This window comes from Nyctibius grandis, chromosome 2 (assembly GCF_013368605.1).
Source record: "Nyctibius grandis isolate bNycGra1 chromosome 2, bNycGra1.pri, whole genome shotgun sequence".
Taxonomy (NCBI): Eukaryota; Metazoa; Chordata; class Aves; order Nyctibiiformes; family Nyctibiidae; genus Nyctibius; species Nyctibius grandis.
In genome coordinates, this window is record NC_090659.1 from 28594881 (window position 1) to 28739059 (window position 144179).

General features: G+C 40.0%; 3 protein-coding genes across 3 annotated transcripts; 2 read left to right on the forward strand and 1 right to left on the reverse strand.

Moving 5' to 3' along the window:
- Positions 1-6809: 6809 nt before the first annotated feature.
- On the reverse strand, positions 6810-38917 carry OTC (ornithine transcarbamylase). Its single transcript, XM_068395462.1, has 10 exons — positions 38841-38917; positions 33494-33632; positions 32842-32923; positions 23943-24030; positions 17588-17741; positions 11067-11189; positions 10326-10379; positions 10065-10214; positions 8871-9008; positions 6810-6869 (listed from the first exon to the last, which is right to left on the reverse strand). The coding sequence occupies exons 1-10, from the start codon at positions 38915-38917 to the stop codon at positions 6810-6812; spliced, it is 1065 nt and encodes a 354-aa protein (XP_068251563.1).
- A 4666-nt stretch (positions 38918-43583) lies between these two features.
- Positions 43584-86860, forward strand: RPGR (retinitis pigmentosa GTPase regulator). The gene is made up of 14 exons (XM_068423373.1): positions 43584-43680; positions 46402-46527; positions 53047-53139; positions 55764-55826; positions 57407-57565; positions 59070-59219; positions 67612-67770; positions 76593-76748; positions 77289-77413; positions 78559-78741; positions 79650-79815; positions 81153-81259; positions 83082-83147; positions 84178-86860. The coding sequence occupies exons 1-14, from the start codon at positions 43605-43607 to the stop codon at positions 86584-86586; spliced, it is 4038 nt and encodes a 1345-aa protein (XP_068279474.1). The 5' UTR covers positions 43584-43604; the 3' UTR covers positions 86587-86860.
- Positions 86861-95777: 8917 nt separating this feature from the next.
- On the forward strand, positions 95778-105056 carry LOC137675799 (myelin transcription factor 1-like). The gene is made up of 6 exons (XM_068422021.1): positions 95778-95792; positions 99220-99543; positions 99762-99801; positions 101114-101202; positions 102250-102457; positions 103383-105056. The coding sequence occupies exons 1-6, from the start codon at positions 95778-95780 to the stop codon at positions 103424-103426; spliced, it is 720 nt and encodes a 239-aa protein (XP_068278122.1). The 3' UTR covers positions 103427-105056.
- Positions 105057-144179: the final 39123 nt, after the last annotated feature.

The following is a 144179-nucleotide window of genomic DNA, read 5'->3' on the forward strand; positions in this document are numbered from 1 at the left end:
TGCCCCGCCGCTGGGGAAACCCCCCAGAGAGGTGTATGTGTCATTCACCCTCTGGTGTCTGGTCCTCAGGAATCCCCCAATACTGCTCTGGGATCTAAGTCAGAAATCTGAGCTGTGCAGTGGGTCTTGAAAGCCTGCTGGTGACTCATGCAGCGATTCTGTGGAGCTGGGAGACATTTCTTTCCAATTAGATAAATTCCCAAAGTAAGCAAATACCCTTTAAATGATATCAATCACAAAATCTTCTAGTCTGCCCAGGGAAAGTGCAATGCACCATCTGTGGGGCTCCATCCTTGGGGTGCCCTGCACTGGCAGGTTTGCAGGATGGGTGCAAACCTCCACCTCTGCTGAGGCTGCGGTGGGGTGGGGGCTCCTTCCCACAGCGCTGGGCAGGGGTTCCTGGCGCAACCCGGCCCTCTGGCAGTGCAGCAGGGTGCAGAGCATGGGTCAGCCCATCAGTGGGACAGCACAAGCTGCTTTTGAGCAGAGCAGTTTGCGGAAAGCAGCAAGGGCTTTTCTGCAGCTGAAGCCCGCCCATGGGGAGAGCGTGCCCAGGCATGCAGGAGAGCCTCCCAGGCGATCAGAGGGGTGCAGATCCCATTCTTATGCCACCAGAGAGCACAGCAGGCTGCTCTGGCAGGGGTTGGCATGTGAGGCAATTTGTCAAATGTAACCCTTTAGCATGGTAGACACCCAGGCCACATTCAGCTGGAGCACAGCATAGGAAGCCAGATGGGAAAGGCTATGGCCTCTGTTTCATGCCGCAAACAGAATCTGGTTTCTGCCAGATGTCTTTCTGTGCTGTGTGGGCCACCCCAAACCAGGTGTTTTACCATCACTGAGTTGGCATTACTATGATCAGCCTGGTCTTTACCTTCAGAAATGAGTGCCCCATGCAGAGGGCATACCTGGGAGCATGGGGGTGTTCCCACCTCCCAGGGCTGGGACAGTAAACTGACTGCACACCCTACCCCATACGCCCTGCTTCCCACCGACAGGGAATTAGGGCCTGTGAGCAGCAAGGGAGCCATGGCGTGCTCCTCCATGTCCACTAGTCCAAACTGCCCAGGAGTGGGACCATGGCATGTCCCATGAAGAACATCCACCTCACTTTCAGGCAGCGGGTGAGCATTTCAGATGAGGATGCTGGAGAGGACAGAGGTCAGCCAGGTGCGACACGATTGAACTTGCTGACTGTGAGCTGGAGAGGAACCTGTGAAGTCTCATAACCTGTGTAAGTAGTTTAGGTTTCTCCCTCCAAAGAATATTATTTTGTGCTTAAATCACTAAGCATGACCTGCATCTGCCCTTCCAACTCTTCAGTACTCTTCTCTAGCTATCGCTGCTGTTGCTCACAGTTGGAATTAAGTCTTGGCTAAGCTAAGTAACTTTGATCAGCAAAGATTTCAATTTTGATGCTCGTCCCTCTTTCTAGATATATTATGCTTGTGTTGGAACCTACTCTGCACGGGTGCCAATCCCCTTAAAACAGACCCATTAGAGAGTAGCAGATTTCAATAGTTCTCTAACATATAACGCAGACCGCAAGGAGCTTTCCAAAGGATTTGGCAGGGTCAGGCGATGCTTTGACTGTGGTTGTGAAAGATCTGCTCTCTGAATGGAGTCATGTCAGATTGCTTGTCCCTAGAGAAAAATCTTCTACACGCATATGCATGGAAGGGATCATCAGCATTTACAGAAGCCACAAAGGTTTGGGATTTCTTCAAAGAGCTGGTAACAAGATTGTGTAAGAATCAAATATCCTTGCAAATAGCTGTATCCCATTAGTCAGGAGAGCAAATGCTGGGCTGAATAAAATGTTTATTGTGGCTTATGAAGTGTCTCTGTACACATAACCTTGGGGAAGACCCAGAAATTCTGGGCTTTCCATTTGAAAGGCAGCTGGTTAAATAGCCATGGCAAAATAATCAAAGCAGCACTGTTTGTTTGCTCAATACATTAAATAAGTGATTAACTGAGTAATGGGAGACGCAGAAGAAAGAAGAAACCTTTTCCTTTGTGTGAAGTCTGTTTTTCAGACTCTCCACCAGTATTACACATTCTTGGAAAACAAAACTAAGCTCAATATACTTCAATTCAGTCATGAAAGCTCTGCCCAGACTGAATGATCAGCTCAGTGCATCGCTCAGACCTACATGCAGCTCCTCCTCCCTCTCTTGCAAAATTTGAAAGGCAGTGAAATAATTATGGCTAACTTACTGGCCTGTCTTACAAGGGGTGAATGTTAATTCAAGATTTCTGGAGGACTTCATGCAACCAAACCTGGGTGCCTCCTTGCTATTTAATTAATCTAATTATTCCTGTATTTCCTTTTAGCAACTCAGCTTCTCACTGGAGGCTGCTTCTGCTACCAGACAATGAATAAATCTGCTGTAGATTTTTTTCCAGTAAGTTGATGCAAATAAAATACTTAATTCTGTTTGAGAATTTTTACTTTTCTTTGTTCCTTCCTGATTGTCCAGGCTCCCCACCCAGTGCTTCCTAAGTTACTGTTCCTCATATTCTTAGAGATATTAATTATTTGTAAATTCTTTCTGCCGGCCTCTCACCTGCTGCAGTTACTGTGCTGTCTCTTAGCTTTGTAGTACATGGGGAAAAAATGTTGTTCTTACTCCTTGAGAAAATGATAGAGAAGCATTTTGCCCCTCTTTCTCTACTCAATCTCTGATTAATGTTAGATCACTTTCAGAAGATCACGTAAGGGTAACGAAAGAATCCCACCACTGCTGGTAACAAGCTGCAGAACAAGTGCTTACAGAGTGCGTAAATTGCTAATAAGCAATACTGCATTTGTTACTCTAGGTGTAGAAGAGGAGTAATCCTCTAAAAGGCCATGAAGGTACTGAGGGAGTGGATAGGGTGCCAAAGCACAAGACCAAGTGCCATTTGACATGCTGTAGGATGTCCTTGCTGGCCACTAGTTTCTGCTCTAAGTGCCCCATTGGTTCTGTCAGGTCTGTGCAGATGTCTCTGAGACCCTCAGCTGTCTAAAATTACATTAGAGTGCCTCTGGGCCCCTGATCCTTCCCCAGGGCCTCAGCTGGGATCAGACTTATCCTAGTGGTGTGGTTTAACCCAGCAGGCAGCTAAGCACCATGCGACCACTTGCTCACCACACCCCGCCCGCTCCCGCTCCACCCCCCCACCGGTGAGATGAGGGAGAGAATCAGAAGAGCAAAAGTGAGAAAACTTGTGGGTTGAGACAAGGACAGTTTAATAGGTAAAGCAAAAGCCGTGTGCGCAAGCAAAGCAAAACAAGGAATTCATTCACTTCACACCATCGGCAGGCAGGTGTTCAGCCATCCCCAGGAAAGCAGGGCTCCATCACGCCTAACGGTGACTTGGGAAGACAAATGCTGTCACTATGAATGTCCCCCCTCTTCCTCCTTCTTCCCCCAGCTTTACATGCTGAGCATGACGTCATATGGTGTGGGATGTCCCTTTGGTCAGTTGGGGTCAGCTGTCCTGGCTGTGTCCCCTCCCAGCTTGTTGTGCACTCCCAGCTTACTCGCTGATGGGGTGGTGTAAGAAGCAGAAAAGGCCTTGGCTCTGGGTAAGCGCTGCTCAGCAGTAATGAAAATGTCCCTGTGTTACCAACGCTGTTTCCAGCACAAATCCAAGACACAGCCACATGCTAGCTACTGTGAAGAAAGTTAACTCTACCCCAACCAAAACTAGCACACCTGGTCATAACAAAGCCAGGTTTAGTAGTAGCTTTGGAGCTGCGGCTGGGCTTTGGGCACCAAAGTTAGCATGCATATACCCCCTTGGGATGCAGCACAGCTGCAGTGCCTGTTTGTGTGTGAGGTCTGGATGTGGCTCCACATGCAGTAGCACACAACCAGCCCCACAGTGAGGAAGAACAGGGCAGGAGCATCAGTCCTTCCTTTGTGCCTCTGAGCAGGTGATGGATTAGGCTGCCCTTCCGGCGCATGGTCCTGGAGAGGGACCAGAACACAGAACTGTAAATGCATCAAGGTGAGATATCGGAGCAGGGGGTTATTAAATGAGTCAGATGTGGATAAGACTTGATAGACATGAACTGTCCCAGAACTGCTCTCTAGGTTAAACAGAAGAGCGGGGCTTTTGTGGAGGGAAGGTCTAGGCTTATCAGGAGCCAGGCAGCAGCCTCTCCGCAAAAAGACGGAGAAAACAACACCCTATCCTTCAAGTGCACTCAGCAGTGAAAACAGCACTTCTACTGATTAAAGCATAAGAAATGTAATGAAAAACACTGTAAGCTATTAGTGACTGCTACCTGTTATGCATTCGTTTTAAGCCCTTTGAATGTTGATACCTATTCTTTTCCCCTAGAAAATCTTTCTATGTTATTGCTCTTTCCTTTACTCACCACATTTGCAATCATCACTCGTAAATTCAAGTAATGAATTCACGAGGCGTCTGGATGGCATAATAATACTATCTTGCACACTACCACAGCTACCACCCAGCAATCCCAGGATGCTTAACCTGCGCAAGCAGATTAAGCCTAGCAGTGCTGTTCTGCTGCGTGTTGAGGCAGTGAAAGGCCCTTCCGGCAGACCAGAAACCCTTCAGGGCACCATATTTCTGGGTGCCTGGGGCAGAAGTGTCTTTTTGGTACCAACCCAACGCCTCTAGGAAGTGCCAGATCTGCTCTGTGTGCACTGTGCAGACAGCCTGCACATGTTCAGTAAATCTGCCCTGCCGGGATGTGTCTGGCTCCCAGCACACAAACTGGATATTGCACGTGCAGAAATGTGTAATACGTTCAGTGCTTCCACACAATGGTCAGTCACTCAGCACATGTGCATTAAGTCCACCCAATGCTTCTAAAAAACATCAGAATAGCTGATGGTGTGAGCAGTTTGTGCAAGACAGAGCAAGGGCTATCATCCTTTGCAGTATACGTTCACAGAGGAATAGAACCATATGAAATTACCCCCCGGAAATGTTAGACTCCATTGCTCACGTGCTATGCAGCAGATCTATGCATGTGTTTTAAAAATGTCAAGGGGATTCAGATGTCTGGCATCAGGCTCAGATTCCTAAGTATAAGAGTCTGCAATAACCTAGATGCACGTTAGCTCTATCAGAGCACAGAGAAACGAAAGAGTATCAGATAATGGTTAATCTGTTCACCATGAAACATTTAACAATACTGCTTTGTTATTATAAATCTGCCTGACTTCACTGATAGATAATACATTAATCAACACAATAAAATTGATATTAATGCATTGTTTATGAAAGGACTAGCAAAATGAGCTGTCTTACTCTCAGACAGCACTAAAATCAGGTTAGTAAGATTATCTACAATTATAAGCACTTGAACAGCTCACTAGCTCCAAGAAGACCAACTAAACTTTTAAGTATCTATCTTGCTGAACTGGAACCTAATTCACAAAGCAGGACCTCATACAACCAGGAATACACTGTATTGTATGCATTTTTCTCTGCATACTGAACTGGGAAGTAAAACATTCATTTCTAGCACCTACCCTATTCCTCCATCATTGACACCATCAGTTCTCTGCTGAAGTGTAAATGATCACTGAATTATTGAAACCCTTGTAATGGAAAATGTTAATTTTAACAAGAGACACAAATACCTGCAAAAACAATGAATCAATCATAAGTGGGTAGATAAACAAATATATTTTTATTTTCATTTCAGTGATTTGTGTGCCCCGGCAGTGAACTCCAATTTTGAAAGGTATTAAATAATGTTTTGCAGAAACATTCTGGTCAGAAAATGGAAACCCATTTGCAGAATTTTTAAAAAATCACAGACAATGTTCCAGTATTACAGCAGGAAAAAAATAAGCAGATTATTGAAACTAATTAGAAACAACAAAGAAAGAGTGTTTTAATAGTACACAAAGCTTTATCTGAAATACTAAACACACACATCCAGCCATCATAAAAACTACAAATGTCATGAATCTCTTTACTACTGAGAAGGATTAGCCGAAACACAAACCATGTTACACTGCCAGACAAAATGCAGCACATTCTTTTCGCAAAGGGGCTGTATACAGCTCCATCATATGGCGCCCCTCATGTTTGCTTAGAAAAAAGAAACAGAAAACTTGCTGCTTTAGCCAGAATTCTGTTTAGGGAATGAAGGTCTAGGGGAGATGGACAAAGCACAAACTGGTTCCTTCCTCTGCTGCATCCACCTCTGCAGAAGCTGCTCTATTCCACTTAGGCAGCAATATTGTCCTGTGCCAGACCACCAGAATGTCATGGAGGAAGATAATGCTCACAAGGTCTCTATATGTTCGGTGTCAAAAAGGAGCGGGATCTGGAGATTGGCTGGAGGACAGAAAGAGGAGCCAGGGTGCCCAGGAAGTGCAGGCAACCAAGGCAAACTAAAGCACTGCTTCTCTGCACACGCTTCGTGAGATCAGCAATTAAATGGATGGGTTTAGGGAGAAGTTTATGTCTGTCGTATTACACTACATGAGTTCCAACATGGCCACGTATAGACTATGCTACGCCTATGATGCTGGTAGAGCCAATCATTAAAGTACAACCTTGGAACCTTTTTTTGCCGTGATGCTGATCACTAGGAAGGATAGCCAACTTGGAGCATCGAGATGAAAAGCAGCTTTTGCAATGGTGTTTATTGTCTTGAACATTATCACGAATGTAATGCAATATATTATAAACCATATACAGATAACTATATGGTTTTATTAAAGAATCACTCATTGCCTTGGTCCTTTCTGAAGAAGATCTATGTTTTTGTGGACCAGAATATTCTGCAGATGAGGAATATTTTTCTCTTGGCAGGAATCCAAGCATCAAAATGTAGGCTTTTGTAGCTGCGGTGAGTAATCTGTCAGCAGGGAAACCATGACAGCCTAGAGGAGAAAGAAAAGAAAAAATCCAATCACATTGGAAACAGATACTCCATAAAAATAAATAAGGGGGAAATATTTTCCAGCTTTAAAGTCTTGTGTTGAAAATTATTGTCCTGACAAAAACTGCACACTTAGATTTATTTGCTAGAATTTCTGATGATGAATCAGGAAAGAGCTGAAAATCAGTTAGGATGTTCTGTATTGTAGCTGATTGATAGGTTTTCTCAGTGCGGAAAAAATATATTAACAGACAGCCTAGAAGAAATTCAGATAAAGCATTTAGATCAAATGCTGAGGCCTTTTTGGCATATTATATTGCATCCTCAGCTACTGCTAGGAGACGCTGTAGGTACCCAAACAGCACATCATGGGCTTGCTTGTGGATTTCAGCATTAACATCAGTGAGAGCCATACTAGCATAAGGACTTTGAAATTTATCCCAGTTTAGCTATACTTTCTGTGGTAAAACATGGAAAATCCTCACTGAGGCTAATGTCATCTACCCCTCTTGCCCTCCCCTAGTACTCCAACAAACCATAGGTATGGCTGTGAAATGAGAGTAATGGGAATGTCAGCTAAACAAAACATGGTGTTGCAGCAGCTTTGCCATCCTCCCTGTGTGCATAACAAGCCCCGTGCTTGCTTGATTTTGACAAGGTATTACTTGTTTCACACTGTAGTGATTTCACAGCAATGTCTGACTGCAAATTGTTATTTTGGCCTAGAACTGGATTTACAAGGGTTCTCCGGGGGTTGTGGTCTTGTTGCCTGTCATTCCTTTCCCCTCAGCAGTGCTCAGTGTGACAGGTAGTCCCAGGCACACAGTGGGGACTGAACATACAGCTGTGCAGCCCCTCTCTGCTGCCCATGTCGTAGCTGCACTCAGCCCTGTTTGGAACTACAGCTGAGCAAATAATTTATTTTTCAGTTTGCTGTCTGAGCTGAAAGTGGTAGAGAATAATATATAAACAAGACCCAGAAATTCATTTTTTTAACAGCTTGATAAAATACAAATATGATATTTTTCTTACCGCCAAAAAATGTGCAGCTGGAACTCAAAGTAAAGGGTTTCTTTTCTTTATTAAAAACAATATTTAGGGTAATTAGAAACTTTGCAAAATTAAAATAAAAAATGAACACTTTTCAGAATTGTGAGGCCAAAACTATGAATTTAACAAAAATTTGTTAATATTTTGACCATGTCCAAAATCTGAGCTTTTGGTAAATACAATATTCAACCACTTATTCACTTGGAGCACATCTAGAGTTCATCTGGGAGCTGTGACAATGCCATTTTTGGTTTTTTTTTCACCTCTGAAAGTTTTCACTAGCTTTTGTCAACATGATGGTCTAAAGCCAACAACAAATAACAGGCTACTGGGATCTGGCAGTGATTTTCTGAAATTCTAGGAATGCTGAGAGGGGAGTTATGGTTTATGTTAAATGCCAAGTGTCCTCTCATGGTTCCCATGGGTCACACAGTATTACCCACACCGTAACTTTTCAGGGTCCTTCAAAGCTTTGCTCTTGCAGCACATTCTCAGGGAAAGTTCCCATTGGTGTCAGTGGCAGTTTTTCCCGAGAGAAAACTGCAGGATCTCTAGCTTGAAGTGTTTGGGAAATTGTAGTTTCTAAGACCGGTTCCTGGGACCTCAGCCTTTAACATGTTTTAAAGTTGAGCAGCTCAGTTAATCATTAGAGTAAACCCAGTGATGTAAATACCACAAAATTACAGTTACTACCATAGATTTCACTTAGTGATAAAAACTGGGTCAAGCACCAGCAGGTTATCATCAAAATAGGTCACATTTGTGTTCAGAAGTATTTGTGCTACATATATAAGTTACTATAGTCAAAACTGTGATATGCTGTGGGATGCCTTTGAAACATATGTATTAACATTTACTATTTATTGAGGAACCAAGCTGAATCCAAGCCTATAGTGTAAGGCAGAACAGAAGCTGACCCTAACCTCTAGCTACTGTTATCTTCTTTTTTTACCATAATTGTCCATTTCCTGTTTTCAGCCTCCTGGAACACCAATGACTGTGCAGAATAAAATACTTCATCATCAACTTCTTCAGGTTTTCTGGGTAAACAATGTAAAAAAGTCCAGTTGGAAGCAGCAGATTTTGCAGTCTGTAGATCAAAAAGCATATAAAAATAAAGAAACATGTGAGGACATCAATAAAATATTTAACTAGTAAATAGGTTAACAAATTTTATATTAGATCCCACTCTAGTTACTTGGATGATGAACTCAGAATTCCACCGACTTCAAAGAATTCCTCATCTGTGAATAAGATGGGAATATCCCCATTTAAGTCAGTAAGAGTTCAGTGCTGACTTCACAAAAGTCAAATATTTACTCCTGTTTCTCTGGCTTTAGTAGGGGAGCACAAACTCCAGTGACTAGTGGATCAATAAAGTGCAATCTTTATTTGAATGCCATACAGTAATATAATACTATTGATAATTGCAATAAGAACATACCAAACCATGATTTAAAAGGCTATAATTTTTTCTTTTGATATTGTCACTCATAATATATTGATCCAATACCAGTGAACAATGAATTAAAGCATTTTAGGCCAATTCAGAGACATACCCATCCATAGAATTTTGTGAACTGATGCTAAAATACAGTCAATTAAACCAGCAATTCTATTAGCAAGGAAAACATCCTTTTACTCTTGGACAATTAATAGTTTATGACTTTATGTTTTCTCTAACTGTTTTTGTGCTGATAAGATTTCAACTAGACAATTTTAAAGACATACATTTAATGCTTTGTTCATTGATAGATATACACAAAATTGCCCAAAATTGCCCCATTTAAGAGTTAATCTGTGAGCTGCTCATTCTAAATAAAATACAAGGGATCATTTCTGGTAGCAAAGAGGAAATGCAAAGTTAGAAATAGTTTTTAGGTCATAAAGAAGTAAAGGGTTAGCTTTCCTGCACATGTTCTGGAGTTATATCTCACTGGGAAGCTCTGAAAGAGGCCAAGCCACGTGAAGTGTATAAGATAACTCAAACTGTTATCTTGGTGAGTTTTTCAGGCTGGAGGGAGGTTTGCATAGGGTTGTTCCACGGGTTCACTCAAAAAAATACCAAACCCATGCTTTGCTGATGTTGATTCTTTTAAATGTAAACTGTGAAAGCATCAACAAAAAACTAAATCTCAGTTTTTACCTGCATTGTAATCTGATAACCTTGAAATGCCTTTAGTCTTTCTTTCTTTTCCTCTTCTTGTCCCATACTTATCCATGTATCTGTAACTAAGACATTGGCACCGTCTGCAGCTTCCAAAGGATCTGTTGTGAGAAGTAACTTGGTACCATACTAATGTGAATAAAATAAGGAAGATCAGGCAGACAAGGAACTTCAACTTCGTTTATAATGAAAATAAACTCTATTCAAACTACTCTACTAGGCTACTTCTTAGGCTCCTACCTCTTCGGAGTACTGTTCAGTTATTTTAGTTATTCCGAGGTCTGGTTCAAAGCCCTGACAAAAGAGATGATAGGTAACATGTCATGGAACATATATAAGATCTTTACTGATTATTAACACTAGTGAGACAAATACTGATTGAGCCATTTGCCATGGGAAGAATGTCTTTCAGAACTGTAAAACTCGAGGAAATTATGTTGGTTTTATTGAAAGTTTATTTTGGAGATAAAATGGTGGAAAGTGTTCTGATAAAGTAAGAAAAATGTATTTCAACAGTTACAGAATGAAATGCCTATACATCATTTAATTTTTTGTTCTAAACTGATTCTTTTTTTTATATTTTATATCGTACTACAATGCAGCATTCTAAAAATCTGCATCACTGATCTGAACCAACCAAGATGCAATGCTTCCACCAATCTGAAACAACTTTCAAATTATTTTTTTGGGGGGAAGAGGGCATTGGATGACTTTGTAACACTTTCTCAAATGGAATTATCATCCTCTGTGGTTTATACTGTAGTCATGAATTCCCCTCAGCCCTTCTGAAGTTGGACTTGGTAGAACTACTCCTGCTTTGTATCAAAATAACTGAATCAGTATTCTGAACCTTGGTTCTAAAAGCTGGCACTCAAGATACATGCAAGCACCACTAGCTGAGGCCCTTGAGAAGTATCCAAGTGACGGAGACAAGAATGGGCAAAGTTTGCCTTCCTTACTCCATGCTCATGGCTTTCTCACCTTGGGAGTTGCAATACGCAGGTGCATTCCCAGCTTTGCAGCACTCATCATGATGGAGTGAAGGACGTTGTTTCCATCCCCAATCCAGGCAACAGTGAGTCCATTCAGCCTGCCATAGTGCTCCTGCCAAATGAATCAGACAGCCCTGAGGTTATGTTCCAGGCAAACTGATCAAGATGATGCCCTATGTTGAAGGGATTGATCAGGCGGGTCAGGTGCAAAGAAGGCTGGCTACCTTCAAATGCTAGCTGTATGGAACCATATCTTTAATTGAACTTAATGCATCTACAAGATGGTCAGGGAGGGAAAGCCCCTTGTGTCTTACATGAAGACCCAAGTGCTGCAGCTTTCTCCAGGGAAGGACACATTGACACGTATGCTGTATGGTGAGGCCCAGCCTGAGGGACAGCACCAGACACACAGTAACTTTAGCACCAAAGCCATACAGCCATGGGTTGGTGCTCATAAATATCAGTGAATGGTAGAAATTCTTAATTTAGAGGCAGTCCTAATGCCTCGGATAGCACTCTTTCCAGCTTTCCCCCACATTGTGAAATTATCCCTGTTCAGGTTTGCTCTGGTTTGGCTGCCTCTACACAATGTTCCCAGTGGCTGTGACAGTGGCCATGCCCTTAGAGTCCATTTTAACTGTCACAGCTGTACAAGACAGCAAAGAGCAGTACTTTGAAAGCAGCTGTGCCACTCATGGCCTGCAGGGTTTGCTCTCCGTTGTACAGTCAGAGTGCAGAGATTTTTCTAAAATGTGGATTACCCGAACTTGAAACAGCGTTACAGTTAACTGTAGCTTTGCCTGATGGCACTTACAGCCTGTACATGTGCAGCTACTCTGGCCCTCAGCCACAAACAGATATGGCCTTAGGAGGAACAAGAGTAACAGGAGTTTCATATTTCCAGAGCAGGACAATTTGAGGCCTTTTAGCAAGCCTTGTTTTGCATACGCATGTTTATAAGTACTTAGAATCATAGAATGGTTTGGGTTGGAAGGGACCTTAAAGATCATCTAGTTCCAACCCCCCTGCCATGGGCAGGGACACCTTTCCTTTACTTGAGTTGATACCAGAAAGTTTGTAAAGACATAACCAAATACTTCTATATGCCTGCTCTGTACAACTCCACCTCATGACTCAAAAGACTAAAGACATGATGGCGAGCCTTTTATTCTTAGTTCAAAACTGGGCCATGCTACAATTGCATTGTAGTAGCTGGAAGCCAGACAGTGTTTCAACACTTTGTGTGACATGATTCAATGCTTGTCAGAGAGGATAAGCATCCACATTGCAGAGCTGTACTAACTGGCAACCTTGCAGGCAGTCACAACTGCCAAAAGACTGAACAGGAAAAGAGCTGGGACTACCCCCTCCTCTCCTGGCAGCAGCTTCTCCTAAACAAATAGTTGTGAAGTTGTTCTAGAACAAAGTTATTGGCATTTCTGCCAGTGACCACAATTCTGAGTCAAAAATAGTAGCACTTGAAATATTGAAAGACATTAAAATGCCATTGACATCTAAACCTAATAGAGTCCTAGGCTGCCTACAGTTTAAGGGCTAAAACTATGGTATTGTAAAACTACCACTTTTTCAGTTGAAGTTTACTAGCAGCAGGCTCATTGGCAGAGGTTTGACACAAGGGCATTTACAGGAGAGCAAATCAGGACTTTGTGGATGTGGAAGTTATTTCAGCATAACAGCTCTGCAGGTCTCTAAGGATCTTTCAAAAAGTCCTTCCACATCTCCTAGCAATGGTGCTCCTAGGAGAAGGCCAAACTAAAGCATTTATTTAAGGGGTTGTTTCCAGCTAGGGCTTAGTGATAGCTGAGACATGAACCCACATCCAGGAGCAAATGAGACAGCCCCAAGTTCTTTTGATCTTACTGTTTAAAAATAGACATCACAGCCTGTAATGCTCAAAGCACTGACTAGTGAGTCACAAATATACTGCTATGTTAAATAACTTCCACCTTATTACCAGCTGCTACTCTGCATTAAAAGAAGCACAGTGCATACTAAATACTTTTCTCTGTTTTCCCAAGCTACTAGCTGTTAGAGATGTACCGGAGATGTCTGTATAACGACCCTCAATATGCACTGCAAATTGCAAAGCCACATCTGCAGTGACTACTGTATAGAGTGGACATAGCTGAGCTAATTTTAATGAAGATGTTTAGCTAATGGAAGAAGTCGTAGACAAGGCAGAATCAAGCTGTGTGTGTGCTAGTGAAACCTATTTTATAACCTGTGCTAAGCTTTATGCTGCCACCAGTACACTGCTGCTGTAACTCAAACCTCTTCGTCTAAAGCCAGCTCACTATGACTGTGACTGTACTGCTTATACGCATACATCCTCAGCTTCCAGGAAAGATGAGAGGATTGTGTTGGTCAGAACCAGAAAGCTTTGAGGCAATACGAAAGCAACTGTATATGAGACATACATTTTTTTTCCCCTGTTTTATAGTATGTACTTATACAACTGCACAGAGAAAATCCTGCTAAAAGTGTTTTGCCACGATGGTAACACTCTAGGTTAAACCAGAACCTTTACAATACATGCTGATCTCCTGAGCCTCTGTAGATATTTCACCCCTTACATCCCTCCCCAATTTTTCCAAACTCTGTTATATTGATGTAGGCTTTTTATCTGCTTGAGTGTTCTGCAATTTCTCTTTACATTCAGAACCTGACTTCAAAATATTTGTACTCCTAGTAAAGCCATACAAAAAATAGCATATTTAGCTAGAGCCCTTCCCCCTTATGAATGCCTCTTTGGCAAACTAGAGATTGCTGCTGTAGTGCCACAAAACCTGGCTTTGCTATTCTCATGAAAAATCCCTGCTAAATAATTAGTGTCAATTTTACAGTCAACTTTCTCATCCTCATGCTGCTTTTACAATGTTTCATTCTGTTCTTATCCACAGTTGCAGTGTATCAGTGTATCAAACCCTGGGAAAAAATAAGCATGCTCAGTGATTCAGCACTGCTGTATGTTCAGAGACTGGTTTAACTAATCAGGGACATTTGTGTCTGCCTCTGCCTGGACTTGCTTCCAGCTAGGCTGAAACTCTGACACCATTATAGATTAATTCTGGAATGTTTGACCACAACAGTCATAACAACCCTCAATTAAAACAAGCTTTGGAATAATGAATCAATAATCTGTCAAAATTTAAAATGGAAATCAGGGGACTAGTCAAAGCTTTAGCCCTTTGGGAGACAGTGCAATCCAGTAAATGAGAAACTGGGCAAACTTGGACCTATGGGGTCTCAAACTGAACTGAAGGCAGATGCTGGGCCAGTTATCTTTCTTACTCCCACATTGGTTTTTGTCATGGTTATTGAAGCAGTATATTCTAGAGGATCAGTCCAGATCTTAGCGGGGATTTCTAATTGTTAGAATAATGATGAAGATGGTGATGAATTTGAAGACTACAATAATCTGAGCTCTTCCGGTTACACATTGAGGAGAAGTTGATAATATAAGGCAGCCCTCTTTAAGCTGGGCAACACTGTAATTTGTTACGCTATTTAAAAAGGAATCACTGATGTATTTCTTATGCCAACTATTTCTTGCTGAAAAAGAAATTTCCCTTCAGACCAGTGACATAGAAAGCTAGTGGCATATGGATCCACTCTAATTACCAGTCTGGCCATCCTGCAGTCAGCTACAAGTTAGCTGATTTGGCCAGTGACATTAATATCAATTGAATCAACGTCAATACCCAGTTCATCCCTGGAATACAAATTGTGTGATGCTGCCCTCCAGCCAAGCTCTGCAGAACAGAAGTTGTGAGCCACAGCTTCCGCCCAGGAGAATGAGAGGCACTGGGTGGACTCAGCACGTGGCTGTTACATGCCTTCAGCACAGACAGAGAAGTAAAGTGGCTCTCTGTGTGCACAGTACCAGCACACAAACTCATAGTCTTTAAAGGCCAAATCCCCAAACCCTCAAAATCAGGTTGCATAATGTTTACAACCATTTCTAGTGGGTTATAACTCAAGAGCAAAGTCAGCTCAATCCAAATTTTAAGAAAGAGTTTAAAGGGCAGAGCCAGCTAGATGTCAAACATGTGAGAAGCTCCAGGTTGCTCAGGAAGAGGGCACTGGGCAAGAGGATATTGAACCTGAAGAATCTCACCCCAGTATTCATGACAGGAGCACACTTTGTGATCTGACAAGAACACCCTGAATACAGAACAAGAACTGACAGCCCTGAAAATAAACCACCCATGTTGTCTGGGGAATGCAACAGACTATACTAAAATAACTGCACTAAAAGGCACCTGTGAAAAGGTAATCAGAACCCATAAGCAAGAAGACATTCTGATGAAAAAAACAGGAAATTAGGCAGTTTCAGACTGAAGAGAAAGTGCTCGAAGAGGATTCAAGAAGGCACATGAGAAAATTAATAGGATTTAGAAAATGGAAGAATAAAAATGTGCTAAGCATGAAGAGGGCCAGAGTGCATGTAGTGCTCCACTGGCAAATACAGGAGGAGAAAAAAAAAGTAAATTTGGGGCATTTACTGGCAGCAGGGAGGAGCAGATCCAGGCAGGAAAATATTTACAGAGATAAGAAAGAGACATTTCTGAAGAGAAATAGGCTGCACAAAATCTGTAGTTACATTTAAATATAAGGCTAGCAGTCTGTGCTGCTATTGTAGTTTGCATGTATGCATAAATCAAATAAATTGCCTTTGCATTGCAGGAAAGCAGTCCAAATGTTATAGATGAACTTTCAACTCATTTAAAGAATCAGTGGTACTATTCAACATCCTTATATCAATCTTCTTGCAGGCAGTACTCAAATAACATCTTTTTACCCTGCCGAAAATCCCACAAGAAGTTTGATTGTGGTAAGTAACAACTAGACCCTGTGGCTCACACTTCTTCAAGTGTTAATCCTACTTTTGTGACCTGGTAAAGTTCATTATATGATTAAAATGCCGTTTTATTACATGCTACTGGCTCAGTGTACAGTGCAGAGAGGAAGAACAACAGGGCATGTACTCATTCTGCTGATCTCCATAGGTTTCCCCCTAAGATCAGTGGAGAAAGATATGCATCTCTAGAGGGTGATTGAGATGTTCAGTGGCCTCTCTTCATTGACTGGAGATGGAGTACAGGGCAACACCACTCTGAATATTTGCCATAGTCATTGGCCTGGATAAAACCAGGTTTAGTGGCAGAGATATCAACAGTTGTGTAGACGATGAGTCACAGATTGTTCCTGAAGCATGTTATTCACACGTGATAAAATGCTAATAACTAAGGCATTTGCAAGACAGAACCTCCCACAAAACACAACCATAAGATTCACCTGGTTTATAGTTGCACACAGTGTTTAAATGAAATTATGACATTTAATGATTGATGATGTTCTCATTACAGCTTACTGTCTTACATAATTTGAACAGTTCACTGAAGCTGGGTCAATGTGATCTCCCAAATGTACCTTACCCTGAAGTATATGAAGCATTTTAGTCTCAAGTTCACCAATTTTTGCTGGTCTCTTCACTTTAAGTATTGAAAATTTTATGAAAAATACTAATCAAAGTAAGGAAAAAATAATTTTCACTCAACATATGAGTCTTTCAGTATTTAAAGTTTAAGGCATGAATAATCTAATTTTACTCTCGCTAGATCTTTTCCACATACTGAATGTCCCATAGCAAAATCTGCGACAACTGAGAAACACAGCTGAATGAATCAGGAAATTATTCTGCTCTCCCTTTTTCAAGCAGTGTGATTTTTATTCATTCAGAAAGTAAACAAGGTCAAAGGAGTTCATCATAGTTGTCAAACAGCACTGCAGTATAATAATCTTTTTTATAAGCCAGTTCCTCAGTTGGTTGTAAAACAGCATAGTCCTTCTGTTCACAGATAAACATCTGGTATTCTATGTGTAAAACATTATCCTGCTGTCAAATCAACTATTTCATTAGATTAAACTACAAAATATGATCTTTTTTTAACTATTCTTTGATGTGAGCAAAGTTTAAACAGGTTTAAGTGCCTGAAAACTAGGCGTTTGCACTGGTAGCATTAACTGGCTTTTCAAAACAAATTTGTTCAACCGGTTTCCTAACATATGGATAGTTGTTTCTTTTAAACTGTTCATAGGTTAGGGAGGAATCAAGAGTGGACTACTGAGTTTTTTGAAGTCAGTGGAAAAACTTCCACTGGCTTTGGCTGAGCCAACATCTCACCTTTATCTTAATATGTAAAGCCCCCTGCACATTTTTTGAATTGCAGCCTAATTCCAATGAAGTACTTAATTTTATGCTTACCTTCAATCCCATTACAGCTGATAGGACTAGGTTATTGTTTTAAATTAAACAGGTCCTTAATTATATTGCTGGATGAAGATGTCTTTAAATAACAAGTGACATATAATTACCACTTAGAAAAACCTAGGAATAAATGATTTTGAACCTGACTTCCCCAAATACTTATCAAGACCAAGATTTAGCAAAAAAAAAATGTTATTAAACAGGGATTATATTGTTACCTGAAGAGTTAGGTAATCAGCTAAAATCTGGAGAGGATGGTATAAATCGGACAATCCATTGATTATTGGGATCGTGGCTTCTTTCGTCATTAGGTCCAGATCATTATGCTTATAAACTCGAGCCACGATTGCATTTGTCATGCTGGACAGCACCCTAGAGGATGGCAGAAAATACCCAAGTCAAACATAATAAATGTATCCCTGTTGCACTCTTCAGCGTGCCACGCATAAATATTAATGAGAAGTGGCAATGAACCAAATTTTTTCAGCTATCTAAATAATTTATCATGCCTGCATAACACCCGTAAATGCAGACATTTAACAAGCTGCTAATAAGCAAGCAGTTTTACTTATTAACAAACTATAGTAAGTAAATGCAAACTTCTGCTGTATTTTATGTTTTTTTTCTCTTTAGTGTTTGACTGTAGCTACAGATGTAACAGCAATAAATGTTAAGGTATTTGAACTGAGATAAGAGATTGTGTGAGACTGTAACATTTGAAGAACTCGATAACTTCAGAAGAGATAAGGCATAAGATTTCCTGAGTCTTTTAGCAAAGAACAAATGTAGCATTGACCAAATATTACAGTGTCTCTGTATGGTAGCCTGCCCTTTGTGAGGATTAGGAATATAGATCTGTCTTAGATTACCAAAATTATTCACTGATCTTAATGAATAGAGAAACAGGAGGCCAACAACACCAGTCTGTTCTTTCTCCTACCTACACACCTGTGTATTGACACACATGGTATCAACGTTAAAGTAATGCCCAGATTTGAAACTCTGTATACAGACAAGGGCATGCAGGAGTCACTGTACCACTCTGCCCTTAAGCTCATTTGCCAAAGTGTGAAAGACTCAGAGATTAGCTTAGTGGAGTAGCATAGTATACTTGGTATGCTCTGAATTCTTTCAATAAATTAAATATGGATTGCAGCTCCACATTTCTCTGCATTTCTGTGTTTTAATCAGGCCCTGAAGCCACACTTCGAAGCAGCATTTTGTGTGTTTCCGTGTTATCTTTAATAGGACCTTAAAACAAAACAAAGAAGAGACTGAACAGAAGAGTATGAAAAAACTTTGCACTATCTATCTTCCTGATTAGCCATGAAGAATTCTGGTATCTCCTCTTGTGGAAATAGGTCTGTTAATGCCATGGCCTTCATACAGACAGATCTCCTGATGAAGGCAGTAACAAATATTTTCTACTGACACCAGACATTCCTCACACAAGCAAAACTCTTACTAAATGTTACAAGATTCCCTGTAGAGCACTCTCTGAAGAAAAGACTGCCGATAGCAGCTACAAGTGAAAAGGAGGAACTGAACAAGGTATTTACTGATTGCAAGGTATTGGAACAGTTGCTGTTTGTGCCTTTATTTCTTCTTAGCTCAAGAGTTTCTTTTTCTGTGTGTCTGTGTTTATTCTAGCTTGAAGCATGTGACTACGGAAAACCTGTTCTGTTCTGAACGAGTCATCAAGGATGGGATGCATGGTCCCTTTTGTTAGCCATCTAACTGGTGTCCAGCCTAAACAAGACATAGCCAGTCCCACCAGTCAAGAAAAAGAGGCAATCACACTGGGAAATTGCCCATTTTTCTTAGACTTTTTTTTAGGATGTCAGGACAGCTGATTCCTACCCGACATGACTGATAATTTAAAGAAGATGCTTTGTTTACAGGCTATGCCATTAGAGGAAATTCAGTCATAATCAATAACCAACTAGTGAAAACTACTGTTTTTTCTTCCTTAATCTGTTGAAAGTAGATACTAGACTTATTAGACACTTACCAACAAGACATCAGACAGTCCTTCTGCCAGCATTTCTAGATGTCATATCTTATAGTAGGAAACCCAGGTGGAAGCTGGGTTTATTCTTTGTGTAATCAAAACCAAACTGAACTCAGCAAAAAAAAAAAAATAGGCCTCATCTGAGGAGATGAAGTCTCCTGTAATCAAATCAATTTCAAAGAAACCATGTAAGACTCGGATTGCATAGGAAAAAAGACCTGGCTATATAAGAGTATTTAGTAAAGGCAAAGTTTTGAAAGGTGAGGGGGAGTGAGCACAGGCTCATCAGGTGACTTTTCATTTAAGGTTCCTATGTTATCATCAACTACAAGGTCTTTTTCTCTTTTCATTCTTTTTGCAAGACTGTGAGCCTATAAACTTCAAAATCCCAGGGCTTGGAAATATATGAGTGTATTGGAATGCTGCATAGCTCTCTCTTCAAAATAACTTTTATTTCTACAGAGAAAAGCTGGAAATTTTTACTCAAGTGTATCCTCTGAGGAATCCAAAATTAAACACAAATGAAAGTATGCCTTTTTGGTGTGGCTGATCTCTGAATTTGAAAATGGAGCATTTGCATATAATTTGGGTAGCATATTGCTATCCAAGGTAGTTTTGGTTTTGTTTTGAAAGTATGTATCCATTCAAAAGGTTTTAAATTTCTGACAAGACTACTTCATTGTCATTCACAGTCTTACAGGGGCATATGGTGGAAGTGTTCTCAGTAAGTGGTGAGAAGTAAACTCATTCCCCGTAGATGCAGAGATTCATTCCCTAATAACGCGAGTGGACTGGTAAAATCATCCTATGAGTTCTTCAGTGCTGCCACTCAACCTTATGGCCACTGAGCTATAGTGGTGCACAATGGAACAGCTCTACAGTGGGAAATACAGATACAGTACTTATATTTCATTTCACATAATATCTCAGACATGCTAAACAGCACTGAAAGGCTTAGAGCTCCTTAATGGGTGGTAACTATTTGCTACTGTGTCAGCGTAAATGTAAATGTCTTGTGAAGCGTGGAAAACCTGTATTATGAGAAGATAATAAGTCACTAAAAATATGTTCACAGTCAAAATGCTTTCAACCCTTACCTGCAGCAATTCTAATAAAAACTTGGACATTTATAGATCTGTGCCCCTTTTGCTTTAAGTCTCAATCTCAAGTACTTCTAAGGCCTTCAGAGCCCTAGACACACGGCTGTAATATTTGAAACACCCTCTGGGTCTACTACAGGCATTCTTTTTTTATTCTTACATTAACTAAATGAGGTTGGTTTGTTATCCTTCATTCACAAGAAATGCCAAAGAATTAACACTCAGGTTGTTCTTTTGGGTAAACTTGATTATGCAAAGTCAATAATAATTCTGCTAATGAGAGCAGGAGTGAAGCAGAGCATGTGGGGGTCTGTAAGGACTCAGGAAATCCCTTACTCCACTGTAGCAGGTGAGTGCTGTGACTCAGCAGAGGATCACCAGGTTAGGACCACAAATAAGAACTTGACATGGAAGAGCAACAGTGACAGAGAAAAGGGGGGGCTGAAGGCTTGCATGGGAAGTGGGTATTGTGGGACCTTTCTCTACAGAATGGGGACTCCTCCAGAATGGCTGGAAAATTTGCTTGCTTCTACTTTTTGCCTTATTTCTTGTAGCTTACTGTCTGTCTTTTTCCCTTTTGCTTGTGCAAACAAAGGTCATTCAAGAGACTGTGAACCAAAGATTTAATGGCCCTTTATTATCCCATTTGGGAAGAAGAAGAAATGAAAACTGGCCTGTACAAAGCATGTCCATTTGCATAACAGAACACACCTGGATTTGCTGCAGGGTTAGCATCTGAATGGCAGAGAGACTCCGGATGACAGTCCTGCATGTCTGGTGGAATGGTGCTTGGAGAGGTTATTGCAGGGGAGCACTGTGTAAGGGCCCTGACTGCATCTTTCCCCTTCCTCAAGGTTTGGCTGCTGGGGCTCAGAGCCAACTTTACAATAGTGTAGCGGAGGGCTACCCCTCATCACTCTGATGTCAGAGACAGGACTGTGAGGAGCCTCCATCAGGGCCAACCCCCTTCTTTTGGGACTCACATCTCTTGCTGCTTTGTAACCATGCCCATGCTGATCCTGACCTGGACCCCCACCTGCGGGCTGATGTCCCAAACTGGCCTTGGCCCACCTCCATCCCCACAGAGGTGCCCAATGCTCTGGGCTGTTGCTGCCTTTGCTGTCCCCTGGCTGCTCTGAACCCTGTCTGGGGCAGGGGTCAAGTGCTGGCTGACGAGGCCCTGCCCTACCTGACCCAGGGGGAGTTCCTGGCACCCGAGCCTCCCTAGTCCCCAAAGAGCCACCAGCCCACATGGCACCCTGACATACTGCGCTGAAGACTCTCACCATTTGTCCTTCCCTTCCCATTCACAAGTGCCACAGTGCAATTTCACATTGGCCGTGGTAAATCAACCCTTCCTTGGCACTGCAATCCTTCCACATCATTTTGACCTAGAGCCTGAAGTCACTCCTTCCCAAATGTGACACCTCTGCACTTTTTCATTCTTTCCCCATTGCTCTGGTGTGTCCCATCCCTTCTCAATTTCAGTTCCTTTAAGCTGAAGTAAATAGCTGATGTTCGTCTTTCCAGCCTGGCGTGCAAGTACCCCTGCGTGTCAGGTTCTGTCTCTTCAGCCCCAGTCTCTCAGCACCAGCCTCCCATCTCCCTCCCACTGCGCCCTCCGTCAGCATCCTCTCCTCCTCCCCCTTCTCAGCTGAGAGGCTCTCCGCTTACAATGGTCCAGTGAGAATGGAAGAAAGGGCAAAACGTTTGGAGAATAATACTTATTTACATCAGTGGGGGGGTTTACCCTTGATATGTTTCCCATTCACCTTTAATACGACAGAGTAAGCTATGCATGTTTTACTTGAAAAATCCTCGATCTCTCATGCCAGCAGAGTTGTAGCAGGGATGCATGTGCTCTGAAGCATCTAAATGGTACACTTTGATGAAGCTATAGCTGTCCTGCTTAAACTGGGGCTATATCCCATGATGTATGAAGAATTTCTTTTAAGGGGATATATTTGAATCCCATGACAGAGTATGAGCTCTGCTGAACTGGACACAGTGACCACTGGACACGGTGGCCTATGGTACCTCAGACTTGACTGTTAAGTCTCAGATTAATCTGTTCCCTTTGTAGGCCCACAAGTTTACACAATTTTTGAATCTTCTTAACTTGTAGTTACGAAAGCAAGGCAGTGGGACACACTATCATTGCAGCTTAGTTTGATACTGGCAGAGTTACGTATCTAGCAGGGAGTGAGAGCTAAGTACTTTCAAGCCTCAAGAGACTGAAATTTTGACTTTCTACTATCAACACCCATATGTCTTCCACTTCAGTAGTTAAAAGCAAGAAAGGAAAATTTAAAGTGTTCAAATGTTTGGTTTTTTTTGTTACATTTTCCTTGGATTTCATCACAGAGAGAACAGCAACATAGTTCTCAATCTCTCCCACTGACTGTGAAAACTGTAGCATACAGCAGAGGCAATGGAACCTCAGCTGGCAGATTGTATATTTTGAATTGACCCTGACGAGGTTGACACTGCATATCTTTCACCCCCAAAAAAAGGACCTTTTAGAAACTACTAACCTTCCAACAGCAGAGCTTGACTGAATCGACCTCAGGCTGCAAAAGGGCTGCCTAGAAAGCAGCACAATACTGAGGTTGAATGAGTCTTTAATACATGGAGAGCTATGGAAAACAGCAAGAGCACCTGCAAAAGATAACCTCATGTTCTGCCTGCTTTCTGCAACATCGGAGGGAATCCACTGGAGAAAAACCTTGAGCTCAGTTCTTCCCTGCTATGGCAATGAGGATAGGCTGCTAGCTACCCGTCCCTGCATGCATGTGGGACTGGGCATGATCAGGATCTTCCAAGGGTGCCAGTAAGAGAACAATGCCATAGCCCAGTCTCCACAGCAGTCCTGACAGTGGGTACAGCTGTGGAGGAGGGCACATGAAATCAGAAACTGGATGCAAAGTGTTGGTCAAGTTCGGTGCTGCTGAAATAAGAGGATCAGCGTGGCCTTCAGTGCCATCCTGTCACTGCAGGTAAGATAAGGCCCACCAGCAGCTGGCCTAACAAGGATAAATAAAGTCTTCGCTTTTTGATTTTGGTTTTCGATTTACAGTCAGCTGTACTTCTAGCTCCATGAGGAGCAATAGAACCAGGAGGTTCTAGTCTTGTTTGGATATATGTGCTGCCATCAGTGGAGCTATACTACTGAGGTTCATAAAATGTTTCTGTTTGGGTGACTGTTACTCTCATTAACACACTATATGCCAAATTTGATAAAAATATTTCTTGTTGTGAAATATTTTGGAGAGCTAGAGGGAACGGAATGATGGGGTACTGAACTACAGATTCTGTGTGCTGATCTGTAAATATTTAAGAAATTTGGAGTGCCTTCTGACATTTTCCAGAAAGAAGATATTAGCTTCCAGAATTCTGTAAGACAGGTTTCAGCCTGATCAACTACCAAATACATAGTGATCAATCAAGTGACATTTTACCAACCTTGCTGTATCTGTGAGACTCTCATTAGTGCCCAGATGTATGTCTTGTGTTGTAAGGAAGGAAGGATGTCCTCCAAGGAGAGCAAATCCTACAGTGAGGACAAATAAAAAAAGAAACTAAACACCAGCACCTCATATTTACCGCCAAGATTCAAAAACTTCATGTAAAAGGTATTTACAGCAATAAAAGTAAAATTCAGCAGGGCACCCAAATGTTTCAAACACTTAAAATCTGACATGCAAGCCACAAATAAATGTATTTTGGAACAAAACCACTCAAATATGATGCTTTGCTGAAGTCCTTAGGCATGAGTTCTGATCTGTGTTCACAGGAACAGTCATTCAAGATGCAAGGCTATGTATTGCCAAAAGCATCACTGTGGCTCCCTGTTAAGAGCTAGGTAATCCATTCACCATGCTGAATTTCTGCTTCAAGGGACTTAGCATCCTAGAAGGGCTACTTAGGCATAATTCCACATCCTTGCAAGAAGCTTCAAGTATAGTCACTCAGATAGATAGAAAACCCTAAGTCTCCTCATACACTATAACAAACTTGAGCTTGGTCACAAATGACTAAAAGTGCCTTAAGAATTACAATGTGACAGAGAGAAAAGGAAAGATCTTGGGCACTGCCAGCATCCCTCCACCCTGCAGTAGTTAGGAATTTACAAGGTGAGACAAGGAACTAAATAGATTAAGTCTGAAGAATGAAATCAATTCCTGAACAGGAAACCATGGCACGACCTGAGCATCATTTAAGAATATAAAACACTTCGGGGAACTTAAAAGGTGTCTGGACAGTATGTTGGATAAAGACAAATTACACGCTAAGGAAAACTCTCAGGTTCTGTCCTGCCTTATTTCTGTTGCACCACCACTAGAAAGCTACCACAAGCAACCAGCTGACACAGACAGGGAGGAAAACAGCTTTTTTTCCACCAACACTTGAGTCTCCCTGCCTTTGCCTGGTTTAAGCCTAAAGCCTTCCTCCACTGAATCTCAGTGTAAAGTCCACTGTGGCCACATATGGGGAGGATGGGGCCTGAGCGGGGCTGTTTTATGGACTGACACAAATGGTTTAACATAAGCCTAGCACACGACACAGGGTCCTACAACTAGAGGCATACAAAGTGTAGGATTTGAACTGGGCTGTAGACAGCCCTGTAAGGCATTTTCTGTGCACTGGGGAAGATTTTCTGCATAAGAACAACTCCCTTCTAGTAGAAAAATTGTCAGGGAGAGCTTGTCCTGTCACTAATATCCATGATGGAGGAAATTTCCAGAGAATCTCAGTGTGGAAAAAACAATCGTGTCGAGACAACACTGTGAAGAAGTGAGCCTTTTATTGTGACAAAAATCTAGAAGGAAGCCCATCTTATTTTCATTGCCAGGAAGAGAAAGGCTGCATACAGCACAGAACAGCAGAGGCCTCCCTTCTCAACCAAACTGTGATTTCTTGGAGGTACTAACAGATGTCGTGTTGTTAAAAAAAAAAAAAAAAAAAAAAAGGGGGAAAAAAGGGGGAAAAAAGGGGAAAAAAGGGAAAAAAGGGAAAAAAGGGGAAAAAAGGGGAAAAAAGGGGAAAAAAGGGGAAAAAAGGGGAAAAAAGGGGAAAAAAGGGGAAAAAAGGGGAAAAAAAGGGGAAAAAAGGGGAAAAAAGGGGAAAAAGAGAAGGAAAAAGGGGAAAAAGGGGGAAAAAAGGGGAAAAAGGGGAAAAAGGGGAAAAAGGGGAAAAAGGGGAAAAAGGGGAAAAAGGGGAAAAAGGGGAAAAAGGGGAAAAAGGGGGGAAAAGGGGGAAAAGGGGGAAAAGGGGGAAAAGGGGGAAAAGGGGGAAAAGGGGGAAAAGGGGGAAAAGGGGAAAAAGGGGGAAAAAGGGGGAAGAAGGGGAAAAAAGGGGGAAAAAGGGGGAAAAAGGGGGAAAAAGGGGGAAAAAGGGGGAAAAAGGGGGAAAAAGGGGGAAAAAAGGGGAAAAAGGGGGAAAAAGGAAAAAATGAAAAAATAAAAAAAGGAAAAAAAGGAAAAAAGGGCAAAAGGGAAAAAGGGAAAAAGGGAAAAAGGGAAAAAGGGAAAAAGGGAAAAAAAGGAAAAAAAGGAAAAAAAGGAAAAAAAGGAAAAAAGGAAAAAAAGGAAAAAAGGAAAAAAGGAAAAAAGGAAAAAAGGAAAAAAAGGAAAAAAAGGAAAAAAGGAAAAAAGGAAAAAAGGGAAAAAGGGAAAAAGGGAAAAAGGGAAAAAGGGAAAAAGGGAAAAAGGGAAAAAGGGAAAAAGGGAAAAAGGGAAAAAGGGGAAAAAGGGGAAAAAAGGGAAAAAGGGGAAAAAGGGGAAAAAGGGGAAAAAGGGAAAAAAGGGGAAAAAAGGGGAAAAAAGGGAAAAAAGGGAAAAAAGGGAAAAAAGGAAAAAAGGAAAAAAAGGAAAAAAAGGAAAAAAAGGAAAAAAAGGAAAAAAAGGAAAAAAAGGAAAAAAAGGAAAAAAGGAAAAAAGGAAAAAAGGAAAAAAAGGGAAAAAAAGGAAAAAAAAGGAAAAAAAAGGAAAAAAAAGGAAAAAAAAGGAAAAAAAGGAAAAAAAAGGGGTGGAGAAAAAAGAGGTTAGTGCCATTAGATGGCATTGCAGACATCGCCAGGACTGCAGGTTCAACATTATGTTTATACAGGCCTGTCAAAGATTAAAAAGTTGATCCCACAGCTACTCTTCAAAAAAGGATTAAACCAGGAGTGAACACTGAAACCTTTCACAGGTAAAACCAAGCAACTAGGTCCAGGCAGCAGGCCTGGGCCCCACAGCTGGGCCCCTGACACAGAGCAGCCCTTATTAACTTCCATCCCACATGGGCAGCGGGGTTGAAGTGAGGTCTTCTACTTTGCATCAGTTCAGTCAGTCTCTAGACTTTAAAATGCAAAAGATAAAAGTAATACCAGCAAATCGTTGCCTTTTGACTCCCTCAGTTTCCTTAAAAGTCAGATTAAAAATAATGATGCTCCAGACCCCACCTGAAGAGCAAATCTCTGCTCCGTCCAGCCAGTATACCCTCATTTTATTGAATGGGTCTGATTTTACTTCCCTTTTGTCATCATTAAGGATTGCTCTGAATCGCAACAAGATTAGAGTCAGGCACAGCAGACTTTTAAGGATGAAGCATCACCTATTATACTATTACTTTTTGCTGTTAGAAAAGCACCATACATTTGCTGTTTGCTTTGCCCTCCTTTCTTGGTTATTCAGAAGCATTTTTGTATTAAGGCAGGAAAAATGTTTAGGTTTCCTCATATACTTTCACCTCCCCTCTGCATCTCAGACACAAACACTGTATTTATGGGAATGTGCATGCAAACTGTTGCCTAGACATTGCAGCCTATCTATTCAACGCAAGTTTTTAAGTCAAGACCTCAAGGATGAAATGTCATTTGTGGTAACTTTTCCTGTCCAGCTTCTTGTGGATTTTTTTGAAGTCATATACAACTAAGTCAGTGATTTATCCCCACAAATCCCACACAATAGAGCAGCTCTGCATTTTAGGCTTCTAAATGCACACACTTTGGTAAATGTTTCACAATCCAGGCAGGCTCTCATGGACATGTTCTGTTTTCTATAAATGATGCCCAGGTAGAAGAAGAGGAATCTGGCCATGTTTTCACAATTGCCAGGTGTCAGGCAGCCCAGTCGGAGCTGCCACCTGGAGTCTGTGTACATAGCAGAGTCCTAATGTGTTGGGCTTTCTGATTGTGAACTGGCCATCTGTGCAGGGTCTGGGAACATATTTCTATACAACACTTTCCATCTGGAAATACAGGAGCTCTGTGCTCTAGCTTTGTATATAGTTGCAGAGACAGAATCTTTGCTTCAGATTCTTTCATGCAGACTACTAGTAGAAAGAAACAAATGATGACTTTTGAAGATATGCAGGCACCAGTTCAGCAAATAAGCACACACTGTAGTGCTGTGTTAAACTGGAAGATCTAATCCTCTTTGTTGTCACAAGTTGCTCATATCCAAAGCCACATGTTAAGTGTTTATATGAATCTCGGTATCTGCAACAAACTGTATCAAATGTTCACACTGCAGAGCCAGAATTGATTATTATCTCATGTCCACACTTCTCACTAGTGTTAGTTTTCAAAAATGGACAGTTTTATGCCTCAGGCTGTGGCACATTACTGAGCCCACTTATGCAAACTCTTTCACATAGGACACAAGTGCTGGTGGTTGTACAGACGTAGGTTAAATCTCCATTCCAGCTTGTCCCTGCTACATGGGGTAAATAAGTGGGCCAAAGTGACTCCTCTAGTTCACATGCTGGATACACAGTTGTGGGGCTGCCTTGCTGTCACCAGGAGACATACACAGCCGTCTTCTCAAACTCAAAGGAAGGATCCTTTTTCATCTTTCAAGACATCTGGATTTGGATTTGTTAGTTTCCTCACTGTGTGCCAGGACTTACAATCTAGAAAGTATTTTCCGGTTTAGACTTATAACAAAGAAATCTTCTACGCAGCAATTACAGGAATATTCCTAAAGTAGAAGCCTAAAAACTGATAGGCAGTTTTTCAAAGCTACCCCTCTAAGTGGAGAGTAAGCTAAGAGTACTGTTGCCCCCTCTGTAATGTGGCCAGGCTAAATAATACTATCCATTCCAAAAAAACCCAGACACTGTATTCCTGCCATATAATACCATTCCCACTACATTAGAACATATAAAGTGATGGAATTAATTCTGTGACTGTATGTAGTAGTCTTCAGGCATGGACATCATGTTCCTCTCACCCCGCTGTGTAAGAGAAGTGAGTTGGGAGTAATTCAACTAAAGCTAGTGGCAGTGAACCTCTGTAAAGCTGTTAAGACCTTGTATATTCCAGTACACAACAAAAGAAGGTATACAGATCTTTTCTGCCTATATTGTTTCCTCTCCATTTCTACCCTGTGACATATTGTCTGCATCCAGCTTCTGTGAAATTGTTGGATTTATTTATGACTTGTTCACTGAAACATAACTGCAGCTGCGTATTTTAAGAGCAACAGTGACAATCAGAATCTTTGACACCAAAGCTATAACAAAAACAGGGCATTCACCTTTATGCCATGCCTAAGGATGTTTATTTTACAAGTAATATATAACCATGTGGAATACCTTTGTTTTCAAAAAGTATGCAAGATTTTATGCAGAATGGGTATGGGATTCTGACTGCAAACAGATGACATTTTCCAGTATAATAGCAGAGATGTCACATTTTCCAGTATAATAGCTAGCAATAACAATAAATCTAGTAGGCTCCACAAAACTGGATTTACTTTGCCAATACCCTATGGAAGTTACTTGTAGTTCTTCATTAAACTTAAAACACCACTACTCCTCTTAGAAATGGTAAAATAATACGGGTTTTAGCAATATGCATTAGGACAAGATTCTATTTGTTCAAGAGAGTAAAGGGGCAATGAATTATACCACAAGGAGCTGTACATTTTTCAGTACAGTTGCAATGTCATCAGAATAAAACAGTTTAGAGGCATAGTGTGTTGGAAAAGCCACAAATGTCATCTATTCTCTTACAATGCATTATAAGTTAATGTTTGGTAGTCTTTGATCGATCTTGGTGACTGGGAGAAGTGCTCAAAGACCAGAGGAAAGCAAATGTCACCCCTGTCTTCAAGAAGGGCAAGAACTAGGACTCAGAGAATTACAGGCCAGTCAGCCTCACCTCAATTCCTGGAAAGGCAATGGAGCAGCTAATCCTGAATACCATTTCCAGGCAGATTAAAGACAAGAAAATAATCAGGAGTAGTAAGCATGGCTTTTCTGAGGGGAAATCATGCTTGACCAACTTTATAAACTTCTATGATTAAATGACTGGACTGGTAGATGAGAGAAGAGCAGTGGGTATTGTCTGCCTCAACTTCATTATGGCCTTTGACACTGTCTCTCATAAGATCCTCATAGACAAGCTGTTGATGTACGGGCTGGATAAGGAGACAGTAAGGTGGGTTGAGAACTGGCTGAATGGCCAGGCCCAGAGAGTGGTGATCAGTGGTGCAAAGTCTAGTTGGAGGCCAGCGACTAGTGCTGTACCCCAGTGGTCAATACTAGGTCCAGTCCTGTTTAACATCTTCATTAAGGATCTGGATGATGGGACAGGATGTGCTTTCAGCAGGTTTGCTGATGACACAAAACTGGGAGGAGTGGCTGATACACCAGAGGGTTGTGTTGCCCTCCAGAGAGACCTTGACAGGCTGGAGAAATGGGCTGACAGGAATGCTGTGAAGTTCAGCAAGGAGAAGTGCAAAGTCCTGCACCTGAAGAACAACCCCATGCACCAGTACATGATGGAGCCACCGAGCTGGGAAGTAGCTTGGTAGAAAAGGACCTGGGGGTCCTGTACACCGTTAAACATAAACTAGCAATGTGCCCTTGTGGCAAAGGTGGTGAATGGCATCCTGGGCTGCACTAGACAAAGTATTGCCAGCAGGTGAAAGAAGGTGATCTTTCCCCTTTATTCAGCACTGGTGAAGGCGGTACCTGGAGTGTCCAGTTCTGGGCTCCTCAGTATGAAAGAGACATGGACGTATTGGAAAGAGTCGGTATGTCCATGTTAACAAAGGGCCACGAAGATGACTAAGGGGCTAGAGCATCTTTCATACAAGGAAAGGCTGAGAGAGCTGGGACTACAAAGCCTAGAGAAGAGAAGGCTCAGAGGGAATCTTACTAATGTATATAAATACCTGAAGGGAAGGTGCAAAGTGGATGGAGCCAGGTGCTTTTCAGTGCTGCAATGGGCACAAACTGAAACACACGAGGCTCCCTTTAAACATCAGGAAACACTTTTTTACTGAAAGTATGATTGAGCACTGGCATAGGTTGCCCCAGAAGGTTGTGGAGTCTCCATCCTTGGAGCTACTCAAAAGCCTTCTGGACATGGTCCTGAGCAAATGGCTATAGATGACCCTGCTTGAGGAGGGGGGTTGGACCAGATGACCTCCAGAGGTCCCTTCCAACGTCAACCATTCTGTGACTCTATTTGTTTATTTTTCAATAATGGTGTTCCTTTAGGCATAGGGACAGCAGGACTTCTGAAAAGACTTCCACGGTGTTAATATATGGCAACAAACTCCCAGACACTGCACAGAGCAGATTTTGTCATCAGTGCTTTCCAAGCCTCTACTCCTTTACAATGAAACCCATTGATTTTCATCTAGTTGTTCCTGAGAGTTGCACAGTTTGCTTAGATTAATCTCATCACCAGAACCTTGTCCCACAAGTGATCTCTTTCAAGATATTGAAGTGCAACTCGTGGGAAATGCTTATTTGAAATGACTCAGGTATTTTATAAATAAACACTCCAATCCACTTCAGTGTCCACTTTCACTGGACATTAGGAAATCAGTATTAAATTAGCTTATTTAGCTAAAAAGAATACATGTGACCCCACATTTGTTTTGAGTTAGAAATTCCAAAGAGAAGTCATGAATGTTAAAAAGCAGATGAAATGTATAGAGTTTCCATGGACAGAAAAAACTTGAGTCTGCTTTTGAAACAAAGTCTTAGGCTTAGGGGATTTAAGACCAATTAACTGAAGGTGTGAAGTTAATGCACAGAAGTTAAAATGTGTTAAACTCCCTTGTGGAAGCTCTCACTCAGAAATAAATTTGTTTTATTTCACTGGAGCTTAAACCCTCTTGGATTAATTTATGTGCATTAACTCCCATCCTTAAGTTAATTCATTTGAACTTTCCTGAGCTTTCACCTTCCATAAGCCTTCAAAAGCTAAGGACTAAATAGTGCTTCCCACTGAATACAGAAGCACGAAGGATAAACAGATTTAGAGAATTTGTCATTACCTGCCCATGTACCAGTATGGGAGGCAAGTAGAAACTGGACTAAAAACTCTGGAATTAAAAAGTGGGTGGTCTCCACAGAGAGGGAATGCACAAGAGAACCCATTCATGAGTTCTGCTTATCTGGAGAAAATAGAAAGCAACAACAAGTCTACATAAAGAGCAGGGTCAGCAGGTAAATGGCTGTGCCAGAGAATACAAAGGGAAATTCCGAAATGCTTGGAGTTAACATATCTGCTTCTTCCTTCCATTATTTTTACCTTCTCCCTCACACCTTGTAAAGAAATGTGAATACTCAACAAGTTTCCTGTCCCTTCACTAGGGAGAAGTCAGCCTAAGGGATGCTGGGTCAACTTAAATGTGAGAAGGGCAAGATCTCCTTCCTTGATGCGTCATCAGTTCATAGTTATTCGTTCCTAACACAGAAGCACATGAATGATTCATTTCAGCCGTCCCCTTGACTTCAGAACAACTACCATGTAAATAAAGATATGTATGTGTTTCAGTGTTTGCAGGACAGTATCCTAAAAGAATAATGTTCCAGGGCCTGATCTTATTAGGCTAATACCCTGGAGTCTCCATCCAGTTATCTTCCCCTGTAGGTAATCATGTTAAATATTTTTTCCCCTAATTTATATCAAGGCAGTACTATGACTCCCAGCCTAAATACATACTCTGAAATGTGACAATGGTAATGAATAATACATTAGAAAAATATTTATTAGAACTTGCACAGAATTAAATTTGCGATGCTTACTAAAAGAGATGTTAGGAAATGTGCATCTTGCCAATACAACTAGGAGCTTACACCAGAAATGCTTACTTCTGCCTGTTATTTTATTTCTGATCTATCATGTTTTGGAATGATCTGGTGAAATTTCAGTGACCAAAGCAATGTGCTTGTGACATTACTATGCAAGGTGAAACAGAATTAGCTACCATTCTTTTCCTATTTTTGCTTTCAAACTTTAGGTTTCTCCTGAGTAGAAATTGCTAAATACAAAATTATGCAGTGTTTTTGACTACACATTCACAGTATACAATTTCATACAAAATCTGACTGGGCCATTGCTTAGACCTACCTGTTTCTGCAGATAATCTTGTTCTTGTACTTCTCTTCTCAAAAATCATGGCCAAAGATTTTCCTTGCATCAAAGGCAAATACTGGAACATGAAAATTGAAGGCATTTCAATTTTATAGTCATTATACACTTTACAGTGTGAAATACTTCTTTCACATTTTAATTCAGCATTAGAAAAGTTACACAGGTGGGTTTTTAACTGTGGCTTTGTTCTCCTGCCCATCAAGGAATTTAATAGCAGTGGAAAGGTTAAAGGGAAAAAAGTAATTCTAAGGGCAAAAAGCAACTGCATTTTGGCACTCAATTTGAGCTAGCATTAAGGAGAACTCTGACACTAATTTAATCCCATGCAGGGAAGTGCCTTCCATTTCCTACATTTTGTGCTGCATGTACATTATGTGTCAATGGATGAGATTAGCCGACTACAAAGCTGTTTAACCTTTTCACTTGTGAAGTCCTCTGAAGCGTTTAAAGAATACTTCTGAATACTTTACAGGAAGGCTCTTTGATTTGTAGCACATGATTTACACTATTTAAGAGCTCAGGTGATGTTGTTTAGGGCAAGACAGCTGAATGGCTCATTCCCAATACTCTTCAGAACAATATTTATTTCAACATCTGAGTGACCTAAATGACAGTTAAAGCATTTTACCTCTCCTTTGTGCTTTATCCTTTGTTTCAAATCTGAGGCCATCCACAGCAAATACTTCAGCTCATCTGCTGTGTAGTTCTGTAGAGTAAGGAGGTCACGACCTTTCAGATGAACATGCATTTGAGCTGGTGGCCCACACCTATGTCAAAAGAGCAAAAAATACATGCTTTTTATAATTCAACACTAAATTGTACTCATACTAAAGCCTATAAGCAAGCAGCTGAAATCTCTTCCACTCCCCTCATTTGACTCAGCTGGATCAGCATGATGGACTGAGGTAATTAGTTTAAGTAACTTTTACTGTCAGGCAGACACAACATGCCACTATGCACTATATTGATCACCACAGTAACAGTGTATCAAGTTGTATTATAAACTGTACATTAGATGTAGTTTCTTTTGCCTTCTGATATGCATATGACTTGACTGCATACTGCCTAATCAAATAAACCCAAATGCATAAAGCCATTCAGGGCTTGGTGAAACGGCTTATGCATAGACCACAAAGCTGCCCTTTGGGGGCACAGAATATGAGGAACAGATCTTGGTGCTTTTTCTCCCTCCTTCATGCTTTGTGGATGAGTAGACACTTGCCATGTTCCACTCCCATGGATACAAAAGGTGGCATTTCTTTAAATGTGTGTGAAATCTCTTGATTACACTGGGGAAGAGGGTAAAAAAAACCCCAACAAAATAGCCATGAGCTCTGTTCCTTCTCCTACCACGCAAGAGATGTTCTGGGCATGTGCAGTGTATGTATTCAGTGTATTCTCCTACCACGCAAGAGATGTTCTGGGCATGTGCAGTGTATGTATTCAGTGTATTCTGGCCTCCAGCCAGCCAGATCTACGACTTCAGAATCACATGAAATTGGATGTTGATAATCACCCACAGAAGTTACATGATCAAATTTCCGCTAGCTTAGATGAGGTGTCTTAATGAAAGTCACACCCAAGCCCGTGCTTCCACAGGTGTAAGATTAATAAGGGAGAGTGGCAGCTTAGCCCCTTCTCTGGCATTGTATCTGCAGCCCTCTTTAGCATAACACAGCACGCACTATACTCTTGCTAAGGTTTGGATGGGTACAAGGTAAACATGTCTTTTTAATTAAAGGCAGCATTTTTAGACTGATCTGATGGAATGCAGACCAAAATAATGCAAACTTTTGTATTTCCAAGTAGGCTTCCCTTTAGCTCACATCTGAGGCCAGGCTCAGTTACAGCACCTGCCAGTTGCCAAGCCTGGGAGCCCATAGCTAGAAAAATTCCGGGGAAAAAAAATAGAATTTCTGTTCATTCTTCTGTTAATTCCAATAAGTAAAAGCCTTAGTAGTGGATAGGCCTATTATGGCTTCTAAAGATTTTGGTGTCATACTAGTTAAATTGGGAGGCAAAGACTTTTTCTGTGGAATTTTGAGGCATAGGCTCCAACTGAAACTGGAGGAAGAGAGCAGCTCTTAAGGGAATGGTACCACACATTATTACTGTCCATTTGACATCTCAGCACAGACTGACTTTTCAAATCATGGAGCAGAATTTTTTCTTTAACTGAAGGCATCTAAATGCTGTGTGTTTTCCTTCTGGACATCTTAAAAGTGCTTCAGATACACATGATACACCACCATTACTAAGACTTTTTTCACAGTGAAAAGGATTATGTGTAATAGCAGAAACATGGGGAATATAAGAAGTAGTAGCCCATGCAGATGCCCTGCTGTCATATATTAGGGCAATGTGCTCCAGAGATTATGTAGACTGCCAGAGGAGCAACCACTAAGCTAAGCACAAAGCACCACAAAGATTCCCATCAATGTGCACCATCAGAATTCGGTCTCTGCACAGGCCCCCAAACTGCAAGAGGCCTGCGCTTTTCTGTAGCACCGTGCAGATAAGGGAGTGGATTTCTTGTTTTTTAAGTTTAGAGTAATGTGGCTTGTGCATTTTCTTCAAGTGTCTCTGAAAATTGATTCTTAAGTGAAATACAATCTAAACTGTATGTGTGACTTAAGTAACAAATATTTGTGGCAGTACCATTTAAAATAATAATGCACATTTCCAAGCCATAAAGACTAGTCTTCATAGCATTACAATCATTAGTAAAATAAATTTACATACTTTGCTATAAGTGTTATCCTTCTGTCCCCATGCTTGCTCCACCTGAGGTAAACAACCTAGAAACAGTTAGGAAGAATCCAAATGCCCCATTTTTTAATGTGTTACAGAGCTAGCAAAATGATTTCCTGTACTTCTACATTCAATAGCTGTAGAATAGAATATACTTGACATTGTAAGAAAGGCTGGGCATTCATGGGTCAGGTAGCTTCCACCATACCATGAAAAACAGCCTACCAAAGTAAGCTACTGAAATCCAGCCTTGAATATGAAGGCTCTTAGTTGATATTCCAGGGATTGTCTCTAACTGCAATGTGTATATTCTGAAGGAAATTAGTTTCATAACTGTAACTTTTTTATTATTATTTTTCAGAACACAAATTTGCTACTCTATCCAGTTTGGGTGAACAAAAAAATACCTGTCCTGTTTTAAAATCTATGCAATTGCTTGCTGTTTGGTCACCCTCCTTTGCTGCTCTCCTTCACTGCGTTGTTTCCAGAGCAGGTTTGGTGCTGCTCCTTGAGTTTCTAATCGCAGCCTCGCAGGGAGTTAGGGATTCTCTAATCTCAACCTGCCAAGCAGGGACTTCTGTTCATTGGTCTTGTTTAACCACTTGGTATGATTGAGAAGTGGACTGAGAAATATCCACCACTAATTCCTGCACTGGTAGATAGTGAAGCTCTAAACTGGTTACCCGGAAAGGATGTGGAATTACCATCCTTGGAGATGATGGACAGAGTCCAGTTGGAGGCCTGTGTCTAGCGGAGTCCCTCAAGAGTCGGTACTGGGACCAGTTCTATTCAATATATTCATTAATGACTTGGATGAGGGAATAGAGTGCACTGTCAGCAAGTTCGCTGATGACACAAAACTGGGAGGAGTGGCTGACACACCGGAAGGCTGCGCAGCCATTCAGAGGGACCTAGACAGGCTGGAGAGTTGGGCGGGGAGAAATGTAATGAAATATAACAAGGGCAAGTGTAGAGTCCTGCATCTGGGCAAGAACAACCCCATGTACCAGTACAAGTTGGGGACAGACCTGTTGGAGACCAGCGTAGGGGAAAGGGACCTGGGGGTCCTAGTGGACAGCAGGATGACCATGAGCCAGCAGTGTGCCCTTGTGGCCAAGAAGGCCAATGGCATCCTGGGGTGTATTAGAAGGGGTGTGGTTAACAGGTCGAGAGAGGTTCTCCTCCCCCTCTACTCTGCCCTGGTGAGGCCGCATTTGGAGTATTGTGTCCAGTTCTGGGCCCCTCAGTTCAAGAAGGACAGGGAACTGCTAGAGAGAGTCCAGCGCAGAGCCACGAAGATGATTAAGGGAGTGGAACATCTCCCTTATGAGGAGAGGCTGAGGGAGCTGGGTCTCTTTAGCTTAGAGAAGAGGAGACTGAGGGGTGACCTCATTAATCTTTATAAACATGTAAAGGGCAAGTGTCATGAGGATGGAGCCAGGCTCTTCTCAGTGACATCCCTTGACAGGACAAGGGGCAATGGGTGCAAGCTGGATCACAGGAGGTTCCGCATAAATATGAGGAAAAACTTCTTTACGGTGAGGGTGACCGAACGCTGGAACAGGCTGCCCAGAGAGGTTGTGGAGTCTCCTTCTCTGGAGACATTCAAAACCCGCCTGGACGCGTTCCTGTGTGATATGGTCTAGGTAATCCTGCTCCGGCAGGGGGATTGGACTAGATGATCTTTCGAGGTCCCTTCCAATCCCTAACATTCTGTGATTCTGTGATTCTGTGATTTTCAAGACATGGCTCAGCAAAGACATAGCTGACCTCATACGCTGTTGTCCGGCTAGAAGCAGAAAGTTGGACTAGAGGTCTGCTCCTGGCCTCTATGTTCCCATGATGATTCTGTTTTATTGCTATGACCTTCAAGAAATGTGTTCCCTTCCCTGTTGTCCACATCCTCTGAAAGAGAGGCAGAAGCGGACAAATAAATTCCAGAGAAGGAGCATGAGACAACATACGAAAGTTAAAATGTAACAGGCAGAATTGCAAGGTCAAGCAGTTGGCTTATTCCTCTCTTAGCAGGGACAGCAATTACTTTGGAGTATTAGTACAGACTGATAGATACTAGGTTATCCTACAGTATCAACCACAGTGTGCTTAACTTTTAATGTTCATAGACAGTGGTGATAGCATAGGCCAACATTATGATATAATGTTAAAAACCCCCTAAAAATAACAAACAACATTATGTGGGGAGCTTAACAAATTGGATGACTTTATTGGAAATCCAGCTTTACTGCAGTTATTTTACAAACTTGCTTTTCTATCATCTCTGCTAACCAGAGAAAGTTCCCACCGATTGCCAGCAGTGAAAATCCAAAATCCATAAAAAAATTATCACACAGACTCAAGACCACTTTACAACTGTAGCAAATAAATAACAGAACTTGGAAAACATTTGGTTTTCATCTGATGTAATGTAGAAACGATAAATAAAAATGACTTATTGCATATTAGGATTCCTGTGAATCTGAAATTCCCATATATTCTTTTCTAGCATTAATCATTTGTTACATAATGCTGTTAATGCTATTCTTATTGACACCGACATGAAAACATAGGAAGATGTAGAATTAAGTTTCAAGTCTTTAATTTTAACCTGATTCTGGAGATGTGACAAGCATGAGAAGCAGCTTACTGAAACACTGTCATGCAGGTACTCTTCTGAAGGCGCAGGGGACAGGCATGTATGTGCGTCTGAAGAAAGAACCCAAAGCCAGGTCACAAAGCCAGGTCTGCCTGGTTAACTTTGAACCTCGTATCACATCATGCTTCTTCTGCATGCCTCCAGTGTATATAGAGACAAAAAAAAATACTGAAGCGGAGATTCACCTTGCAGCTTCAAGGAGAGAATTTGCCCCCCAGTGCCCATGATAATTGTCTAAACGCCTAAGAATTTCCTGTACTGTATTCAGATACTTATTGATTACAGTGCCTGCAGCGTACACTGACTTCAAGAAGAAACATTCCTTCTTGACTTTGCTGCTAAGTCCCACAGAAAGAATTAACAGCATCTCACAAATATTAAAAGGGGAAATCCTCCAGTCTGTCGAAGATGCAGAGCTTGCTGCCTTGGGAGGCAAAAGGGCACTAAAAATACGGAAAAAGAAGCGTCTTTCACTGAAACACTCACTTCTTCACAGGGTTCAGCTGCTTTTGTCTCCAGGTTTCTGAATGAATGTCACTGAACGTCAGACAAAACAAAAGGATAAGCTTACCAGAACTGTCGCAGCAGCTGCTTGCTGGTCCCTGTTAGTTTTGCAGTACTGAAGAAGTTCCTCACGTTAAACAGCATCTTCCGTTCGCGTTAGGCTTCTCTCGGTCCCACAGATAAAGTTAAGTGAAACAAAGGTGTACGAAGCAGAGAGCGAGCTGTGCTGCTGTGCAAACAAGGGAAAGCCAAGAGTCAAAGTCTTTGCTGCGGTTGCCCCAGCAAGGGCTGGGCCTGGCAGGGGCTGACACTGAAGCTTTTCTTCGGCCAGACTCTACCGACAGAGATTTCTCACGGGGCCCATTGCACCACTCGTGGTTTGCGCTCTGCTCTGTGGGCCCATCGTGTCCTACCTGTGTCAACACCATTTCATAGCAATTTCGGGTTTGTTAAATATTTGTACAGGAGCATGTGCTAGTAGAAACAGGCAAAAGAAGATTTATCAGGGCGCAGCACGAGCGGGGCAGCTCCCTTGGGGACAGGACCATGACCCTGGGGGCTCCTCGGTCCCAGCACAGCTGGGGCAGGGACAGATGGCCCCATGCTGAGCCGAAATGATGGTCCTGGGCCCACGGAGTGGGGCTGGGCAGGGCCATTAAGGCTCATTCGTGCCCTCAGGGCCCTGACAAGAATGTAGCCCTTCTCCCTGGCAAGGAGAAGGGCTACATTAAAAAAATGTATATTTTCCTGGGGTTTTTTTGGACCAAGTTTTCAGTTGTGCTATGGTAGCGTTAAACAGCCCTCAGTGAGGTGCAAGAACTTAAATATTGCAGCCTTCATACCTGCTTCATTAAATTGCTTCTTGTATAATCTGATGTTGGTCAACTGCAAAATGCTGAAGTGATTTCATTTAAACTTCTACTTTCAAATATAATTGTCAGATAAGATTTTACACCACCTGCACTGTAGGTGGTTTCAAAATATGACCATTACTTTCTCATTTCCTCCTCCTTGTAAGGAGAAGCATACTTGTGTAAATCGAGGCGATGGCATATCTGTCAGAGAAGGTGCTATGCTGAAATTGCAATGTGAGGATCATATAATTAAAACATGTTTGACTTCGCCAGAAAGAAAAACTGCTAAAAAAAGTCAGGCAGGGTGATAGTCGGGCATTGGTGGGATCTGTTCAGGACCCCTCACACCAAACCAAACCTGAGATGTTTGGAAAACTCAGCAGTTGCCAGGGGAAATGTCAGGCAGAAAAAAAAAAAACAACAGAAATGGATGGGAAGGGAATGAAAGAGCCAGAAGAGCTGCACGTAGAGAAGAAAGCTGGGCTGTGGTTTCCCTCTTGGTTGCCCTTCTCTGGCAAATTACTCCCATAGCCTTCAAGCCCAGCCTCTGGGGACTGAGCATGTGTCACTAGTGGTACCCAGGAGAAAAGACAGTGGGGAAAAGAAAGGTGGTCGAGGTGCCAAGGCCCCCAGTCTCATCCTGCAGCCCCACAGGGAGGGGACAGTGACAGTGCCCCTTTGTAAAGTCACCCTTGTACAGGGACTGTCCAATCCCAGCTCCCACATGGACCAATTCCCTTGCAAGCTCCTGTGAGCGAGCAGCAGTGCCAGGCACAGGAGGAGCGTCGGACCGGTGTTGGCATTGCTGTTACTGTGATGCGATTCTCTTACATTTGGGGTGACAGCAGCATCTCTCAGTGAGGAGCCTCAGAGCCACCCCCCATTCCTGCTAGCTGCCCCTGGGCTGCCAGAGCTCAATGTGCTACCATGCGAAAAACTGACTCACTTGTTTCAACACCATAAAATTCTTCAATGTTGAAATCAGGATTGAATTAGTTTGTCATATATCTACATTCCAGGGCTTGGTATTGAAAATGGAGTAATAGTGGTACATGAGTAGAGACACACAGGTGAAGAGAGAATAATGTAGTGTAAGAGAAAAGTAGATTAGGATAAAGGAATGATGTTGATACAGTCATCTAATATGAACATAAGGCCTCTCTCATCTGTGAGCTGGCAGAATACCGACCCTTGACACCTCCTTTCTTAAAGGGAAGCAGCAGTCAGGGTATGGAAAGGCACGAAAAGTAATTATACAGCAGTGACTGTGGGGTGGTGCACCAAGAGTGCCCATGGTGCTTCCTTTCAACACGAAAGAAACCCCTTTGGAGGTCAATGTCCTCTCACAGCTCATCCGCTCCCCAGCCTCCCCCTCTGAGGAAGGGCCTGACCTCGGTGCTTCTTTTTTGCAGGGTGGGGCTTCAGCAGTTGCAGCACCTCTGAGGGGGAGCAGCTCCCAACCTGCTGCACCCTGCCATGCCCACAGATGCATTTTCCGGCAATACATGTCTGCTTGGACAACTGGGACAACGTGGCGTAACTGGACCCCTGCTAGCACGACTTCTGCTTTGTCTGCATGCAGTGGATGTCCAAAACCAAATGACCACTCTATAAACAGCCTTTCCCATCCATCCTGCACTCAGTGGTGGCCAGTGAAGACTTCCAGGAGCTCAGTGTCCAGCCACTTGCAGATGCTGCTGGTAACTCTGTCCTTTCCTTGCCATTCCTTGTTCAAAGACCTCCTTACCAAGTCAGCCAGCAGAGATACATTTGTCCCACTTTGTGAGGTGGCTCCCATCTCTCCCAACTAGATGTTGGTCCTGAAATAGGATCCCACAGTCACAGAAACCAAAACCCTTCTGCAGACACCTTCTTCCCATGAATCTTCCTAATTGTTTCATAACCCATGTATATTCTTGGCAACCACAGTAGCTGGTAAGTACAACCTCAGGCATCACTTCATGGAATAATGTTTGTTCAGTTTTATCTTGAAGAGCATTTGCTGGATATCCCTTTGCTCTAGAGTTAGGAGAAGCAGTTAGGGTAGAAAGCATCAGAGGGATATTGGGGTTCAAAGAGATGAAATCCCCACCTCATGTAGCGGCAAATACCACAAACACTTTCTGTTTGCTCTTAAAAACATGGCCACCCTTCTTTGTGTGTACTTGTGGATACCTCATCTTATGCACCAACAACTGTATTGATTAGACTCTGCATAAATCAAGGCTTAAATTGGTTGTCCAGGCTGCCAGCTGCATCCTCTATTGCAGTACATCATCCTGAAAGCAAGACCTTTTCTTTTGGCAAGGGATGACCTGGCATACCTGAAACACACAGGAATACCAAGAAAATGGAAATCCATAAATGACCATGGAATTTTTGGGGGTGGGAAAAGCTCCACTAGGAGTTTGGGAATGCACATTTAATATGTCTAAAAGGCTACAAGCCCCTGGACTTAGTCCCATGGGGTCTGCATAACTGCCATCACGTAAGTGTCCCTGGCTGGGTGGATGACAGAACGTCATCTTGTGCACCCGAACAGAAGACTTCACATGGACACCCTGGTGAAAGAGAGACCATCAAACAGAGGGAACTTGTCTTTTAGGACAGTAGAATCCCAGTGGTGACAAAATAGTTTCTGAGTTATGTTCTGGTCACCCAGCTGAGTCAGGGCAGCCCCTCCGGTCACTCAGCAAAGCAAGCAGACGTACCAGGAGCCTGGCTTGGCTAAGCAGGGAGCTCAAGGCAGAGCCCTGGTGCGAGATGGCTGCTTTGGGGGCTGGAGGCAGGGACAGGCTACAGAGGAGGGAGACAGAAACGATGCCCAGGCATATAGGGATGATGCCAGGAAAGCAAAGGTCTGCTGGGGATGAGACATGCCAGGGGCCTTCAAGGGAGGTGATTCTTCCCTCCTTTCAGCACCCGCGAGCCCCCGCCTGGCGTGCTGTGGATGGTTTGTGCTCCCCGTACCTGGGCAGGCATGGAGAAACCACTGCCAGCTTGACACCAGACAGTTTAGTAAAAGTAGGTCCCCTTTAGGGCCTGCTTTGTGTAACCTAACCAATTTTCCTTTCAGCTAAAATAACTGCACTTTCTGAAGCTAACTGCGTGTTTTGCAGACAGTGTCTGCTTCTAGGACTGATAACGCTCAAAGTTATAGCTATCACTGAGGTACTGGTGGGAATGATATGTGAAAGACTCTTGCTTGTGCTTATTCCTAGAGAATCCAATGTCTCTGTTAAATTCCTCACTAATAACAAAGAAGGGCTGAAGACAAACAAGACTGTGAACAACATCTTTGTAGTGTCTTAAATTACTTGATTCACAACTCTGGCGCCAGGAGTAGAGATAAATCCTGTAAGAACCACAACCGTATCTTCTCCTCGGAGCCACCTGCATGTGTCAACAGAAAGGCATCATCCACGCTTGCGCAGAAGTGGGCTCATACAGGGGACAGCATAACTATGGGGGGATTACAACCCCCAGAGACCACCAGAGACCCCTTCCCCAATTTAGTAAGCATGCGCAAAGACAGTTACATAATGTATCAGCATATGCATAAGGTTTCTTGGAATGGGCGGGCTTTTTTCGGGAATTGTATGAATATTAATTTTTCTATAATGTATATAACCAGTGTGCTTTTGTCCCTAGGTGGACATGTTAGGTGGAACGATTCCCTCATGTCCCTTGGCCGACTAAAAGTAACGCCTGCTCGTTAATGCTAAACCCAGCGTTAACGAGTTTTATTCCCGATCTCGGTGACAAGCTCAGGGGAACTTTAAGATGGCGGGACGGGAACAGGAGGGCCCCACCGCCGGCCGCCAGGGGGCGCTCCCCCCATACCCGGACCACCGCCCCCCGTCCCGGCCGGGCCTCCTGCCGGCGGCGCGCCTCCTCGGCGCGCGCTGCGCCGCTCTCTATGGCCGTTGCCCGTGGCAGGGCCTGTGTTTACTTCCGGCAGCCCGGCGCCGCGGTGCATGGGGCGCGGGGGCGGCCGCCCGCCGCCAGCTGCCATGGCCGACCCGGCCGAGGAGGACGAGCTGCCGGTGCCCGGTGAGTGGTGCCGGTCCCTCACAAGGGACGGAGCTGCGGGCCGAGTGGGGAGACCCCGTCCGCCTGTGGCGGTCCCTGTCTGCTTCTCCCACCGCGGCGGCGCTGGGCGCCATCACCGGCGCCCCAACGGCCGCCTCCCTGCCCGGGCGTGCGGCCGCTGGCCGCCCCGCTCTGCACTTTGCGGCTGCTCCCGTCTCCCTCCGGCCTGCGAGTGCCCGCGGCGCAGCGCCGGCCTGCGGGCCGCCGGCTCGGGCCAGTGCCTTCCGGCGTCTGGGGAGGAAGACGTGCGCTGACGTCAGATGCTAGACGGGGGCAACCTTGCTGTCGTCACCGTCGTGGTACGGTGGGGCCGTGTTAAGCAGACAAGTTTTTTTTCAGTTAATAAATGAGTTTTGGTCCGTGGTTTGACCTGCCATAATTTTTAAACATTTGCTCGGTGCCGAGACAGCAAAAACCTCGTTTATGTTCTGTGGGATTGAATTCTATGAATTGGTAGGATTTAATTTCCAAACTGATGGCTGAGGTTTCAGTTGTGACGTGAAAGAGATATGAAGGACGTTTGTGAATTAAATTGTCTGCTTTTTGCATACATTGCATTAAGAATATATATGTATGTATTTTCATGTTAACGCTTCTAAAAGAAAACTAAATGAACCAGAGAGCTCTGCTGTGGCAGGAGTGCCAAGGAGATCACTGTAAGCGTGTTCAGATACGCAGCATGGCTGTCTGGCTGGAGATTAAAACTTAGAACAAAATAGAGTTTTAGCATGTCTATGGTTGTAGGTGTGTCTACATAAAATAAGGAAAAACCCAACCCTTTCTTTAAAAAGCTTGAATTCATCTCCACAAAGCTTGTTTTTAATAAAACGGTGGAAGTGTTTCCGCATCTGGAGTATTGTGTCCAGTTCTGGGCCCCTCAGTTCAAGAAGGACAGGGAACTGCTAGAGAGAGTCCAGCGCAGAGCCACGAAGATGATTAAGGGAGTGGAACATCTCCCTTATGAGGAGAGGCTGAGGGAGCTGGGTCTCTTTAGCTTAGAGAAGAGGAGACTGAGGGGTGACCTCATTAATCTTTATAAACATGTAAAGGGCAAGTGTCATGAGGATGGAGCCAGGCTCTTCTCAGTGACATCCCTTGACAGGACAAGGGGCAATGGGTGCAAGCTGGATCACAGGAGGTTCCGCATAAATATGAGGAAAAACTTTACGGTGAGGGTGACCGAACGTTGGAACAGGCTGCCCAGAGAGGTTGTGGAGTCTCCTTCTCTGGAGACATTCAAAACCCGCCTGGACTCGTTCCTGTGTGATATGGTCTAGGTAATCCTGCTCCGGCAGGGGGATTGGACTAGATGATCTTTCGAGGTCCCTTCCAATCCCTAACATTCTGTGATTCTGTGAAGTGAAACATCTCTAGAGAGGTAGTAAATACAATTTTATACGTGTCTGCTGAACCTGATGCAAAAAAGGTTCAGCAAATAACATGTCATTTGCAAATATGGGAAGCTTTTGCATTAAGGAATCATATAAAAATGAATATCAAATTTACAGTTTAAGAGAGAACTTTGCGTTTTGGAGCTGGGGTGCTGATCATTGATGAGATTGTTTTCAGTGGAAGTAAATACACAAAGATGTTTCAATGTTACAGAAGCAGTCTAGTGTTACTGTATGTATTTGTGTTACCATAGCTTACATGTTGTACGCAAACCAGGACACATGTTAACAAGAATCTACAGGAAAAGGATTGGTTTTTTTCTTCGTTTTCTTTTCCAAAAAATGATTCTATGTGTAAAGCACAAAGTTTGACATTTTAAAATAGAGGTCTAATTGTGCTTTGCCACATTATCTGCACGGCTTTTGGCAAATTATTTAACTTGTAAGTTAATTTATTTTCCTGTAGAATTAATATTTCCTATGTCAAGCAACATGCTTAACGAAAAGGTGAATGAATAGTTAACATTCTACGTTTTAAAACAACATTGCTGACACTTGAAAATGAGAAGAATTGAGAAAACTAGACAGATTACAAGGACAGAAGAGCTGCCAGGACTTTATTTTGGGGTGGTTTTGTTTGTGTTTTTTAGATCATGGTCTTACGATCAAAGGTAGTTGTGCCAACCCATGGTTTGAAGGCTGAGAGTTTTGATTTTTAGGGGGCCATTTTTAGAGCACATGTATCTTTTCGGATGGGTGAGGAAGAGTGGTCAGTTTGGAGCCTGTCACCTCTTTACAGTGTGTCTCTCTCTCTCTCTAATCCAATTTGGAAAACCTGTTTGAGTTCAAGTATGAACATAAGTGAGAACTCTTTGTCTCGACCTGCTTTCAGGATGAGCTTTTTGTTTAACTTTCTGGGGACAGTTATTCAGAGTTCTGTATTCTTTCTTTTACACATCTAGTAGTTTTTCTTAAAGGGTAGTGATAAAGTACATTAGTGTACTTTAACATAAATTATTGTATCCTCAGAACAGAACATACTAGCCACCATACCTATTCTATTAGGAAATTCATGGAGGCTAAGAAGAATCAGAAGGACTAAAATGTGAGCCTAAAAATAAAGTAGGCTTGGTGAAACAGAATAGAAGAAAATGTTTCAGCCATTTTTTTTAAAAAAAGAAAAAGATAAGAAACTAAAATGTGCAATTGAATTAATAGGAAATGACTGTTTCAAAATGTATGAGGCAAAATTTGTTTTCACTAAAATTGACGTTATCTTTTTGTGTTTTAGAATCAGGTGCTGTTTTCACATTTGGAAAAAGCAAATTTGCAGAAGATATTCCTAGCAAGTTCTGGTTCAAAAATGACAAGCCTGTACTTATATCATGTGGAGATGAACATAGCGCTGTTGTTACAGGTCAGTATTGGAAATGGAGTATATGATAAAAGGTTATATACTTGGACAGCTTGTAAAGTTATGATTCTTATTTGAATCCTGAGGTAATATCTCCAATGAGGTTGTGGAGAGGAGAGAGGACTGTTCTGTGGGAACTATGGGATGCCTTTGAAGTTAGTGTGAGGTCACTGCAGGTTTTCACAAGACATGCCCAAGAACTGTCATGAGGGAATCTGTAATAACTGAATGTATCACACAGGATTTAAAGTAAGCATGACTTTGTTCAGCTTGAATGTTTCTTTTGAATCTGACAGTGTTTAGTAGGCAATCTTAAATATAGAGGTTTGTATCATGGAAGTAAACAGTATCTGTTGAACACAGTCAACAAGTTCACTAGGAATCTGCCTGAAAAGAAAATTGTATCTCTGAAATGAAGATTTGAATTACTGTTAACTGACAACTGAAAATAACCCTTGAAAGAGCAACTCAAAAAACTTCAGAAAATCCTACTAAAATCAGAAATAAATTGCAAAAGCATTCAGAGAAGATCAGATGCAATACAGCGAGCAGTATTAATGTTTATTTTCATTTCTTTGAAATGATAGAAACAATACTCATTGAAGAATTTGTTCAGTTTATTTTATGTGGAAGGGACTAAGCTTTTGTTGATGAGCACATGTGTTGATTGTATTGACAATCAATGGCTGATAGATAATAAGACTTTGTTGTTACGAAATTTATATGCATATTTTCAGGACTTTTTTTACTGGAATGTATTTATTCCTCATCAATGTGCAGTTGGTCATTGCTCATTAAATAATTTCTTAAGGGTTTCTTGCTATGTCCCCAAGCAAAGTTGAAGATGCTCAATTTTCAGAGTGAACTATTTCAGGCATAATAAAAAAAAGAGTATAGATTTCATGGACCACAGAACATCTTGAGGTGAAATTATACAATTAATTTTTCAAGCCTAACTTCATAGAAGATGAATTATCCAGGAATAGTTTATTTTGAACACTTTACACTTTTTAGTTTATTTTGAACGCTTGACACTTTCTTGGATTGAACCAATTCTATTAAATTGCCTGTTGCATAAAACTAATCGGAACGTAACCTGGGGCACTGTGAAATTTTCCTTTTGAAATTTTTTTGGATATATCCTTTTGTATGGCCACACCCAGTTTGAAATAACCCTAGTATAATTCTCAGTTTAGACTAGTCAATGTAAATTGCCTCCTTGAGTTCCCCCAGCATGTGCCTCTGCCAGCACTGTTACCCTAATCAGCAACAAGCCCCTAATTCCTGTGTCACTGTAATAGTGGCCACTTAGGTAAAGCTTTTGAAGAAGTCAGCTTGCATAGTTTTGCATGCAGCACCGTTTCTCTACTATCTCCCCTTCTCCCTGTTATTTTGATATATGCAGCATGTTTCAAAAATGTCTCTGTAGCTGGCCTTTGCTCTTGTAGTGTGCAGATACGTCACTGGGGAAACTTCTAGATAATCAGATCTTTATTTTCTCAAAGCTTTTGAGGAAAAGGAACTGTAGAAGCATGAGTACAAAATTTCTTCGCTACCAAAAGGTTTTTTGGGACATTGTAGAGGCAAAAGTGAAGGTAAAATACTGATCAACAATGGGCAAAGGTAGAGAAACTGCAAGAGTTGTACAAGAAAGTGAAGAAGGGAAACAGAAAACCTTTGTCCCTCATTTGTTCTTCACACCTGTGCATGCCCATGTGCACCTCGCATTTCTGCTGTTAGACGGAGTTGCATGATACAGTGGAATTACAGCCCTTGGTGAATGACATTGAACTGCAGTAACAGCTGGAATAAAAGCTGCAGAAGTGCATGCCAATAATGAGTTTACTGAGAACGGTACAGACCTTGTGGGAAACCAGGAGCTTCTTGAAATCCAGCTGAACCTGACCTGGAAGAGATGAAAGACAAATATCACTGAGGACGGAAAAGCATCTCAAGCAGGTGTGTGTTAATGCATGCTCCGTGTTATTTTCAGTCTTTATTTACAGGGCACAAAATTCCCCCCTCCTTTTTTTTCCACTAGCTGGAAGAGGTAGTGGAACCTATGCATGTAGGGGACAGTGGGAATATGAGATAGATTGAAATCTAATAGGAATTCATCAGTTTTACACTAGCATACCTCAACAATCATAAGTAAAACAATCACCCAAACCGATAAAACATTCCTTAAAGCTGGCTTTGGGCAGGAGACACTCAATCTTGACTGAATGCAAATGAAGAAAATGTACAGAAACTAATATTTAGCATTCAAACAAAATATTCAGAAATTTTCAAATACTACTTTCATCTAATTCAACATCAATATTCCCATATGACTTTTAGGAAGAAAAGTGTGAAGTAAATACAAAACTCCCTATTCTTTGGCTTTTTAGGTCAGGAATTAGAGTCCAATTTTTTTTTTACCTACTGTGGCTGTATGTTGGAATAGAAAGGACCAGTGATAGTTATTTGCTGACTTTGAGTTGGCTTGCTGACCTAGTCGGAGAAATGTTTCCTTCTTCAGTTTTGGAGTTTGGTATTGAAATTTGTGTTTCTTTCTTCATTTGCTCTCTACTTTTAGCACAATCTTAATTAAAATGTTCAAGCATTCAATTTTTTTTAAGCGGTTTTCTTCTTTAGTTCTTTAATGCAGTCATGAACAGTATATCTTCCAGCATCACTTGTAATATGTTTAATAATGTTTCTTGCCCCATTTCTATATTTTTTGGCCTAAGAATACTGACAGTCCACTCCCTCATCTTCTATAACTTCAGGCTTTGGAAAACAGTTTGTTCATCTTGTTGGGAGCTGGTGTGAAGTAAGTGATGTTACGCATATTTTTAAGAATATCCTCCCGATACCTTTCTATTAATTTTATTTTCTACGAAACTCTTAAAGTTAACAGCTGTCTTACTGTTTATTTGCCTCAGTTAGAGTATCCTAGGCAGCTTGCGTACATTTGATCAAAGAGACTGATCCTGTTCACAAGCAGGAAATGGTGATGGTGGAAGACACATTTTCTGCACTCAGAGCTTTGGAGAGAATGGAAGCCTCCAATGCAAGAGGGTAGATGGAAAGAAAGAAGTGTTAAGTGTAAAAGTAGGAGTGAAAAGAGGTGCATATGGAACCACAATAAGATAGTATGCTCATAATTTCAGGTTTTGTAAGGCATTAAACATTCAACAATTTACACCAGAGAGACCTTGAAATCTCTCCAGGTCTTTGGACACCAGATTCCTTCTATTCTTTCTGCCTACCAGCAGGCCATCCAAACATGGCACGGTATATTTTGCATCAACTGCAAGGGGAAAATGAGAAAGATTAGTACACGTTTGTGTTGATCTTTGATATGTGTAGGAGCAAGCAACATACTGCGTGGTTTTTGTTTGTGTGATGCTAAATGTCCTAAGCGTGACTGTTCTTATTGTTCAGTAAAGCTTTTGTTTTAAGAATATCGTGACTTGCCTAACAAAACTGATGTCATTCCCATTTTCATGAGATGTGTTGGAATTGTATATGAACTTCAAACGAACTGTTAACATAGTTTATTCAAAAAATAGCACAAATAAATAAAAAAAATCATGATGCCTGGCATATGATAGTCTGTCCAAAATGCTGCCTTTTACATTTTCTTCAGCTATAGCTTCTCAATTGAATCTTGTAATAAATGCTCAAAGTCTGTACATTGTCTCCCCCTTTTATTTCTCTCCCACATGAATATAATTTAGAAAGCAAGGGGGGGAATATGTAAAACATACCTTTAAACGTAGGTGATAGGAATACTTGATTGCCTGCTATTATCATGAAGCGTGTTGAGGATTTCAACTGGTATTTCCCAGCTGCTGAATGAATGCCTTTAGTAGCACTTCATGAGCCAGGGGAATGTATGACAGATGAGAAATGTCCTGGTTAGGAGACACTCTCTTCCTGAAGTCTCTCACAAAACCTCTGTTCCTAAAGCTGTAAGCATCTTGTGGCTTTCCTAATAGCCCTGAATTAATGTTGGTGAAACATCTGCTGGTAATAAGCCAATGCATACGTACTTTGGAGAAATACTCCAGTCTTGCATCAGGATGAAGGTGGAGACTGGTGTTGGAAGTATGTTTTCATCACCAAAAGAGTCTGTGTAGTCCCTTTCTCTATATCCTGTTGTTTCTCTTCTGCTGCCCAGAGTCATAATCTTACTGTGCTGGACATGTCTTCTGCCAGCCATTCCAGATGGCAGATGGCCACAATCTCTGTATGTCAGCACCAAAGTGGAAGCAAAAAGACAAGAGCAATCTGAGTTTGCAAAGTTGAAATATGATCCTTGCCTACTTGTCTGCCATTGAATTAGTTCTCACTTCAGTGCATCTGTGGTGATGACTGGAGGTATCTCAGTATGCAATTACAAAAATAGGGCCTTTTGCATACAAAATTTTGTCATGTTTCCTGGCCAGCTTAGATTGCATCGTCTGTTCCAAAACCTGATTTACTATACGGACCCAGAAATGTTGCTTCATTACAGGCTTTTGTTTAGGTTCCTCTGTAGTGCCCATTAGTTTTCATTCACTGTCTGAATTACCTGCTTCCCAGTTTTCTTATTTTCTGTTACACTGCTAATTGCTAGAAGCCTGAAATTATAAAAGGCTGTCACTCAGTTGTAAATGAATGTAAAGAAATTCCTCTCATCTATTAAGCTCCTTGACTTACAAAGCAATGCCTGAGAATTTAAAGACTGGTATAAGAAACAGCAGATTATAGGATGAAAAGCATGACTTGTTGGAATTTTGAATGGATAAAAGAGAATGTGCTTAAATTGAATTATGGCAGCTTGGCATCATATTCCCACAGAAGTACTGTTGTCTTAAAAGGGTAGTTAAAAGTATAAATCAAGGATACAAGGAAGCGTATACCAACACAGGATGCCATTTGCTGATAAAAATTCTTTCTGTTAAGGTGCGTTTTGCTCTCAGACAGCTCTGCATGTGTTTTGATGTGATTGCATTATCAGAATCGGGATAGTGATATAAATGCTATTAGTAAAACACTGTGAGCGTAGACTTGACCTCAGACTTTCTTCCCTTCCAACTTTCTTGGAAAGACTTAATTTTGACACATAGCCCCGTGTTCCAAAAATTGTCAAATCTAACAATTTGATTGGGACTTTAGAGACTAGTTGTGGTTAGTTGTTGGTGGCTTGGGTTTTTTTAACCATGTGGTTATATTTAAGAAAACAAATGGATTTTTTTTAACAGAGTAAATATTTTTGTTATATTTTAAACTTTTCAATATCGTATTTCAGAGTCTCTGAATCACATTCAGAACCTTCACTGGAAAGCTACACTACTGAAGTACAAACAACCATAATATTTTGGCATTATTATGTGGAATTGCTGTTATGCATTGCGGTCATGTGATAATTGTTGATGGCTAGGGTGACAAAGTTTATTTGCGTGACAGCCTTGTGATGCAGTCTAACTCACAAAGCTTGGCAGACCTTCATCAAAAGTAAACAAACTCCTTTTAACAGTTCTAAAAGTTTTGGGGTTTTTTTGACAAATCAGTTTGTATTGTTTTGCAAAGATTTCTGTTGGAACAAGGGTTTTATCTTTGGATGTGAACTTCACAGTTTTACAAAAGGTAATAGTTCAAAAAATGAAGTGAAATGAATTCATTTTAAGGTATTGTCAGTAGTCAGTTTTGGCTGTCTAATTTGCATGCCTGATGACAAAAGTTTCATCTGTTCATATACTGTCCTCTTACAAGAACACTGGTTATTCGGAATTACAAGAGTTCACTGTTTGTAATGGTCAGATCTGTAAGTTCAATGACGTGTCATACCAGTTCCTGAAATACGATTCTAGCATTACTCCTGTTGAAGATTTGTAATCTAATGTTTTCATTTTGGTTTACAAAACTTCCTGACTGCATGGTGGTCTTATGCATTCCTTCTTTATATGCAGAGTAACAAATTAATACGATTTGTGACCACATTTGAAAATTTATCAGAAACTGTGTTCTGTAGAAGTGCAAATTTGTAAATCATTTTAAGAGAAGACATTTAGCAGTAAAAGAAATACCCCCCCCAAACAATTAAATAAGCCGAATATTACAGATTTGTGTTTGTATTAATTATATAGCTGCATTATTCATTCCTGTCCTTAGGGTAAAAGATGTGGGTGCTCAGTTAAATGTGCTGTTATTTTATAAGTGGGCCTATAGATACTGTGGCTTCTGAACTGCAGGGTCTGTCCAAGAGTACATTTTATTTTCTGAAGAGCACTTTATCTGTGCTGTAATTAAAGGAGAGGATGTTTGTTCTGCTTTTTGTCCCTTCTTCTGGCTTGGGATTTCTTACTTACACAATTATTGTGAAAAATCACAAGGACATTAATTATTCTTTACATGTAAGTATTGAATTGCCTGATCTTAAACCTTACCTTAAAAAGGAAGTAATAAATAGCATAGTGTGTGACTGACCATCTTGTCTTGTATGAGGTATTCAAACACTCATATGAATTCTGACTGTGCATTTTTTTTCAGGGAATGGTAAACTATACATGTTCGGCAGTAACAACTGGGGCCAATTAGGACTAGGATCAAAGAACACTGTCAGCAAACCAACATGTGTTAAAGGTTTGTTTAATTTTTCTTTTTTTTTGTCTTTCTGAAAGGAGACCCTTGTGAAGAGGTACTTTATAAGATACAGTTCCAAAATAACTGATTCTGCCTTCTTTACTCATCACGTGTAGGATATTACTGCACAAGCTCATAAAGGTAGCTTAAAAGGTTCCCTGATTAATTTTCCATCAGTTCCAGATTCTGTGTCCTTTTGTGTCTGAAGATTACTTCAGATACATAGAATCCTGTCTTTTTTGAGGGCTCTCATTTTATGCAATATTTGCCTTTTCTGACAAACCACATCATTGTGACTGCAAAGACATTGATCAGATGCTTGGTCTCTGCAGCATTGTCTGTGCGTTAGAAATCAGAGTTCCAACAGCATTGGGTAACCTTTGTATCACTTTTGTCTTAGCACGTTTATAAATGAAAAAATCTATCAGGAGCTTTCTATAAGTACTGCTACATTTTTAGCAAGTATAAAAAGTGCCCAAGGGGGCATAAATGTTAACATATTTGTATTAAGCAGTAAAATAAATACCCATATTCTTTGATGTGTTGTAAAATGTTTTCATTGCACTGTTATCTTCTTGACCTTTCCTAGCTGGTTTTATCTTGTCAAACAAAACTAAGTCAGTACTTTTTCCCTGTCCCCTTGCTTATGTCAAGTCTGATCTATCCCGTTAACACATTTCTTTTCACCATTAAATGTTTATCCTCATCCTTTCTGCCAGCAGATCGATCTGTTAGCTTACTGTTAAAAACAAATTATTCTGCTTGTTCAATCTCTTTTCTTCCTGATTTAGTTTATTCTACTGTCCTTTATCTGCTCCTCTCTCTATTTCACTTTAGAGGGAGAATGCAGCTAGTCTCAGGTTCACATCTTCTGTCAGCCATGTGAGAGATTGATTCTTACCTTGGCTTAAATGGATTGGGTGTCAAGTTTTGTTTTTACTGTCAAATTGAAATGGAGAATAAAAGATGAAGAGAAGATGACAGAAATTAACCAGACCTGGCATCCATTGAAAAAAGTCACAAGGGGGGTATCTTTCTTCACTTAGCAGTAGGCAACAGGAGAAAGTTCTGAAGCTTTTCTCACTAGCTTTCAGTCTTCACTTGGCTTTGGGAATGGGGTTGCAAGGACACATTTCAGTTTCTGCTTGGGGCCAAATGGTTGTGGCTGCATGTTTTCTGAGAAAATACCTTCTGGAACTTGACTAGAGACTAATGAAATTGGTTATGAAAAATTGCCAGCAACATTGCAAATATAGCATGGCTCATCAAATATAATTGATTAGCCTAAGTGGAGGGAAGGTTAGGGAGCACAGGCTTCTGAAGAGCTGATTAAGATAATCTCTGAAGTTGGAGGCAGAGTTTTGGGGTACAAAGCAGCAAATTAAGATTATAGGAAGAAGCCAACATTGGAAGTGTTATGGTTCCAGCCTGGTGGTAGTGGTAGGTGTCAGATAGGATAGGATAGGATAGGATAGGATAGGATAGGATAGGATAGGATAGGATAGGATAGGATAGGCAGGAACCTGAATTTGGGCAATTTATGTCTGTGTCTGTGTGACAAACCAGAGACAGTTTGTGCTTCAGTAGATATATTTATTTGGTTACTTGGTAGAAGGGACTTTAATCTGAATGTTTTGGAGCTGATGAAAGTTGATTTGGAAGGACTGAAAAAGGGTTTGTGAAAGGGATGATGGTTGTTGGCTTTGTCATGGACTAGTGCAGTGGAAAAGCAATTAAAGATATATTATGTAAAAATAATGCTGTTTTAAGAGCATTGTATAGGGCACATGGACATGGCTGAGAGAAGATAAACTGTTGGCAATGATCAGTAATTGGAGGGAGGATGGAAAAGTTGATGAGATTTTTTTCCTCTGTTTCTGAAATGGAGTGTACTTGCTGTGGGAGAAGAGGCACCTCCGTATTCTCTCTTTCCCACCAAAATAACTCTTGACTCCTCTCACATGCATTCCCAGTCTTTCACAGTGACCAGATTGCAGAGAAGTACATGCAGTGGCTGGGTGGTAACTGAGCTGAAATTGAGACAGGATGGTATATGCAAAAATTTTAGGCACTAGTCCAGATAGGACTGTCCTTAGCAATTGAGTTTGGTGATCAATAACAGGGCAGTGCAGAGCAAAAGTCTAGCAAAAAAGGTAGCTGTGCATAACGAAGGAAGATAGGGATGATAAGGCAAAAGAACAGTATGATTTTAAAGATTTAAGGTAATGGGAAAAGCAGGAGAGGGAATTAAGAATAGTACTGTTAATGAAAACTGAAGACAGCTTTAAGCATGCATTTTGTCCTGCAACTTGATATATTCTTTGAGGCATATCCCATAAATGGTAAATTCTGGGGAATGTGGCATTGGGATGAAGTAGCCATCATCAAGTTAACCTGAGTGTCAACTATAAGTTTTTAAGGTCTATATCTGTTTTCTTGTCTTGGGGGAATCCTGATTTAATAAGTCATGTGCTAGGTTCAAGTGGGCAACGAATCTTGTAATCATTCTGTTGGTAAAAATATGAAAAAAATCAGAGCTCCCTCTAGAGCATAGAACATTTTGTTGTTGAACCAGCTATCAGCTTGTTTATAACTTTTCCCCCCCCTTTGGCTTTAATTCATAGCTTTAAAACCAGAAAAAACAAAACTTGCTGTTTGTGGAAGAAACCACACTTTAGTTTACACAGGTATGTAACCTATATTATATGCATATTAAAGATAGATTTCTTCTTTTGCTTTCATGCAAAATTACATTAGGAACCCCAGGAGTGCCGAGGAAGGAAAAATAAACAAAATGGGACTGTTAAAACTTGGGGATTTGATATCCAGTTCTTTGAACACTTGATTTATTCTGAGCTAATGCATTTATAAAATAATGTTATATAGGAGATTGCTGGCAATAGACAGATGAAAAAAATTCTTGCTGGCATTTGAGGTGTGGTTAACAATTATCAATATTTCATTTAAGCCCTGGAAATGTATATTAGTATTTTTTATATATCTGTACTCAAATTTACCTTTGACAAATAATTTATCATTATTAGTGTGAAGTTATATATTTGAGTAATTATAGTAGAACTGAATGTTTTCAAGTCTTCAAATTTTGTTGGGTTTTGGTTAGACAAGGTAGTCTGCTATTTCAATGACAAGTTGCTTTATTAAGCTATAAATAAATAAACTGTAAATTTAAACTAAAAAATAAATTTTTAGAGAGACATTATACAGAGAATTGATGCAAATTCTTGTCATGCTTCTAAAATTTATGTAATGGAATAGCCATCTTTGTGGTTGCAATCCTTTAGCTTGCAGTAATGTTATGAAGAGGTTTGTCTGATTATTAGGAGGTTTATATATGTGGAGCACTGTAAATAAGACTATTAGAATAAACCAGAACATTTTAATAACAGTTGAGTATGCAAGACTGCACAGGGTAACTATTAGTCACTTTTAGTGTACACGTTGGCTAGATAATTTGTGGCCATTTATATAGCAAGGACCATTTATAAATTGTATGTCAGTTGCTTATCACATTTGTTCTGGATTTGTGTTATTAATGGACGTTATCCTTTTCATCACAGATGAGCACTTTAGATGTGAAACATACTAAAATTAAGAATACAAATCTTGAAGTTATCTTAAGTTGAAGATATCAATCATCGGCTTTAACTTCAATTTTAAGATTCTAAAACAGAATAAAGACCTAGTTAATTAAATGGAAAGTTATTTGAATATTAAAATGAGTAAAATATTTCTAATAAAAACCTAAGCAAAAAATATATTTCATTCACAGTACTCAAAACTATCAAGTTATGCATCTCTTTAATTTATGTACTAATACGACTTCAGTTTTCTTACCTGTGACATCATTCACCATTTTCCTCCTGCTTCATCTTAAAGCATACATTCTTTGGGGAAGGAGCTGCTTCGGCTGCCAGGGCTACTAGTAGTCATTTTCTCAAAACTCTTGCGGAACTTCAAATTGCATTTACTTTTTAGATCAGTCTCCAGAATGGTGGGAAACACAGTCAGTCTAAGTACATGTAAGGCCTTTAGAAAGTTCTGATCCAAGTGTGTGCAGGAAAACCTCCTTGCTAGCTACAACAGAAACTGCTAATGCCAGCTTGAGGATATTTCGGGGCACTAGACCCCAACTTTTCTGTAAAGTTTTTCCATCACAAATTAAAATGCTTGCTCCAATTTCTCTGACTTTTTGCCACTGATGAGAATGTCTTCGTTCTGTGTATTACATGTGCTTTTCTGTACGCAGAAAAAGGAAATGTGTATGCTGCTGGAGGTAACAGTGAAGGTCAGTTGGGATTAGGTGACACAGAGGAAAGGACCACATTTCATTTAATTAGTTTTTTTACCAACAAGCACAAGATCAAACAGCTAGCAGCTGGATCGTACACCTCAGCAGCAGTAACTGGTAAGAGCAACCGCTAATAAAATCTGTTTATGTGTGTCCAGCCTGGTGTTCCAGAGAAACATTTATTCCAGCATTGTGTCTGCATATGTGAGTGTATTTTCTGTACCTCCCTGTCTTCTTTCCCTAGTAACCACAGTCAATTTTTGGTAGCCAATTGCCTGTTTCAACACAATCTGGTAAGGTGTGGCAGTCTCACTAACTTGCTGCAATTTTTGTGAAAGCAGACCTTTTCCGTGAGCGATGGCCTGCAACGGGAGCTCAACCTGTACTGGTTTAGTAGGAATCCTTACAAAGGAGAGGCAGTATAAATACCCTCAAAATGGGAAAAATCCGGTTAATTTCCAGGGAAGCCAGCTACAAAACATGAATCTTATGAAAACTAAGTTATTCTAATTCCACTTCTTACTGCAGCTATTTTGGTCTACTGCTACAGGCAACACAGCTGTGTCATTACTAATTCTGAGGGAGGCCTAACCTACGGTCTATTTCTCCAGTGGCAAAATGACACAATTGCGACATGTTGAAGTCCACACAGTTATAATACTTTCAGCCGTTGGATGGGTGGTCCTTTATTACCCTATAATGTAATTTCTCAAGTTTTGCTATAAAGCAGCTGTTTCTGTACATGTTAAGGATAAGTTATTGAGGCTGTTATTTCAGATTGTGACAGAGAGCATAAGAATGTATGAGGGAGATGCCAGACTGCTTGTTTGGTTTGTGTTTTTTTGTGACACTTGCTAACATTCTCCTGAGATTTGTAAGTCAACTTATGATTTTAGTTCCCAACAGCATCTCAGTAGCACTGTGGATGGTACACTTTTTTATTCACAGTGTATTTCCCACCAAGAAGAAATATGCAGAGAGAAAACCTCATCTCTTCTAGAAAAATCTAGAGATTTTTCATGTTGTTTCGCTACCTCTTTTTGTTTTTTACTGCTACCATTGGTCTTTGTGTCAACAGAGGCTGGTCTTCATGAACCTGGAACAGCTATTGTGATAGTTTAAGGAAAACAAAATGAAGCTGGGCAATATAATCACCTGTGAAGAGAACTGAAACATAAGGCAAGAATAAGTGGGATGCGTAGCAAAGTCAGAACAGAGAATAAGTTTGGAAGAATGAGAAGGTGGTGACTTACTACTAGAAATGAGAAGATGCCTTAAATTCACCGTAATATTTTCATGCTGATCTCTGGCAACTGATTTATCTTCTACGTTCAATCTTCCTCTTTTTGAAGGCATATGTTTACATAGTATTTTTCCTGTTGCTATTTATGGTCTAACATCAGTTGATGACTAAGTGTTCGTGTCACTTTTGAAAAGCTTAAGGGATACCTTCTTACTTTAGACTGTTTTGTTGCATTGTGCTAAATATCATTTTATGTCCCTGAGATGATGACATTTAGTAGTATCACACACAGAGTTTATGAAATGCTCTTAAATGGGTAGATTAACTTTTTATTAGTTTTGGTTTAAAATCTGTTAACTGTCTGTGTCTTCATTTTAGAGGATGGGCAGCTTTTTGTGTGGGGTGACAATTCGGAAGGTCAGATTGGCTTGGCTAATGAAGCCTTTGTCAGTGTCCCTTGTCAAGTGGATGTTGGAAAACCTGTTTCCTCTATATCCTGTGGATATTATCACTCTGCCTTGATAACAGGTAACAGAATAGCGAAATAACAGTTAGTGGAGAGAAGTCAGTGGTTCTCAAATTGTTGTCTTTGTAAAGGTAGCTAATGAGGCATTCATTACTTTGAAACTAGATATGCCATAGTTGTAAAAAACTGTCATGTGGCAGAAAGTCATCTGTGTAGTTTTGTATCACATTGGGAGATTTTACCTGAGACAGGTTCTCTAAAATGCAGTCCTAATTGATTTATTTGGGAAACATGTATGTAATGTACTGTATAATTGTATATTATTGTTGAATTAACAATACTGTGAGAAAAGACTGCAGTTAATGTTCTGCATTTGCATGTTGTTGTGCAAAAGTATATTAGAAAGAATGACTGTCTTGCCACACTTTATTTTCATGAAGGTTATGACAAATGTTGTGGATTAATATTATGATTTCAATAATCCAACTTTTCTTGAGATTATTCATTTTTTGTGACAATCAAATAATCATCTTCGTCTTCTGTAGAAATATAAATATTGAATAGACTTACTATGTTTTGAGGAAAAATCAATCTCATTTGTTAGTAATGCAAGATTGGTGTCAAAGTTTGACATTATGTCTTAAATTTTAAGTTTTGAAGTCAGTTAAATAGGCAGTATACAATATGAGGAGAAGCATACGCTACAGTGAGTCGGTGTCTGATCTCCAAACCAACCCACCTCTCTGTTGCTTTCCACCTCTCTCTTCCCACCTCTCTGTTGCTTTCTAAAGCAATGATGCCACTCATTTTTTAATAATGCCAATATGGGTGAATTTATCAGTCAGTACTGATGATATTATATATGAGAAGCCATGAATTCCTCTCAGCCATATAGATTTACTTTATTAAGCTTTACAGCTTAGTCCCCTCAGAGTAATTAAAAATTTCAAAGGATCAATAGTTTTGATTGTAAAGCTTTTAATGGGTACCCAGGAACTATTCCATCAGATAGTCTTCTCAGGTTACTTGATAAATGTTACTTTTCCACACCAATATCTATATAGCTCTCTGAGAATATGCTGTTAACAGAATGAGATCTTCCTATGGTGGACAAATACTAATTAGGTGTTATGCTGGTAGTGTGCAACTTTTATTACAGATCCTTTATTACAGTAAATGAATGAAGTGTCTCTGACTGATCAGGAGCTCAGCACCTGTTAGGAAATCTACAGCCTCCTGAACTCAAAATAAATGGAGGGAAAAAAAAAAAGATCCTTACTTCAAGGATATAGTAAGAAGATGTGTGTTTCTGCCTTAGAGCCAAGAGCTGAAGCTCTGACAAGACTGTAGTGGGATGTGACAAAAGCTCTCATTAGAAGAAGGGTTAAGGACAAGCATCTAAGAGCAAGGAGAGAGTACGTGTGCCAGGTGCTCTAAGGAAGTGGAAAATTTTAATGGAGGGGTATGAGAAAAAAGGATTAGGGTAGCAGCTGGGTAAGAGAAATGGAGTCTCTTAAAATATTAGTAAGAAGATGAACTGTTTATCACCTGTGAAAATGCGGAGTTGTTGAACCCATTACTGTTTGAACAGGCCTGGGTCTGAGATGGAAAATCTTAATTTTCAGCCTTAGTATCTGCAAATCCTGCACAAATTGACCTTCAGTCTCTCTTACTGAAACTACTGATACTTGGATGTCCTCTTTTGTGGTGAAAGGAGAAATATTTTTTTATTATTTTCTTTCGGGCCTTTGCAGACGGTTTTATTTGACTGATACTTTAGCTACCATAGAAATTTAGTGTTGGGCGTCCAGGTACTTTTACTGAATTGATCTTCTGTTGCACCAGTGTCAGTGTATATCCAGACAGTGTTTACAGACAAAGCTTATGCATTTAATCTCAGTGTACCATAGTCACGCATTATTTTAGCTATGAAGTTAGCCATTGAATTATGAATTTGGAAGTTCTACAAGCTGAGTCTGAGTACAAATGTAGTTACCTTACTTTTCTTACAGCCTAGTTAGGAAGGAAGTCAAGGCACTATGCTGTTAAAAGATTTTGCTTAAAAAAAGGTGATTCTTTTAGTAGTATTAAGATTCTTTTTTCACTTATGTGCAACACTTGCCTGTAGGACTTGCTAGACTGGCTCAGAACAGTGGTTCACGTCTTCGGTGTTCTGCCTCTGAGGGGTTGTAGAACACAGCAAACTAGATAATTACGGAGTATTTGGAATATTAATATTACAGGAATAGTTTTTTTTTTTTCCCCCCAGATTGCCAGTTAGTCGTTGAATTATGTGTTGAAGTAAGTTAAAAAGTTTGCCTAACACAGGGAGTTTTTCCATTTATTTTTATTGTATGGTTTTATCTTTTATACCAGAATTTAGAGCGATTAGTGTTATTTTTAATATATACTTTTGGAGGAAATATCTGGAAAAGAAAGTAGATCTGTATTTCCAGAAATGAAATTTGAACTATTCAGGTGAGTGTATAATCTGTATTAATTCCCTCAACATCAGTAAAGTATACCACAGGAACTTTTTTAGATTGTGGTTGCTGTTGTTATGGAAGAAATGGGAGAAACCACTGTTAATAGAAAGCTTTCAACACCTGTAACTTATCAGTTATTAGAATACTATAGAATTACTACATTTTGACTTTTTAAACATGACTTGTACATAAAAAAAGCATCAAATAATGTACTATCTTTAATAATAAAACGTAGTTGCAGGATGTAGGAGTTGATATATGTTACTGGGCTGAACTGATGAGCATGGTACCATATGGTTTCCTTTCTTAATATATTTACATTTGACATAAGCTGTATACTGGCTAAGCAAACTGTTAGGATCACAGCCATATCTGGGTTAAATGTAAAAGGTGGTGAATGAGGATACTAGAATACATAGTGTGGTCCCAGAGTGCCCTCTCCAGGGCAGGACGTTCATTAATAAGAGACTATTAAGAAAAAAAGTGGTGAAGTACGGATTCCAGCTTTTTTTTTTTTTTTTTAAACTAAAGTTGTTATTTCTTTGAAACAGCTGTTTTTATAAAAGACTTTTAGTAAGCATTTGTCTTTAATGTGTTTAACTACTATAAAGCTTCTTCAAAGAGCTCCACTGAAAAGAAGTTTTAAGTTTATAGTTTCCAGCCCTCTTTAGGACTTTTTCCCAGTGTCTGTTTCCTTTCCTTTCTTTTTGCAGACTTGGGACATTAGATCCCCATATTAGAGGTACATCTCAAACAAAGCAACAGAGAAAGAAAGAGCTGAAAGAGTGTAGCAACAATTTTGAGTCCATATACAGATCTTTACTTGACTAGTCTTTGACCGTATTCATTCAAGAGGGGACAATTTTTCAGAAAGCATTAAGCTTGGAAAGCATATATAGCTCATTTGTCCACTGGAGGAGATGGAGAGCAGGAAAAGCCAATGTATCTAATGACTACTCTGGTGTTTACAGCAGCATTACACTTGTGGTGCCAGAAAGGAATTGAATATATTCAACTGAATATATTAGACCTCTTCTGGTGTTTCCCCTGCCTGAACTGTTACTATAAACAAGGTCAAGATAGATTCTCACTGAGAAGATGTCTGAGAAGATGTCTTTTCATAGAGAGCTTTGTGGGTTCCTTGAATTCCTTTTTTTAATGTACTTTGTCATTATTTTTAAGGACCAGTTTTAAAGATCATCCGTTCCACAAATGCTTCCATGCTCAGAATTTCAGCATTTGAGGTGGTTTCAACTGATTTGGTCTTGAAGAAATACTTATTTTTGTTTTTTCTTCATGTATTTAAGGGATCATAGAGTAATCCAATTCTTTTGTCTACTGACCTCATTTGCCACCAGCCAGGTCTCGTATCTTCTCTCATCTGCAATATGTGCATTTGCCTTTGAGGGGCAAAGATAGTTTTCTATTTGATTGCCCTTTTCCTTGACATGCTCCTGTGACCTAAAGTTTAGTGATACAGAAAATGTGCCACACTAGGGAAAGTTCAACACATGAGAATGTGACTCTCACGAGAGGAGAAAATGAAATAACCAGGTTCCATTTGAACAGAATGTGCTTAAAATACAGATGTACTGCACACATACCGTACTCAAAATTTATCTGGGTTTGACTGGATTCTTTTTATGCTTGATAGCTATTCTTCATAGTTTTTAGACTATTTGCCTTAAAGGGATGTGTAATGTATTCAAAAATTGCTTTAATAAATGGGTTTATCTTTGTTAGCTGGATTATTAAGTTGAAAAAATGTAATCAACTTGATTAGTTTGGAAAGTCAGTGGAAGCTTGGCCATTTGAATCTCTAATCCTATTAATTAGATTGTGATTGGATTAATATTTGCAGTGCAGTAGTGTTAAAAAGAAGTACTGGTCTCTTCAAAGAGAACTGCATGAGTAGTTAATTCCCAAGTGCTTTGGGGGGTTTATCAGCTTGTTTCTGGAAATGTATGGCAGATCCAAGAGTATTAAAACAATACTCACCTTCCAAAAAATACAGGGTTCTTTTTCATGTTGGTTTTTTTTTTTCTTTCTTTTCACTTAGAATCCCTAATAAAATCTCTTTTTGTCAATGGAATGTTTTGGTTACAGAAAGCATCACATTGCAGTTGATTTTTTTGTTGTTAATTGGGCTACTGTTTTAGAGTAGAAAATTGATGCTGCTGCAAATAACTGCGAAGTATCAGCCTGTTCAGAGTATTTCTGCACGTAGGTGTAAGAATAAAGATCAGAATTAAAACAGAAAATCAAACTGAACAGAGAAGCCTAAACACAGTCCATAGTTTAGAAATGAAATGAAATATAATTTTCTGCAGCTGAGATCATTTGCTGTTTCTTAAAAAACATAGACAGATTGAAATGACTGCAAAACACCTCTTAGAAAAGAAGCATAGAAGAATGCAACAAAGGTGTTTCTGCACAGATACATGCAGGTAAACAAAATGTTATAGTATTATTGGTGTAGTTTGTGTGTGCAGGAAAGAAAGTGTCAGAATGATAAAAAAAATAAGCACAGCTAGGAGGATGGGGTTATACCTCTGATGATGATAGTTGGGAAATACAGCTCCTATCCTGTTTCATTGTCTTGCTGAAGAGAATGTAGCTCTCTGAATAGATCGTGGGTGGCTACTCTTAATAGCCTGAGCCTTGTGGAACCCTGCAGGAAGCTTGACATGGAGTAAGACTGTATTATTGTCATTCTCTGATTGCCTCTCTGTGAAGTTAGAGCGTTCGGTAAAGCTAGTAAGTCCAGTTGCTAGCCTTAGTGGACCAGGAGCATGCTACTTGAAGAATCTGTGCTGTTGTGAGAGGCAGAAGTGATCTTGGAAAAAACAGAAACCATATAAAATAGTCTGGGGTTTCTTTCACAAAGGCAGAGGCTAAATTTCTTAGGTCTTGTAAGCTTTACAAATAAATATTGTGCTGTCAAAGTTACGTTCTAAATTTTTGGTGGAAGTGCTGTGTTACACTTTTATGTTGAGGCTTAGGACCCATTTTCCATTTAAAGCAGGAATTCGGCTTTTATGAAAAAAAGCCCTTTTTACAGTTTTTGCTCTTTGAGTGTGTCATACATTTTTTTTCAGAATTTTCAAGTTAATTGATAAATTTATGCACATAAAGAAATTTGAAGCTGAGGGATCTTAACAACAAATGCATAATCTTTTTTTTTTTTTTGGTCCTGAATGAGCTTTACCATAAAACAAGAGACATACTTCAGATTCTCCCTATAGTTAAAATTCATTGAAAACCTATCCTCAGGCTTCCTTTGAAGAAAATAGAGAATAATTTAGGCCTTTTTTTTTTTGCTTATTGTGGACTGTTGATGCCAAAGGTAACATACGTCACAGATAAGCGTGACTGCTCCAGAATTACTTCATCTGAGAGGATGGGAGGAGAAGCACTGCTTTATTAAAATACATAGTAGTTTAAGGGTTTTCAGAATGAATCAAAGCCCTTCTGATGGAGGGTCCTGGCAACAGCAGTCTGTGCTGCTCTGTTACATGCACCCACTGCTGTAGTCAGTCTTTAGCACAAAGTCATCAAGAGCCAAGTGCCACAAAGAAAAAAAATGTATATTGCTGGCAAAAAACTTTTCCAGGAAAAATGTTTTGAATCGAGTGTATCTATTGGGTTTAGCAGAGGACTTAAATGAAAATGTATTACTAACTGGTTGCCCCATAGTTACACAAAATGAAGATGCGGTTTTGCAACCTGAAATTCTTGCTCAGTTTTTATTCCTGCAAAAGGAAATTATAAATGAGTGTATTGCCAGAGTAAAGCTCAGGAAGATTCAATAAAAATGAGACATTTCTTAGTGATGCCAGGTTTTACTTTAATTAAATTATTAAATTAAAATTAAGTTATTAATTTAATTAAATTAATTTTGACTTGAATTAAAAATTCAAAAAGATAAAATTCCTTTCCTGTCTTGGCTTGGTATGCCCAAGTTTTAATAAACTTCAGTTTTGAATCATATCCTTCAGTTTCTATTAACTTGGTTTTAATAATTTGACTTTCATTTTTAGAATGAATATGTAGCTTCATTTTTTTTTGCTTTATTTTTAGCTCTTCTGTATTTCCTGTTTCTGTGTAGGCTTACCTTTTTGGTCATTGCTGTTGTCCTTAAATTCCCAAATTTTAAGTTGTGACTGAAAAAGTGCAAGGGAAAAGCAACAAACGTAGCAGCTGTGCAAATGGGGGAATGTTCACAAAGGCTAACAGCAAACTAGTAATAAGCTTGTTTTTTTATGCTCTGCCTATGTTCAGTGGAGAGAGGGATGGACTTCTCTCATGGTCAGTCCTGAACATGTAAATAAGACTTCAGCTTTGAAACTTTCTTTGAGCTCATCTGTTTTCATTGTCTGTGGGGAAAGACCAGCATTTCTAAGGTCAACCCAACCTTCACGTTGGCAAGGAATTCATCGCTTTTGAATAAGAATCTCTCAGATACTTGTGCATCATGCAATAGTAATGCCTCTAAATGCTGTAAAAGTAAATTTGTGAACACTAAATGTATCCCTCTGAAAGTAAAAGTACATTTTGTACTGAAGTACAAATCTGCATGTTTCCAAAAATACTGTAGATGATAGGTGCTTCTGATGACTGAGCTTTAGTAATGGAGTGTACATCTGGGCTTTGTTATTATCTTGATTAAGTAACTGTAGCTATCTCTTCAAACATCCTTTAGCAGACAGCTCCTACACTACTTTAAACATGTCTTTATCTTGGACTAGGTCCATGTGAGAATTTTATTTATCCTTGTACTTTGTTATATCCAACTGGGATTAAAAACCAAACTTTTTCTTACATAATAGTGTGTGATGATTTTTTTGGTAAGTAATTTCAAATTCAGATTGGGGGTCACAATTTGCTATGAGAACGCTACTCCACAGATAATCTTTTCAGGAGTGGAGAACACTCAGCTGTGAACTTGAAGCTTTCCTGGCAGTAAGGAAATGTTTTCTACCTAAACTTCACTCTGACCTATTAGAATAGTTGGGGGCCTCTTAGCACGGAAAATCAGAAATGTAGATGTAGATAAATTGTTAAAAAAAAAGATGTAGATAAATGTAAAAGAAGTAGATAAATGTAGGTAAATTGTAAATATAGCAATGGAAAGTGCATTTCACATGTTCCATTTTTAACTATGGTAGAAGGATATATAGACTGCTGTCTGGAATGGTAATTCAGACTTACATAGCAGTGAAAAAACAAAGGGAGTGATTGGAAAAGATAAAACGAAGGAAACTTGAAAGTAAAATGGATTATCCAAATTTGGGGTTGAACAGTTTTTAAACTGGATTCTTAAAAAGTCTGGGTGAATGAGAAGGGTCTTCTTGTATGATTATGTAGCAGATCTGAAAGAAGTTACAGAAAGAGATCTGTGAAGACCTCTCTTTTTTTGAACTTAATTCTGGTGGAGTTATTGCTATGGAGCCACTGCTGTATTCCTGTTGTCGGATACATAGCTCTCTTCTTGCTGTCCAGACCACACACAGTTTCATATAGTTTACTCTGCTTTTTTCTTTTCTTCTCTATATCTTGCAAGAAGAAAATGTGGATTTTCCATCAAAATTCCATGCAAAACAATTTTCTGTTTTAATTGAGATTCTTAGAAGCAGCTTCAGTTAACATAAATACTGATTACAGAGGGAATTATAACCTCTCAGAAGCAGGATATATATGGTTTTGTTTTTCCCTTGGCTAGATGCCTTGCAGGCTAAATTTTGCAGTTCTCATCTTGGAGAGGGGCTAAAATTTAGCCCCTTCTTGTCCCATCAAAGCAGACTGCTTTGCACAGCTGTTTGGACGTTATACAAGTATGTTCAATTATCCCGTAATGTTCATACACTTTTCTATCTATCTTACTGATATGTGTCTGCAGCAGTCTTGGCAACCCAGCCTTGCTTCTGAGTGCATGCTGGAAATCCTGCTCTGTTCTGTATTTTCACAGGAGATGGTGAGCTCTATACTTTTGGAGAACCTGAGAATGGGAAACTGGGATTATTGCCTGAACAGCTGAAGAACAATAGAGTCCCACAGCCTGTACTGGGAATTATGGAAAAGGTTAATAAGGTTGCTTGTGGTGGAGAACACACAGTGGTGCTGACAGGTATCCAATTTAACTGGCTTTTTTTACAGCCCTATGACTTAATCAGTAAACTCAGTTTACATCCCACTGAAATGTAAGATGCTGTAGTGATCCTAACTGGAAAACCATTGTACATCAAGGAGGTAGAAATCCACATAACAGTTAACATAAGTGCAGGCCTGTGCCATGCTGTGCATATAGTTTGACGTTCAGGCCTGTGCTGTACATATCCCTTTGCTGCAGGATAAACTTTGACAGCTAATTGTAACAGAGGAGCTTATAGGCAGCTCCTGTTTGGTACCAGTGGTTACAACACCTGTGTGTCCTTGCCTTTAGATAAAACTTCAGCAGCAAGTTCCCATGTGAATGTCCTTTTTATTTGACAGTATAGATGATAAATAGCGTTGTTTTGCTTGTAAGAAAATCCTATAAGGGCTCTAATGACCAAAATGGGCTAACCTTCCATGGATGGGATCTGCGTAGCATGCAGTGCCTGGCTGGAGGCCTGTTCAGTTCCACACAGCTCAGGATTCCCAGGATCTGAAGGGATGCAACATTATTGATACTATCTTCTTTTTCTTTATAGTGTTAGCTCCAATAAATAGCATTTTAAGAGATACTTTACAGAGCTTGAGTGTCTTTCTTACTGGGATTGTAACAAGCCAGCGCCTCTTAGTGCAACACATGATTTGTGTTTCTTTCCTCTGAGGAGCTTGAAAATGGTATTGGGGGGTGTGTGTGGGAAATTTTAGAGGAAAGCTTCCATTCTGAGTAAATTTGAATGACCCTGAATATTTAGGAAGTCACTTTTCAAGTAGCTGTCTGTTAATAGTGATGGAGATGCACAATTTGCTGGATGCCTAAATGGATTAAATACCTCTTTTGTGATACAGAATTTGCCTGTGACTTTAAGCAGAATCTTTAACATACATATAAAAGGAGTACAGATATAGACATTCAACATATCATACAAGTTATAAAAATCAGCAAATACAACTGTTATATATTAGTTCACAGGGTTGTATGTATAGTACTTTGAAGATGAAATATGGTGTATGTTGCTGTACTATTAAAGAGTTGTATCCCAGTGGTAAATTAGCGTTTCAAAGAGATAAATCGCTAGCAATGCTTTGCATGTATTTCCACAAGTTCTATCCTGAACCATGGTACTATAGAAGCAGGAAAGGGGAGTTTGACTTTGCCCACAGAGGATTTAAAAAATATCAGCTTTGGCTTGTAATGAATTCCACAGGTGTATAATATGCCTGTAATTAATCTCCTACCAAAATGCAGAAACTATAAGAACAAGTAGGATGTATAGATATCAGTCCTTTGTCTCCATTTAGCCTTCACCCAGGGCTAAACAATAACCAGTTGTTTTATCACCCAATCTCCCTACTCCAACCGAGAAAGGGAATTGGGAGGGAGACTAACTAGTGGGTTGAAATTTAAACAGATTTAATAAAAGAAACCCAATATCAATACTAAACAAAAGACACAAAATTATACTTAACTCATAGAGTGGTGGCAAGTCCCTCCAGGGATAATAACCATTAAAAAGAGATGAGAGGAAAGCAAAGAGTCCCACATCCTTCGCAAGCTTTCCCATTTATAGTGAACATGACGTTAAAGTTGTAGAATACACCTGTGGGCCAGCCTGGGTCAGCTGCCCTGGGTTTAACTGCTAACGGTCTTGATCACCATACCACAGCTGGCTACAACCTGAAACAAAATGTAACAGTAAATTGCTTCTATAAATTTTATCCCTGCAAAACAAAGACATCCTTAAATCTGTATTTTGAAAATGCTAAAGTCACCTCTTTTCAATCTGGTGGAGTGCCTTCAAGGTTAAGTAACCAAAATTTCTGAAATATAAATTGAAAATCTAACTGAAATTGTAAGTAATATGATGTGGTATTGTACTGCAAGCCACTGGAGAGACTAAAGGTGGAAGTGATGTGCTGCGAAAGGTTATGTGTAATGATGAGTCAAGCTGCAAGGTTCTGGGTAGGTTAAAATTCCTTTGGGAAAAATATGAAGAGGAAATAACAATAGCCAATCCAGGAAATAATGGAAACATTTGTCTACATTTCAATGCCTTTGTCTCACTTCTTCCACCAACATACAGTCTTACCCCAGCAGTATTCTATGTCATAAAATAAATTTCTTTACCTGAAATCAGATTATCATTATTAGGAAAAAATTACCATAAATTTGGGGCCAGCAAATGTATAAATCATAGCATTATTTTATGGATTATAAAGTGAAGTTCTGCAGAAGAATTTGATTATCATTATTGATTATTTTTTTAACTTTAAATCTGAAGCAAACCAATAGATATTTTGTTTTAATGATATTTCATGTGATAAAATTTCATTATAACAAATGACTGTTCCAGAGATTTAGTAGGAAGGTGTAGACCTGGATGACATCAGCGTTGTAGTGAAATCTGTACAAGAGCTAGAACAAAGGCAAAATAAAAATGCCAAGAAACAAATACAGTGAAGAAAACACCATAGTAAGTCAGTGTCTTAGTGTGTAAGATTTACTTACCTGTGGAAATACATTTTGTAGTAGACGGTAAATAAATTCTGTGCTGGCTTAGCTGGCAGTCAATGATCAAAGTGCTGAGTGCCGGAAGAGGCAGTTGAGTCAAGAGAAGAGGAAAACAATATCCTCCAACAAAATAGATTTTCCTAAAGAGTAATAGTTGTTGTGATAAGAGTGAAAGGCCAGATAAGTGTTTTTTAATGTAATTCAGCTATTATTAAATAGGCTACGGGTATGAACTTCTGCCTAAGACACTTTGAACAGAAGAGTAGAGGATAATGGAAGTACTGTCTCAAGTGAAAGATACTTTGTCAGGAGTGTTGACATACAGAAATTTTTCTGACTCAAAACAAAATTTGGGAAAAATATTTCGGGAAAAAAATTGGGAAAAGAGATAAATTTGGACACTGCAATCATTTAACAAGTGAATGTAGCATACATGCATTACAGGCTTTGCACCAGAAACTTAACTTGAAATCAGTACTAAAGTGTATATTGCTTCTTGAGATGAAGTGGCGTGACCACAAACTTGATGAGGGATATATCTTTAAAGAGGAGCAGAAACATTTATACCTCCTTTAAGCTCATTTTCCTAAATTAAGAACGTAGTACAGTTTTGAAGAAATTCTGAATTTTGTGTATCGTCTTCTGTGGAAGTGGGTGCTGTTTGGCTTTAGTAACAATATATACTGATGCGGTTTTCATCTTTTCAGGATCTTTCCAGTTTTTCAGGGTGTGTCATTTCAGTTTTAAAAAATAAGAACTGAGTGTCTGACCATTGTATATTCGCCTGTTTCATCTGTCTCATTTAACATAGGAACAGGATAGGAGAAAATGTCATATGGAGAAGCTATTGCACATCTTGGCTCATTTCTTGTCATCAGTTCTACTTCGGGTTTATCAAATTAGAAGAAAGCGTAATCTAGTTATCTTACTGAGTACGAGGCAAGTTTCTTCCTGACTCTCACACATAATTAGTCTATTCCAAAGCACTTCATTCAATTTCTTTTTATGACTGTCTTATCTATTCTATTGGCAATTTTATATGGTAAGAACCACTGTTATCTGGGTTATTAAATCAAACTACTATTTGGAATCTCTCCAGCAAGTATCAGAGTAAATGGTAGAAAGTATATATTAAAATAATTCATTTTTTTACTCTGAAACTCCAAAATGGAAACTTCATTTTTTTCTCAGAGAACAAAAAATTAAACTGTTGAGAGCAATGATTAGGAAAAAAACTTTTTAAAGGTACAAGGTTTTAGAAATGTTGAATATGGTATTGGAAACCATCTACTTTACAAGTCTTACTGTTACTTCTACCTTTAGTATTTGCAGTTGTTCTAGAGAATAAACAGAATCGCAGTTAAAAATTATATCATGAAAAAGCTTTCTCTCACTGTAGCAGCACAAACCTATTCATTTTATGACAGTCTATCAGCCAGTTCAAGATCGTATCCTCATCCCAGATGACTTCTCTCAGAGGCTAAAAAATATGCATCCGCTACCCCCAATGCTTGCAAATGCTTCCTGCTGAAAATGAAAGCTTTTGGTATCGTCACTTTCAAAAGAAACAAGAGAGCAGCAATCCCAATCTGCGTACTTTTTCAATAAAACTTTTGAAAAAGTAGAATAACAGTAACTTGTGAATCTAGAAACTGGAGAAGAAACATATGATTGGGAGTGGCCTTAGTATCTTCCTTTTTTTCAGATGATAACAGATCCTCTGGGAATAATCCTCTCTATAAAAGGATATATTACCTCCTTTTATGCTCTGAAGGGAGGGAAAGCAAAGATATCTCTTCAAAGGAAAAAGTGAAGCAGTCCTTCGAGAATAGAACGTTTGACATAAAAATACAGCACATTAGTGTGTTAGTATGTAGAATGTTGGATTTTTCATCTTCTGTCTCAAGGTCTTTTAAAAAGAAAAGAAAGTCAAGGTACTCTTTTGACAGAGAATGAAAAGGATGAAGAAGCGCTACCTTTTCGTGACACAATGGACTGTTCAAACCATATAGGATTATCTCGATTTTTCAAGCCGTTCTTAAGTCTACAGACTTAAGAACTATTCTATTTCTACTGAAATCCCCAAATCCAATTACTAGCTCTGGTAAAACTGAGCATTGTGTCAAAAGCTTATTTTTACAGTAAAATTTTTCAGCATAAACTGTTTAAAAATACAGCTATAGTAAGAGTGAATATCCTATTGACATAATAGTAGTAGTAATAATAATATTAGTATTAATAATAATAGTAATAATAACAATGTTCAAGGGAAATGAATCTATATGGAGAGATATAGGCATACATGTCTGTTTCTGTTTTTCTTCCATGGATTTTTAACTTTGTCTGTAGCCTTAAACACATAGCACGGAATGCATGAATCTTAAAAACACTCTTGGAGCTCACTCAGTTCTTTCACCAAATAGCATGTGCTAATAAAAATCTGAAAGCTGTATAGATTTTTGCCTAGGACTATTTTATTTATAGTGACAATGGTCCTAGAGATTAAAGAGCTGTTACGTACTCCAGAAGATACCTGCAAAGGTGGAAGATAGACAGTTAAATGCTGTCACGGTTTAAAGCTGGGCCGGCTATTAAACCTATGGCAGATGCTCTCTGTTAACCCTCCCCCCCCGCCAAAGGGAAAGGGAAAGGGAAAAGGGAGAGAGGCTTCCGGGTTGGAAAGTTAAAACAGTTTTAATAAACTATAATAATGAAAAAGAGTATAATAACAATAATAGAAATAATCAAATATATACAAATATATATACAAAACCAAGACTGAGCTCCCCTGAAGTCAGCCACGTCACCACCGGCACTGCAGGGCAGGCTCCGGGAAGGCCCAGGCTGGGCCTAGCGACGGTCGAGAGCTGGATTCAGGGATGCACGGATCGGGATCGGGGGCAGCAGGAAAACAGACGGAGTCCTCCCTGGACACCGGCCATAGCAGAAAGAGAGTGAGACCCTCGTGATCCCCCCGCTTTATACTGAGAATGACGTGTGTGGGATGGAATACCCTCGTTGGTCAATTTTGGGTCACCTGCCCTGTCCGCTCCCCCCTGCAGCTGCGACCCCCCTTCGGCTCTTCACTTGTAAGCAATGAGGAATTCAGCAGTGACCTTGGTTTCTCTCAAGAACAAGTACAGCAAGAGCCTTTCTGCACAACATCCCTACCGGTGCCTCAGTGATAACTACAAACTTCGAGCGTTATCAGTCCTGGAAGCAGACAGTGTCTGCAAAACATGCAGTTAGTTTCAGAAAGTGCTGTTACTTAGAGGAGACTTAGCTGAAAGTAAAAATCACTGAAAGGAAAGTTGGCCCGGTTTAGGCCAAACCAGGACACATGCAAATAAACCTGTTCACCCAAAAAAGAAAATGTAGGAAGTAAAGAGGAAGCAGTCCCAGAGCTCAGGTGCTGGAGGTCACTTGGAACAGTGAAGCCACTGGCTTCTGTGCAAGCTCTGAAACCACTTCTCTCCATCCTTCAAGGGCCCTTCTCATGGGCTGCTGCTGTGGAGGCAGCAGTTCCTTCCTCAAAGCCAAGGCAGGACTTCTGTTCAGTTTCCTCTGGGTGCAGTTAATGTGGCTTAGCCTCCCTGGTGGTTCACTGCTGCATTGGAGGCAGTGCTGCTTCCCTCATGCTGCTGTGGCCCTATGTCTTTCCTCTCCCGTTGGACCACTCTGGTGCTGTCTTGACCATTCCACAGGAAATTATGTCAGCAAAAAAACCCCAAACCTGGCTTACTGAGCTGAGCTGGCTCAGCAGAGACAGTGCAAGTGGGAACTGAAGAGAGAGAATGGGGGAGCAAAATCTACGCTTTTGCTGACAGTGCGTTTCATTTGTTTCATCCAACCATATCCTTACTGGGGCTGAGGACAGTAAGAAGAAGGTGACAGTGCGGTGGTATCCCCTTTTGGATTCATGCTGTAGGCAAATTCAAGTTCAGAATGATGAAATTCACCTCTGTCATTTTATCACTAAGTCTCTGAGGTTGCTTTGCCATAGACTTCTCTTTCCGTGTATTTATGAAGACAGATTGGAGGAAATACCTCATTTCTGTGAAATGGGGCTTGGCCTCACTTCTGCACAAGACATTTAAGAAAGGTTCAAGGTTTTTGTCTTCTTGTGCCTTGATAATTGACTAATAAGCAAATTTAGGAGGAGCAGAATTAGGTGCCCCTGGTCTACAGGGTCAGTAGAAGAAATTGTTCTTATAAAGGCATTCTAATCTGGTTTTGGATTGGCCCGTTCTCCTCATTGTCAGTAGAAAGAGAGGAAAGAAAATTGTTTCTGTACTTTTAAAGTTAGTGTTTGAGAACATTTCCCTCTAAACAGAAATGCAAAAGACATTGTAAGTTTCAAGCTAGGATTAAAGGTAATGTAAAAAAACTCCCAACTTCACTCAAAATAATTATGTTAATCAGATAAAGCCATATAATTTGAAAATTACAAGATCTGCCAGTTTCCTAAGAAATGTTAAGAGAAATGCAGTACTTCTAAACAGAATTTATGGAATAAGACATCCTGAGAAAGCCATTTACTAAAATGAAGATGACACTTTGGTTCGCTTAGAGAAAGCTCCTGTCTTTCGGGAGTAGCTTCTTGATTCTTTTGCAGAGAGTCTAAATGTTACAGAAAATTTCTTTCTTCTTTTACTTTTTTAAAGATCCCGATAAGGTGTTGCTTTCTTGCACTGAAATTTCCAGCAGAGGGAGCTTTACTATTACATTTCGTAAAAAACCCAGCTTTACTCAATGTTTTTCATCTCCAATCTGAAAAAGTGTGAGACCATTGGGTTTTTTTAATGGTGCGAATTCATGACATCTTAATATGGAACAATTTTAAAGGAACAGAAAGGGAAAACCCTTTCCTAGAAATAATATTTCCATATGTAGTGTTACAGTATTTCATCATGGTTCCTTTGAAATTGGAAAGTTCAATGTAAGTTAGTAAGAGTACTATGGTAGTAATATGGAATCTCGTATGTTCTCTGCTTTCTCTCTCCCTGATACTAGTGAAGGATTAGTTTGAGGGAATGGTAACGTAACTTGGTTTTAATATTTCTCCAGTTTGTGGCTGCTCTGAGAATTTGGTCGTACAGTATACACTACTTTTGTGGCACTGAAACTTACTTTGCTATTCCAGTGACATTGTTTCCTTGACACAAAGAAATGCTCAAAAAGCAAAGATTCTCCATCGATTGTCGTTCCACACATTCAGCTGTGGATATCCATTCCTCTCTTTCTTTTGAAGGTGGTGAGATTTTTGACCTGATGGCATCTGTGCAGCAGGAGCAGGCATGCTCTGCACCGTGTTCATGACAATGATGTAATGATATATTGCTCCCAAGTCTCAGTTCTTTTTGCTTGACATAGAATATTTTTTTGTCCTTCTCAATCTTTCACAGGTTTTCATAACATTTTTTCAAGTTTTAATTAGTACTTCTCTAGCTTTTCCTTTTTTACCTACATGCAGAAGAAAAATGGGCAGGGAATAAAATTCCAGGAAAAACTTCTCCTTTCCCCAAAAAACTTAGTCTTTGAATTTTCCTTTTCAAGCATGATCTCATCACGACTTCCAAGCTTCACAGTCTTCCCCAGTTGTGATGGAGTGCCAGGGATGGACACACCAAGAACCTTTATTTTGAAGAAGCTCTCGTTCTTTTTCCTGGCACAGACAATCCATTAAATGGACAAAATACAAATGTGGAAAGATGATTATTCTGTCACAAGATAACACAATTCTCTGTATTTAATGCAGGGCTGATTTAGTAGCTGAATAAAATACTGAAACCTATTCTGTAACTGTTCCAGTCTCTTCTTACACACAAATTAGTATTGGTTTAAAGAGGTCTGGTCTATTAAATTTAGGGTCATGCAGGTAACCAGAAATTAAGACGGGACTATTGTACTTGAAAATGCACATGTATGTAAACATTGTGGTCTTGAATTAATTGCAGTATGTAAACTCCCATAAATTTTTTGTTAGCTGATATTTTGCATACATGTGATCAGTGGATTATTTTGCAGTTATGTTAGAAAATATATTAGAAAATATATTGCATATTGAACCATTCAAAATTCTTTTATGTATATATTCTAGTGCTCCATTGCCTGGTTTTTATTTTATTTTGTTATTAATCGATAAATTTAATTGATTAGTTGGTACATTTAATTGATAAATATTGCATTTGATGCTGATGTCATTTGACTTTCACTTGTCTAATAGAAAGCAGGTTAAAATGTATATATCAGCATATTTGTTGTTAACTTTGCCTGTACGTTTTCAGAGACAGATGTATATACTTTTGGACTTGGACAATATGGGCAGCTGGGACATGGTACTTTTATTTTTGAAACTTCAGTACCAAAGTCTGTGAAACACTTGAGAAGGCATAAAATATGTAACATTACATGTGGGGAAAATCATACTGCTGTAATTGCAGGTATGTAAGTGAAAAATTCGGAAATGCACTTCCAGTGACTATTATACTTCAAAAGCTTTCTTTATAAAACGAGCAGTAGAAGAACATGTATGCAGACTTACTAGTTCTGAAGGTTAGGTGAGCTAGTGAGAAAGCCAGATTTGTTATTAGGAATTTCTGATTCACAGCCATGCCATGCATAGTTCTGTACATGGTATCTCCTGGGGAACTGTAACCTCAAAATCATGCCTTGCTAACAAGTATTCTTGTTTAGAAGCCTTTGGTTTGCTATACAATTTAAATCTTAATGTTTTGTTGTTGGTTTTTTTTTCCGAAATTTTGTAGACTAACTCTAATCTCTGACAGTACTTTGTCTGAAAATATATATATTTTTGGTTCATATTCATCTGTTGAAAATCTGAAAATAATTGTTCAGGTTTTGCTTTTGGAAGAGAAATACTCCTTACTTGCATGGCCTGTTACTTTGTTTGTAATGGTTTTGTCCTGGTTTTGTACTGAATCTTTGTTATTAATAACATCCTTTTTTTTTCCTATATACAGAGAATGGCCTTATGTTTACTTTTGGAGATGGGCGACATGGCAAGTTAGGACTTGGAGAAGAGAATTTTACAAATCAGTTTGATCCCACTCTGTGTTATAATTTCTTGAGGTTCACAGTCCTTTTGGTAAAACTTTTGTTCATGCTTCTCAGACATCAAAATGTTTATATTTTTATGAAATGTTATTAATGAGACTTGAAATCTCATTATAGAATTATTTTTTTCTGCAACATTTAATCAGTAGGCAACACAAACTGAAAGAAAAAGGAAGTTATATTTACTTATCACACTCTTCATTTAGTTTAGAATGTACTTGGACTACACATATAGACTACTTTTTAGGGTTTTACTCAGTAGTGTTGTGCTATAGTGTTTTGGTCTATAGAGCTGGTAGTAACCTCTCAAGTTAAATATTTGTTGCTCAGATTGTTGGCAGTAGGGGGGAAACTAATCTGTTCTGAAAACGCCAGAGTGACATCTTTTTAATTGTAACAATTATTTGTACAGTGGGGTATTTATTAAATCTTAAGAAAATTTAAGGAGGTGCTTTTTTGAATCCAAATTGGATGAGAAAGGAGAAATACTGTTTTTTTTTCAGGACATTGTTTTCATCTATTTCTTGAGGTGTTTCAGAAATAAATGTCACAGAATTGCCAGTATCAAAAAAGCAAACATGACTCAGTATTGAGTAAAATTTGGGACAAAAGTCTGTGGCTCATTCCTGTTTGTTTACTGGACTTAGAGTTTAAGGAAGTTTTATCAGAAATGATAAGGGATTTAAACTTTTTAGAAAGTGAAACTTCTGATCTTTATGTAATTATACTTTGTCTGTTGGAGAGTATAGGACTTTGCATTACTTTTTGTGGATTTTGTGATAAAATATCTAGGTTTGTATCACTAAAGTTATCAGTATTGCCCACATTTGACTTGCATCAAAATAATTAGCTCAAATCCCTTCAAAATCAGTGGAAATATCTTTGCTTTCTTCTGTATCAATAATTTGATAGACCTATCTTGTCTTCTGTTCAATACAAATGTGTTGTATTTAAGTAAGAAGAAACGAACATAGATGACTAGTCAGTAATAATTGTAATTATGCACTTTTATCTTGCTAACAACATTAGGAGCTAAATTTGAAGAAATTTAACATCTCTTGCTTTTATTATGTTTTTCTTATAATCTAAGTCCCTAGAGATGATTGAAAGAAAATTAGATCCTTGTATTGATACTTGCAAATGAAATAAGCAGATTTTTTTTTTTTGGTGCTGTAGGTTGCTTGTGGTGGTTGCCACATGCTAGTTTTTGCCACTCCAAGACCTAAAGGATCTGAAGAAATACTCTTAGAAGATTTATATGAGAGCCGTTTGACTGCTACTATCTCTAAAATGAGTGGAGACCCACTACTAACAAGCACCTTACAACTAACATCAGCACGAATGCGACGTCGAGAGAGGGTAAATTCAGAGCTGTTTAGAGTTGCCATGCTTGTTTTAGGAAACAAAATAACTTTTAAAATTAAAATCACAGCATATACCCAGCAGATAAATATATCTCCTTAAAATATGTGTTTAATTTTAATGTATAAAAAGAAGAACGAATATTTACCCTGGTCCCAAAATTGATGCAGGTGAAAGATAGCTGTTGGTTAGATTTTACTCATTTATTTCCATGAAAAAGACTCAAATTGGTTTTGTATTTTTTTATTCTAAAATGTAGAGCCTAAGATACCTTAGAAATATTTTAAAAGAAAAAATATTTTAAAAAAGAACAAGAACTTGACTCTTTTTGGTGTTCCCTCTGAGTCATTGAATAGATTAAACAAGTTCATAGTTTATAAAATATCAAAGGCAAAAGTTTCAGAATCAGCTTAAAATGATCCTAAGATTCTATAGCTACTGAAAATAGTAGTTTCTTCTTCTTTATCTCCACTACACATTCCATGGAATTTCTTTAGCAGCTCATTGAATGGGATCATTTCACTTACTTACCTGCCTGAAAACTAACTCTACCACAAAACCACATTTTGTTTCGTGAAAATATATAGATGCTGTGGATTAAGTCACTCAGTGTTATTTGAGAAATTAGTATTTTCATTTTAAATAAAAATCAAAATTATTTTTATCCTTTGTCTATATTTTAAGACTGCTTGAGATTATTGTGTAGAAATGACCTAAAATATTCCACTATATCTCACCACTTTGTATAAATAATTAAAATATTCAATAAATTTTGTTTATGCTTTGCATGCAAAGTTAAAACACTGTCATCAACTAAAGGAAAATACCACTGTTAAGTATGAGAGTTTGCTTACATTTTATTCTTCTACTTTTATTCTCAATAATTTTTTTTTAATCTTCTGAAGGAAAAGTCACCAGAACAGTTTATTCGAATGGCACGAACTCTGCCTCCACTGGGAGAAAGCTTCTTAAAATCTTCATTACCTGTGACTAGCAACACTAGCCCACCCCGTTTTTCTGCAACAAGTCTTCCTAAAGGTGAACATATGAGGCATAGAGACCATGAAAAAGGTGAAGTACCCCCACATCATGTTGCTGTTTTCTGAGAATTATGTAGTCTGGCTCTCATCATTCATAAACAAATGCTCAGTTTGAACATGAAAAAAGGTTTAAGTTCAGTCTTACCTCAAGAGGGTCTGGCAAAATACAGACATGAAAGTTGAGAAATGCGTACAAGAAATTGCCTCACACTTGGTTCATGTTTGGAAAATGTGCTTAAAGATTTAGAGGAGGGTTGAATGAAAGAAAAACAACTTCTGAATTGTACCCGAGGTTTCTCAAGCCTGTAGAAATAGGACTTCACAAAAATACTGTAAGATTAGTAACCACTTTCTCCATTTTCATGAAAAAAAAAAGAATTACAGAAAAAAATTGATTGGCAACAGTCATAAAGACACAAGAAAGCCTAGAAGAGACCTTGGGCAAGAAAAGAGATCTACTAATTCTTATAGGAGCTTTCTTCTTCACTTGGAAATGCAAAAGTACTCTTCATTCTCTGTTATCTAAGATAATAAAGATTTGCAATATTCTAGCTAATGCAAAAGCCTGGATAACAGTGGTACTGATACAGTGCTGGACTTTTGCACAGATTCTCTAGAGCAGTTCTGGACTTCATCTGGGTTCCTGGGCATGTGTGATTTCCTGGGAAGAGCAATGCTGAAGAGTGCAGAATGCAGTGCTTCTGTGTAAAAGTTAGCTCAGATATATTGGACAGTCAAATCCAATTTGAAAGTAATTAATTCAGTTAGAATTAAGATGATTATTTGTAAAGCTGCCAGCACGTCCATTAGCATTTCTGCTTCCAGGAAAGCAATGCAGTGAAATTTGAATTGCCTTTAGAGTCTGACTCTAAAAACTCAGGTTTTGCACCATATGAAACTGGTCCTATACCTGATGAACTCGAGGTGAACCCGAAAATGATGTGGGTGCATTTTTATGGTGCTGCACTGGAGTTAAAACTCAGTGCTTCTCTATCCATTACACAGATAATGTTCAACGTAGATAATATGACTGCAGCTAATTTAGTCTAATTGGTACACTATTATTAAAGAGATTATCCAAAAGAAGCTTTATCCCATGTAATATTTATGCTTTGAAAGCCTGCAAAAATGGTCAGAGTTCTACAGCGCACTGAGGCCAGATTGCTGAGCTACCTCTAATGTTAATACTGGCAAAAAGGAGGTGAAAGTGTTTCGTCTGTGTCTTAGGCTGAGGGAATGAGGAATCTCAGGACTTCAGTCCTATGTCAGTAAAATAGAGATCATCTCTGTTTTACGAGAGTGGGGTGTTCTGTTTGCTATATATTGTTCCTATGGTATTTGTTTACTTCCTCCTATTTTACCTTAAAGAAAAGAATCACCAAAAAGATAAACCTGGTGACATCTCTGCAGAAGAAGATTCAGATAATGAAAATAATGACAGAAACCTTGGAGATACAACTGACATCCTAAATATGGTAATATATTCCACTAATGAATCTGTGATTGAATCATTTTTATTCAGGGGAAGAAGAAAGCAGCTAAATTATGTTTGAAGTTCTAGTACAGAACTCCTGGCTAGCCCAGAACGTCATATGTGGCATCCAGAAGTACTGACATACTGTTAAATGAGCATGCGTTTCATATCATCGTTATCCAATCATAAAGTTTGTTTTCATTTTCCAAGTAATGTTGTATGAGATTGAAGCAGTCCAAGTAGTGCAGCCCCTCCCACCCCTTAGCTCTGGATATCAGAGATAAGGAGAAGGATGCTGGATACCACATGGTGATCTCTCTCTCTGACCTTCTTCGTTTTCATGATTTCCAAGAGAGAACTGCAGGAAATGAAGCAGAGAGCTGTCTTTTCTGTTCCTAGAAAAGCTTTTTTAGTACAGGTGGATCATATTAAAGGGAACACCCAAACTGCAGACATCTTGATTATTTGGTGATCCCCAAGCATGTTCCTACGTATTTCTTTTATTTAAAATAAATGTTCACCTTATCACTTGTGCACCTTCCCAAAACATTTTGTTCTCCTGGCAGATAAGGCATGTCCTGGCCTTATTACAGTGCACTGGAAAGAGTGTTGGGTTTTGTCTTTTTTTTTTAACTTCAGTGGAATGGAAACAAGTGAGCAACTCACTGTGGACTCAGCTCAGGATAAGTCAGTTATGCTGGAGCGATTGCACATTTTACAGGAATTATTACTTGTTTGTACTTAACAGTACTTAGTAATTTAACACTCTGTGCATACCATTTATTTAACAGTTATAAAACTTTATTTTCATTTACAAGAAAAAAAATTTTTTAGATATGATACACAACGTGGCCTTCATTAATTTACTAAGGCATTATTTATAACATATTTCACACTTTTTGTGCTAGACTTCCTTTTCCTTTTTGTTTTTGTACCCATTGCGAATCAATTTTAAAACATTTATCAGAATGAAACAGTAAATTTGAAAAAAGTCTGTCAGGCAAACTTGTCAAAATACACAGAAAAATGATTGCTCTTCTTGAATCTGAATGGAAATAATCTGTTACAGTGTAGTTGTTTCACTTTTTCTAAACTGTGGCAACATACATCTTATTGAGGAGGAAAAACCTTTGATATCATATTGATGATACAGATTCTTGGGAGTCAGAAACCAGAACTGTCCATGCTAACTGTGTTGAAAAAGAATATGGTGGTTAAACCATAAGCATTTAACAACAGCAGCAGTGAACTTTATCTTGTCGTTTGGAGTATATGGGAAGGGATGACCAAAATCTCACTATACTTGCCCACGTATTAGTATTCTACATTGCCTTGCCTTTTCTTTTTTTTTTGCTTTATATAGAAGAGATAAATGCATTAGATTCCAATGAAAATTTCTTCTGTATAATGTTTCTTTGAACACGTACTTTCAAGGCTGTGGTATCAAACTGGATGTTAAGTTGAAGGTTGTGATGGTAAGGGAGTAAGGTGTTACATTTGTAGTCACAACTTCACGGTGAGTGGAAGGTGCATCTGAAATGTGCCTGTGGGCTGTAAGAGAGGGCATGTAGTTTTCAGTCTCTACAGGCAGTTTGGATGTTGACATCTAAGCTGGATACCAGTCTCTCTATAAGGAGTAAATGAGGGAGTGGAGGTGAAATAGGTGAGTCGAGTGATCATACAGATTTGTCTCAGCCTGACTGTGCAATAGTATTAAAATGTTCATAAAACTTATAATAGATCTGTTTAGTAGAACTGGGCTTTGATGCTGTTCTCCCTATTAGTTATATTTATTTTTTTAACAGAGATCTTGTTATTTGCAGACACATGCAATGAAATTGAATCCCAGTGACCAGTCCTTAAAATTATCACCGCTCCAAAAACAAAAGGTACTGTAACTAATTATATATATAGTATACTTATACTGACATTTAAAAGATCTGTAATTCTTGTATTATCCTTGTACTTTATTGTTTTGCTTTGAGTTTTAAAAAAGCTAGGCAAATTTTATAGGCCTCCTTGCTGATTTTCTGAATATCCACTAGGTAAAATTCTAAGCAGCTGACAGAAGTCAGAGAATTTGTGCATGCACATGGAACTCCTCATACCCAGCATAGCTTGAGATAAGAGTATATAATACTTCACCAGTTTAAGGAACAAAAGACTTATCATATACATTTTGTAATTTATGCTGATACCATACATTTCTTTTGGCTTGTTGATATTAAAATATTTTAGTTGACTTTTGGGACACAATGTAAGTGAATATTTTGTTTACAGAAATTCACCATGGAATATATTTAAGGGAGCAATAATACTGGTTTTAATTATGACATGAAAATACTTTTATATTATCTTTCTGCTTCGCTCCTAAAGTGATCCCAGCATTTCAGCATTTTGGCTTATTTCTGTATAATTTTATTTTCTATTTAAAAAACTATTCTGCAGAATTTGTTAAATAAGTGTAAAATTTAAAGCAGAAAGACAACAAATTTTCAGACTTACTAGAAAAAGCATAACAGTGAGTGCATCAGAAGATTTCCCAAGGGTAAGGGTGGAGGAAGGTGTAAGAGAACTGTAGTTCTTTTCTTCTGTTCGCACAGCTTCACATATTTCATGTGCTTTAGCTTTTGGGACATGACACTGGCTGCACAATTCTTGCATTCATTCTGAGTGCTTGGATAGTGAAAAAGGAGTAGTAGTACATTTATCATCAACAGTGTGCTACATTCTTCTAATATATGCAGTTGTAAATTCATTTCATATGAAAGACTCTGTCTCTTGTGCTGTCTTCTAGTCCCCTCATACAAATTGTTTCTTTTCTTGTTCAGATGTTTTTGTAATCTTTTTCTTTTGCTGTCATTTGTCCTTAATGCTTTCCTTCTTTCTTTTTAATTTTCTGCTTCTCATGTGGAATAGAAGAACAATAAAAATGTGAAACTGAAAAGAGATGGTAAGGGTGGGCTGAAAAACAAGGATTCTGATTTCATGAAGGAAGGCTCAAAATTAGACTCTGGCTCTTTACAAAAGCAGTCTTCACTTTCAGAATCACTGGGACAAGATTTAGAAAAAAGTAGTGCCTTTGTAGGGAAGCCTGTGGCCAAAAAAAATAAAATGAAAGGTAAATCTGAGCATGCACAAAGTGTTAGTACTTTGAAAAGTGGTGTTCAGCAAATTGCTAGGGACAAATGCAGATTAGTGAAAAGGGAAAAAGAATACGCAGAAAATCCCAAATTTGTCAGAGAAGAAGTAACTTATAATCTTCCCACTGAAAAACGAATTCTGACTGAAGAAACAAATTCTTCCAATAAAAAGTCAAAAGCTGTTAAATCTACTCAGTCCCTTAAAATAGAGGTACTTCCTTCTGCGTCCAGGGATCGGCCCCAGACTGATTCATTAATTGTACAAAAATACAATCCCGTTGAAAAGCAAGGAAGTCAAGAAGCAGTAGAAAGTCAAAACAAAATAAAGGATGTTGTTGAAAAATCTGATAAATGTGAAAGAATATGCGTCAGAGAAGAAAGTAGTGAAAAGCAGAGAGGTTTAAAAAAAAAGGATCAATTTTTGAAACAAATAGCTGTAACTATGTCATCATCTTCATCTGAGGAAAGTAGTAATGATCTTGCAAAATACGTACGTAAGAGTAGGGAAAAAGAAGAGGACTACTATGAAGACAGAGAGATCCAGAAGGCAATGAAAACAGTAGAAAATGTGAAAGATTTGGACTCAGAAAAAGAAGACAGTGAGACTGAGGAGATGCAAGCTACAAAGAATGAGAAAGAATATGTAGAAAAGACTCATATAAAAAGTCTGAATGAAGAAGAAACAAACTCTGAAGCTAAATCTGATGAAGACAAGCAGTTAGAAATTACGAGTGAGGAGGAATCTAATCAAGAGCATGAGAGTAAAGACAGTGAAAAGGGTGAAAGTGAAAAAGAAAAACTAGATGAAACAGTTGACAGTGAAGGTAAACTAGGGGAGGAAGAAGAAGAGGGTGAGGCTGAAAAGGATAGAAGTGAAGTTTCAGTAGAAAGAGACGAAGAGGAACAAGATGAGGAAGAAAGTGAAAGAGAGGAATCACAGGCTGAAACAGCCAGTGAGAATGAGGGTGCAGAAAAGACTGAAGAGATTAATCAGGAATGTGGCAAAGAGCGAGGAGATGAGGAAGGCAGGTTGATGGAGGAAGAAGAAATGCTGAGTGAGGGAGAAGAGGATGTGGAGGAGGAGGAGGAGTATGCGAAAGAAGACAACACTGAAAAAGAAAAGGAGGAGCAGGTTAAAAGTGAGGGAATAGATGAGAGTGAGGAAGGAGGTGAAGATAGAGAGAGGGAGGAAGAAGAGGCAGAAGAGGAAGGAGAAGATGAAAATGAAGGAGAAAACAAAGAAAGGGAGAATGAAAAAGACAAAGAGGGTGAAGAGGAGGAGTTAGAACAATCATTGGAAGGGAGGGAAGAAGAAGAAGAGGTATCCGAAGAAGAACAGGAAGAAGAAGATGCAAACAGGAGGACTAAGGAGGTGGGGGAGGATATAGTGGAAGAAGAAGAAGAGGGGGAGGATGAAGTGGAAGAGGAAAGAGAAGATGAGGAGGAGGAAGAGGAAGGAGCAGAAGCAGAAGGGGAGGAGGGGGAAGAAGATGAAAATAAGGAAGAAGAGGAGTGGGAAAATGAAGAAGAGGAAGGGGAAGAAGGAGAAAAGGGAGAAGGGGAAGGAGAAGAGGGAGAAGGAGAAGAAGGAAAAGAGAGAGTTGGAGAAGAAGAGGGAGTGGAAGAAGGAGAGGGAGAAGAGGAAGTGGAAGAAGGAGAGGGAGAAGAGGGAGTAGAAGAAGGAGAGGGAGAAGAGGGAGTAGAAGAAGGAGAGGGAGAAGAGGGAGTGGAAGAAGGAGAGGGAGACGAGGGAGTGGAAGAAGGAGAGGGAGAAGAGGGAGTGGAAGAAGAAGAGGGAGAGGAGGAAAAACAGGAAGAGGGGGAAGAGGAAAAAGAAGAGGGAGAAGAAGAAGGGGAAGATGGAGAGGAGGAAGAAGAAGGGGAAGAGGGAGAGGGGGAAGAAGGAGAAAAGGAGGAAGGGGATGTGGGAGAGGAGGAAGAAGAGAGTGAGGGAGAGGAGGAAGAAGGAGAGGAAGAGGAAAAAGCAAAGGGTAAACGAAAAAATGATAGTAATAAGCTTCCACAAAATAAAAGCAAAACCAGGAAGCCAGAGAAGACAGAAAGTACTGTTTTACCAAACAGCTCTAAACAAAAAATGAAGCCTAAACAGCATGTAGCAAATGGTTTACATAATTCAGAACAATTTTGGAACAATGTGCTACCTCATTATTTAACACTAAAGTAGCATAGACGACTGGAGATGCATTTTAAGCCTATTCAGGAAACTTTGGAACTATGGCAGATTGATTTTTATTACTTAAAAAATGTTTTTAATGTAGTCAAAATATATTATTATGCATATACTTTTAAGTGCCAATTTCTTAAAAAGGACTGAAGAAAATGTTTAGATTTGGGAAGCTTTTGTGAAATAAATCATATAAATCGTTGATACAGTCATTTACACAATCATCTTTATCACCTGTGACACATACAGATTTTAAAAAGTCATTACTGGAGAGGCAAAATGTGTTTGCCTCTTAATTAAATTACAGTGTCATGCTGACAACATGAATTATACATTGTAACAGTGTAATCTTCTTTGCCTTTGAATTTCTTAAGGTAATGCATCAGTTTTAGTTGCAGGATAGCTTACTTTTTAATGTGCCTTATATGAAAGGAGTGTCAGTAAATCATCACTGTTACATATCTTTAAATTTTGCTGTCACTCTGTATTCATTCCCCCTACTTTTCTTCTGTTCATATATTGGTAAAATGTTTGAGTACTCAGCGTAAATGAAAGAAAGGACAAGTTGCCAAATTTACATGGGTCGGTAGATGGGAGGTAAATGGAAATACAGGCCTGGGTAAATGGTGGCCTGGGCTTTTTTGAAGGCCTTAAGGTTGACTTCTTATTTTGGTGTCACCACACAATTATGTGCAAAAAGACAAATATGAGTCTCAGAATCTGGCCTAGTTTACATTACAGTCAGAATGCATCTGTTTAGGGATAATTTTTGACTATCACATTTGATGATTAGACATAATTAAGAATTTGGAAATACACACCTGTAAAACATTATTTACTTGTGTATACTGTGCAATAAACAAAAGATTCAGTATCTGCCTACAATAGGCTAAATGACATTAGTCATCTAACTCTAAGTTTCTCAAGGAGGGGAATATACTTTGTTGCAGTGTGAAGTGTATATATGTTTTCAGGATCAGAGCCCAGGCTTCATCCTCATCAGAGGAGATTTGTATTTTTCCCTCCTAAAAATCACATCTGTGATCTCCAAAAAGAGGATAATGTAATAAACCAAGAAGCCAGATGGAATAGTAGAGAAAATGGCATGAAAGTCTGAATTCTTTTTGGAAAAGACAAAGTATGTTAATACTTCTGGAGTTTTCTTAAAATACACAAATATTGCAAATTATTTTTGTGATTTTGTAAGATACTGCATTACTGTTTTGACTATCAGTGGTCAAACTGACAAAAGAAGGGATAGGGACTCATCATACAGCATTATTACTTAAATACTATGGGTGGTCTGTGAAATTTTTATAAACAGATCTCAGTATTGACATTCTCTAGAAAAACAGTTATTTAAACACTATTTGAAAATGAGGACAGGAGAAGAAAGGAATCAAAATTAATAGATGTCATTCAATAAAAATGTTAATGGAATCAATACTTATGTTCAGATTATGAAACATTTTTAATGTTGTTTTGTAAGATACTGGCATTAAACTGTCTTTGACACAACGTCTCCAGAATTTATTTTCTAAAAAGGCTGTGGTAGTTTAATAGTTTGCTGGTAGATTCTAGTCCAGTTTGATCCTTCTTACCTCAGTCACCCCTTCCCTATTCCACATTTGAACGTAGGGTCACTTTCAGTCACATGCCGTATGCCTTAACTATAACAGTTAGTCCAGTGACTGCATTTTGTCCCTGTGAAATTTGTTTCAAGATTTGGGATTTTCTGGAATACCTTGTCTTGACATCAGCATGGGTAAGTCTTTGGAAGAGGGTAAGTATCCTCATATTCTGATAGAGTGGAATATTTTAACAGTTAAATGCACTTCCCAAGAAAACAGCTCTCTCTAACAACAAAGTCCTGGGTTATTTAGCAGAAGCACTGTGTCATCACTGAACTGCTGTGAAAATATTTACTTTTGAAACTAAGTGGAGCTAAGCTGTGTGATTTTATCTTTCTTAGGAAAGATTGGGATGTTACTGTGATTAAACTTAGAGTGGTGTTGAAAAGTATTTTTATAGGCCTAAAACCGTGTTTCTTGGATATGACATCTACTTATTTGTGATTCTAAAATTCAGCTTTAGGAGAAAACTATGCTGTGAAAAAAAATCTGTTGTTTTTTATGAAAAATATTTGCTAGTGAGAGGGGAAAAAACATGAGAGCATTTTGAAGCAAGTGATTTTCAATTTCATATAGGAATGGCTCTTCATTTACTGTTTGGCTATAGCTTTTAATGTAAATCCTTAGGCAAATGGGGACCATTTGTTGTTCCTCTCCTAATATGTGCTGATAGCAGAAGGCTTCCCAGGAAAGTAAAGGAAGCCAAGTTACAGGCACCTCCTCTTCTTTGTTTTGTCTGGATAAAAATTAATTGAATTGAGAACTGATTTTATAATGTTTTGTGGATCATTCTTGTGGTAGGGGAAAAGCAGAGTGTTACTGCAGCACTTCTAAGTGTTTTCCATAGAATCGCTACATAAGTTGTACACTGTGCCAATGTTTCTGGGCTTTCGGGGGACTTTGGAACTCCATTAGTGTAACGAGTGGAATTTTTAGTTTGACTCATACTGGTTTATAAAGTTTGGTAGTTGTGGGTTTGTGGAAATTCAGTATGTCCTTGGTATTTATTGTGGGATACAAAAAGATTTATGTGCAGTACTTAAGCAACATGGCAGAAGTACTCCTGAACTCATTTTTAGTAGAGAAGAAAAAAAACCTGCAACAGAGAGAGAAAACAACAGACAACTGCTCAGACCAAAGGTCTGTCTAGTCCAATATCTTTTTTCTGCCTTTTCTGCCTTTAGGAATCATGCAGAAAGGACATTTAGTTTTTGTTTCCATTGCTTTTAGGTTTTTTCCATTGCTTTTCTTAGCTTTAGCCATCTTTTAAGATAAATTTTAGCTTACTTTCTCCAAAGATGACACTACCTTCTAGATCTTACCTCTCAGAATAGCAAAGAGTCTTTTATTTTTATTAATTGAATTTGTGGTGTGAATCTAGTTATTTGACAAAGTGTTGTTATATACTCTAAAACACATGAGAGTGATTAAAGGCAGGGGATCTTTTTTAATGCAAACTGAGTTTTTTCTTAGTGCATATAGGCTGGATTTATGAACTGTGAACTCACCTGAACTTCTGTGTATTGTCTTTAATTTTGTAATGAGTATTATGGGAAGCAGAATCAAACTCAGAAATAACAGGATCTTCAGACAAAAGAATGTTGTCAGAGCTGCAAAAAGGCAAAAGGGCAAAATAAATGTAAAATGGCAAATTCTCAACTCATTTCTAAATGTGCAATTCAAATAAACGATAGTGTTTAGGATGTGGCATTCTATGAGCAACTGAGAAAATATTTTGCTTGCACAAATGGCAAATGTATAGTTTTGTTCTCAGCTGAGTTCTGAGCGTGTTTGTCATCTGAAGTCACTCACTGAGTTGTAATATTTTTCTACACTTTTTCGTATGTTTTAATGGAGAGAAGAGAGGTTTGCTTTTGCATATTGAAAGGATTTTGGAGCAATAGCTTTGACGTCAGAAAATTGCACTGCTGAGAGCTAGAGAGGCTTTATTTTTCTCTTGCAAAAAGAAAAAGCAAGTACACTTAATCGCTGTCTTTTTTAAGGATTTGTGATCATGCCCATTGCTTCTTTGCTTGGCAACCTCATGCTATAATAATTCAAACAAATATTAATAGCATTATCTCAAAACCCCATACTTAGTTATAAAAATATTTATTATCAGGGCCCTGAAGTGTCAAGTGTAAAGACATTTACCATTCTGGCTTTCATAAATGTCCCAGCAGTGAAAAATCAGACATGACTCTGCTCTTTCTGTCTGAGGTGGGTTGCAGGGCAATCTGCTGGAATGTCTCAGGTTCAACATCATGGGTTTAGAGCTTTATAATTTCTCATGTGTACCCCACCTTTCACACAGAGTTGCATGTGTGGTTGGTGTGAAATGTAAAGTATTTGTGGTTTCATACTGAGAATGTGAGAGACTGCTAAACAAAAGTAGCTCTAGGCAGAATTTTATATTAAACAAAGCCTTTATCTGCACCTATACGTGTAAGGATATAGATCACAGTAGCATTGAAGAGTAATATTTCCTACTCCCTGTGTACCAATGATAATACAAGAGACCATGCTGTGCCGTTCAACTTGAAAATGCGCAATAATCACCAATCTAATATGAGTTTGAGACTGTGAGCCACCCTGGCAGAGATAGGTTTTCTTCCAGGTAGTTTAAAATACTTACTTGCATTCTGTCCAGCATCCAGCCAAGGCACAAAATGACTCTCATAATTAGAAACACAGCAGCAGAAGTGCTGCAAAATTTAATCTACTTTACTAGGCATTTCATTGTCGTCTCTGAGGAGAAAAAGAACAAAGCAAACCTGAATATGTCCTGTATCGAAAGTACAGAAAGAAGTTAAGCTGTGTTTTACAGCTGGCCTTGCAGTAGCTGGGGTAGAACTTTCACAAGTGCCAGCATAATATGGAGATCAGTTCTGTGGGGAAGCTGATGGGATTTCTGTTACTAAGTTGGGTGTGCCTTGAAAAATCTACCTGTACAAGATGAGAATGGGTTTAAAGATTATTGATGGTTGTACAGAAATTGCCACTTCTACATCAGAGTATTTTGAAATGGGGGATCTCCGCTGAGATACCTGGTCTTGCAGGCTGCGGAGATTTTAGCAGCGACTTGTGGGGCTGCTTTTCCGGAATGTATGGAGAACAGAGAATCTTGAAACACCTTTCTGCCTGCTCTGGTGTTATTGGTGAAAATTTGCCATTGTCCATATTTATATCTATGCACTGAATGATAATCAGCATGATTAAGGCAGGATTTCAATGAAAAGCACAGGATTTTGGAGACACACACAGTACTCTAAGCTGTGTGGCACAATAAAAGCAGAAAGTAGTGACTGTCCTTATTCATTTGCAAATACGTGGGAGCTGCATGACAAACTCCAGGCACTAAAACTTTTTTCTATAAGAATTCGGGGAAAAAATGCACAAACTGCATCCAAGTGTGGGCTAATATTCCCAAGTTAGTTTTTGTCTGTGTCTGTTAGCATTAAGAATTCATTTTGTATGCAGCATAATATCTTCCAGAGACACACTGAATTTTTGAGATAACATCAACATATTCTGATTTGGAGTTGCTCATTATATTTCATCTGTTTTGCTTAGGTACCCAGGAGTTATTTTGGTATGCTATTTCCAGGTGACTAAATATTAAAGGGTATTTATGTTGCTATGCAAAATAGCTCATAAGAGATTATACTTGATGTAAATAATCTCCAGCTTCTTTTGTGATTCTTCACAAAACACCTTAAGAATTCTTTACAGTTCTATAGAGGTTTTTTTTTTCCTTTTCACCTTGGAAATTATGTTATTTATTTGTTCTCCAAAGAAAGCAAACTTTTTTGAGAAGATAACAGTTTTGTATATGAAAATACATCTGAGCTATTTCAGATATTGATTTATCTTGGGGAAGAAATAAAAATTTGTTCTGAATTGCTGGAGAAAGAGAATCCTCTAGATAACTCTAAATTGTTCTTGTAGTGAATAGTCAAAATCTAAAACAAACCTGAAAATACAAATACTGTCTTTTTTAGAATGTAGTTTTACATTAAAATTTTATACATTGTTGTTATTTATACTCAAACATCAATGCAGAGAGGTATCTTTCTCCGAATACACCTACAGCAGCAAGCTAGCAAGCCACAGAATAGTTACACCAAAGCCAACTGAAATAGTCTTTAAAAATCAAAAATCAAAATCAGAAATCCTTAATCAGAAAAGGACTGTCTGCTACTGTGTAACAAATGTCAGTGTACTATCTCTGAATGATACTTGAAGTCTTGATTAATAAATCTAATCAAATTAATTCTCTTAATGCAACGTAGCTTTGCATAAGATGCTGGCATAAAATGCCAGCTTGTGGCAGAAGTGCACGCAAGCCTAAACCTGTAGGTCCTTCTGTTTGTCTTTCAGTAAATAAAACGTATTGTGTGGTAAAGTACTGGCAGAAAAAGACTTCGGAGCACAACAATGAAAAATGAGTCCGCTCAATCAGTTTCTAACTACATTACTTACAACTCTGTATTTACTGTTTTATTCCAGTTTTCTCAGAGTGACACCATGCTGCTGGAGGATGCAACTGTAGTACCACAAGTACTATTGTGGTAAATCGTGGTAATTAGTCATTACATATTCAGGGTAATCAGTATATCACCATGTGGCAACCTACTACTTTGAAACATTTTCTTCCATTATATTTACAAGAAAGCATAGTTATCTTTAAAGTTCGATTTTTGTTTGACATGTAGCAGTGGAAACTCATGCCTGACATAAAAATGACTTCCAGTTGTTTCACTGTGTGCACAGTGTGATGGAAATTATGAGTTCAGCATTACATTAGTATTCCAGGATGCTTACATGACAGAAGCATTAAGGGACTGTTGTAAGTATCAAGTAGTCCATGTCAGGTGCTCTTGACATAGAATTGTACAGTTAGGAAACCAATATTAACCTAGTGGAAGTCTAGATGTTAAGTTTTAGATGAGGTATGCCAACAGGCTCAGCTTTTTACTGAAAATTCTTTCAGGTGTATTCAGCTGAGCTCTTCTGTTTGTCTCCATGACAATACATAAGGAAAGCCTAGTTTGGCTTGTTGACTGCCTTGTAATTGAAAGAACAAGCTTTTAAATCTCTCATTTGAGTATTGTCATTTGAGTACTTATGTCTTTGAATTTTGTCAGTCATCAAACTGGACAGCTCTTTCTTTAGTAATTATTAAAGTGAAAGATACTTCTCTGAGGTTTAGAGTAGCTGAGGTAATAACTTTTCTATATTAATAGCTACAAAATGAAAGCCCAGTTCAAATTGCTGATGACAAATGGCTAGCACTATGTGGATTTTAAGATGTTAAGCTTTCACTGTAACTGCTAAGTAAGAAACTACAAGGTATGTATCTTAGCTTTACTAAGAGTTTTGCCAGGCAGTATTTCCAGTCACTTCACATCAGATAACTTGACATCATGACAAGATCAGTATCAGCAAAATGTTACATGCCTACCTATCCATATATCTCCAGCCCACAAAGGGTAAACAGAGCTATTTTTTTTTCTCTCATCTGTATGTAAAATCATGGTTAATATTGTTACTTTAAATGCTGTTTTAGTAAAATGTTAGCCCAGTGCATTTTCCCAGCATGGACAATTCAGGAGTGACATTGATGTGCACTAGTATTTTGGAGAGCAAAATGATAGCTAGTGGAGGATGTGATTCCTCTACCTGTTCCTTTTCAGTCCTACCTTGGGCATCTAAAGGTAATGGGCTGGACAGGTAATGGGAGAAAGCTGTTCCTTAAATGATTAAAAACTCTGCTAAGCAATCGCTATTTTATGGCTGCTTGGCAGAACAACGCCAAGGAAGAAGCATGTAGTGAACTACCTCATTCTCAGCTCTCTTTAATAATCTTCTCTGTGGATTTTTAACAGTTTCCAGGGCAACTAGGAACAGAAATATCTTTTCTGTAAACCAGAGCTTCCCAGAACTCTCCATTTCCGAGTGGTACACATAGTAATTACAGATTTCTCATCTTCACTGAGTTTTCACCAGATTTTTAAAAGATCTGCAACTAAATTTGTTTCATCAGTGGTTTTGAGATTTTCTTCCCTAGAAATATAAAACGGTGGTGGCAAACATAAAATATTTTTACTTCTTGAGGAGGCTTGGAAAGATACCATAACCCTTCCCTTCTGAAATGCTTATTATGAACAGCCTGGCTGCCAGAGCTCAGTTTCCATAAAGTATGCAGGAGGGATCCACAATGAAACAGTGAAGGCAATATAGAGAAACCTAGTTCCCAGGTGTCATTTGAGCACGGTCTACCATGAGACATGTCTGCAATCTTTGGTGTGACTGTCTTTCAGCCAGAGCATGACACCAGGTGAGACAGTGGTATGGAAGAGAGTGAAAATTTTTCCCTTCTCTTCTGTAGACGTAAGACCACATTTTTATAGAGCATTCAGAAAAGAAATGTCTTTATTCTGTATTGATCTGCCTGAAGAAAACCCAGCTGCAGCCATTTTAGCAGAAGACAGTTATACCCACTGGCGATATTTTTGCCAAAACTGTAATTGAGTAAGGTTATTCGTCCCCTAAAGCTTGATACAGCAGATTTATCTTTAAGAATGTCTTGTTATGAAGGTCTAGGTTTAGAGGGAAACCAGTGTAAGTGCATGCAAAAAAAATAAGCAAACAAAACAGTTACACAAAATCTATATGGTCTGTTAGTCTGCAAGGTCATCTTTTCAAGACTGCTGTTTTGCTGTATGGATTTATTATACTAGAGTACAAAATGTTTAAGGTTGTTTCACAGTACCGACCACTTTTTTGTCCTTGAAGAAACTGGAACCTCAGGCTTAAATGAAAACTGTTTCAAGTGTTTTACTTGCATGTTCTTTACTACTGTTGACTTCCTCTGTGTGACCTTGGCCAAGTCAGCTTCTCTGTTTTGTAAGTTTAGAGGTGAAATTATTGAAGTTATTCCTACAGCATTATCTTTCTATGAATAGGGAATTTAAAGTGGGATAAGAAAATAAACCTCCTAAAGCATGATGAAAGAGAATAATGCAGATTTTATATATATATATAAAATATATACATATAGATACACTATATATACATATATACATATATATATTTCCTTTAATTAATAGCCTCAAATTCTTCAGAGATTATTTTTAATGGCCAGATGATTCATCTTTTAAAGTAAAAAGAGTATCTGTAGTATGACGTTCTCATCTCTCCTTCACTACTATTGGTAAAAACTCTCCAAAACATGCCTAGAAATGGGCAAGCGGAAATGACAGTAATAAAACTCTGACATCAGAGTTATTATTCAAAATGGGTTTTTAGAAGTTGAACAGATAGGGTGACAGCCAGAGACACCTGTGCCAAGCTGCAAATGTAGTCAGTGGAAATGTGGTCAGTCTGGGAAGCTGTTCAGTATAACAACAGGAGGTGTCTTCTCTGGGGTGAAATGAGTGTCTCTCAGCTCCACCGATTCTTTTGACGAGGAGGATGGCTCAGTTGCCTAAACAAACACATCTAGTGTGATTTTAGGTGTAGTGGGGTATCCTACATGGCTGTGAGTTGGGGTCCAGCATGATGCAGGTCTCCGTAAGCCCCATGTAGGATGTCTCAGATTCCTAGGATGTCTGAGTGGTGCTTACCAAGGGAATTCCACCAAAGATCTCTGTTAACTACAATGGCAGCTTAGATTCTCTCTCCTTTGTAGACTCCTGCATTTAGATATCTTTGTTTAGGCTAATAGGAAACATTGCCTTTATGATAGAATCCAAACCTGATACTTAATTGTAAGTAGAACCTGTGGAGTAGTACAGTGGAAGTTCATCCATTATGCAGCTGTAAAAGAGCAGTGATTTTTGTAGGCACAGGAGTTGTACATAAGTCTTGTAAATTCTATAAAGCTACTGTAAGATCTTGGTGTACCGTTTCTGAAATGCTATAACTGTGTCGATGTGGATGATATCACACTGATTGTCCTCTGTTTTTTTATTCAAGTATGCTAAATATGTGTCCACCTGATTCCGCTTACCATATGATAGGCAAATTCTAGAATGCTGACAGTAATTTTCTACTCTGTTAAAATGTTGTTTTATTCTTAGAATAATGCTATTCTAAGTCCCACTGATCAACGCTGGCTCTATAAAGAAGCATAAAAAAGGTATTTTTAAATGTTATTCTATGACAACTTTCCTAGCCATTTGGAGCATTTAGTTCTGATGAGATTTTCACCAAATTTACAAAAAAAAAAGTGTCCTTCCTTCCTATCTTTTTTAATTTAGCACTAGACTGTGCTTCTAGGAAGTATTTATTAACAGCAAGTTCTGGTTTTCTTGGTTACATTCAGTAGATTTAGCTGCCAGCTTAATGAGAATTAGAGAGTGCTGTTCCTCATTAGACACCTTATTATCTGTGCAGGAGGAATGGCTTTGAAAGGAAATAAGCTCTGCATTTCTTAAATTATGTTTTGAATATTTAGATGAGGAGGAAAACAGTTGTCGGTGGATAGAAAGCTGGAGATCAAGTGTGCTTAGAGATGAGGCTAGAAGTATAGGTCATTCCTGAGATTGGATTGTGTAACTGAAAAGGTGAGGATTGGAAGAAGAGCTTTTTTCATATCAGTTCGACTTTGGGACTGATTTTCATGTGAATGTGTCATGACTCTTTACTATGTAATTAGAAGTTACTCCATCAGAACTCAAATCCTAACTACTTTTATTGCCCACACTATATGGAATGTCAGTATTGTTGTTGTTAACTGCTTGACCAGTATCTCCATATCAGCAGAGCTAGAGATACTTACATGTGCTTATAAAGTGGGATAAACATTCTCAGTAGTTCAAAGCTGGACTAAACTCTTTTTTTACATTTAGCTGTCTTTACACATTTTGCTGTGTTTTGTAGATACGTGTTACATAGTGCATACATGCCCTACTAATCTTAAATTTCTTCCAGTGTGAAATGGCTAGGTTGAATCCCTTCCATAGGCCATAACTATGCTGAACATCTGTGAAGGCTGTTTTAATTTTGAAGGAACCAAAAAAAGAAAATTCTGGCTTTCTCACAGATGCCTAAGTAGTTCCATGTCAATCTGATACTCCTCTGGAAGACTGTCAGTATTTTATCCAGTGGAGGTTTTTTACATTTTTTACAATGACCAAATCCTGTGCATGTGTTATCTCTAAACACTTCTGTACTGAAGCGTAGCCACAGTGCTACCATTCAAGTCTAAGATAAACTATACCAATGATAAATAACACCACTTCCAGAGGAATTTAGATGAAAACATTTACAGTTTTTATTATTCATTGTTCCTCAGATATACTGATATGTAAGAAGCAACATTTTCTCAGTTCCTAGAAGGTGGAAGTATTATTAGCTTTTGCTTTCCATCATAGATGCCAGAATATATTATAGAAGAGTCAAGTTTGTCGTGTGTCATGTTGCACTTCATAATCAATTTTCTCACTAATAGAAAAAAAAAATGAAGAACATTTCAGAAAAAGATCACACCCTTCTGAAACTGGCTGTCATTTTCCTCCTACCTGTTTACCTGTTGGAAGTGCCAGGAGACAGAACTCTTACAGTGGTTCCGATAACCGAAAGGGTTGTCAAGCATTGGAATAGGCTGCCCGGGGCAGTGGTGGAGTCACCATCCCTAGGAGGGATTTAAAAGCCATGTAGATGTGGTGCTGAGGGACATGGGTTAGTGGTGGACTTGGCAGTGCTGGGTTAACGGTTGGACTCAATGATCTTAAAGGTCCTTTCCAACCAAAACGATTCTGTGATTCTGTGTGAATGTCTGTGGTATCATTGTGATTCTTAATTACAGGTGTGCTGTTGTGCTTAAAGGGGCTGAAAGCTTCTAAATAAGGTCCAAAAATACTTTGCTACACAGTTAACTCACCCAGTAGAGTACAAGACAGGAAAACAACTAACCTATTAAGCTTTTGCATACCTCTAACATTCTTGGCTAAGCAGCCTTGTGTTCCAGCCTCTAGAAACATTAGCTAATGGTCTCCTCCTGACTAGCAAGTTACCTTCTGATGAGCATGAGAATAGTCATTGTGGAGACAACAAGCAAAAATGCAAAAAAGTAAGAGGGAGTAAGGAAAATATTGACAAAAGATAGGAGACAGCATTTGGACCCAAGTATACAAAGGTATTCAGAATAAGACCCATTCCTGTAACACACTTTCAAAAGAGCACGCAGGTTGTTCACACCAGTTCCCATCATGACCTATGTTGCAGGGGAACCAAAGTGTTTTGTTATTCAAGTTTCTTTAACATAGAATACTGGTTTAATACCTATATTTCAATCTATTGTAGAAGAAAAGCATCAGAATGCGAACATGTAATAGTACATCTGGGCACGCTGATGCAATGATAAGGGCTTGCTTGATTTGACCTCAGAAGTCCATATTTTATGCTGTTGTAAATATATAAACGGCATAGTAACGGCAATCTGATTGAATGGAGTAATAAGGGTATAATTGATTCTTTTTTCTACACATTTTTACAAAAATAGCATTTTTGTTTTTTTAAATTTATTTTATAATACTCCTGGCTATTTTATTTTACTATATTGAAGTTTTATCCTAGGCTGAAACCACCTTAAATCCAAATTACAGTGTCTGTATTGAATCAGATGAATCAGAACATTGTATCTGGTATTGTTTTAATAATTTTCTTGGGAAATAGATTTTAATGATTTTTTTCAGTGTTGGAATTACTACAGCTTGTGTTACTTATGTATATTTCAAGCATTTAAAGTAAGTATTTTGTTTCCAAAAAAAAAGTTTGTTGTCATTGCTTTTCCATTAAGGAGACATGTTAGCAAAACGTAAGTCAGCTGCACTCCTAAGGTTCACTGGAGGTCTGTTTTTTTAAAATCTATTAAAATTAGAAAACCTTGAATGAGGGCTCTTGTCTTTGTCCTTACTCTATCTACTCCTTGGAACATTTTCTTTTGCGTTTTCTTGTTCTTAGTCAAATTATGATGTATGATGAACTGGTGTAGGATGAGGACCATGATATCATTGTGCAGCACGAATTTCAAAATCACATTTTGGCCATTTTGTCAAAGGAACAAAACTTGTCTGGGGATGAAGAGACAGATGATGATGATGATGATGATGAAGAAGAAGAAGAAGAAACAGAAGAAGAAGAAGAAGAAGAAGAAGAAGAAGAAGAAGAAGAAGAAGAAGAAAAAGAAGAAGAAGCAGGAGGAGAAGGGGAAGGAATAGAGAAAGAAGAGGAACCAGAGGAAAAATATGAAAAAGAGAAATATAGTAAAACACCTGAGGGAGAGAAAAGCAGTAATACCACAGTGCAAGCTGTAGAGGTAAAAGCATTTACTCCTATTAAGTTATTGATCTCTGAAAGATTTTGGTTCTCTAACTTAAATTAGTTTGAGTAAATGTGTAGCTATCTTGGAAATGCAAAGTTGTTGTTTGGGGTGGTTTTGGTAGAGGGAGGAACAAATATGTAGGTGTTAATAGTTAAATATTTTATTTTTTAACAAGTTTGAAGTCTAGATTTCATTGTTTTGTCTCTCTATAGACAGAAGAGACTACTCAGAAAGAGACCATCACTCAGCAGGGTAAGAATACAATTCCTAAGAACTGGACCATTACAGACATTCTAAAAAAAATTAAAACATTTCAAAAGATAAAACTTTTCTAAACAATCTTTATTATTAAAATGCTGAACAATACAGTTATTGTCAGTAGTTGGTAAAGCAGTTCTTGAGAGATGATGAAATTTGAGAGGCAAAAAAAAATTACTAATTGTTAATGATTTGAAAGAAAAAAATACTTTTCCCAGTCAGGTATTGGAGGAAGTCCACGAGAAGGACTTTCTCTTAGTAGGACTATATCTTACTTGCTAAGAGCAGTTCTAGTTGTGTGATGACAAAGTAATGGTAATTGCATTATCTCTCAAGCAACTTCTTTAGGTGCCATGTTTCTTCACTTCAACAGAGAAGCTTGTCAAACGTCTTTCTCATCTCTGTCAACTGACATTTCCTCATTACATTCACAGATTATTTTAGGTGAAATGTGGTAATTACTGAACACTGTTCAGAGATGCTGAAGATGTAAGTCTAGACGTTGCTTGTAGTTTTGATGACGGTTTGAGTGAACTGTATATTCTTGTAGAAAAGCTGGGGAGCGTGAAGTTGGGTGCCCTATATGCAAGACAAGTCAAAGATACCTTTTATTTTAGAAATTCTGGAATAATCTATAATTGTTCTTTTGAAAGGAAATAACAAATGTGGTATAAAAAAGACCACTGCCTTAATAATGAAGAAATTGTGCTGTTTATTTTCAATATAATAATGGAAATAGCTTGTCCACAATGGATACCTAAATATTTTTCCATCATCCAGTGATCTGGAAGTTTTTATATTAATTTCTAAATTTATATCATTCATACAGGGAGTATAGGAAAATTTAAACACAGGAAAATCAACTCAGATGGAAAGTTTTTCCTTTCCCAGAATTGTTTCTATGGAATAAAATTCATGCTGAACCATAACTCCTGCCCTAAAAGTCAGCTTTTCCAATTAGAATATACTTTCAAAATCAGTGTGCAAGACATTGTCTTCTGTCAGCAAGAGGAAACTATGAGTGTCAAGTCAAAACCTTTTATATAATGTCACTGCCATAAGTGTTCTGTTCTTGAAAGTCGATCATCTGGAGAATAATATAAGGGCATTATGTAAAGAGATTGAAAAAATAAAAACATTCTTGTCAGGCTGGGCATCAAGTTGAACTGAATATTCTGATTGCTTTTTTTAAGGTCCACATTTTATTTAGTGATTTTACTTCAAAAATAATTTGAAGAACAGTTTTTTCTGCTCTTAATTTGCAAGAATCAGAAGGAAGTTAATATAAAGGTTTATATTATTGTAGAGAAAGAAAGCACTGACAATCACACTGTGAACAATTCTTCAGAGAACTCTGATGACCAAATAACTGGAGGAATCATTGGGAGAAAAAAGGTACGTGGCCTGATTTTTCCTTCTGGTTTTACCAGTGACCAAAAAGGCTGTGGGCAGTTAACAAGCTGAAGCAAATACCCCAATTTACCTGATCTGCATAAACAAATAAACTGCTGAGCAACTTGTTCCTTCTGTTTAAGATTTTATTTTGTGATAAAATAACTTAAAATTGTCCAAATAATTGCTCTACTAAAATAAATCATAGTACTTCTGTCAGTAGAAATGAGATAAAGCCATTATCACCTGTTCGTGTATAGCATGCCCGTAAAAGACAGGTTGTTAATTACATCACATTTTGGTGAGGTGAAAACTTAGGACTTGATTCCTATGGGATGTTATATAAAAAAATTTCCCACCATATTTCTCTCTCAAAGCAGCAGCTGAGCTAGTTGACCTTGATTCTATTTCCAACATGCACTGATTTAAAGAGTGTGTTTATATATATATCGATATATATATGCATGTTTGAGGAGTACCTTATATGGAATTTCTTACAGGTTTAGGATCCAAAGGCTTCTGCAGAGACTGGCTGCTGTGTTTCCTGTTGAACAAAGACCTTAAGCACCAATTAACTTCGAGCACGTGTGTGGTCTCACTGACATAAAAACACATTGTCATTAACTTTAATGGGACTACACACATGTTTATAATGAAGCGTATTAAGCATTTACTGCTCTGGGGCTTTGCAGATCTGAGCCTATATTTTTGGACTTTGCCTCAGACTCTTATTTGAAAGAAACACAAATAATTGCACCACTTGCAGTATTTTGTACAAGCTGTACAGTGTGTAATTTGTCAAAATGCAATCATTTTAACTCCTCTGATTCATGTATGCTATTTTGACACATTTCAAATATTGCAGCAGAATGTTTTTCATTAACATTTTTTAAGTAGTCATTTTGTTTGGAAAAAATTATTTATTTTATACAAAGGAGAAATTTGAGACCTAAATTTACCTTGGTATATACAAAAGGCTTTGTGTTTTTTTTAACCTTGATTTCACAGCTAACTGTTTTGGGCATATTATTTACTTGTTTTTTACTTCAGTTTTCCCTGTTTAAGCGAAAGCCACTGACAGGCCAGAAGAATGTATGTAGCAGAAAGGAAGATAGATCTGGCAAGCCATTAGAGAATGAAGAAAAAGAAAAGGAAGATTTGTCTGGTGAAGACAGTAAAGATGAAAACCAGAATCATACATTGGAGAATTCCAGGGAAACTGTGACTAATCAGGACAGAAGGATAAAATCTTCTACTTGTATGTTACTCTAACACTGTTATAGCATGTAAGAATGTGAGAGTCTTAAAGCACATAGTGCAATTTTTACTTGAAAACAGTTATGACTCACTAGAGAAGCTGATGGTTACTTTTGTGATTGATATGATTGCTGTGATTTTAAACATGCAGACGATTTTCTTGATATTTATTGGAAATTTTAATAGTTGGAATTGATATGCTTATTAGCACCTTGCTGGAGTTCTGTGGCCTTAACTGTTAGTGTTGTAAAACAAAATATATTTTTTTATGTGAAAAGTTGAATACAGGTGTTTCGTGTTTTTTGCTAAATAACTTTATTCTGTTTCAGTCTACAGAGTACCATTTTCAGTATGATACTCATGCAAAATTATAATATTTGATGTAAGATATTTGGTTTAACAACCTAGGTAAGAATATTGAAGTTCACATTTTAAAGAGGGTACTCAGTTACTTAGAAATACATATGCCTCTTTCTGTTTTGACTTAGAAAAATAGCAATAAAACTTTCAAGTTAACATGTAGGCCATTACTGAGGAAGTTACTTACGTATGTGCCTAATTTAATAGATGGCAATAGTCCCATTGGAAACAGCACCTCAGAGTGGTTTGAGTAAGTAAGTAAATATCCTGTCAAAGTGAGACTTGGAGAAACCTTTCATTTCTGAGAGATGCTGAACACCTTCACTCCTGCTGAAATCAGTGGAAGCTGGTGGGACTCTCTCCTCACAGAATCAGGCCCAATAAAAACTGGACATCCTCACTGTTGTTTTGGTTGGATGCTAATCCTAAATTCTTTGAACATCCATACCTTAATGAGTCTCTACTGAAGCTTTTCTTACAGGAAAATAATGTAACCAGAGTTACCATGGCATACATTGGTATGACAAAGAGATCATTATGGGCTAAATATTCATGTTTTTTCTCAGGCAACCTGGCTTTTCTTCAGATGGAGACTGAGCAGCAGGAGTAATGAATCCCGTTACTGGTATGGATGAGCAGAATGTTTGATTTTTAATTAGTCCAAGAAGCAGAAGTGACAAACTGACTATTCCAATTACCAACATTCCCTCTAAATGAAATTTGATTTCTGAAAACTTAGTTCAGGTGAATAAGAAATATAACCCTTACCATGATCAATCCGATCCAGGGTCTGTGTTTGCCTCTTACGAAAATATGCTTAATTTTTTATGAATATACACAAGCTGTAGCGTAAATATAAAATAGAGAATTATTTCTAAACTGAGTACTTTTCAGAATACTTTACAAGGGACAGATGATCTTTGTAGAAAACCTAGGAAAATGTTATTTAATTTCACTAACGTACGAACACATTTTAATATGCCTTTGGCCATATTGTGCCTTTGGATGATCAGTTTTCCTAGTTTCAGAGTTGCTTAAATTTTATATAACATAGTCAGAAGTGTCTGGAGTTGTTTTTGACATAGAGGTTGATTCAGGTGAAGGCTTTGCCCCTATAAGTATGGCAGGTGCCCAGATTCTTTCACAGGGCCTCCTCTTTGCTATAATAAACATCATACTAAAACCCTGTATGCTTGGGTCGTCCTTTGCCAGAGTTAATTAAGATCCTTTTGTTTCTGTTGTTTTTCTTTGGGCTGCTCTTGAGTTCTTCAATGAACCTTACATGAGCTTTTTTTTTCTGCCAATCTGTGTTATATTTACATATTTTCTTGTCTTCCTGAATGCACATATAGTTTCTGTTCTACTTGGATACTGTTGTGAATAGTAAAGAAGTGGAAAAGGAAAAATAAATAGTGTCCTCATTAATTTAAATAAGCTTTAATTATTTTTTAAGAGGAGATCAATCACAGAAATTGTTACTGTAAGGACAATTTCTTTTTTTAAAATGTGAACTAATTCAGTGAAAAATATTACTATTAAGTGGGAATTACCCTTAAATCTAACACTACAGAAGTTTATGTAGTGGATTCTAAACTGCTGTACATCAAAGGAGTTTCAGGGACTTGTACATTTATCTGGTCCATACACTTCACTTAAGAAGTAGGAGCAAATTAATCCATTCAGATGTCTTTTTTACATGTCCTCCTCGATAATAAACAAATAAAATAAGATATATGTACATATGTATTAATTTAAAGGTTTTTTTTTAACAAGTTCACAATTCTTATGATAAAAATGTAAGGGGGTTTTATTACTGTCAGGCTTTCATCAACTGTTTAGTAGCAAAAAGTAGTAGAAACATTTATAGTACATTTTTCTCTGTTTTTTCTTACTTTCCCAAAGATAACTGTATCAACTTAAATCTGTATTTCTAGCTTTCACAGCCCTGTCATACAAATGAGATGGTGCTTTAGAATGGCTGGTTTTTGAAACCGTCACCGTGGAGGGTGCCAGCAGGCAGAGCGTGTGCTCTGCGGCGGGGTGACTGCTGCCTCCCCTCCGGCCCTGGGGCCAGGCAGGTTCCTGCCCCTGGCCCCTGAAAAGCAGTTACAGCTACTCACTCTGCATCAGATTTGCTGACTGAAAATTCTCAGAAGACTCGATGTTTTCTGGCATATCGCTTTTGGCGTTAAAGTACTCTGGTACCTTGACATGTTTAGATAGTGTATTTTAAAAGTTTTGGAGAGAGTATGTATGTTTGTAAAAATACCAAGATGGAAAAATAAAATCACTTGTGTATTTCTCAATGTATACATAGATGTTCAGTTGTCACATTCTGGTACATAAATGTAAGTTTAGAGATACATCTTTGCTCTAAAAAGAACTGCTCTTTGTTCATCTTGCATACATATATAACATACATATATATACACATACCTATATACACTGATACATATATGTGTATATATACATTTACTAAGATACATATATAGAGAGACATATGTATGTATGTGTGTATGTTTCTGAATGATCAAACATGTAACCTGACCTCCTGAAATTTCCATTTCATGCATATATTTACATATGCATGTTTACTGATTTCCAGGAAGCACAGGATTCATTTGTGCAGCTACCGTTCCTATGCAAGTTTGTGATGACTGCAGTAGAAAAGGAGAGAACGTGCTGTTTAGACAATATTTTATATACCCAAAGATAATAATAATGTATCAAATGAACTTTGTGCAACTTTTTCCTTTTTCTTCCAGGAAATAGTTGTATAATATGCAAACTATGGCCAATCTTTGTCCCTGGGGAAGATTTTAAGTCATGCTGTTGACATTAGGGTAATTGAAGTAAATTGAATTAATATCACAATAGTAAACCACTGTAAGTCCTGATAATCATGTATATACAAGCTAATCTTGCATGATTATTGATAAACTAAGTAGGGGTTCACGTAAATTGTACTCATGAGTAAGACGTTAACTTCTCCAGCTTTTGACAACTGGCTTTTGACATCTAGCATTTTTGACATTTGCTTAGTAGATTAGAAATGCTTTCTTGCACGCAAGGCCTGTTCTGGACTCAATTTCTGTTGAAATTGCTGGCCAGGCTCCTTGCTGACCCAGAAAGGGGTGGTTCTTAAAGCAACATGGTTACACTACCACTACCCATACTGCTATCACTACTCTCTACATCTAATAGCCCCAGGTGAAGGAGTAACACTTCACTCAGACTTATGACATGCACGTAGCAGCATAGGTGCTTAACAACACAGAAAAAAAAAATGTTCCAAAAATACCTAAAATATCTGAATTAGCAGTAGAAAGGAAATCTGTTCGAGTTAGATATTAAAATCCAATATTGAGCACATTTTAAAATACGCAAATGTTGTATAGGAAAATGATAACCATTTACTGCACCCTTGGACTATTTTCTCTCTTTAAAATATAAACAAACTCTCTAAATTCCCTCAGAGTGTTTTTTTAGGAGCTATATTATTTACACTATTCACTACTCACAGGGTTTCACAACATTTTCACATTCTGTTATGTCTAAATTCCTTTAAGAACATAAATAGTGTCCTGGTTAAGTGTGATGAGGCCACTATCAGTGGTGAGAATAGGAGAAATTAATGCTTTGTTAGTAGGTCTGCTTTGCTCAATATCTCATACTGATGAGGTCTCAAACTTCATGCCTCTTTACCTTCTAAGATGGTGTTCAAATTACATTTTAAACATACTATATAGTTACTGGTCTCTTTTTTGGGACCAGGTGTTAATGACTCAACAAAAACATTGCAAAATCTAAATCTGGCTAAACTGTTGTTCATTTATTTGTACATAAAGAAATCTTTCATTTTCAAGACCATTCTCATTTGATGTCGAAACAGTTTAGACACAGCTGTTTCCAGTGACGCTCATCAAAAGCTGAAGAGATACTAACAGAATTTTAAGAGATGTTAGCAGCTTTTAAAAAAATAAAAATACAGAGGTTTTGTTCTTCAGTATATCTATTAAACATTAAACCGTGTATCTGCTGATATACCAGATATTAGTCTTAAAAATATTTATGCATCAGTCAATATCTAAGATGCAATATTGTCTTCCTCAAAAAATTCCTAGTTTGCTGGCTGCCTAAGACACTCTGTGAGCAGGACACACGCACCCCGTCAGATGGAAGGGGGAAAAGGCAACTGGTTCTCGAAGACTTGCTACATATGTATGCTATGCATATGCTACGTATGTGCCTGACTTGGACTTTCATGTTGAAATTTTCCATAGCAAGGTTTTTGGTAGTGGAGAAATTGAGGGAAAGTTAGTCTAGCCATCTCCTTTATGCCATTGCTGGAAGGGAGGGCATGAGGCCACCAATGACTGAGAAGACCCAAGGAGACTGCTTCAAATCACTGATGTAGGGAGCACATGAGTGCTCAGGGATGGATCATGCAGACAGAGAGTGCTGCCCTGAAAAACACCTAATTTCCCTTAAGTATGTTATTTCTACAGCCAGGGCAGCATGTTCTTTTGCATTTTTTGTCAAAGAGTGTGTCATTAAGGTTTAGATCTGACCTAAGAAAATTATTAGGAATTTAACTTAAGTTTATTATTTCACGCAGGAAACTATTTTATCTCTGTGATTTAAGCTTACAGAACAAGAATTTCCATTGGTCTACATCCTTCTGACACTTTTAGCCCGTGATGCCTCCTTGTAGGCGGGCCTCTAGTGTTTCCTTTCTGTCTGTCATCTTTGGAAAACCAGCTTTCTACTAGAAAACATTAATATATAACTTAAAACAGCAAAATGAGCGAAGTCTCTTTGACAGGCATGCTATCTGCAGTGGAGATGCCTTTTGAAAACAGCACTGCGTGAAGCACCTACTCTGCATGAACTGAAGCACATGTGCTGGCAGTGGGGTTTCACAGGCATGTGCTGACAGCAGCAGCATGGTAAGGCTGAGGAATTTTGTCTATCATTCCCCAGACAGTTCTCTACATGACACACATCCACCTGCCTCTTTCTGACCATGTCTTCCTCTGACTCTTTTTTTGCCTTTTTTTTTTATCTCTCAGTGCCTCCAGTTCCTCACCGCAGCAGTGCCCACAGCAGAGCTCCTCTTCCTGCCCCTTATCTCCACAGGTCAATCCCAATCTTTGCTTCCATTTCAGTCTCCTTCTCCAAGACTCTCTGTCAGAGCTTCAGAAATGTCCCCACACTGGAGTGCACCCCACCAGCCCACAAGCATGCAGAATGCCCCCAGAGTGGGATGCTAACCAGGGACCAGCATCCTAGCAAAGTTCATACGCAACAGCCTGGCATCCAGAGGGAAAAAACTGGCCCTAGGAGCTGGCAGTTACAAGCAGCTGGAAGGAGGGTCTGATAACAGCAAACACTGAGCAATGAATAAGTATTTTTAAATGTTGCTGCCACTAAGAAATTCATAAACTTCAAGAATTGTAAGAATTGTACAGAAGAATTGCATTTATTATTATTACTATTAATTATTATTATTATTATTTTAGGGATGTCTCTATTTCTGCAGATATTTACATAAGTAACTCGAAATATTAGAGCATTCTCATTCAGTGAGGCTATTCACTGGGCTAAAAACACTGTGTGGTTTGGATTGGGCCCCCAGTTTGTCATCCTCTTGTCATGACTAATCAAATCTCAGTTGGGGCTTCCAAAATTTAATTACACACAGCTGGGTTGTTGGGTTATTTTTTTTCCTTATCATTCTTTTACTATTTGGAGAAAAATTATTAGATTGTTAAACATTATTAAAAATTGTACTTTAATGAATTTCTCCCCTCCATCAAAAGCTGTATTTTTGTTATCACTGTAATTATAGTTAAGTGACAGCTATTCTGGTACAGAGTAATGAAATTATACTTCTGAATTGCCATTAAAAAAAAGCATGAAAAAGAAATTATGTGCTTAAATTAACTCCTTGGCATAATGAGAATATATCTTTAAGTCTCCAACAGCACTTAACTTTGCTTTGGGTCTTGCTGTTTATTCAGCTAAGACATTCTCACATACTTTCATCCTATACGCTTGCTTAATTTCAGTTTTGAAAGTTTTCTTTATTTAATCTGGGACTGCATTTCATTTACCTCTGAACAGTCAAAAACTGTGAACCTTCAATGAAAAGCATGCTGATTATTTCTTGTGTAATGCCAGTAGTGCCTGGAACTCCACATAACCACAAGCTTAAATATCTGGAATTTTTTCTACGAAACTTGAAAGCTGAACTGTGAGGGAAAAATGACCAGGACTATGCTTTCAAATTCAGTAAATGTGACATTTGTTTAATACATTCCTAGTTCAAAATGCTTTCTCCTATTAAAAAGTCCCTTAAGAAAACTACTTTACAAAAATCTAATTTGTATTACAAATTCAAAGAAGTTTTTTAAAGATGCCTTGAACTTCTCTTTCAAGCCCAAATCTTTTGGATGGTTTTACATAGCTGTCATTCTAACAAAGATGTACAATAAGGGCTACATTGCATAGAGAAACTCCAGAGCCAACTTGCATCTGAATGAATGCACACCTCAGTATTGTCATGTTTACAAGGCTAATTTCAAGCAGTCCACGAAGGATATATTCACACTGCTAGTTATGCTCGCACTGGCATCTGAACTTGAGCTGTAACTTGCAGACTATGTAAACTCTTAAATCTCTTGCCTTTCTCAGGGCAGCCAGAACAGTCCAAGAGCTGGATGCTAGAGGAAAACCAGCATCCCAGGCGATGCTCACACACAATCCCATCCAGAGCTCACGCACAATGCACATAGTAAGCTTTGCAGAAACCCATGCAGTCGACAGCCAAGACTGAAAACACCCATGGTTAAGCTGTTTGAATGGATGGAATCGTGCCTACGCAACCAGGAGCAACACAAAAGCAGTTTAAAAACTCATCGAATACAGTGAATCAAATGGGATGCATGCCTGTGCTAATTTGGACACCACAGCAGCAGTTAACTGATTGCAGCTACTACTGACGACTTAGCTTCTCACACTGAGAGGTGAACCAGACAAGGAGGATTTGTCACCACCGCCAAGTTTCTGTACTGTGGCAATGCAGTTTTAAATGGCTAGAAAAGGCTACCCAAGAGGGGCTGTGAGCCCTGTGGTTTGGACCATATTGGGACAGCTGATGGAGAAGCTGCAACTGCATCAAGACTTCTGCTTGCAGCGGCTTCTTGTACAATGCTATCATACTAGGACAGACCTTACATTCTTAGGAAGAATGTCTAAATGAAGGCCAGTGTTTTGGAAACGGGCAGTGAAGAGGACATACACAGAGAGAACGCAAGAGCTATCTGACCCATTAAGATCTGCTTCAGGTACCTCTATTGTTCCAGCACATTCGAGTGCTGAACTTTTACCAAAGCGTTGTAGCACAGCTAAACTACAGGAGAGCATCACAATGTATTACAGATTTTTAACCTTTTACTTTAATCTTTTCTATGATCTTTGTGCCAATAATAATAACCTGAAGCGCTCCTTTTTCCTTATTTTCTACTTTCAGAGTAGTGTTAGTCTTTTTAATCTCTCCTCACATGGAAATCTAATCTTTCCTTAGGCTGTTAAAGTGCAATGGCTCAGATGATGCCACTGTAGCTTTTGTTACACTCTTTTATTTTAAAATCAAGGTGGTCAAAACTGAGTATCAAAGCCCAGGATACTCAGGCTGCATCTGCACTGGGCAGAGCATGATCAGCTTGGAGAAGAGCTGGTGCTGAGGACCCAGTGCCTACCCATACCCATCCAGGTACCTGTGGGTGTAGAAGGTGCACTTCCTCCTGTGCATGTTTCAGTCTCAGACACCAAACATAGTGGATTCCAGTGGGGAGGCACACTTCAGGTGCACTCCTGATCCAAATGAAAACTCTGATGAGAAGTAAATGTTTTGGAGAAAGCTCCCAAACACAGCACCCACGCAGATTTTTACTCTAATTACCAGCAAGATCCCATTTCTTTCTTAGGCCACTTTGGTATAGCCAGCCTCAAAGGTTGGCAAAATTGGCACCTCTTCTTTTGTTTCCAAACTAACATTTCCCCTTGAGATGACAATCCCCCCTCTGAAAACTGGTGTCCCTTATTTTTAAATATTCCTTTACTGACTCAATAGTATTTCCCTGTTTCTCCATGCTTTGTTGCAAATAGTGCAACACGCAGGCGGGACCCTAGGAACTCCCTTGGGATCTCTCCCCCCTTAATGCCCCAGCGTGCAAACTCTTTACAGGTGGCACACCAGCTGGGAACAGGGCTCTCCCGCACCTTTGGCGGTTTATAGTGCACATTAGATGCTACCTCTAATGGTCAGAAGTGAAAAAAACCCAATACCCAAACCTAGCTGTAGTCAAGCTGCAGGGTTGACAGATCTCAAATCAAAAGCCTTGGAACATCTGATGCTCTGCCTGAAGCCCTCGCTTCCGTAGGTTAGGACTGATTGGGGAATTCGCTTTCATCTGGAAGGTGGAAAAAAGCCTCTAGTCTTTGTGGTTATGGAAGACAGCCTGAGAATGTGACCCCACAACACCCTAACAGCTCAAAAAGTTAATGGGAAACGTGAAGACTTCAAACTTTTTTTCTTAATCTTATGACTTGAGGATCTGACTCATGATTTTTGAACGTTTCGGGCTGGCCATCTGCAAACTGCTGAGCAACTGGAGCAGTTAATCTTGGAAAGCACAGTCCGTTTCCCTGCACTGCTGCCCGCAAAACTCTCCAGGCCTGCGCCAGCAGCCACTGCCACCCTGGATGGGACGTGAGCCGGCAGCGGTGTGCTTTCCCTGCGTGGTCCCACGCTGCCGGAGAAGGGACTGGAGCGAGCACAGCTCGTCATCCCCATCATGCCCTGCTCAAGCGGAGCCCCAACAGTGGCAAAGGCAAGAGGGTGCAGCCAGGGCTAGCTCCCTCCCAGCCTTGGGGCGGACAGAGGGGACACTGTCCCGGCCAGCTCGGTGCCCTGGTTGAGGTCGGGACGGCGCAGCAGGTCGGGGCACACGGCACCGGGCGGGGCACCCCAGGCCACGCACCCGGGCGAGGGACCCTACACCTCTCGCCGGGCCAGGGCACTGCCGGGCCGTTCCCGGAGGCCACGTCGGAAGGAACCGTGGCCGCCGCCCGCGGGCGGGAGGAGCCCCTCGGGGGACAACCGCCGATCACACCGGCGCCAGAGTCCCGGGGGATGGGGGGGGCACCGCGTCCCTCCCAAACGCCCGAGCCCCCTACCGCCCGCGGCCGCCGCCGGTCCCGGCGGGAGGCGAGGAGGGGCGGGGCGGGCGGCGGGAGGAGGAGGAGGAGGAGTCGTCTCCGGCGGCGCCCGGGAGCCCGCTCGGAGAATGTCTCCGTCCCACTCCTCCTCCTCCTCCGCCTGCCCCTTTGCCGCGCAGCCCTCAGCCGGGAAGGGCCGCTGCCGCCGCCGCGCAGCATGGGGAGCTGCTGGCTGCGCCTCGCCGCGCTGCTCGCCCTGGGCGCCTGCCCCAGCCTGGCGTACGAGGGTAGGGAAGGGAAGCGAAGGGGGCGGCGGGGGCCGGGGAGCCCCCCGCGGCGGGGCACAGCTGGGGGGGGGGCAGCGGGGAGCGCGGCGGCGGAGCCGTCTCCTCCCGCCGGGCAGGGGGCCGCTGCCCGCCCGCGGCCGCGCCTGGGCCCGGGGCGGCGGTGGGGGTGGCGGAGGGGTGCGCCGTGGTGCCCCCCGGGAGGCGTCCGGCCGGGGAGCCCTGGAGGCGGGGTGCCTCGGTGCTGGCGCCCCGCCGCAGCGCTGTGTCTCGTCCTCCAGCTTGTCCTTCCCGGGGCTCGTCCCGGGACGGCCGTCAGCTCACATGGAGCCTCATCCTCAGTTTAGAGCCCCGGGTTATCAGGCGCGATTAAAACTTTTATCTGCTTTGGGTTTAACCACGCGGAGTGCAGGCTGGTGGTAGCCCGTCGCATTTTCACGTTGGGCGTCGTGTTTGCATCCCCGTGCTGTTATCCTGGCAAGCTTACAGAAGACTGAGAAAGGAGAAGACACCCGCTCAAAGTTGCTTAAGTAGAAGAGAGACTCTGTGTCGTCCTTAATTGTAAAGAGGGGGCGAGTATATGTCTGATCTGCCAGCCCTGGCTCCAGGACCTTGGCGCTTACAAGTCTTCCACCAGTTTCTGTTGCCCGTGACTGCGCACACAGAAAGCTAATCCCAGTTTTCAGTGTGAAAAATGAAAGAATAAATCTGTCAGTGTCCTTATGCTCCTAGTAATTAAAAAAAAATGTATGCTTATGCTATTTCACTTATAATTATTTGCATTTGCTTTAGCAAAATTTGAAATAAGCTCAAATTTAGGCCCATTTCCATGGCAAAAGGAAATTGGTGTGTAGATCTGCCCGTTTTAAAGCAGCTGCATCTTGTCAGATTAAACATTGCTGACTTGGGGGACATTGCAGGTAAAGCCAGTTTAAACTGGCATGCAGTGGTGGTTTAACAGGTGTAGTCAACGAAAATTTGTGGTCAGACCAGAGCCTTCAGAATAAGTGGGTATTGCATCAAATTGAGGTGCATTGCTGTGGGTTGACCGTGAAGAGAGACAATGAACAGGTGAGAAAGGTGTCTAACGCAGCTGTGTGTGGAGAACCTCCGTTTGTTGATGCTAGCTATTTTTTGTACCTTGGAGCCATCCCTACTTAAGCCGTAGCTTTCTACCCATGGAGAGGCATAAAGTGGCATAATGATGGTATTTGTGAGTTGAAGTTAGCTTTTCTTATTTTTGTTGGCGTGCTGCTGTGGCTTCTTTCCAACATGAAAGATGCTGGAACACACGTTTATGTTCTTTCTTTACAAAACACAAAGGTATTGGCCACATCAGTTGCTAAATCAACAAAGACAACAGAAGTTTCTGTCCTGGCGTTTCTCTGAGGACTATTGTACTGCCAAACTCTGTTTTCTTAGGAAGATGACTGAATGCTTTACTTTGTGGTTCATGTGAATGTTAGTCTTCAATTAGTTTGCAGAGGATGCTAATATCCTGTCCTTCTCTTTCTTCCTAAAAGGCCAAATGTAACTTCTCCAATCTCAAAAATCCCATTTTTGTATGTAATCTTCAAGTTGGCTGTACAATAGCCTGCTTGTTTCGGCTTTCACTCATTTGAAAGTCCAATTTTCCTCTTATGCTTAGTGTCAAAAGGCTCCAAAGAGCTTAAATCAGCAGCAGCTGTGTTTGTAAACCCTAATATAAAGTTAGGGTTCCATTTCTTTTGTTTGTTTGGTTTTTCATAGAGAAAATGTGATACTTTTAAAAATCCTTATTCTCAATATGAAATCTAGTAAAACTAAATAGATATTTTCTTTAATGGTACTGTGTTGGCATGTAACTGTGCACATTAGGTACAGAATGCCATGAAGTAAACTACAATACACTTCTTGAAAAAATCTCCATAGGATGCGTGTGTATGTGGCCCTCCTGAATACAGATTATACGTGCATGTGCTTCAGTGAGCTGTTACCAGGAAGTTGACACTTGACTATTTCGTAGACAAAGCGAAACAATCTATTTTGGATTAATACAAAATGCTTATTTGCAGTAGTAGATTGTTACCTAAACATCATAAATATTCTAATCAGCTCTTGAATTCATAATTTGGTAACACTGAAGTTTTTAGTGTAGAACACTTGTGCTCCATAACCCAAAGACTATGGTGAACACTACACTGAATAGAAATAATTTACATGCCGTAAACAGAGTTCTGCGATCCGTATCTGATGGTGGGCAGTAAAAATCAAGACAGTATTGCGTCTATGAAGATGTCATTGAATTAACTATCTCCTTGGCATGAGGAAGGCAATTGAAAAATACCTGAATACTTACAATTCTTAAAATACTTGAAAGCATGTGAAGCAGCTGCTGTATCACCTGTAAATGTAGTTTCAAATCTTGAAATGATGCCCATGGTCTTTTTACGTTGTTCCATTCAAAGCCTGTGAGGCAGTGACACCACTGCCTCTGATGGCACCACTCAGAGAAAAGTCTATTTACTCTTCAAGAACGTCTTAGAGATGCATGTTTTGGAAGTTAAAACAAGGTTAAAACCTTTTCCCTAAGGACTAAGGAGAGAGAGAGGACCTTTGAGCTCTTTAGTGACTCTTTCTCATCAGGTTCTTCTACTCTTCCCCAGAGCTCTCCCCACCTCTTCTTTTCTGGTTTTCTGAGCTGTGAAAAAACAGTGTAGATCCTTACCCTGTTGCGATCTGCATAGTACTGTTGACCTTCCAGTAGTGCCAGATGAGGGTACAGCTGTATGTACATACATATATACATATGGAAATCACCTCTTCAGTGGGTACGTGGAGATGAAATCAAGTGGTGCTGCATGGTGTAAGGAAAAGCTCATCTGTGACAAAATGAATGGGAAGTGGTTGTACTGCATTAAAAAAGAAACTGTGCATTGAAGCAGGATATTGGTGTGAAGGGACTGTGAACCTCGAGAGAGATGCCATTAACATCACCTAAAGACTATGTAATATTATAGACCTATTTTCAAAACCTATATGAGAATTAGTTCAATGAAAAAAAATTTATATGTGTAGTATGCTTGTAAACATATATACATATTTGGATTAAATATGAGTAGATGGAAGTCTGACTTTGGAAAGGGTAGCTCTTCTCAAAGCTGCATTGTAGAGCAAGGGGTGAATCTGTGGGTGAGACTTCTGAGTGCTGCAGCCGTTAAAAGAGAGGCAGTCCTTGCCCAGTTGAGTTTATATTATAAATAGAAAAAGGGTAGGAAGACAAAGCTGAAGGGAGTATTTAAGATTGCTTAGAGTCATATGGCAGGCTTTAAAAAAATATGACATTGCAATTGATATCTTTATTCCCACTCGTAGCTCCTGTCCATCAGACCAAGCTGCAAAATGGTCCAGAAAGTCTCCAGGCCCCTGAGCAGCTGGTGTTCTGCATTGCCAAGGGTGGGGCCCATTGTGTCAGCTGAGCCTTTTGTTGTTGCGTTTTCTTTTAAATACAGCTTGCTGCCTGCCCATTAATCTTGGGTGACAATTTGCATAGAAGTACACGCAGGATCCACTTGTGTTCTTGGTTCTGTGTGCTCTGGTCCCCTGACACTGAGGGTGCTGGTGGCGAGGTCGTGGTGGAGCAGACCAAAGTGTTGTGCATGCTGGCTAAGCACAGAACAGAAAGGCAGTGGCTGCCCTCAAATTGCTTGCAGTCCAAGTACAAGACAAAAACCGGCACCTGAGTACAAGCAGATAAGTATGTCCTAAGGCATGGCTTTATCCAAAGACTTGTGCTTTGGATGGGTTGGCTCCCTTTAAATAAGCTCCACTTAGCTGGATGGTTGTGTATGAATGAATAAGACTTCCAGCAGCAGAGAAGCGTAATAGAAATTACGTTCTCAGGTGACCTCAAATGCAACAGATATGTCATGTTTACATCAGTCAATAATGTTAACTCATCCCTTGACGCTGCTTTCATATTTTCTCATGTGAAGTGGGCCATATTTATGAGCTGTAGTAACTCCCTACAGAAAACTCCTCACGGCTTTAAGCATTATCAAAGTACTACATTTCTTTCTGAGTGGTCCTTAAGTAATCAGGTCATCGCATACTCCGTGCTAGGCCTGCTCAGACTGCTCACTCTTCAGCAGCACCTGGGGGCTTCGGTGCAGCTGAAATCTCCAGGGTGAGATCACATAAACAAAAAGTGAAATTAAGAAAATTTTCTGAGAGGCGCTTTTGATGAGTTGCTCAGCTTGTCCTTTTTCTTGCAGTGAAATACACCGTGCCAAAGAGCACGGGCACAGTAACTGCATGTAACAGCTCGGGTAGTTAAGTCTAGGCGAGGATTGGAGATGGTACAGGAGGCGCGACAGAATAATCAATAGCAGTAATTCTGCGTGCCTGCAAGCTGCTGTATCCCTTTTATTGCTGGTCTACTGCAACAGTAAATGCTAGCAGACATGACATGGGCTTTATACATTTAGAATGTATAAACATAGTGTTTATAAAAACTTGCAGTTGAGATAATTGACATCAGTACAGGTGAGGTTCTTGTCTGTGAAAAGTATGAATGAGCTTATAACTTGGATTATGAAAAATGTTGACTCTAAAAACAATTTAGTAATGTTGAGGTGTGTTTTACTGTAGTGTCCTCATCTCTCAGACAGTTGAAACCAGTAGTTGTAAATAAACAGGAACGTTAGTGAAATATTTTTTTTTCTCTCACTTTAGAGATATGACTGGGATGGGTATGAATTGGTTCAAATTTGTGGCTGATGAAGGCTCAAGGAACAAGATTTGGCATGCTGTTGTATTGGCATTCAGTTGAATAAACCACTGGGTTGAAAATTCAATTTCTTTACCTATTTGATATATAACCTTAGGCAAGTTGCTTAGCCTTACTTGCTTTTCCCTGTTGGAGATGCCTGTGTAAAAAGTCTGCTACTTAAATCGTGCTGTGTACTGCTTTACAGGAAGAATGGAGTTTGGAGACGGGCATGGACTTCAGCCCATGCTTTCGGATGCCTTGATGCTCTGTTGATAAACTTTGCAGAGTTGACTACAGGCCAGAGTGTGTGTGAGGAGCACAATTTGCATGGATGTGCTGTAAAGACACAAATGTGAATAATGCATGAAAAAATACTGATGTATAAAAATCTACTTTAATTTTTAGGTACTAATGCAATAGTCTCAACTCTTGAGCCCTGTACTGTGCTGCCATACATGAGACTGGGTAGTGTAAGGGTACCAGGAGTATCTTCGTTGGGAGAGGCTGTTTCCAAGGGATGGTCCCCAGCCCACTAGTGCGATTGTTTAGAATGCAGAGCAATGAAGAGGCAAACTCCAACACTCCCAATCCCTCCCTACCTCCACCCCCATCACACTACTAATTTTTTTGTCAAAAAAAGCGTATCAGTCATCTAATACTTCATGAAATTGTAATGTATACTGTATTGTAATACAGACTGTAATTTAATTTTGTCAGTCTTTGTGTCTTTCATGGTACTTCTTGAAGCTTCTGAAAGTACAAATGTTTTTTCCCCAAATGAGGTAAAAAATTATGTTCCTCTAACTAATTGGCTATTTTTTCTTCTTCTGAAATGGCTGTGTTTTTTGCTTGTTTTTTTTAATTCACTGTTTCATGTTATATGTTAAAAATTATGGTATGCTGGGGATCATTCATTTCACAAGACATTCACCTAAGTTTTTTTAGCGCAATAAATTAACAGCTCAGCATACAGGACATGGCTGGCTGGCGGGCACTTCGCTGCCGCTGTTTCTAACTATTGATTATATTTAAAGGAGCATTGTTAAGGTTGTTCAAACTGAAGATTTATACTGCAGTACCTTGAAAGTGGCTCCAAAATACAAGTTTTAACTTTTAACAATTCTGATCTTTCCCGTAACTTGAAATAGCCACTTAGGAGCTCTGCCAGAGTTTGAAACCACTTCAACTTGTCATTTGGCGTATCTTTACATGAAGAGAGAAAGGATATTTATATTTCTTGAGAGATTCATGGAAATAAATTAAATTTCCCCAAGTTAATAAACATGGGAAGCTCAGCTTTGCCAATATCTCCCTTTGGTTTGCCTGAACAATCTTGACAAGATTTTGTTGTGCTCGAGAAATAAATGGTGTCTTTGCCATGTATGTAATGCACAGAAATATGGAAGGAGTAGTTACATGGAGAGTAAAGCTCTGTCAAGTGCAACATCAGGATGATAAGAAATCCTCCCCCCACCCACCATTATCTCCAACTAGTGTTTCTTGGCAGCTGCAGGGAGTTTTCCTGAGAGAAATGTCTAAAATTACATTCGCCTCTTCATTTCGGTGAAGGTGGAGGAAGAATGCATTTAGCATGGGAGCACATTAAGAGCCCACTACCAGCATGCTGAAGTGAGTCTGTCAAAATACCTTGGTGCTGGACTACTGTTAAAATGAAGCTTTTCTGCTAAAAGGCTTTTTCGAGGAAAAAGTGTTGCTCATGGGTTTTAGCTTGTTTACTAAAGAGAAGTTACTGGACTGGCTGTGCTGCAGTTCCCTGGTTTGGCTGGCTGCCCTTCATCACCAACTCCTGATTTTATTTCTAGTGCTATTTTTGTGCTTTCTTCTCTAGCACTTAGCAGATGCTACCTTGCAAAAGCAGCTACTTCGTGTTCCTTCCTATCCTCTTCAACAGCATCTCTTTTTGGTTACTTTTGGGAGTTGTGCTTTCCCTCCAGGAAACATAAGACAACTGTGGCCTGGTTTTGCCCATCAGGGTGGACTCCTTGTTCTCTCCTTGGCTCTCCTGGGCTTCCTCCTACCCACCCTGTGCTGCCTGACCTCTGGCGTAGAAGACCTTGGGCAGGATCCCTCACCTTGGTCCCTGTTTGTTCAGGTGCTAACCCGGTGGGGTCCAGGTCTGGGCCCTGGCCGGGGCTCCTGGACATGTCTGCAGTACATTTCCAAAATGGCTTTCTCCCAACCTACTCCTGTTTTACGTTGCTGGAAACATCCTCTCTTCTCTCACCCGGGCGACAGTTTTCAACTCTTTTCTACTCTCCTGCTTGAGTTTTTTAACTTAGCTCTTGACTTTGAGGTGGGCTGCCCAGCTTTCTCGCCTCCCCCTGCGTGAGCATCCCTGACTCCCCAGGTGTGAGTAACGTGGTGGTTTCGCGTGTGATCTCGCAGCGAGTTGCTGCAAGCCTCCAGGGAGAGGGAAGCCCGCTGGCAAGGCCAAATCGGGACATGGCTCACGTAAATTTATCTAAGATGTCTTCCTTTACCCTCTCGTGCTATTTGGTGTGAAATAAGCACTGAGGGTGGGACCATTTTATTGCTTTAGATGGGGCTGTCTCTTTCAGCTGGCCTTCTGTGGGTCTTTATGGCCCTGGTTTCAGCTGTCAAATGTTAGCTCAATAGCTGGGAGAGCTGCTGTCCCCTCCCAGCAGTGTGCAGGGCAAATTACAGGCTGGGAGAGGGAAACACCCCCAGCCGTGCCGGCGCACTCAGCCTCGGCCAGCCTGTGCAACTCAAGCTGGGGGCGGTTGGGCATTTTTGGCGAAGGTTTTTGCCATTTGAGCATATACAATTTGTATAACTTCACATTTTTTGCTTACTTGATGAAAATGTGTCTTCATCTGAGGACTGATGACATCAGTGGGGTTTAGGTTAGCTGATATGAGAAACCCAAGTTTTGCTCAGTGCATAGAGCTTAAAAATAAATGAGAATGCTTGAAATGGTGCATGTTCTGAGTTGCTCTTGGGAGACACTAGCATGTCGTTATGAGCCGTTTTCAACGGGGGGAAGAAAACCCCACAACCAAAACATGTGAGATACATATCGTAAAGATTCTTGATTGCATTTATTTGTTTGGAACTGCTGAGTAAATATCTACATATGTGTATATATGTCTTTGATTTGTATAGTCTTTGAACTGTGACATGCAGCTGTGTCCTTCAGGGAGACACAGAAGAAACTTCTGCAGCTTTGCAGCAAAATCTATAACAATATATTTTATGTTACTGCTATCTTTTGCTCCAGATCTTACAGTGGGTAAATATATACACGTGTGTGAGAATACTCTAGATATGCAATTTGGATGATTTAGAAGTTTGTGTTATAAGGAAAGTTCGTTTTGAAGATTCTGAAATTACTGTGGTGTTGTTACAGAAGGAAACCCTTTTTTCCAGTTGTGTAAAATTTAAAATTTGTCACAACTCTGAATAGACGGGTTTTCTTACAATTTGAGCAGTGTGATTGAAGACATCTGATTTTATTCTTCTGTACTTCTCGCCCTCTTCTTGTTCTTTTCAGGAAATGCCATTGCCGTTTACGGTACTGGATTTAGACATGTCGTACATATATCCACTAAGAATAGCATCGCAGTTTGGAAGTAGTCATGTATTCAGGCTTCTCCAGCAGTGCCTTGTCATGCTGCATGGTTTACCCGAAGCCTACACTTAACCAGTGTGGGCTGGCAATGTGAGTCACTTAGCAAAGTCTGTCTCCTTTTTGGCTCTACCGTGAGAGTTTTAACCTACTAAGGTCTGTGGTCCATCCTGGTGTCCCTCAGAGGTCTTTCATCAGGCTTCCTGGCACTGACTGGCCAGATCGGGGGAGATGCTGCTTCCAACTCCTGCTTCAGAGTTAAATTAAGAGCCTATGCCAGTTACAGTTTTCTTTAGAGTTTTCAACTTTTGGGCAACGCACTTAAAAATAATTACTTGATTTGATTCTGCCCATCTTGAGTCCATCCATTGTGACTCTCTAGTTATGCTGTGTCACTCGTCAGTAAAACAGGCCAACATTAACATGCCTCTATCCAGCTATTCTTGAAGATTAAAAACATATTGGCTCGCAGACATTCACTGTTCTAAGCTGCCCAGAGGCAGATACCAGAAACAATACGCCTGGTGCTGAGTTACGGTGTCAGTGAAATGTTTAAATTAAAAAAACCCCAGAACCCAACAAATAGTAAAAAGGTCTCTCCTATACTTTACTTTTCGGGAAAAGGAGTGGATGTCAGTGCCCCAGAAGGCTACTCGAAGCTGAAGGGGGAATTTTTCTTATTAAGTAAGGAAGGAAAAAAGGGATGACTTGTTGAAGGTGTTTTTTGTGCAGGCATCTGACAGTTTGCTTTGACTTTGTATCCCTGATTTCTTTTTGTGACATTAAGGGAACTGGTTAGCCTGCGTCTGCGACCCTTTGTAAAATGGTTTATCTAGCAGGAGAGAGCACTTGGAGAGCTTTGGCTGAAAAACATTCATATAAGGAGCAAGTACTGTTATTGCTATTGCATGTGCAGTGCATCATATTAAGTAAAACTGTGTGGGTGTGTTTAGTTATGGAACTGCTACAAATTGCTCTTGGATCCCTTTAAAACTGAAAAGGGGTGACCTGTGCCTGGTTGTGGTTCTGGACATACCTGTGTGCTCTTCTGGCTAGTCTTTCCATTGCCCTTGTTACTGCTTCAGGTACAGCTTCTGGCCATGTTTCCATTTCAGTAGGTACCAGGAACCACATTTTGAGTTTCTCATTCGTTACTTGACACATCATAATCGGATAGGAAATAAGTGTCTGGGAGAAACAGGAGATGACCGTAACTGTAAGCATGCCTTGACTTCGAGTTTAAGGAAACTTCCAATCAAATACATCAAATTGTGAATAGTTCTGTAATAAGGGGAGGCAACTTTTGTATAGATGCCAGCAGTGCTGTTGGTGCAGCACTGGTCCCTTTTTGTCCTTTCCATCAGCGCACTAGAAGCTTGCAGTGGCTAACTGGCTGAGAACTTGTCACCTTTTCGGAAAATACCTGAATTGTTTTTTGGCTCTGTTTTTAAGAGGAGTGCTTCTGATTGGGGATTCTGCACCTCTCTCCAACTGAATGTCAAAATCAAGAATATTAATAGGTATCTTTAGATGGCTCCAAAGCATTTCAGACCTCTTAGATACCAGTAACAGCACAGGATGTGCACTGCAGCCCTGGAAGTTGTTTTGTTTTATTCCTATCCAAAGTCATCCTTTTGCCCTATTTTTGTCTGCCAGTTTGTAGGGAAATCTTTAGTGTGTGGCATACTTACAGAATGACTCAGACATTTTAGCTATAACATACATCAAAACCCGCATATATTGTATGTGCGATAAAAGACAACTTGTAACTCGTCAGAAAGATACGATTGATTTATGGCTGTTGGAAGAGTAAACTGGTTTGCCAAAACAGATCAGTACAAAGGAATTAAAAATAAGTCCTCCATTTCAGTTATGAAGTATTTCCATATTTGTAAGCACCTCACAAGGAGAATGGGGTTTGATTTATTTGCAGTTGGTGAATGTTGTCTGTAAACCACAACCCTGGTCTCTCTTTACTCTTCTGCCTTTAGCAAAGCTATTCTTTATTGTGCAAAGACAATGAGAAGGCGGGGAACGGAAAAAATTCATACTGTAGTATGTGACACATGAGAATAAATTCATGTATTATTAATGGATTTTGTGGTGTAGAGCCTCATGGTTCTCAGGGTTCTGGTTCACAGGAAGCCGTGCTCTCCAGTGTTCTCAGTCTTATTTGGATGAAGGCACCATGGTAAGTGGAACTGACAAATGGCAACAGAAGTGCGCGAAGGAAAGACATAAATAAGACCTTGTGGCTGCATAGATTAGTTATTGCACAATTTACATAAACTTTGACTGAAAAGCCCCGCACACAAGTACTGTTCAACAAGCTGCAGGCTTTTCTCATTGCCCTCCTTCCAAGCCCTTGTGAGAGCTGATGCAGCAGCTTATGTTTGGGATTGTGTTTGCTCAAACAGTTCTTTTAAAACCATCCTGTTCAATTCCTAGTCACTTCTAGTTTCCACTGTGGAAGGAGCTGTGAGGAATCCCTGCCATCGCAGTGAGATACTCCGTGTGTGCATGCGAGCAGGGGAGGAGGAAGGCTTGGCAGGCTCCACTGTACACAGCAGCTTAGAAGTTCGTACTTTTGGGCTTTTAGTTCTCGGCTGCTTGCGATGAGAGTGCTCCAGCCCCGTAACAATCTCCTGAAAATTTTTGAAGGCTGGAGCAAGCTTTACATCAGGGAGCTGGCTGATGGATTGGTCCTGCCAACGGCTTCTTGCCGAGGCGACAAGTTGTTGAGGGATGGTTGAAATGAGCTGTAATATAGCTGCTTTTTCCCAGAAAGTTGTTTCTGTTCTCAGAGTGGGCTGGATGAGGGAGTTGGAACCAGGAAGCATATTGCCAGATCTTGTTGGAGGTTGCCCTTGGCCTGATTTCTTACTGGCAAATGTTGACTCGTCTCAGGCTGCTGTTGAACTTGTGCCTTTGCAAATAAGAGGTGCTGAAGAGCCTGTCCGCTGCAGCGGGGCAGAGTGGTGAGAGGCAAATGACTGGATAGCTGCCGTGTACAGCTTGTGTAACCCCTTGCCTTCTGCTAGGAGTTCATGCTAAATGTAACATCCCGTTTTCTTTGATGTAAGAAGGCCAGTACAGGTTTATATATATAAAGAGTGCTGATTGCCTTTTGCACACAAGACACACCACGCTGTGGAACTCATTGTACAGTATGTTTCCGATTTTGCATATCGTAGTAAAATTTCATAGGAAAGAAGGGGAATTTTAAAACATGAAAAGAAATCAACAAAACTCAAAAGCACGTTTGTAGATAGGCAAGTGGGTGGACCCATTGGTTATTATTTGGTCTGTCTGCAGTGGAAATCCATGTGAAATCTTTCACTGTTTTTAATAACATAGGGTTGGATTCACAAATGGAAGGCCAGAGCACTAAATCAAGGAACCTGGGCACTTGATTTTATTTTTTTTGTCCGTGTGGTCCAAATCATTAAGACTTTTTCTAGAAGCTATGCAGACAACTCAGCTGGAAATATTTTTCTCTTTTTCTGTGAAACATCATGTTTGGTTGAGAGGCATAGAAAAATACGGAGTCAATATTTTTCAATTATTTTAAAAAAAAAAAGTTGGGGGGAGGGGGCTTCAGATTTCTCATTTTTACATAGAAGACTTGAGGGTTAGGGCTGTCTTGGCACCACGAGGGCTGGCAGCGGGACAGGGACCTCCCTCAGCAGCCCCATTCCACAGTGCCCGGAGGCAGGGAGCAGAGCTGGGATGGGGACTGGCTCTGGCTGCAGGGACAGGGCGGCTCCGAGGCCAAGCCAGGGGCACCAATGGGCAAAGGGCTGGGGGAATTGGAGCTGGTGTGAGTGTTACAGGGAGTGATATGTCTCACATGTGTGACCTCCAGCTGGATTTTGGGTTAAATTCCACATTATTTACAGTGTATTAATTCTTAGTAATGATTGAGGAAATGGTTTCATTTTTCTGTGAGAACTATTACTAGCTTAGTACTTTTTGTGTGGATTATTAATTTTTTCTTTCCCTAGTGTGTTTGTGATGATTCCTTTTCACATCCATATCTCCGGTCTGTATGACAAACTTGCAGGTTGTCAATCGGCCTTTAATGGCAAGCCCTGAAATCTCGTGAGTCAGTTTTTCAGATTTTGGTGCTTCTGTGAGGAGGAAACAGAAGTACGATGGCAACCCTGTCCTGTCTTTGAGACAACACAACTGGTCTTTGCTGTGTGTCCCCAGTTTCTTTGAATAGCATGTTTTGATACTCAGAATAAACTTGGTGTGACAAGAATGCACTTGAACCCATAAATCTGTTATTTAAAAATGTTTGTTCTGCTATGAGTTTGGCTTGTTCTTTCTGAGAGCATCTAGTTTCCATCTTCAGGATGTTTAAGAAACTTGAGCAGTTTTTCAGTACTAAACTGCCTTTGTTGACAATTAAAATTCATAGAACTGGCTATTAAAGAATTATATCCTGATTATGTTAAGCAAACCCTGACCTCAGTAATTTGAAGCTGTCCACCAGCTTGTAGCTGGAGCTGGTCATTCCTGCCAGATGTTGTTCATCAGTGCTAGGCATCAGCCTCCTCTTAATGAAAGGGACCCAGAGCACGGCCATCCTGAGGTAACATAGTGACTTCGTATTTTCTTGCTTAACGCTGCTGCTTCCCAGCATTCTCTGTCCTGATGTCAGGAGGCTGGGGCTGGACTGGCCGCTGTCGATGGCCTGGCAGCTGCAGAAGGTGTTTCCAGGAGCTGCAGGAGATGGGGTGTCATCCTTCTTTCTGGGGACCATGGTGCTGGCCACAGCCTCTCAGTAGCTGCTCTTGGCCTTGCAGGATGGAAGGCATGGGGAGAAGGAAAAGGGGCACTGCTGGATATTTGGTAATGGTGTGGTGCAAGTGGGAGGAGGAGAGGGGTAGGCACGTATGGTCACCATCTCTGTTGCCGTACACTCGCTGGGGGTGCGCTTCTGGCTTCTGCTTCCCCGGGTCGCTCGCTGCCTGGCTGAGTGTCGCAGGGGGCTCTGCCGAAGCTGGGACCAGGTTACCAAGGGAGGAGAAGCCCTCAGCATTTACCGCAAGGACTAGGAAAAATCACGGTTTCATTCTGTCTTCAAGTTCATACCTTTTGAAAAACCTACAGATCGGCCATGAACACATTCCTCTTCTCTCCAAAAAGGTTTCCTTTAGGGTCCCACTTCAGGTGCTCCAGTCACCTCTGCTGTTTCTGGCAGTGGCAGTGGAATGTCACTGCCCTTTTCCCTCTTCTGAAGGAGCAGGGTGTAATTCTGGAAACATGGCTTTGGTGCATTCGGGTTATTAATTTTGTATAAGTTATTATATTGGTATTGCCAGGTTTCTCTTTACCTTAATCCAGTATTTAGCGTTCCAAAGACTGACAGAATTTGACTTTATGTGGATTTATTTTTATTTACTTTCTAGTTTGGGGCATTTGAAGTTTCTGAGCATTGTCTTTGGCTGTATGGCTACATATATATATTAGTATAAAGCTAATGCTTCTCAGGAATCATATTATTTCAGCAGATGTAATTTAAAAGAATCACCAAAAGGTCAGTCTATTGTATCAAAAGCCATTGATACAGTATTTTTTTTTTAAATACCCTTGTGACTTTTGTGATACACATGTATCATTAGTGAAACTGGGGCATCTAAGACAATATCTTTAGAAATAAACTTAGTAACCACTCTTTCAGAAGGAAACTTGTTTACCCTCTTGTTTTCAATGGAAGTGAGAACTTGGAGAATATCCTTCCCATTGGGAGTTGCCACTGACATGAATATTAATTACAAATGAGCAAGGGTTTGGAGGGACCATCTCAAATGTTCCTTTAAAATCTAATCAACTTTATTTTATGCTGGCTGTAGCAAAGAACTTTTGAATCCGCCTTTAGGATATGATTAATATTTATTATTTTAAACAAAATGAGCAAGGTAGTTCTCATCAGCTGTGCTTTTGACTGTGAACTCCGTATTAAATGCTGTTTGCTCTGAGGCTGTTTTTAATACTAGTCTTCAGAAATAAATTAAATTCCTACCTCCTGAGTCTTAACAGCAGTTGTTTACTTTTTCCTTCAATTGATTAGTTTGCTATTAAATTTTAAGTTCCTCTGCACCTTTTTTTTTTTTAAGTTCCACCTGTTTTTCTGTTGTCTTTGCTGTTTTTGACCTGCTGACTGCCCTACATGGCTCTGAGTTGTTCCTTCAGCTCTTCCTCCCTAGTGTAATGTCTGCTTTTTCTGCTTCGTTCTACCCTTGCAAAGCACTAGTAAAGCATGAGTAGTCTTGGAGTCCTTAGAAGTCTCTATTTTTCTTCCAAGAAGGGCCTCCAGTATTAATACCAACAGCCCTTAATGCTTTCGTCTGTTTGCAGGATGTTTGCAGGTGTCGTGGATAAAATAAATTTTCTAGAGCAGGGACTTTGTAAAACAATGTTTATGCTTCTAGTTTCTCTAAAAGGAAGCTGCTCACGTGGAAGTGAGATGTAAAGTATGCTGTGACAGACTGCAGTCGTATTTATTCGTAAGAACATAACTAGTGAGAAAATGCAAGCTGACAAGTTGAAGCTAACCTGGGGAGAGGTCCTGCTTGAGCCAGTTGAGGATAATGAGCCACAACAGAAGGTTTTATTTTTTTTTTAAGTGGTGGCTTAAGCTGAGAAGGTAAGGAAGAGTTGCACAGGGGAGAAGTCCTCAAGGGAGTTGCTGCCAGCATAGGATTTACAGTAGTTCTGTGTCGCTTCTGACACTCCTCTTACTAAAGAGCAAGAGGAGATCACAGTCAGTAACTTCACATTTTTCCACTCCCCTTCTGTTTTCTAGGAACTTGTTGGAGAGTTTCCTATGGATTACAGGCAGCTCCTGATGCTAGTTTTCAAGTGTTGGTGTAGTGTCTGATACTAAAAGCTGAGATTTTTTTTCCTAGGGAGCCTTTCTTTTAGTTTCCTCATAACATCTGAAAAATATTTTTGAAATGGCAGAGCTTCAGAAATAACACGTGACTGAAGGATAAAGAGAAGAGAGTAAAGCAGTGTATCTGGTGCTGTAGTATTAAAAGTTAGATACTGAGATGTGCCAGTTTCCACTGTCAGCATTAAAAAAAACCCAAGATTTCTTCCATCTGTCACCAATTCAGAATAGTTCAGGATTAGTTTTCAATATCTTCCTTTGGAAAGTTATCCCAAAGTCCACTGGAACTTGTCATTAAGGAGACTTTCAGCTTAAATGTTCTTTACTTAATTAACCAGTTACTAGTAGTTCTACCTCTTTGTAGTTACCAGTAGTAATACCTCTTTTCAGTCCCTTGTTGCCCTTCTGTAGGTGGCCTCCTGTTTTTCTGCCTTTTCAATCTGTTCCTAAAATGTAGGCCTACATTAAAGACCCTATAATATCTTAATATAAGGGAAAAAAAGCATATTGAAGTATATTCACAGGAATTATTTCTCTGGATCTTAAAAGATAACAGTTTTATCTATATGTGGTAGCATTTGCTTGCCTCTTCTGCGTCCCAGTTTGCTTTTCCATCTTGCAGCCTCCTAATGCACTTAATGGTGCATTAACCTGCCTGCAATGTACCTTGTCCTCCCATCCTTTCCTCATTGAAGAAGCCACTGAAGCATCTTGTTTGTGTAGGGCTTTATGTGTAATTCAGGCTTGATTTGCTATAAACTCGGTTTTATAAATTCCATGAGAAAAGTCTGAAAAAAACCCAAACAATTGCTTCTGCTTAGCATAGAAGGTAGCAATGGCCTGTGAGAGCCCTTTGTGCCAGAAGAGTTCGAGAAACTGGAACTTCTTTTTGTGTCAGAGAAGTTGTGGGTGCCCCCTGCCTGGAAGTGTTCAAGGCCAGGTTAGATGGGGCTTTGAGCAACCTGGTCTAGTGGAAGGTGTCCCTGCCTGTGGCAGGGGAATTGGAACTAGATGATCTTTAATGTCACTTCCAACCCAAACCATTCTATGATTCTATGATAAGAGTTTGTGCCACAGGTTGGGGCTGGTCCTCAGGATCTGCTGTCCTGATGGAGGTGTGCCCTGCCATCGGGGATGGAAACCACTGTGGCATCAAAGCGTGTTCATCTGAACAAGGTTTCATCCCAGCGCCTGAGGTAGTCTTTCACCCTTTCAGGTAGCCTGGAGGCAGACTAGTCAGTGCTGCTGTTGCATAAGGGTGGCTGTTGACTTTGCTGATATGCAGCTTATCTGGTTTCCTGGAGGGCACCAGCCATCCCAGCTCTTAGGAAACTCTGATGAGACCAGGTATGGACAGCTGAATGCTTCTGTCAACAGACCTGTGTTGCTTGCTTTCAGTGAGGTGAAAGCTCTCAAGGTCCCTGCCAGCCCATCATTTCCTCATGACTCCAAATTCACACGTCAGTTTGATTTTTAGGATGTGTAAGTAAGATCCATCAGCAAAACAGCTTTGGAAATAGAGTGCCTCTGGGCACTGGTCTCACATATCTCTAGGGGGTCACGCAGTTGTCAAAGTCCTGGCAGAAGAGGAGGGGTTGCTAGCAGGATGCAGGTGGGCAGTTCTCAGCTCAGGCTGCTAAACCACTGTGGAGAAAAGGGCTAAACATCTGTCAGCAGTAGAAGGGCTTTGAGAAGCTAGCCTGGAAAACAGAGGGTAGGTGGAGATGTGCTGCAGGGTTATAAAATAGCTGGAATTTCCTTAATTGCCCAGAACTTTGTGCTTAGGTAGATTAGGCTACTGTAGTCCATTTGAGCGGTGACAAAGCTGTGAATAATTGAGATGAGCTGGTGTCTGACAGGATGGGACAGAGTCCAGGTTTAGCTGTAGACAAGTATTACTGGTGGATGATGCTGTGTGAGAGCAGCAGAGAAACCAGTAATGCTTACAGATGTCCAGACCCCGGACAACGTGTGTACAGCCTTTGCAGAGCCTCTTGTAGTTTGTCAGGCACAGAGTGCAAATTCTTGTGTATCAAGAGCTGTCTATATTTTCCATGCACAACTCCATAGCTGCTGTAAATAATGAAGGCTTTGCTTTCCTGATATGCTTAACCTCTGGCTTAGACCATATATGTGCTCAGAATAGCAAATATATTATTATGCAGTGTGAAGCTATGATAGCTGTGTTTTATGTAGATGTAATGCAGTGTGTTTACCCTCCTTAAACTTATCGATTAAACAATGTACATTTTGTTCAGGGGAATTGATTTACATTTTAGTGTTCATGACACTTTTCATCCTTTCTTTGGTAACAGCCTGTGGTACTGTGGCTGTTCCTGACTGTGAAGAGAGATGCTGCCATTAGTTTTTTTAGCATTATTTATTGAAGAGTTCCTTAAGCAAAAGTCAAACTGTGAGTTCCTCATAGCCTGAACAAAGGAAGCATTTTTCTTCAGCCTCTTCCCTGTTGGTCTCCTGGCATAACAAGCTGACATTCCAAATATTCAGGGACTTCTTTTGTTCGCTTGTCTTTTGGGGGGTTTTATTTAATTTTGCTGGATTTCGGTTGATTTGCAAGATCCTTATCAGGTAGAGCCCTTTAAAAGAGAGGGCAGATGCTCTTGGGCCTTCTCTTGCCAGCTTAAAAAATCATGGAAACAAACTTCCTCTTTCTCTGTACCTAGTTATTTAAATGTCTGATTTGTCAATGAGTCCAGACAAAATAAAACCCTCACTGGTCACGCTGAAAATCAGCATTTTATGAGAGCGCTGTTCATGTACGTAACGTTCAGAGTTTTCGCTTTGAGCCAAGCTCCCAGCTTGACCCCCATAGCCCATGTACTTGATGAATCATTGTGGTACCTTGTAGGTTGTGCTGTTCAGCAATCAAGGGAACATGGCCTATGTGGGAAATACGGAACAACACAGGAGGCGACCAGTATTTCTTTTGAAGATGTACCAATGTCAGCTCCCAAGTTTATCTTTATTAGCCTGTTGAGCTGCTTTTTTTTCCGCAGAAATCAACACTTTATTTCAATAGCAGAGGCCTTCCATCCATATGTTTCACCTTTATGTCTAGGTTTTCTTTAAATGAATTTTCTGTTGAAAACAAGCTGTATATATGTATATATATTTTACAACTCTGAAGTTGCATTTTAAGCAAAATTTGATGAAATCATCACTTCTTGTTGAATCACTCAAAATGTCACATCACAAGAGCAATCCAGAGCAAACCAGAATTTCCAGAATTAGGATTCTGGAAATGCCTCATTTGTTTTCACTGAATAGGACACAGTTTTCCTGAAGGATATTGTTTTTTTACAGCTTCAGGTGAATAGTATTTAAAAAAACCAATTACCCCAAAGCCTTTGGTCATTTTGTGTGTGTATACTGCAAGCAGTATTTGCATACACTGCTCATCCTAACACTAAACACACGGTTATAGTAAAAAGCAAATTCATTTGCAATGGAACAAGGTATCTGGGAGCGTGTGTGTTGGCAAAGGTGTTTGTAGCCTCTCGTTAAGTCTGCCAGCTTTTCCCTTGACTACTGCTGTGTTACAGGACTTCTGCCTGGGTTGAGTCAGAGCCACCTGAACAACTTGCACTTTTATTGCCAGTCTGGCGAGGGAAAATAAACCAAAATCAGTGGTGGAAAGTGTTTTGCTTTGGTTTTGCTGTATCTAAGATATCTACATGTGTACATAAAAGGAAGCAGAGTTGAATTGTACTTTACAGAGCTTTTCTGGACTAATGCTAATTTCTGTGTCCATGCAGTTTCTGTCACACCACTGATTTTTTGTGAGATTAAACTGCATGGGCATGGCTGCCTGCTTCTGGATATGTGACTTCATTGACATGAACGAGACACCGTATGCCAGGAATAATGTTTTCCTTGTCACACAGTATTTGCCAGCACATGAAATGGGTTTTGTTTTGTTATCTGACTTCTCTGTAAGGTGATAGTTTTCTCAACATGTGTAATTAATCTGTTTTGAAACATGTTCATGGCTTGGTGTCGGCTGCAGGGTTTCTTCGTTGTCACCTCAGGTCACAGGTGGCAAGGGAGGAGGGAAGAGATTATCTTTTGGGAAAAGAACCTGTGCCTGCATTTTCCTAATCAGATTTGTGATTTCTGTGTAATTGAATGCTTTTATTTCACAAAGCATAAGCTTCTGCTGGCATGCAGACTTCAGACATCTCTGACCTCTTTTGAACTTGCTAATTCTGAAGCTTTCTGTTCTGCCTTTCAGTTGTGCTTTGATTATGATGACTTTGAAAGAACTGGTCTTTGATGGAATCTTGTATGAGGCATCTCTCTTGAAGCAAGTTAAAACCTGTGCTTTAAAACATGGTGTTTGCATCTCAGTCAATACTGAGACACAGTGAGTTAATCTGTGTATAGCCCTGAGGGGATCTGCTTGGTATGGGATTACTTTCTGTGCCTGAAAGACCTTACACCTGCAAGGAATAGAAGTACAACAGTGCTGTGGAGCTTGTGGGTGTGCCTGGAAGCTCAAATCTGTGCTATCCACGTGTGTATTTCCATAAATACAAGCAGGTAAATTTCTAAACATCTCTGCAAGTTAGTCATCTGGGCTACTTCACTGCACATAGGATTGTTAACTTCATCTGGATGAGTGAGCTGCATTTGGATTCAGGAACATGCCATGACTGTCTTGATATCCTCTGCTTCTCAGTTGTCTTCGTTTAGCCCGCACCTAGGGCTAAACAATAACAGTTTTTCTCTCACCCAATGTCCCTTCCCCAACCAAGGAAGGAAATTGGGAAAAAGAGGGAGACTTGTGGGTTAAAATTAAACAGATTTGATAAAATAGAGAGACCAGTATCAACAATAACACAAAACACACAAAAGTATACTTAGCTACAGAGCTGCAGCAGGTTGTTCCAGGAATACCAATCATTCGCAATGAGAAAAAAGGAGAAGAGCAAAACCAGCCCCACCTCTTCCCAGCAAGCCCTCCCTTTTATAGTGAACTTGATTGTTAATGTTACAGAATACACCTGTGGGCCAGCCTGGGTCAGCTGCCCTGCATTTAAATGCTAATGGCCTTGATCACCATACCATGGCTGGCCACACACTGAAACAAAATCCCAATGAAATCAGGACATCAGTTCAGCACAACTCTTGCTGAATAAAAGGTTGCTGGGTTTCTGTGCTTTAACTTGCTTTTCTGTGCATTGCAAAGACAGTTGGGACTAGTGATTGAGTCAAGCAGGAGACTGAAAAGTGCTGTGGCCAGTGGGAACATCCTTTGAGGAAAGAGGAGAGCAGATGCTGTCTTTTGAGTTACTATGCATGTTGAAGACTGCTTAATATGAGCAATTGCTCTTAGATTCTCTCTACATTTAAACATGTTCATTAAGAACAGTTGAATTTCTATATCAAGCCACTTGTAGGTTCAAGGCAAATCAGTTTCTCTGGTTATTTATTAATTGATTTTGCTGACTCTTCCTCTGCTATTTGTTCTGCTTTGATTTCTGTAACAAAATAAATTTTATATTTGTTATTTTTTTGCAAAGCAAACAAAACACCTGAGTGTACAGACAGTTTTTAAACAAATACTGAAATCCCACTGAAGAAAAGGGCATTTGAGGACGAGCTTTGCAGCACTGGGGCGTAATGTTCAACCAGCAAAGAATGAGATAAAAACCTGGCTTTCCATTTTTGCTACCATCATTAAATAAGTGCAAATATTTCTACACACAAAATAAAGCCCTCTAATGTGAAGGTTGTGACCATTTTTGGTGCCTTTTCTGCCTCCTCATGTACATCTTCCAGACTTCTGAGGTCTTAGTGTGACCTAGCCCTGCCGTACTGCAAGAAGCTCTACAGTCTGATGCACATAAAGCTACGTTTTTAAATTCATGCATTTGATATGGCTTTAGGTACTGTGGAATGTAAAACTATGAGGCAAAACGTTGGAGGAACTAAATCCAGATGTTACAGACTTATTGGTGGGAACTGGTCATCCTCTTCTTACACATGCTTAAACCCATCAGCTGTTTGAATATGGAAGGAATTGCCAAGCGCTGTCCCTTGTTTTGAAGGATAGATCGCATGTGGAATGAACCTTTCCTTTTTTCCCAATATCAAGAGCAGCCAGTGCCTGCAGACCAGAGAAGATGCCATCTAAGCTTATTTAACTCTCAGTTTCCCTGTGCGCAACACACAGTGTCATTACAACTGGTTTTTGGTTTGTTTTTCTTTTTTCCCCGCTTTTTTTTCCCTTTAGTTGTTCTGTGGAATTTGCCATGCAGCTGAAATTGGAAATTATCACTGTATTTTTAGGGTTGTTTTTTTTTTCTGTTCTCCATTTCTCAGCAGTGTTCAAAAAACTGGAAATGCAGCGATCTTTTCTGAAATATGTATTTAAGTAAATTAATGGAATCATAGAACCGTTTTGGTTGGAAAGGAGCTTTGAGATCATCAAGTCCAACCATTAACCTAACGCTGCCAAGTCCACCATTACACCATGTTCCTAAGCACCGTATCTACTCGTCTTTTAAATACCTCCAGGGATGGTGACTCCACCATCCAGCCAGTTCCAATGTTTGATAACCCTTTTGGTGAAGAAATTTTTCCTGATATCCAATCTAAACCTCCCCTGGCACAGCTTGAGGCTGTTTCCTCTCATCCTATCGCTTGTTACTTGGGAGAAAGGACTGTCTCCCACCTCACTACAACTTTCTTTCAGGTAGTTGTAGAGAGCGATAAGGTCTCCCCTCAGCCTCCTCTCTTCCAGACTGAACAACCCCAGTTCCCTCAGCCTCTCCTCATAAGACTTGTGCTCTAGACCCTTCACCAGCTTCGTTGCCCTTCTTTGGACTCTGTCCAGCACCTCGATGTCTTCCTTGTAGTGAGGGGCCCAGAACTGGACACAGTACTCGAGGTGCGGCCTCACCAGTGCCGAGTACAGAAGGACGATCACTTCCCTACTCCTGCTGGCCACACTATTTCTGATACAAGCCAGGATGCTGTTGGCCCTCTTGGCCACCTGGGCACACTGCTGGCTCATATTCAACTGGCTGTTGACCAAATTGGTGCTATATTTAAGAATTCAAGCCTCAGTAGAGCATAAACTGGAACATTGACTTTTATTGCTGATTTTTACAGTACATGCCTCAATTTTAGGTAGTTCTTATAAAGGATTAAGAAAAGAAAATAAATTATAAAAGGCTGAAGAAACTCAGTGGTGTAAATTGACAAAATAGTATTGCCTAAAAAATCTGAGCTTTTATTAATGTATTCTGCAGGACTGTAAGTACAGTAGATATAAAACAGCACTGCTGTTCAGAAAAAAGCCCCTATTGCAGGCTAAGTGCTGCAGCCTCTTGTACTTAAGTGCCTGAACTTGTTCTGTCTCAGAGCAGTGAACTGTGAAAAGTTTATGATTGCTTTCATGGACTATACTGTTGTTGTCTGTAGCTTATTTTCTGTTGATACAACTCAAAAAGAGTTAAGGAATTCCTATGTCAGTCCCGGGAAAAACAAGTTTGCATAGCTGTCCTGCCTTTTATAGCCCACATTCCTTCTTTTCCTCAATTATAAAGGATTTATCGCACAATAGCATGTTAATTGTTGTTCATGTACACACCTGAGTATGCAGTGCCTGCCTTGGCATTACGTTCTTGTGCCCTGATTCTGCCAGCAGAGCTACGCAGGTGAACCTGTGCAATGGGGAGAGGAGTCCTGTGTGCGTGACCCTAAGTTTGTCCGTGTGCAATCACTCATGTAAACAGTGGCACCAAAACAGTTGAGCACCAGAGTCCTCATTCACTTTGTGCAGGTAATCCCAGTGACCCTGGTGAAGATCTTACAGTAAATAACTCTGCTAAGGTTTATATGCAGTTACAGGCTTTAGTGTTGTGTTTCTCACTTACTGGTGCTTTGTTTTTCCTTTTAACTTTTTTTTTTGAAGAAACCTTTAAGTCTTCTACTGGTATTGATTTTTCTTTTGTGCATTTATTATTTTAAACCTTGCCTTGCCGCTGCTTGTCAGAATTAAATGATCCAGTGAGAAAATGCCTGGTTTCAGGTTGGAGAAGGTACGAAGTCTTTTTGGTTTTGTAGGATCAAGATGGCTAAGCAATTATTGACAGCTCTTCCAGTTCTGGAGACTTTTGAGGCGGTAAGGCAGAATGGGAAGATTGTTTTCCAATTAAAGGCTAATACTGTGTAATATCTGAAAGATTTTATTGTGGAGGTTACCTACCCATTAGAGAGGTTTTGCCTGCTGTGGCCTGAATTGTTGTGCCTGACAAGTGTAGTGAAGTTTGGGATCTTGTCTGGAATTGTGTCTTTCTATCTGATTAGGGATCTGCCGTGCACAAAGGAGTAATATACTTAAGAAAGTCAGATTTTGAGCAAAACTGAGGGACAGCAGAAGTCCTCTTAGAACTTCCTCTGCAATCTGATAGCATTTGTCTTCGTCCTCTGGCTCAGCAAACACCGACAAGTTGATTGTCACTCTTGGGCAGCAATCAAAGTACTCTCAAAGCTTTTGTAGACTTATTAACAAACAGGCAAAGGGGAGAACAATCAGATCCTAGAAATATAGGAAGTATCTTGCTCAGCACCTGTTTGGCTGTGTGTATTTAATTTACACTTGTATTGTGTGTAAAAGTGAGCGTGTCATTGTAATCTGTGCTCGTTCATGAATGCAGCTGTATGCTCCACATCCTTCCCTTTCTTTTTCAGCTGACCGAGGCCCCTGGCCAGGAGAGCAAATGCTAGGCTGTAAGTGTGGAATTGGAGCCATCATGAGAAACTGAAAATAGCAGCTTCCACCGGGTGTAGATGGTGGTACTAAAGCAGTGGATTAGTTCATCAGATGCTTGATGTTGAACGTAAACATCTGTAATCAATTTTGAGTGGGTTTAGGGTTAAACAAGTGGTCTCCTTGAGGCTGGTGAGACCACTTCAGGAGATACTTAAGTGTTTTGCTGAATGAGAATTGGCTTGAAGGCTGGCATCAGGACACTTGGAGTGGGTGTGGCAACCACAAAACACAGGCAAAACTGATCCTGAAATGGTCTGATGTAGGTTTTGCGCAAATAGGTAACTGTTGTGTGTCTGAATGTCCCATTAGGTTGCCAGTTTGAACACTAAAAGTAAATGTGTTCTCTTAATAACAAATTATTCTTGTACGAGGATTTTTACTTCATCAGAAGGCTTACCAGCCAGTAAGACTTACCTGCCTACTGGCAGCTCCTCCTCCCCTGTCTGGCAGTCGTGTCCCTGGATCTATTCATTCAGCACAGACTGTTGGGTTCATGGTGACAGGCACTGGTATGTGTTTTCTACTAGATTGCGTGTAGTTTCATTAAAACTCAATGCCCTAATAAAATGTATGTAAAGAGAAAGCTTTCTTATGCATCCCACAGTTATAAAAATGTAGTGATTATCTTGTGAATGAAGAAATCTTTTTCCTAACATAAACAGAATTGTCTCAGTCCATAGATTAATCTCATAATAGATTAATCTTGAAATGAAAGTGTTATTTTTGTCTGCTTTGCTTGTTGTCTGCCAGAACAAAATCTACAGCTGGTTTTTGGAGCAACCTGCTATACCCTGAACTGTGGTGTGGGACATCTGTAAAGCAGCTTGTTGTTCTTGTCATTCTTCCTCAAATACCCACGTTTTGTACTGTGATAATTTTAGCACTTTGAACGCAGAACAATGCTTTGTCCTTACGTGGCTCAGGAGCTAATTTTGAACATTATGTGAAGCAGAAATACTTTGTTTTGTGGCTGAGAAAATGAAGATGAAATGGCGATTTGCTCAGAGTTGCTCATGGGGTGGCATCAGTGGGGAATGAGGTGCCAGGTCCGGCCTTGTGACTGCCGCAACAGAAGCCATCTGCTGAAGCGGGACAGCTTTGCTGGCAGGCTGCTGCGTGACATGGCTGTACGTGCCTGGTGTGGTAAGGACAGGTCTGTCAGAGCAATGTGGGTGGGTGAATGTGGAGAGAGGTAGGGGAGACTACCAGGTTCGGGCACGTGTGAAGAAGAGCATGTGGAGACAGGAGAAAACCCAGCACCTCTGGGTGAGGTGGTGCAGCAGTGCCTGGGGTGGTGGCATGGTGGTGTAGATACGTCCTTCCAGAGCCAGTCCATGTCTTCAGGGACAGCCCTCTGGATTTGATCAGTTCTCCGTGGCATGGTCCAGCTCCCGGTGAGCAATGCCCAAACTGCCCTTGGTGCCCCCAGCTTGCGCAGGCTCTGCCAGCGCTGGCCGGTGGGCTCTCTGTGAGAAGAGGGAAAGTGGGAGCGAGACCTTCCCAGGGCAGTGCAGGGACACCCTCTCCCATGGTTCCCCAAGCCAGGCCTGTCGTGGTTATTAATGGTAGCAAAACATTGCCTGTTAGGAAAGAAACCTGACTCACTTCTCATTTCGAGCTAGAAAATGAGCTGGAAATGGGAGATGTCAAACTCCATGAGCAGAGCCTCGTTTCAGGGCAAGAGTGGTGAATAACTCTTTAAGGCCAGTTTTTGTTAGAAGACTTTGAAAAGCATTTCATTATTTCTTGTCTAAGGAAAGGTAAATACATAAGAGCTCACGTAGCTCTAACATTTCAGCTCATAGCCCCCATCAGCTCTGGGGCCCCCAACATCAGAAGGACACAGACCCGTTGGAGCGAGTCCAGAGGAGGGCCACGAAGATGATCAGAGGGCTGGAGCACCTCTCCTGTGAAGACAGGCTGAGAGAGTTGGGGTTGTTCAACCTGGAGAAGAGAAGGCTCCTAGAAGACCTTCTAGCAGCCTTCCAGTACCTGAAGGGGGCCTACAGGAAAGCGGGAGAGGGGCTTTTTTACAAGGGTGTGTAGTGATAGGACGAGGGGGAATGGTTTTAAACTGAAAGAGGGTAGATTTAGATTAGATATTAGGAAGAAATTCTTTCCTATGAGGGTGGTGAGATACTGGATCAGGTTGCCCAGAGAAGCTGTGGATGCCCCCTCCCTGGGAGTGTTCAAGGCCAGGCTGGATGGGGCTTTGAGCAACCTGGTCTAGTGGAAAGGTGTCCCTGCCCATGTCAGGGGGGTTGGAACTAGATGATCTTCAAGGTCCCTACCAACCCAAACCATTCTATGATTCTATGATTTACTGATTTTAAATGCTAAAGTCACTGCATACTAAAATTTGGGCAATTAAGAGTGGTAACACTGAGATAACAGTTTTATAACCCTCAGACTGAGTAATTAGCTAAGAATATCCCAATTTCTGACAGAATAATTGAAGCTTAGAGAGGTGTTCATTTACATATCAAGGTCTTCATGAAGTCCTCAGGGATCACAGCTTGCTCTTTATGTTACACAGTCAGACTTGAAGTGCAACAAAGTTTAACATTTTTAAGTTGAGATGTTTCTCAGATGTGAGTGTTAAGGCATCAAAAATTCAACCACAACAATAAATATAAAAAATCCAGAGAAATGGCTCCTAAGTGTGAGAAATGGCTAGCAGTGTGCCCTTGTGGCCAGGAAGGCCAATGGTATCCTGGGGTGCATTAGGAAGAGTGTGGCCAACAGGTCAAGGGAGGTTATCCTGCCCCTCTACACAGCCTTGGTGAGGCCACATCTGGAGTACTGTGTCCAGTTCTGGGCCCCCCAGTTCAAGGAAGATAAGGAATTACTGGAGAGAGTCCAGTGAAGGGCTACAAAGATGATCAAAGGACTGGAGCACCTTTCTTATGAGGAGAGGCTGAGAGAGCTGGGTCTGTTCAGCTTGGAGAAGAGAAGACTGAGAGGGGATCTTATCAATGCTTACAAATACCTTAGGGGTGGGTGTCAAAAGGAGGGGACCAGACTCTTCTCAGTGGTGCCCAGTGACAGGACAAGGGGCAATGGGCACAAGCTGAAACATGGGAAGTTCCATCTGAATATGAGGATGAACTTCTTTGAGGGTGACAGAGCACTGGAACAAGCTGCCCAGGGAGGTTGTGTAGTCTCCTTCTCTGGAGATATTCAAAACCCGCCTGGACGCAACCCTGTGCAACATGCTCTAGGTGAACCTGCTTTGATAGGGGGTTGGACTAGATGGTGTCCAGAGGTCCCTTCCAACCCTAACCATTCTGTGATTCTGTGATTCTGTGATTCTGTGATAGGAAGCCTGTGCTATATATAAAGCCTTCGATTTCAGGGGAGAAGCTGTTCAGAAGTTCACTTCATCAGGTCCCAGCTCGAAGCCTTCTGAAAACTGGTGGAAGGATTCCCAGTGATAACAGCAAGCTTTGAATCGGGCCCAAGGTGAATTGTGGGTTTTGCTACTTTTACGGTATGTGTGAACACAACTGTCTTGATTTGTCACATGTGGGAGCCTAAATGATTCACATAGCTGCAGTATCGGTGCAAGGTTTTGGTCTGGGGTGGAGCGCACACATCTACCGCTTCCCTGCGGTTCCCAGAAGGTGCTGCTGAGCGTTGTGGGCTGGTCTCAGGTCCTGGGTGCTAGTGCCTGACATGTGAGTAAGGCGGTGAGAAGGGTCACGGGAGATGGAAAGAGCCTCATCTTCATGTGGTTCGAACCATTGCAAGCAGTGCTGCGGCTGATGCTGTGGAGGGCACCGCCCTTCTGTAGATGGACCTCATGCACTGAAGCTACTCCTGTGGAGCAGCTGCACATACATTGGCTGGGTTTCTCTCCTGGATCTTCCTGAGGCTGGTAGAGTAAGAAGTAAAGTTTCACTGATTTCTGGGCGGTTAATTTTGGTTTTTATAAGAAGTGGATTCTGTTGACAGATGCTGACAGTAATTTTGAGGAGACAAACGTTGTTTTGGTAGCTTTTTTTATCCTTATGCTAAATCATCCCAGCCATCTCTTGGGTTTGATTTATGCAGAAAATCTGTGTGCTTTGCACATCAAATTAGTAGCTTATTGAGGTGCTTCAGTTATCTAATTTAGCCTAACTTTAAGCAGCAGCTTGTACAGACCATGGTCTCAGACCTCAACAAATGGTGATGAAATGTCCCCATAGCAGTAATTTGAGATGCCGTGTGTGAGAAACTCCTGTAGCATAGCACTGAGCTTCCTTCATACCTGCCTATTGAATGCAAGGTTTTTAGAAAGATTTCTCAGAGGGGAATTTTGTATGAGCCCTTCGTCTTGGAGAAGATTCATCTAGAATTTAGACTAGACTTTATGCTCTGAAGCTGCTGATTTTAAATAAATGTCACTTAAGGATATTTTGAAGGCTTTTTTGCCGACTGACATGTTTTATTGTTTAATTACTTGAATAGTGGTGCTCCAAATGGTTTCTGGTTTTTGTAAAGCAGTTTCTACCTTTATTTTAAGCTTTTAACTGTTGCACAGGTTTTTAAAAGTACGGAACTACACTATTGCTTTATTTTGAACAACCCCAGAAGACTGCTTGATACCAAACTGTGTTTTTGATTTGAGTGTAAGTTGTGTTTGCAGGTAATGTACCTCAGTGTTTTGTTCTTGGTATGAAGTCATACAGGTTGTAAAAGAGGGTTGTTCTTGAGTAAAGCACATTTTACTTCTGCTGTTTGGCCTGATGGCTGTTAGCAGCCACTGACACTATAGAACCACTTTATAGTGAAACTTTTATGTGCCCCTTCACCTGTACCTCCTCTGTTCTTTCACTCAATAGATCAACTTCATGGTAGGTGGGCTTTCCATAACAGCGGAGCTGCGACTTGACATGTGCAACATGGCATTGCACAACATTGCTCTAGGAGCAGTGAGAGAGATTTACTATTTCACATGATTATCAAATCAATTTGCCCCTTCCAAATTCACTATAAACTGGGTCTGCTATGAATCTGAGCTTCAGAGAAGCCCGTGCTGGTGGCATTGCATAGGTTATTGCATCCTAATCTTGCATGTCTTTTCGCAAAGCTTGCTTTTATTCTTAATTTATGTTTCCTTTCTTGCTGCAGTTTTTTTCTCTATTTTGTATTGTAGGATCGGGATATTCACCCCTTGAAGATGACGAAGATGTGTATGCACGCAATAGATATAAAGGTGAATGCTTTGCTTATGTGCTAAAGAGGATCAGCTGATTGCTGAGAGAAAGCTTCGTTCTTTTTCTTTTCATGGTTTATAAAGTGTTGGTGATCCAGCTCCATGTTTTTTCTCATGGATTTTTAGATCAAGATTTAATTTCTCCTTTTTTTAACAACGGAAATTAGACCAAGTACTGATCACCAGTCTTTTATGCACCTGAGTAAGTAACACTTGCATTGCCTTTGCTCTTGGAAGATCAGGTTGTTAAATCATGAAAATCTCGGAAGAGCTTCTCTTTCTTCTTCATACATCCTAACAAAACCATCAATGATAAGCTGACTCAAAATCTGGGCCTGCTGATGGTAATGTATAGAAGTACATGCAAGAGAACTTGATTTTCATGACTTTTCCCCATAAAATGGTTTGCATTTCAGGTCAACCTGCTACCTGAAATAACAAGTAAAGTGTGTGTAACGAATGAATGTGTACATTCCAAAAACAAATTATGTAGCTGGATGAGTGAGTGAATGGACCAGCGTGTTTATAAAGCAAAATCAGCCTTTTTTCCCTATTCTAGAAGAGTTTGCCAGTCAGCAAGATTGAGAAGTGTTTTGCCACTACCAGTAAATCTTCCATTTACTATGTCCATTTTCTTGAAAAGCCTGCTTCTGTCTCAGTACCCCTCTCCTGTGCCAAAATCCCTCAGAAGCCTAGACAGTAAAGAAACTTAGCATTTAATTTGTCACTTTAAATGGTAACTGTGTTTCTTTTTAGTAAACTAATCTGTGGACATGCTAGAATTGTAATGTCATCATTTTGATTACTTGAAAATACTGGGCATCGGTGTCTTGCTGTACATTACTGATCTCTGCAAAGAATCAATGGGCCTTATAAGAGAGAAGTCACAAAGTAATTCAGACATTTATGAACAACAAAGAGGAAAGCACAGATGCTATGGCTGTGTTGCTAGTTTCATAAATGTCTTATGTTCCTCACAGTAAAATACTTTAGTATAAAATTTTGCTTTCAAACACAAGCAGAAATATTTCTCTAAAGCTTTATTTAGGTAAACTCATTTTTCTTTACCTTTTAACATGTAACCCTCTACAGACACCTAGAAAAAGAATTCCAGAGGTCATGCAGATAAATCAATGCCAATTCATGGCAGGGCAGGCAAGTAGTTAAAATGTGGATTCTGTATAAATTCCTTTTATATGGTGATCCAAAATGGATTATACTCATGTCAGCCAAAATGTCATCAGGGTTAAGTGAAGCATAATGACTCATTCACGCAGATATTAAAAACTGCCCTGAGTTTGGAAGCGCTACTGCCAAATGTTGGAGATCAGACAATGTGAATCTAAGAGCATAAAGTGCTGGAGTAGAAAAGGCTCACTCTTCATTAGCATACTTATTTAAGTTGGTATTGGGGAAAGGGGGTGGAGAAAGACAAAGCAAGGAAAAATGAGCTGAGTAGCTACATTCAGAGCCTCTCTTTATATGTGCAGACCAGCATTTTGGGTATGGCCCATTGCTCAGCAAATAAAATAAGCCAGCAACAAATAACAAAATGAATTTTCTTAATTTGTGTTAACATACATAAGCAGCATTGTTTTTCCTATGCACACATACTCACTAAACAGTGCAAGCGAGCACACAAATTCGTCCTCTTTGGCATCTGCAAACAAAACATTGCACTTTATGGGGGGGAGGCGGGAGGGGAATCGACCTCCTACCAAACCCTTTTGTCTTCATCTGGATGTTTTTCAACTTGCTCAGCTTTCCAGAGAAACATCGCTGAGACTTTCTGTGCCCACAGCATTTTTAAAGAGTATTCCCCTTCCTCCCTGGTGAACCCTCAGCTCTGGTGGCTGGTGTACCAGCAAGCAACAGTACGGCCGGTCACTTTGCATGCTGCTTGTGAAAGAAATGCTCATCTGAGGCTGGTGTTTAAATAGGACTGAGGGGCTGGGGGAAGCGATGCTCTAGAAAATACTTTCCTTCCTCCCACTTGGCATGGCTGTCTCAGACCATATTTGATAAGGAAAGGCTTCTCGAACACAGCAGTTCCTGTGTTCATCACACCTCTAGTGCCACTGCTCTGATGATCCTCATTCCTAGTATGTTTTCTCAAGTACTGGAAATGATCAAACAGTAGCCCTAGCTGCAGAGGCAACATTGTGGCTTCAACCATTTCTGCTTGCTGCCTGTTTTCCAGTGGTTTCAAACACAGGATTGAGTTTCTGGAATTTTTTTAACTACTAAGTGATAATGCAGGCTATTGTATCGCTAAGGAATGGCACAAGCTTTCTATTAAACAAAGAAACCCACTACATAGGTCCTGGTACTTAAAAACTCAAATTTCAGTTAGGTGAACAGACCCCAGTACAGATGGTGAAGCTCCAGAAGAGGTGCCTGGGAAACCCGTGGCTTTTCTTGTTCCCAAAGCTTTTAGGAACCCGGCTGATCTTGTCTTGAGGCAGGGAACAGCTTGTGTGACCTCTCGGGGCCCCACCCAGCCCTAATATTCTGTAAATACTCCATGTAGCTGCTTAGCCTTTGAAAACCAATATGTGCCTTCACTTAAACAAGCTTTGGTCTAAAACCTTGT

Excerpts from the sequence above, each read along its gene's own strand:
- OTC (XM_068395462.1), bottom strand. The coding sequence starts at position 38,917 with ATGCTGTTTAACGTGAGGAACTTCTTCAGTACTGCAAAACTAACAGGG. Across the intron at positions 11,190-17,587 it reads CTGATTACCTAACTCTTCAG|GAGCACTATGGCAGGCTGAA; the intron begins GTAACAATATAA and ends TTCATTTGGCAG. Across the intron at positions 9,009-10,064 it reads GTTATCAGATTACAATGCAG|ACTGCAAAATCTGCTGCTTC; the intron begins GTAAAAACTGAG and ends TTTGATCTACAG.
- LOC137675799 (XM_068422021.1), top strand. Across the intron at positions 99,544-99,761 it reads CCACAGTGCAAGCTGTAGAG|ACAGAAGAGACTACTCAGAA; the intron begins GTAAAAGCATTT and ends GTCTCTCTATAG. Across the intron at positions 99,802-101,113 it reads AGAGACCATCACTCAGCAGG|AGAAAGAAAGCACTGACAAT; the intron begins GTAAGAATACAA and ends ATATTATTGTAG.
- RPGR (XM_068423373.1), top strand. The coding sequence starts at position 43,605 with ATGGGGCGCGGGGGCGGCCGCCCGCCGCCAGCTGCCATGGCCGACCCG. Across the intron at positions 46,528-53,046 it reads ACATAGCGCTGTTGTTACAG|GGAATGGTAAACTATACATG; the intron begins GTCAGTATTGGA and ends ATTTTTTTTCAG. Across the intron at positions 76,749-77,288 it reads TCATACTGCTGTAATTGCAG|AGAATGGCCTTATGTTTACT; the intron begins GTATGTAAGTGA and ends TCCTATATACAG.